This window comes from Telopea speciosissima, chromosome 7, assembly GCF_018873765.1.
Source record: "Telopea speciosissima isolate NSW1024214 ecotype Mountain lineage chromosome 7, Tspe_v1, whole genome shotgun sequence".
Classification (NCBI taxonomy): Eukaryota; Viridiplantae; Streptophyta; class Magnoliopsida; order Proteales; family Proteaceae; genus Telopea; species Telopea speciosissima.
Window position 1 is genome coordinate 22,905,199 of NC_057922.1, and position 144,179 is coordinate 23,049,377.

At 39.8% G+C, this 144,179-nt stretch overlaps 4 protein-coding genes and 1 pseudogene across 5 annotated transcripts in view; 3 read left to right on the forward strand and 2 right to left on the reverse strand.

The window, feature by feature from the left end:
- Positions 1-3,082: 3,082 nt before the first annotated feature.
- LOC122668079 lies at positions 3,083-30,421 on the forward strand (annotated as a pseudogene).
- On the forward strand, positions 12,561-21,466 carry LOC122668078 (9-cis-epoxycarotenoid dioxygenase NCED5, chloroplastic-like). Its single transcript, XM_043864631.1, has 2 exons — positions 12,561-14,121; positions 21,303-21,466. The coding sequence occupies exons 1-2, from the start codon at positions 12,561-12,563 to the stop codon at positions 21,323-21,325; spliced, it is 1,584 nt and encodes a 527-aa protein (XP_043720566.1). The 3' UTR covers positions 21,326-21,466.
- Positions 30,422-34,860: 4,439 nt separating the features above from the next.
- LOC122668077 lies at positions 34,861-70,268 on the reverse strand. Of its 2 annotated transcripts, XM_043864630.1 has the most exons (8): positions 66,572-70,268; positions 66,394-66,480; positions 37,117-37,269; positions 36,858-37,021; positions 36,625-36,772; positions 36,102-36,224; positions 35,916-36,003; positions 34,861-35,218 (listed from the first exon to the last, which is right to left on the reverse strand). In XM_043864630.1, exons 1-8 carry the CDS (start codon positions 69,632-69,634, stop codon positions 35,040-35,042), a joined length of 4,005 nt encoding a protein of 1,334 aa, XP_043720565.1. In that variant the 5' UTR covers positions 69,635-70,268; the 3' UTR covers positions 34,861-35,039. The 2 variants fall into 2 exon arrangements, 1 of the variants encoding a protein (XP_043720565.1); XR_006333900.1 differs by lacking the exons at positions 34,861-35,218; positions 35,916-36,003; positions 36,102-36,224 and having other exon boundaries at positions 36,632-36,772; positions 37,121-37,269.
- Positions 70,269-76,545: 6,277 nt separating this feature from the next.
- Positions 76,546-86,585, reverse strand: LOC122669457 (probable voltage-gated potassium channel subunit beta). The gene is made up of 4 exons (XM_043866225.1): positions 85,951-86,585; positions 81,734-81,877; positions 78,908-79,072; positions 76,546-76,891 (listed from the first exon to the last, which is right to left on the reverse strand). The coding sequence occupies exons 1-4, from the start codon at positions 86,512-86,514 to the stop codon at positions 76,778-76,780; spliced, it is 987 nt and encodes a 328-aa protein (XP_043722160.1). The 5' UTR covers positions 86,515-86,585; the 3' UTR covers positions 76,546-76,777.
- A 17,266-nt stretch (positions 86,586-103,851) lies between these two features.
- The window catches only part of LOC122667921 (sterol 3-beta-glucosyltransferase UGT80A2), a 64,071-nt gene continuing 23,743 nt past the window's right edge, over positions 103,852-144,179 (forward strand). The window contains exons 1-3 of the mRNA XM_043864403.1: positions 103,852-104,171; positions 127,064-127,272; positions 140,187-140,426. Of these exons, the coding sequence (XP_043720338.1) occupies positions 103,997-104,171; positions 127,064-127,272; positions 140,187-140,426 (624 nt within the window). The 5' untranslated portion in view covers positions 103,852-103,996. The remainder of the gene's footprint in view (positions 104,172-127,063; positions 127,273-140,186; positions 140,427-144,179) is intronic.

The following is a 144,179-nucleotide window of genomic DNA, read 5'->3' on the forward strand; positions in this document are numbered from 1 at the left end:
AGAACAAACTCATGTGGAAGTAAGTAATGTCTCTAATACCTCAACGCTTGTACTATCGCATGGAACTCTTTATCAACTCTTTATCATAGGTGGACTACCATTGCTTGGCACAACGGGAAGCTTACTCCATTGTGATCTTCGAGTCTAGAAACAGCCTCTCCGTGAAAGAGGGGGTAAGGCTACGTACATTATGACCCTTCCTAGACTCCGCAGTGGCGAGAGCCTCGTGCACTGGATACGCCTCTTTTTTAGTATCATTGCTTGGCCTCATTTAATTTTTCGCTAAAGAAAGCAACAAGATGTCCTTCCTGACTTAGGACACCAGCTATTCCTACTCCAAATGCATCACACACCACTTCAAAGAATTTAAGAAGTTTAGAAGGCATAACACAGACACTTCGATCATTTGCTTCTTGATTTTTTGAAATGCTTTGGCAGCAGCCGTTGTCCAACTGAAATCTCATATCTGCATGTAATCGGTGACTGGACCCATAATAGACCAAAAGCGTCGTATGAAACCTCTTATAAAGCATGGCTAAACTGTAAAGTTATGTAGTTTAGACCATTCAGAAATCGCTCTAACCTTCTTAGGATCAGTAACAACTCCCACAAAAGTCACAACAAACCCAAGGAAGGCCACTTGGGGACTCAGAAAGGTGCACTTTTTCAAATTCTCAATCAATTTCTCTTGTCTGAGAAGTGAGAACATTGAAAACCTGCCTCAGATGAGAGACATGATCATTCCTGGTTCGCTACTCTAAATGAGAAAGTCGTCAAAAAAGATGACTGAAAAATTTCTTATGAAAGGCCTTAGCACCTATTGGATGCATTTGTAAAGCCAAATGGCATGATTAACCACTCATATAAGTGTCCTTTGTTTTTAAGGCAGTTTTCCATTCATATCCAGGCCGGATGTGTATCTGGTGATTTTCACTTCTCAAATCTATTTTGGAAAATATCTTTGAACCAACCATCATGTCGAGCATATCGTCCAATCTGGGAATTAGGAAATGATACTTTATGGTAATCGTATTGATTGTTCGACTGCCTACACAGATGCACCAACTGTCATATTTCTTTGGAGTTAGTAACGTGCGCACTGTGCATGGGCTTAGAGTTTCGCTGATGAATCCTTTTCTCAAGAGTTCATTCGGTAATATAGAAAGATTGGGAAGAGATAATCCCGAAACAAGGTCATCGCGTGTTGAATTTTCCTCATGGGTAGAAGTTCATCTAGCAGCTTCTCAGGGATAATGTTACTAAACTCAGAGAGTATAGGAGCAACCTCTCGCGGGATCTCTAATGGAACATCTAGGGAACATGCTTTCACTTCTTTTGATAACTAGATATAAACTACTTCAAATGCTTTGCATTCTCTCTCAAACTTTTGTCTGTTAAGGAAGTGCAGTTGCTTTTATTGATTAATTTTAGGAGGATTCACTGTCTCGCCACTCACTTCCAACTCTTGAGGTTAGGGAGGACTGAGTTTGATTTTCTTCCCTTTGTAGACGAGTTTGATTTTCTTCCCTTTGTAGACAAACATATAAGTGTTTGACCTACCAAAATGTGTCACACCAAGGTCAAATAACCAAGGCCTTCCCAATAGGATGTGTCACATCCATGGGTAGTACGTTACACCAAACGATGTCCCTATACTCAGGAAATTGTAATGGAACTAAAAAACGCTGACTAACTACAATGGTAGTCTGATCTACCCATGCAACTTTGTATAGATGTGGATGAGGCTCCGGCTTAAGGCTCAATCATGAAATGGTGGCCTGAGAAACCACATTCATACAATTGCCGCTGTCTATAATGACCTTATCTTATCTCCACACTTAGCGTATGAAAGATATTGGTTGTTCGCCAGTCATCCTCTGACTTCTGTTTTGTGACCATACACTTCACAATATTCAGTTGGGATGTCACTTCTCTAGGTTTTTGGGCTTCTTCATCATTGGTCCCTTCTTCTGGCATGTGTACATACCCAACCTCAACATGTTCAGACTCTTCTGCACTTTCCTCGACTCTAGTATAAAGGTTACGGATTGGGCATTCATAAGCGTAATGCCCAGTGCCATTGCAGCGATAGCACATATCTTTGCTGCCCTTAGAACTTTCCGTAGAAGATCCTTTCCTTTTTGCATCTTTAGGTGTGAATTGGGAAGAACTGCTTCCTCTAAATGAAGCAGGGACAGATTTAGATGCCCGTTCACCATTAGAGAAATTTCTTGAGAATAATTCTACTGATTGGGACCCATATATCCTCGTGAATGGTTGCCTAACGTACTGTTCTAATTCCAATGCCAATTGGTAGGCCGTTTCAACTGAATCCACTGTTTGTGGAATCATTTCTTTTCTAATCTCAGGCTTAAGACCAGTTTGAAATTGAGAAAGAGTCACTTTGGAATCTTCATTCACATCACAATGGAGCATTATCATCAAACTTATTCATATAATCAGCAACAGACATGGTACCCTGCCGAGGAGTAATCATCTGGTCCAAAATCTGATCTCCTAAAGGATTTTAGACCAGATGATCAGGCATAAACCTATAAAATATTGGACCTATAGATAGGGGGCTTGGCTCCACACCAACTTGGATTCACTCCAAGGTTTGCAGGGAATCACTCATGCTGCAGAGAATGGGAGGAGATCACACAAGGGCCAACATATTTTCATTGTCTTCCATCCCAGAATACAGTCTTTTAAAAACCAAAATTAGAAAAGAGAAACAACTCCCTAATAACTACTTTTCTAGAAATTACTCCCTAATAACTACTTTACCAGTAATAACTTCCTAATTACTACCCCACTTAGCATTACAACATTAGTAGATAACAGTTTTGACAGCAAATAAAATAAAATACAACAAAATAAAATAAACTACACATAAATAAACAGAAATATGCATTCACACAAGTTAATAAGGGACATCTAGACACAATGAAGTGATGTGTGGCTGTGTACATCTGCATCTCCTTTGATATGTCCTAAATCCCTAAGTGATGTCCTCATCAGTTTCTGAATTTTTGTAGGGTCCTCGTGGAAGTGCTAGTGCAACAACACTGATTTTGTGTCCTCTTGTCCCGATGAAGTTTGTAAGTCTCTTCCACCCCCCCTCCTCTCTCTCTTCTCTATGAATGTGTGTTGACTTATTTCACCATTTACTTTTACTTAATCTTCTGCAGACATGTTTGAGCAAAGGGAAGGGCTTCCATTTTCCACCATGTCAGTTGATCAATATGTGTGGGTTTCAGATTTTAATTGATTGCCCAATTGACCTTTCAGCCTTGGGAATCTTTTCTCCTGTTCCCACTTATTCTTATCAACCCCCAAACATCCAGTTCCCAAATTCATCAATACAGAATTCAGTTTCTGATTCGAGAGATCAGAAAAAGCGTAGAGTCAATGAAGCCCTCGAAGCAGATGATCTGATTAAAGCAGTGCCTTGGTATAATACTGTTAATACAATGCACTTACTGGATATTTCATTCATTGATGTTATATTAATCTCCAGTCCAATGGGTATCTTTGGGCTGCCATTTCTTACGCGAAATAAGAATCTCTCAGCTAAGGTAAATGAAAGGTATAAAACCAAATTTGTTATTAACTTCTTGATTTAATGTGTATTAAATTTGTTGATTTTGGATGACTTGTCAGATTTATGCAACTGAGGCAGCTGTAAGGATTGGACAACTTATGATGGAAGATCTTGTTTCAATGCATATGGAATATAGACAATTTTATGGGCCTGAGGAGGATAGGTTCCCTCATTGGTTGAAATGGGAGGAGCTTGAAACGCTTCCATATGAATTGAGGGAGATTATTATGGGAGAAGATGGGGCAGATTTGGGTAGCTGGCAACCCTTATATAAGTAAATTCTCTATGCATGTAAATTCATGGAACAATTGAACTATTCTTAGAAATATTTGTTTCTTCAGTTTGATTATTTGTGCCTCATCCATGTTTCGGTTTGCTAAATCTAGTATCATGTAATGGTTCTACATTTTTTGTGCTTTGATGGACTAAAATGGTTACAATAAATTGAAAATGTTTGAAATTGCTAATGCTTCCTATCTTTGATATATTGAAGTATTTTGTGCCCTTAGGTAGTTGTAAATACAGTGGCATGAATCCTTCTGAATTTTGTGGCTTTGACTTGATTGCATTTTTCATTCTTCTTGATTGAGCCTCATGTATCAGTTGTTACCTCAATAAACTAATGATACTAGAGCACCAAGGTACAATTTTAGCAGATAAAAATGTTTCAAGTTGTAGTGGATTAGCATTGGATTGTGTTGTTGAACTTGGGTACATCCCCAAGGAGTAAAATATTGATACAAAATACCTCTTTTGTATTGTTTGCATACGAAATGGGTGTGAGATACCAACGTCTAGAATCTGTAGCTGGTGCGATCCGGAGTTCGAAAAACCCTGTTTTGGGTTGCTTGGGCCCCCCACCCAAGCTAGTGAAGGGATCAAAATGCAAAGGTAATGTCAAATATGTAATTTTCAAAGCAGGTAAGGCCCTTAAGGGTAAAGCAATTGAAAAAGGGGGACAAGTTGGGAATAAATTCCAAAGGTAGAGGGTACTTCTGAAACTAACAATATTAAAGATATTGAATGAATTAAATCAATGTATGAAGGGTAATATGGAAAGTACAAAAGAAAAAGAGTAAATAACTATAAGAACTCTCCTTCCTTCGTGAAATCAGAACCTGCGGAGGGTTTGCTTGTGTACGGGTGCTAGAACTCTCCCAATAGGAACCCAATCGTCTTGAAATTTTAAGAGAAGAATCCCAACTCCTAATCCTCTTGAATGTAACTAGCAATTGGGATTGATGCTCTGAAAATCAAATCAGGTTGGTGATACAGTTGCAAATCCCAACAGCAGGTTGGATCTTACTACACATGTGAGATGTGTGTGCCAAACTCTCCAGGTTAAGTCACCTTAGATAAGGATTACGCACATGAAATTTCAGGAAGGTTGAGGGTTGAGGGACTTCGAACCAATCTCTGTGAACTGCAATTCACACCCATGACAGGGGTCGCCTGAGAGTGTGGAAAAGAAACCAAGTAACTAGAGAAAGATGGAAGCTAAGAACAATCAGAAGAAGTAGGAATAGAAGAAGAAAGGAAGAAGGGAGAGGAGTGAGAGCCGCAGAAGAGGAGGAAGGCACACGGTCGCCAATTGCTTCACATTCGCAACTCGTGAGAATTCTCAAAGTCAATTTCATTCATTATCAAATATGTTCAATGCATTGGGTTACAAGCATATTTAAAGTAAATACATATTCTTAGAAATGTAAACTACTATAAAGCAAGGAAACTAATTCAACCAGGAAACTAAGCCACTAGGAAACGTGAAATAAGGAAACTACGTATTTCACCTTAACTAAAATGTTTATAAAAAAAGATAATTAAAAATTACAAAGAATTCTAAGAACAGAAATGTATAAAATCCTAAAATATTCTATTAGACTAAAGGCCCAAATTTGGAAGTGTTCTTGCATCAGTAGCATTCTATGCTTTTCATAGAAAATTTATGAGAAAACTTGTCTGTTAGAAACATAAATTTTTATTGTAGACATATTTTCTGTAATCTTTGCCCAACAGTTTTGTTTTTCAGTAATACCTATATTGGGATGTGTTTAATATTCTCTATTATTATGTGTGCCCTGCCCTTTTTCCATTATTTTTCGTATCAGTCCTATCACCCCTTAAATATCACCTTAGAAGCCTATTTTTCTTATGTAATATGATAGATCAGATACTAGAGAGAACTTGGTTAGAGCTTCCTGGCCTTTGATTCATTGGATTATCATATCAGATTTCTCCTTAATGAAAGGGTGTACCCAGTGCACAAGGCTCCTACCACTGCAGGGTATACACAGCCTTACGGCCCTTACCCTTGCTTTCGTAGAGAGGCTGTTTCCAGACTCGAACCCGTAACCACTTGGTCACAATGGAGCAACCTTACTGTATCAGATTTCTCCTTATTTCTCTTTAATGTTCCCTTGTTTCTGATTAACGATTTCCTCTATTTCTTATATCTGAATTTCTGATTTTTCGTACATTATGTTATTCCATTATTTTTTATGTTATTTTTGTTCAGTTTCATAACTATTTATTTTTCCACATGTCTGTTCTGTTCTCCTGGAATCCTACCAGCAGATTCTGTTATCCTAATCTCAAAATTAGGCTTGGGGTTATTGATCTGCATTACTTATGTAAATAGTTCACCATTTTTGTAGTCGTAATGGTCGTAAAAACGATCAGGGGGTTTCTCTTCTCATTATCAACATAATTAACCATTTCTTGTGGGGATGCATAAGAAGTGTTGTGCCTCTCTTTGTCAAGATTCAGGTGACAAGTTGCTGGTCCCATGTAAAGAATATTTGACTACATGATTATTAATTTGTGGTCTTGTTAGTTTCTTCGCTATTTCTGCATTTGTAATCAAAGATGGGGCTATATGATTTCTCTGAGTGGCTACTCGGCACCCCTAGCATTGTGATTCCCATTTCATCTCTGAACAATTGATATCCATTTATATATATATATATATATATATATATATATATATATATATCATGGTATCGGATATTTATTGGTTTCATGCAAGCCAACAATTGTAGATAAGTTGATGAATTCGGCTGTTTTAGGTGAAAACAAGAGTTTATTAAGAAAGGGGTTTGGGTTTTTTTTTTGGATGGGGGGTGGAAAAGAAGAGAGCAGAAGCAAAGCCGAGCGAAAAGAGTGCAACAAAAGATAAAAAAAGAGAAAAGAAACAAAAGGAGGCACTTGCTTCTCAAGCCCCTACCCTCTAGCAGATTACCTATCTCAAACATGGCCATCACCTAATCTACAATAGCAGCACCCTGTACCAACACCCACTCCCTAACAAGAATGAGCACACCCAAAGAGAACTGTCAAAGAAAAGAGAAGGAACAAAAATGAAATGGAAATGGAGAAAAACCAAAGTCAAGTGACAGGAAACTTTCACAACTGAAAAGCACTCTGTTGTTTGTTTCCCAGACTCGAAAATTGTAGTGGTGTAATAGTTGAGGTCCTAGAGGTGACAGTGCTTCCTCAATTTTCATCTTCATATGCTTCCAAATTCTAACCTTAATTTTCCTTGCCTAGCCCTTTATTTTTCATACCTTTCCTGCCATTGTAATGCTGCCCCTTTTACTTCTAAGTTTCTTGAACAGAACCTTTGTTCCACTATGTATTTCCACTCAAAATAGTTCTGAAAAGTAGTATCTCAATCTAGAAACTTCTCAGCATATCTATCCATGAAGATTAGTTACCCCAGTCCTGAGATCTTCAACATTCAATGAATTTCAGGTTGTTCATGGGTGGCGGGAGCCGCGGGACAATGTAATGGATTTTCTTCTTCGTTTTTGGATCCACCTTCTGGTAGATCTGAAGGTTATGGTCGTCTTCTGGTGCCTCCATCGACCACCTATGATTCTTGGCACTGCAGATTTTGGAATCGCAACCTAGTTGATCAAGGCATGATTGTAGCCCGGCAAATGGTCCTGTAACTAAGATTTCATACAGATCTACTTCATCTGTGATGCCATATTTGACACAGGAAGAAGCAAATTCCAAATGTATCATGATTTTGTTTGTGAGGAAATTACAAAAAAAGTGAGAAAAAATGGAGCTAGAGAATGATTAAATACTATTAGTTGCTCTTCTAGTTCAATGGTCCAGGTCTGAAGAGAATTATTTCTCTTGTTCAAGGGGAATATTTCAAAGTCTGTGTCTACATCCATAATAGCACTTCTATGCCTTAGGTGACTTGCTCAAGAGGCTAGAAGTAGCTTGATCATGAAATCAGTCTTTAGACTCACATGGCTGTTTAACAAAATAATAGGTCATAAATCAACTTTAAAAAAAAAGATAAAGAGTGATACCCATGATGACATCTCTACATTCGACTAGCTATTTCGTCTCACCATAAACCGTTTTCTATTTCTGCAATGGGTCAATTGGTTTCTAATAAGATTGAGTATACATGGTTTCTAGTTTAATGGTAAGGATGTCAATCCATAATTGCAAACTATAGTGTTTTCTGTTTATTTTGAATTTAGTTATGTTTATTAATGAATAATGTGTCAGTGTAACAGATGTGAAGGATTGTATGTAGAAAGTACAGTCTGTTAGATTTGTTGAAGAAGTCTTCTACAATGGAACATTGATTTTAAAAGCATTCAGTTCTGGCCTGGAAATAGGAACATGTAACTGGACAATACATGGTCCAAGAAGAAACATTACCTGTTTGTCAAGCTCCATCTTCGAATCTGCTCATGCAATGAGTTTTGACTACAGTTCTCTGCAAGGGAATGATCTGATCCTATTTTCTGATTTCTCATTGTTGCATGATGAAGTTGATGTTAGTAAGGATTCCTTTGCCCATATGAATAAGATAGAGTCTGAGGTCAACCAACCAACTGCCTGTAGTTTCTCAGCCCTAAGGTATATATCCCTATTTAATTTTAATGTAGTTTATAAATGGCTTCTCATTGTTTTGTTGGTTCCATATCATTTAATTCTTTTAGAACCAGATCATCTGTTAGCTTTAGCTTTTTTCCTTTTCCTGCCCCTTTTCAATAGCTACAGTTGGAGATTAAAATTTCAATGCTTGACATGTTGCAGGAATGATGATAATGATGGGAAGAATTTCATCCAATCACTCATTGGTACTGAAGAATATTCAGAGGAGATGGACAAGCTTGCTTTCATCTGCTCCTGCGCCATAGACTCTGTTACATAAGGAGGTTCTGTCCTTGTACCCATTGGTCGACTTGGAATTGTGCTGCAGCTTTTGGAGCAGATATCACAATCTCTTGAATCTGCAAACCTAAATGTAAAGTACTTATGCTCGGAGTCTGAACCAAATTGATGAATTATTACTTTATTGCTCGAGTTTAAGAAAAGATTTGTTTTTTTAATTTATGCGGTAGGCCCTTGCTAGCCTAGTCACGGGCTCTTTAGAGCCTTGTTTCCTATTCCATACTATTTATTTTGTAGCTTAGGTGATCAGTTTAGAAGTTATGTTTGAATTAGGAGTTGAGACTCATTGGGAAGTTGTGACGGCATTAAGATTGTCTAATCCCCATATAACTAGCATAAGAAGCCATATATCCTGCCCTAAGGAGGCCACGGATTTTTATTTATAAATCTTAGAAGTTCTTCTACATGGCTTCATGGATTTACTAATGTGGATCCCTTAGTTTTTTTGGGTGGATTTCTATTGATAAATTAACTAGTCAGTAGCCCTTTAAATTTGTGCCTGCAAGTTGGGCTTTGTTCTCTGCTGCTATTATTTAAATCTTAATATGAAACTAAAATTCTTCTCAGTTTGAATTGTTCCGTACTTTTTGGATTATGTAGCATTTTTCTATCAATTAACCTTCTTTCAAATTAAAGTTCCATTGTACAGTTTAATATTGTCTGCAAAACCTTGAAATTCAGACCAGTAACCAGATTAGGTTCGATCACACCCTTCCAGATCAGAGAGAAAATTTTCTAATTGAACTTCTCATTCAATTGGAAGGCGAAGACCACTATTAATATAGTAGACTTGTTAGCTAGGCTAGAGGTTGCATTCGGGGCACTCCCTTCCTTTGCTGTTTTAGTCTTATATTTATCTGTTCTTTTCTTTATGGTCATGTCTTGGAAGGTAGAGTAGGACCCCTAGACTATTGACCTAAACTTCAGAGCTATTGGTTTTTTAGGTTTTCAAGTTGTACTGCTACTCCTGAAGACCCTAATTTTTAATTCTCATAATTTTTGATATTTCATCTAAATTCTTATTCTGATTTGGATTTCTTAGTGAATGTATAGTCCAATTCAATATCTATCTCTCTTGTCAGTGTTCTTTAGTGGTCATAGCCTAAGCAGGAATCTACATTTCTAGTTCTATTAGGATTGGTAATTTTGGTTTCTATATAATCCATCAGTTTTTATTGATTTCTGTTAAGAAAATGCTCAAGTATATCAAAAGATTGGTTGCTGTGGCAGCACCTTTTTTGTTTTTACATTATAATTTATCTTTTCTCTTCTATTGATAAATTTTTTTTTTTTTGGTGAATAAGAAATTCATTACCAAAGAGGAAGAAAAATTACATGGCCCCAAAAGGGGAGCAACAAAACAAAAAACAGAGACCAGCCCTTAAAGAGTAGGGCCTGGATCGAACAGCGTTACAGAAGTGAGGCCCCAGGAATCAACTATGCACCTGTTCCTTGCGGAGTCAATACAAGAAGAAAGAGGAGCGAAGGCTAATTTGGCCTTAATTTCAAAGGAAATGGAATCCCAAATCTGTTGATATGAGTGGGAGTAGGAGGTCCATTTCCTGATATTACGTTCCATCCAGATACGATTAAGCGAAGCACAAAAAGCAAGCTTCCCGACAGTGTCGCAGGTAGAAGAGCCTGCAAAAGTCATATCAATCCATAGCCACTCGAGAGAGAAAGGCAAGATTCTGCACCGTGCAGGCCAGCATTTGATTAGGACTCTTTCCAAATTGCTTTGGCAGTTGGGCACTCGAAGAACAGATGGTCGATGTCTTCCACATTATTCCAACAAAGGCAACAGGAAGGGGGGACTTGGATGTGACGATGCCGAAGGAAGGCCTGGGTTGGAAGGCCTTTGGAGAAGATCCTCCAAGCAGTGAAGCAATGCCTAGGGATATGATGCTTGAACCAAACAAGCTTCCTCCAAGGAACAAGAGGACCCTTGAGGCGGATAGCATCCTAGGCTGAATTAGAGGAGAAGGAGCTGGAGTTGCTAGCTTTCCACAAAACACAGTCATCTCTGCTGGAGAGCCCCAAATGCTGGAGAGGATCCAGGTCCCTCTCTCTCTAAAAAAAAAAATCCTCTCCAGCATGCCATCCTGGCCTCCAGGGTGCATTTGACAGCTGTAGGCACTTGGGGTGCATGCCCAGATGCTGGAGAGGATCCTGGTCCCTCTCTCTCTCTCTCCTTCACATGAAAAAAGCATGTCTTCTAAGGAACCATTTCGTCCTTCACGTGAGAAAACCATGTCCATTTCGTTTACCAAAACAAAAAAGAAGCTGTTTCACTGCACTTCATTAAAAATAGAAATTGTTTTGTTCATCACATGAAATTACGAGCACGGATCCCATCCTTGTACAAGTACTGTCCAAGGCATGGTTTTAATGCACGACATTGAAACGAGTATTGGTAATACGCAAAACCGATACAATATCGATTGTATCGGACAGAATTATCCTTAAAATTTTTAAAAAATGAGTTTTCTAACTATTTTACCCCTTATCCGTATTATGCTATCGATACGATATTGATATAGTATTAATATCGATGACTAGCACAACCAATACGTATCGCAAACATGGTCTAAGACCCTCCAAAGCCACTAACATGAAATCGACTCAGATCCGATCTGTGAAATAACCAGTCCGTTTCGTTTACCAAAACAAAAAAGAAACCGTTTCACTTCACCTCATTGACGTGTGCTTCCATAGAAATAACGCCTTGCCCCTTCTTCCGCAGTTTCCAGAATCTAAGGAATTCAACATGTACGTTTGGCAATCTATACTCTAGCTTTCACCAAGAAACGCATAAAATAAAAAATTTTTTTGGGTAATAACTAATAACGTATTAAATAACTCACAATGCTGAAAAACGTGCCCTTGTGGGCGTCTGTGAGAGACTGAGAAAGAGAGTCAGAAAGAGAGGCGTTCGTACGTAAAAGGTGGAAATAAGAGAGAAAGGGATTGCCAGACTGGTGTTGGGGATTTGGCCGACGGCCCAACGTGTGAAACCAGAGAGAGGGACAGAAGCGACGATGAAGAGGAAAACCAGGGGCGATGTTGGAAGACAAAAACTATCTCATTAGTCATTACAGAACAGACTTTCCACCTGAGCGGCTGTGGAATGACCTATCACGTGGGATCTCCCTGTTCGTCAATCAGTCCTAGCGCCCGGTGAGTTTGACTGGGCTGGACTGGACGAGGTGGGCCTGCGTTTGGCGATTTATGTCTCCTCTGCATCACCCTCAATAGTATCGAATGACGGCATGAGGCCCACCCTATTATCCCCCACCCCTGCTTCCAATCGCTTTCACACGCGCCTCCTCTTCCTCCTTCCCTCATTTCCACCCCCTCCCCAAATTTTACTTTACTACTTACTTCTCAGCAGCACTTTTCAAATCTTGGTCTTACAAGTGTCAAACACTCTCCATTCCCATGCTGGAAAGCTGATACTCCCTTCCCCCCAATAAAGCGAAACTTAAAATATAAAAAAACCGCTTCAACTTTTAGGACAGGTGTCTCACTATTACCATACCACGTACGTTACAAAGGAGGATTCTAACTCTCAACTCCAAACACCCAAAATCACGTTTAATTTCCTTTCCTTTCTTTCACTCCCCTATAAAAAGCCCCATCCCTCACTTTCCAGTGAAGCAAGCAACCAAGGTTTCCCCACTCTCACTGTCGATCACTTCAGTCGGCAAACCTTCTCTCCTACTCAAAAACCAACTCACCAACACCTTCAGCCATGCATGCCTCTCTGAGCTTCTCTGCTAATCCCTTAGCCACCAACTGTGAATCTCAAACTAAACGAATTAGGGAATTCTCCGCTATTCTCGTTACCCCATCACCCAAGAAGACATCCTCTAGAGAAATCACGAGGCCGGTTATTTCAGTGCCGCTTCGTGAACCTAAACCCTCACTCACACCACCACCGCCGCCCACCCTAAACCCATTTCAGAAACTAGCGGCTTCCCTATTAGACATCGTGGAGACATCCCTCATCGCAGAATCCGAGAAGAAGAATCCTCTCCCTAAGACAGTCGACCCTGCAATCCAAATCTCTGGCAATTTCGCTCCTGTTCCAGAAACTCCGGTTCAGCACGATTTGCAGGTAACCGGTCGTATACCGGCCGAGCTTAATGGAGTATATCTCCGTAATGGAGCCAACCCCATGCTCGCACCATCCGGGGGCCACCACCTATTCGACGGCGACGGCATGATTCACGCTGTCTCCTTAAACAGTAACACCAATAGAGCTAGCTATAGCAGCCGCTTCACCCGAACGAGACGACTCATGCAGGAATCGGCATTTGGAAGGCAACTCTTTCCTAAGCCGATTGGAGAATTGCATGGCCACACAGGAATCGCAAGGCTTTTACTCTTTCAAGCACGTGCTATGGTGGGTCTCGTCAATGCCAGTCAAGGCATCGGTGTCGCTAATGCCGGTCTGGTTTACTTCAACGGTCACCTCCTCGCCATGTCGGAGGACGACCTCCCTTACCATGTCAGGATCACAGCCGATGGTGACCTCGAGACCGTTGGCCGGTTCGACTTTTCCGGTCAACTCGAGTCATCCATGATAGCTCACCCTAAGATGGACCCCTCAACGGGCGAGCTTTTCTCTTTAAGCTACGATGTCATGAAAAAGCCTTACCTCAAGTCCTTCAGATTTGACAAAAAGGGAAGGAAGTCACACGAAGTTGCAATCTCACTCGACCAACCCACAATGATCCACGACTTCGCCATCACAGAGAACTCCATAGTGATCCCTGATCATCAGGTGGTTTTTAAGGTCACTGAGATGATAAAGGGTGGATCCCCGGTTGTCTTCGACCAAACCAAGACCGCCCGGTTCGGGGTTCTACCCAAGAACGACACCGACGAGTCCAGAATCCGTTGGATCGACGTGCCCGATTGCTTCTGCTTCCATTTATGGAACGCCTGGGAGGAAACTTCAGCCAACGGTGACAATCTTGTCACCGTTATCGGATCATGTATGACTCCTGCTGATTCAATTTTCAACGAACACAACGAACGGCTACGTGCTGTTTTGTCAGAAATCCGGTTGAACCTAACGACGGGCGAGTCGAGCCGCCATGAAATTGTTTCCGGGTTGAACCTAGAGGTTGGCCAAGTCAACAAGAGATTTCTTGGGCGGAAGACGAGGTACGCTTACTTGGCCATTGCAGAGCCCTGGCCCAAGTGCTCAGGAATCGCGAAGGTGGACTTGGGCACTGGTGAGGTAACGAAATTTGAGTTCGGTGAGGGAAGGTTCGGGGGCGAGCCATGTTTCGTACCAGGACCGGGTCCGACCCGGTTGAGCTGCGGGAGTGAAGAAGATGAAGGTTACGTGATGAATTACGTTAGGGACGAGAAAAGGGAAAGGTCAGAGCTGGTGGTGGTCAATGCTTCAACCATGAAACAAGAGGCTTCAGTGAGATTACCTGCGAGGGTTCCGTACGGGTTCCATGGTACTTTTGTTAATTCGGAGGAACTGAAAGGGCAGGATCTTAGTTCTTAGACAACAAGATATATATATATATTTTATTTTTTATTTTTTTTTGAAAAATTTCTTATTTTGTTTTTTCTTCCTCCAATCCAAATTCCAAAGGATGTATATAGGACAGAGGAAGCTAAAATTAAGATTGTATATACAGTAGAGCAATAAAATATATAGTTTACATAATCATAGATTTGGTTGGGCCACAAGATGGTTTTTTTTTATTAACAGTTTTGGACCATTCAAAGGTATGCATAGCACACATAAGGCAAAGATAAATTTTAATCCTAAACATATGAGACAAGGTCAAGCAAAGGCTTTTTTCTGGTTTAAGTATTAAATTTGCAAGAGGAAATGTTTAATACAAGGTGGGCCATGCATGTAATTTAGATTTTAACAGTACAGAATTCATATTGGTCTAAATTTTAAAGGTCACCTAATGAGAAATCTATAGTTTTGTCCAGTTTCAACTTTCAAGTGGAATGAAGTTAATTTAGAGTCTTGGTTATTAGGAAGAGGAAAGCTAGCCCTGATATTTATTATGTGGGTTTTCAAAAATGTCTGAGAAATGAGAAGTAAAAAATTTACAACCCATGTGTGGACAAATGAACGAATTGCTAGAGTTCATGCTCTCATAGTGCTAGCATTACTTGTATGACAATTAAAAATATTATTTTTGGGTAGTTATCTATTCATAGAATAATGGAATGTAATATAGAATAATGGGATGTAATATTTTAAAAAATCAGAAGTTATATCTGAGTCATTCATTTTTTTTCAATCTAAATTGTTTATTCTCATTTAGAGTTTGGAGAGTGCATAGTCATGTCTAGAGTATTGGAACATATTTATGGACATACACGGGATGTAGGGATGTAAGTTTGGCCATGTAACCGAGCCCGACCTGAGTCCGGATAAAACCTGGGCTAGTGTAGACGTTGATTTTTGTCACCTCTTGGTAATGACGACAACAGGATGCAGACTGACCTTTGTATCTTTCTCAAGAGGGATTCACTCGTGCATAAAGACCATATCACCCTCACATCCATAATAATTATAACGATTAAAGTGCTGATTTTAACGTGAAAATCATACAAAGACCTTTTTACCAATGCTAAAGGAGATACTATTCACCTTCCCTGCCTAGGGGGTGTAACGGGTAGAGACCCTCGACTGAATTTTTTTTATGAAGTATAAAGGATAGGGCATTGGCCCATGAGAAGATGCCACATCACCCAAACCCGCAAAATTGAACCCTAGGGTTTTGCGGCTCTGCAGTTGTCTTCGTCGTGTCCTAGGGAGTGTCCCGCGGTCCAGGAAAGGACAACCCCAGAGCCATGGTATTCATAGACCGTACTAGGTGACTGCGGTAGCACGCGCAATGTTGTGGTCCAGTAAAGGACAACCGTGGAGCAGCAGAAAATACTCTGCAGTTGCACTAGTGGTGCTGCAGTCTTGAAAAAGACTTTCTGCGGAGCCTCAAAATTCCAGGGGTTCCCAATAAATAGAGAACCCCCAAACTTCCCAAAGGTATGTAAAATTTGCCTTGAGAAACATGCCCCAGAGTCCCCCCCCCCCCTATGGTGCTTTCTTAGTGTCCCTAAAGCCTCCCCCCTCTCCCGAATAGTTCCTCAATGTCTCAAACCCCTAGAGAAGAACTAGTGAGATGGCAAATTACCCCAAAGAGCGAAGTCCTTCAAGAGAGAGAAGCAGATAGTCACTCCTCCTGCTCTTGAACAGGGAGGCCACCAACGTTTGTCTTTGGAGCTAAGGGGCCCTCCTCTTTTGACCCTTTGGGGTCGACCTCAGGTATAACCACTATTCCTTTAGTTATTTTGGTACAATAGCATGGGGGTAGTATAGATTAGAACAATGTAGCCTATTAATGAGCATGCTTTGGAGGGTAATATATAATCTTTATAGATGTTTTACTGTACAATAGTCAATCAAATTTAGCCATAGGTTGGTATAGGACATATAACTGGGAGAGTGTTCAAACTTTGGCATCTAGTAGCGAGACCGGCCTCCGTCGGGCAGAGTGGATGCCTAATACCTTTCTACTTCCATAACCTAATCCTTAACCAAACCTCTGACCATACCATATGGAATCTAACATGGTTCTTCCCCTAACTAATGATTGAGCCTCGCCTAATGAGTCCTAGGTGGTGACTCCTCAGCATATATATCTCAATCCACTGTCGCCAGAGACCCAAATGAATTTTAGGTCGTGATACCTACGGTGGCGACTCCATTGGGGATCATTATGGTTAAGCTTTCAATACTAGATGCTCCCATTTAATGCAAAAATGTCATCCTTTGTATGATAACATGTTTGGCTAACCTATTGTTGTATTATGATTGTACCAACTGCATCATGCATCGTGTACGAAGTGAAATCATCAGACGAGGATGCTCCTTATTGTTCCTCTACCCCAGGGGGAGGTGAGACACATTGTACTAAGCATTCTAAGATCGGATGATAGCTCATTCCTACAGAAGAATGTTCGAAGTGAAATTAGGCAACAAAGATGCTCCTTGTGGGCATTTTGAGATTAATTGATGGCTGCTTTCTACACTGTACTTTTGCATACACTCGCAACATGGATTCACCCAAGTCTGCGGTTAGTCAGATCCCATGAGTAATCATGGGTAATTTGTAGCGAACCCACAACCCTTGATCTTGTACCATTCAGTATATAAAAAGAACCACATACCGCCGACTCACTTCGTATATACGAGTGATATATAGGTATATCGGTTCTATCAAGGGTGACCTTTTATATTTTACATCCTACCTATTGCATGCATCATATAAAGATTTAAGACCATATACGACTAGGGTACGCCACACTAATTCTGTAGATTGTTTAAGGCTTAAGTCAGAATTCTCGTTGGCATTCTGTATTATTTAGAATTTTATGCTAACAAAAGAGGAAACCCTATTCGTCCAAAGGTAGGTGGCACTTTGTATTGGCATAGAGCTAACTACTAGCTTTATTCTTTGCCTGAGCCTCCTTGTTTGTTTCTCATGTCATAGTACGCATTTAACCTAAGATTTGCTATACAACGAAGGATTTATGGCATGACTACAATAACCACCCTCTTTCTTGAAAACAATTGATAGTAAAGATATCGGCCTCCATGCCAAAGAAAATCCATCCAGGATGACATTGATTCTAATATTCCTCACCTACCATTGAAAGAAAGCATGAGACAATATTCTCATGCGATCAATAACCTAAGGTAAAATCATGATTAATAACGTGTTGTCGCGTGAACTAATTTTGTTTGTACATACTATTTGTTTGTGCGTAATCACCTCTCTCTTCCTCCCTTTCAACGGTAAGGGAGTCATTTCAAAGGGGAATGGGGTGGAGAAGAGAGAGATAGACCATAGTTCTAAGTATCGGTATCGTATAGCCCGTATCGGGTGATACATACCGGTTATGCTAGTCACCGATACCGATACCGATACCGTGCCGATATCGTATTGGTAGCATGGTACGAACAAGGGGTAAGATGGTCAGAAAACTCGTGTTTAAAGAAAATTCAGGGCTAATTTTGTCCGGTCCAGACCGATATCGTACCGGTATGGTATTGATTTTGCGTGTTGCCGATACCCATTCCAATAACGTGGACTAAAACCATGAGATGGACACATAGTAGGGGTGTCAATCGGTCGGTTTGGTCCGGGTTCGATCCGGTTTTTTCGATTTCGGTGTGGCTTTTAGGAAAATCGAAATCGAACCAATAAGGACTTTTCGGTTTCGGCTCAATTTGGGTTTCGGTGCGGCTTGGTTTCGTGTCGATTTCGGTTTATGATAACGGTTTGGATTCGGTTCGGTACCCATTTTTTTAAAACAAGTTGGGTTCGGTTTGTGCCTATTTTCTTCTCTTTCTCTTTTCAACTACATAAAATACTTCTTTAGCCCCACACTTAAAATGAGATCAATGAAACAAGCATTGTTACAAATCAATTTCCCTATTTTTATAAACTCATACTCATTGATTTGTAATAATTTCCCTTACAACCATAAATTTGCTCACTAATATTGAAATCAATTCAATTATTCATAACCTTATACTCATTAATTTTTTTATCGGTTTCATTCGATTCGATTTTCGATTTGTTATCGATCGATCCAATGTAGTTCGATTTTTAACCGGTCCCATCATACCCTAATCCAAAATCAATCCAATAAGGATTGATTCAATTCAATCTCGGGTTTTTTCTGATCAATTTCGATCGATCTTATCGGTTTGGATTAGGTTTTGCCACCCTTAATACATACGGTGCTAACATACCCATCCCTCTCCCAAAAAAAAAATTCTCTTAAAAAAACCCCTCTCTCATGAAATAACCGTATCCCCAATTTCCATATATAGGAAACCGTGTCCGTGTAACTCATTAATATCCTCCATCATGCCCTTGCTCGGAGAACCTCCTCCCTGGTAATATAAACCATACCATACCAGTGAACGTCACTCTCACCCCTTCTTCTGTAATTTCCAAAATACAACACGGACTGTTGGCAATTTAAACTTAAGCTCTCACCAAGAAACACATAAAATAACTCAAAATGCTGAAAAACATGCTACACAGAGAGAGAGAGAGAGAGAGAGAGAGACCGACCGACCATGTACGAGCGCGCAGGGCGATGCTGGAAGTAGTAGCACAACAGTAAGTAGTACGTACAGAACAGACTTACGATCTGCAAGACTGTTGAGGGACTTGGTGTTGCTGGTCACGTTGGATCCCCGTTTCATCGGTCCCAGCATGAAATGGACAGGAGTAGTTGTCTGGACTATCTGGACCAGGTGGGGGCTGCGGTTGCCGATTTATGTCTCCGCTGGGTCACCCCCTCCCCCCAATTGTATCCAATGAATGGCGGCATGAGGCCCCCCTCCCCCGTATACCGCCCCTCTCTTCCTCAATCGCTTTCACACCCCCCCCCCCCCATTTCATTCACTCACCCCAACACTTCTGAGCTACGAGTCTCCCATGAGTCATACATGGACTCCACTTTCAAATCTTTGTTTTACAAGTGTCAACCCCTCCACTACCCAAGCTGGAAAGCTCAAAAACCCGAACTCAACAAAAAAGTGCTTCAACTTTAACAGAAACTTCCTCCTCCTCCATAGTTACGTTACTATTATTAGCTTGGACAGCTGTCTGACTATCAGCATACCACGTACGTAGTAACGATCCTTACTCCCCCAAAAACATGTTTTCTTTTCTTTCACTCCCTATAAAGCTCCCCCCATCCCCCCACTTTCCAGTGAAGCAAGCAACCAAGCTTTCCACTCTCGGATCACAGTCACTCAGATAGCAAACCTTCTCTCCAACCCATAGACCAACTGACCAACACCAGCCGCCATGCATGCCTCACTGAGCTTCTCTGCTAACCCCCTTTCCCCCAACTGTGAAGCTCAAACTAAACGAATTAGGGATTTCTCCGCCATCCTCGTAACCCCACCACCTAGGAATAAGACACCCTCTATAGAAATCCCAAGGCCGAAGCGAGAACCAAAACCCTCACTCCCATCACCACCACCACCACCACTTTCCCTCCAAACCAAGCCCAACCACCCTCCCACCTTAAACCCATTTCAGACACTAGCGGCTTCCCTATTAGACATCGTGGAGACCTCCCTCATCGCAGAATCTGAGAAGAAGAACCCTCTCCCTAAGACAGTCGACCCTGCACTCCAAATCTCTGGCAATTTCGCTCCTGTCTCAGAAACTCCGGTTCAGCACGATTTGCAGGTAACCGGTCGTATCCCGGCCGGGCTTGATGGTGTATATCTCCGTAATGGAGCCAACCCCATGCTCGCACCATCCGGGGGCCACCACCTTTTCGACGGTGACGGCATGATTCACGCTGTTTCCTTAAACAGTAACGGCAATAGAGCCAGCTATAGCTGCCGTTTCACCCGGACGAGACGACTCATGCAGGAATCGGCATTTGGGAGACAACTCTTTCCTAAGCCGATTGGAGAGTTGCATGGCCACACTGGCATCGCAAGGCTCTTGCTTTTTCAGGCACGTGCTATGGTGGGTGTCGTCAATGCCAACGAAGGCATCGGTGTTGCTAATGCCGGTCTCGTTTACTTCAACGGTAACCTCCTCGCCATGTCGGAGGACGACCTACCCTACCATGTCAAGATCACAGCCGATGGTGACCTTGAGACCATTGGCCGGTTCGATTTCTCCGGTCAACTCGAGTCATCCATGATCGCTCACCCTAAGATGGACCCCACAACGGGCGAGCTTTTCTCTCTCAGCTACGACGTTGTCAAGAAACCTTACCTAAAGTCCTTCAGATTTGACAAAAAGGGAAAGAAGTCCCACGAAGTTGCAATCTCACTCGACCAACCCACAATGATCCACGACTTCGCCATCACAGAGAACTCCATAGTGATCCCTGATCATCAAGTGGTTTTCAAGCTCACTGAGATGATAAAGGGCGGATCCCCGGTTGTCTTCGATCAAACCAAAACCGCCCGGTTCGGGGTTTTACCCAAGAACGACACCGACGAGTCCAGAATCCGTTGGATCGACGTACCTGATTGCTTCTGCTTCCATCTATGGAACGCCTGGGAGGAAACTTCATCAAACGGTGACAAGATTGTCACCGTTATCGGATCATGCATGACTCCTCCAGACTCCATTTTCAATGAACACGACGAACGGCTACGCAGTGTTTTATCTGAAATCCGGTTGAACCTAACGACCGGCAAGTCGAGCCGCTGTGAGATTGTTTCCGGTTTGAACCTAGAAGCCGGTCAAGTAAACAAAAGACTTCTGGGGCGGAAGACGAGGTACGCTTACATGGCCATTGCAGAGCCCTGGCCTAAGTGCTCAGGAGTGGCGAAGGTGGACATGGCCACCGGAGAGGTAACGAAGTTTGAATTCGGTGAGGGAAGGTTCGGGGGAGAGCCATGTTTCGTTCCAGGACCGGGTCCGACCCGGTTGGGCCGCGGGAGTGAAGAAGATGAAGGGTACGTGATGAGTTACGTTAGGGACGAGAAAAGGGAAAGATCAGAGCTGGTGGTAGTGAATGCTTCGACCATGAAACAAGAGGCCTCCGTGAGATTACCTGCAAGGGTTCCGTATGGGTTCCATGGTACTTTTGTTGATTCGGAGGAACTAAAAGGGCAGGATCTTTCATAGACAAGATACCTTCTTCTTTTTTTTTTTTCATTTTTATTTTGTTTTTTCTTCCTCCAATCCAAATTCCAAAGGGTACAGGACAGAGGAAGCTAAAATTAAGATTGTATATAAATATATTGAGTAGAGAAATATTTCTTTAATATACATCTAGTTTACATTATCAGAGATTTGGTCGGCCCCACAAGATGGTTTTTTGTTAATAATTTTGGACCATTTAAAGGTATGCATGCAACCCATAAGGCAAGGATAAAGTTTAATCCTAAACATATATATGAGACATGGTCAAGCAAAGCCTTCTTCTTAATTAGTTCTACATTTGCAAGAGGAAATGTTTAATAAAAGGTGGGACATGCAATTTAGACTTTAACAGTATAAAATTCATAATGGTCTAAATTTTAAAGGTAACCTAATGAGAAATCTATGGTTTTGTCCTGTTTCATGTGGAATGAGGTGAAGTTAATTTATTGGTTGCTAGGAATTTAAGATAAAGAGGAATGATAGAGTTTGTTGCTCCCTTAGTGCTAGCACTCCTTGAAAGATAATTAAATAAATATATATTTCTTTTGTGTGTAGTTATTTATTCATATGATAATGGAAGTTCACAAGATAAATCTAAGTCGTTCATTTTTTTAATCAAAATTATTTGTTCCCACTCAGAGTTAGAAGAGTGCATGGTAATGTCTAGATTATTGAAACATATTCATGGATATACACGGGATGTAGGGGTGTAAGGTTGGCATTGTAAACCTGAGCCTGCCCTTAGCCCAATCAAGACCTGGGCTAGGCTTTTCAGCCCACAAGGTGGGATTGGATTGGTATTTTTGGCCTGAGGCTGAGCCAGGCTTGGGCTGAAGCCTCCGGTTAAGCCGACCTTGATTATATATAACCATATATTAATTGTTACATATTACGTCTAAAGCTTTAAGCCTTCAAAATTATTTTTAAGAATGATTGATATGTTGATTATGTCTCATTTTTTCAGAGCATATAAGGACACAGATGGATAAAAAAAGGGCTAGCCAAGGTCAATCAAGGCTAGTCAGACCTGGGCTGAGCTAGACAAGGTCGGGCTTGGGTTGGGCTTCGGCTGAACTAAGAGGACTCAAAGTTAGGTTGGGGTCTTAAAACATTCGGCCATGTTTGACCCTAATAGGACGTGTGTCAATACATAAGGGAGTATTTGATTGAATTAGACAATGAAATTTGAAATGTGGCTAATCAAGGCTAACCCAGTCTTGAAAAAAATCAGGTCAATCAAGGCCGAGCTGGGCTAAGCTCGACAAGGTTGAGCATGGGCTAAGATATCTCAGTCTGCTGACTTCAGGGCGAGGTTTGGGTTTGATTGAGCTAAGAGGACTCAGGGTTAGGCTTGGGGGCCTTAAAAAAACTTAGTCATGTTTCACCCCTATCAAGATGTGTGCCAATACAAAAAGAAGTATTTGATTTAAATTAGATAATGAAATTTAAAATGTAGCTAATCTAGGCCACACCCTCTCTATCCTACAGTCGGAATGGACATATCATCTGTTCACATGGCAGAATAAGTACTTTGTGACATTTGAAAAAATAACAGACCTTAATCAGAAAAATGATTCGCTATATTCAATTGATAAGGGAAACAATAATTACAATACATACAAGTGATTATTGATCATAACTATTGTGCAAGGACAAGAAATGGGAGGGGGGGAGAAAGGAATGACCAAACTTAACAAATTTTTGTTGACTAAAGTAAAAAAACAAAACCGATAACAGAGACATCATTGATCAAGCAAACAGGAAGTGGGACACTAACCTTTTGAATTTATTCTTCCATCCTGAAGATAAGGCAACCATACTCCAAATTCCCCTCGCTTTGTTTCTTTGAGAAGAGTCTCCAAGAATGGACAATTCATCATGAAGACAACATACCACTTCCTTTGTAATTTGGAAGATGATTCACAAGCTCAAAGGATAGATAGATCTAGAGTAACGCATCATACAGCCCCCCCCCCCCCCTCCAATCTATGGAAGAAAATTAATTTGGTCATGTCCTACCTTGCCATAAATTTGAAATCTCCTATGGAAGGCTTGTGCAGGAGGAATTGCCATAGGTTCAACCCCTTCTTAGAGACGCATACTTCTTGACCCTCAGTACTCTCGATGTGGTGCTCCATCAGAAATTATAGATATTATCAACTTGTTTTGTAGCTTTGCAAGAGCAGTCTAGTTTGGTATGCGGGATTGAATTCTCCGTTATATACGAATACATAAGGATCTTGTCAACAATGTTCTAGAATCATTTCTCAAACAGTAGATTCTTGGATGGAATACTCTACTGATTTATAGGAAGAGCAAGGCACAAGCACATGACCTTATTGATCGAGCTTCATTGCATGTAATATATATTTGAAGTGCTCGCAATGAATTTCTCTTCATTGGTACTTCTTGGTCACCCTCTGAGATCATTCATCATGCTCAACAATATCAAACCAAAGAAAATTGAAGGAAAACACAACTGAAAAGCCAGACTTCATCATTCGCGACTATTTGGATAAACAGAAAACTGCATCCTTAGAACCTCTCAACTTCTCTTCCACCTTAGTTGGAGAGAGGCTATAGCAATTCGCATCCTACAAGCTCAACAATTTGTCGTGTGAAATAGGTTAGCCTAAAACTGCCACGTTTATTGAATAGATTATTTATTGTTTATAAAAACAAAAAAATTTGAGTCATGAGCGAATATGGAAGAATTGAACCAAACTTTGTCACTTTTTGTAATTTGACTTTTTTAGTAGAAAATTATAATTTGGACTCGAATGATTTAAGTCCTTAACAACCATAAATAAACGGTCAAGATTAAAGCCTTCAAAGTAATAACACCACATGTGGCGACACAGATAGAAGAAGAAGAAGAAGGCACAAATCACAATGCTGGATAGCGTTCGCACCTGGGAATCTAGTCAGGAGGAGTACTAAGGACTCGTTTGGAGTCACATGACATTCCACTTTAAAAGGGGCAGAAAATATGCTACCAATAACATAGCACACGTGGGGCAAGACTAAGGAAGAGCTGGTCCAATCAATTTTGGCAAGGGCGTCTGCACTTTTTGGCTTTTGTAACTTTGGTGGGCCCAACTCCTGGGCCCCACACCTTCCCAAAGGTGCAAGCCACGTCTTATGTCATCGCAGCTTTGAAGGTGTTTCCTCATTGGGTATTGCTAATCCACGTCATCTTTTTTGGAAAATTTATGTGGGTCCCACCCACCTCTCTGAAAACCTCGTCGCACACCATGGGTTTTGTCACTAGTGGCATCAGATGACTTACGCTTGAGGCCTTGAGCTTGCCAAGTGGCATTACCTTTTTTCTGACTTTTGTCTTTTTATTTTTTATTTTTTATTTTTTATTAATATAAATTTAGAAGTTTCTCATCAGGAAAGAGTTTAGAGAGACAAGTGTCCCCATGGGCCCACTAGGTTTAAAATTTTAAATTTTTGATTGCAGAATGAGAGACAGGATTTTATCCAAAAAAAAAATGAGAGACAGGTGTCAGGTTTGGTCTGTATTACCAATGAAAGAGATTAGAGGGACAGGTGTCTTGAAATCCATATAGTTTTGTATATTAATGGATCCACTTAGAGAGAAGGAAGGAGTGGGTGGGGGGATTGTGACAGTTGTCAGTGTTTGAGCTTACTGTCACCCAAAATTAGAGCATGAATACTGCTATAGGCTGCAAAGAATTAACGCCAAATATATAGCACGTTATGGAGTATGAGTGTATGACCTTGACTTTTACGTTACAGACAAATGGTCAGGTGAATGAAGAGAAGAAATCCCTTGTTGATGAACGAGTTGAAGGTCTGGATCGGCCCGACTGTTTATTAAATGTGTCAGATTCAAGCATCAACTGATTTATAATTGGATAATTCCAGTGCAGGGTAGTGGTTCGACGATTGTCCGATTGGAATTAATAGATAATTGACATTTTATAGTTTGATTAGTCAATTTAAATCCGTTTAGCTCGAATACTGACCATTTAAGAATCGATTATAGTCTAATTAGTCAATTAACCCATTTGAACCGATTGAATAGATATTTGCTCATGTCATGGCCTAAAAGACCCAATTACCTAGCTAGATGGGCATAAACGATGCAAGACCTTAAATTGATGGGACCAATTAGTCTGACTAAAACCAATCGAACCCAATCGGTTGACACCCTTATTACGAACCCTAGCTTGCTTTTTACTGTACAACAAACCATGGTAATTAATCTAAGCTCAAAGCAACCCTTACTAAGGAAATAACTCCTCTCCAACATGCGAAGCTGTCCTGCGCGCATCCAATGGTTGGAGGAACTCGGGTGCATGCTTAAATGCTCCCAACTATTGGATGCTCATTGGAGGGGCTGGCGCGTTGGAGAGGATCCAGGTCCCCCTTACTAAAGGGTTTTGTAACAGTTTGCTTGCCACCTTGATTCTATATTATGGGGTGTTGTGAATAGACACTCTTAACCTTTAATCCTCAGGTTCTCCCTTGTATTCCTCTAATACGAGTATACGGTGCTTCTCTACTCTAGTAGTCTTGTAGTATTATATCACCTATCTAGTCTGTAATGTACTCCTATAGTATTGTATCACCTTTGTAGTTTGTACTTCCAATCTAATGATTCATAAAAAAAAAAAAAATCACTGGCCGCAGTAAGAGAACACTAAAATATTGTGCTAACAAATTATAAATTGTTTTTCTTTTAAATAAAAGTTATACCATATGATACAAACGTATGGAACTGTTGCGTCAAGAAATGGGGGGGGGGGGGAGCGTGCTGTTCCTGCAAAGAAGAAAACAGTAATAGGGGACCGGGCCGAGCCAGTTTGGTTGCTTCAATGCCTAAGTCAGAACTCTCTAGCAATAGATAATCTTAATTGAAATCAAATGATCATAGAAGAAGGTTACCCAGTTATTTACAGGTGATTGAGAGAGTCCTACAGGCAATGACGTGACTTGATAGGAAAGGGAACCCCCCCATCACGTCACGTCAGGCTAGATCATTGTGCTAATTTAGGGTCGTTAGCCATTCTGCATTATTTTGGGGCGTAATTCCACCGCTTTATCCAGATTGGGGGACGGGGTGTGGCCGGCCCCCTCTCAGGATCGGGTCGCTCACTTACTTTAGATCGGTTTTTCCTCGCCTCGTCCTCAATGGGACAACCTGATCGCGGGCACGTACCGTCCTCGCCCATATGGGACTACACATGTCAGAACCATATTGGGTGCCGATTTTATGATGTATCAGGAACATACACATCCAAACAACATGATCTGCTGAAATTTAAATTAATATCTTATATTTTAAATGTAGTTCAATAATTAAAATAACTTTTAAGAATAAGACAAATAGACAAAAAAAAAATGTAAGTTTACAATCTTGTTATAACCAAAACTTGATTAGAATAAGATTTTCCATAGATTAGAATCTTTTTCTCATTGGAAGGATTAAGCTAAAAAATCTATATTTTGTGGTGACGACAAGTATCTTTATATTGTGTAAGTGTAACAGGAAAAGAGGATGTTGCAATTTTAACTTTTGGATTTTTGAGAAAAATTAATAACCACGTGTCATGTTACAATTTTGACTTTTGGATTTTGAGAAAAATTTAAAACCACGTGTCATATTATAAAATCACATTCAATCATACACCTCTCCAAATATTGGCATGCACCCTCTGGTTAAGTCATGCAACTTCCCTATAACCTAGGAATTTCAATGCTTTGTTTGCCATTAAGCTCACTGTTTTGTTTTTTTTTTTTTTTTTTTTTGTTTAGGTTGAAATTTCAGCTGAACAACCACAGCTTCTGATTTGTCGGATTGCACAGCTAGACAAATATTCTAAAGATACCCTTTGTCAGCATCACTTATAAAAGTTTATATTAATTAATTATTTTCTTTGACACAAGGATGATTTCAATGACCATTTTGATTTGGCACGAAAATGACACTTTTGGTTGTTTTGAATGAAATATGTTGGTGAATTTTTTAAAATAAATAAGTATTGATTTAAGTTAAACAAATATTATAATTAGATATATAATATAAAATTTATATAAGATATGAATGTTCACATCCTAGGACCTTTTTTTTGAGTTGTTTTGTGTTCATGCTAAGACTTTTTTTTTCTTTTTTTTTTTTTTAAATTTTGTGATGGAAGTAAAGTTCATATATTTTATAGAGGATGCATTCTCTGTCCGGGAGCATGGCCCCTGCATCAACATGGGGTTTAATGATAGTGTGCACGTAAGCATCAATAAGGACGAGATTTTTATCTTTCTTAGGGGTGGAGTAGTCATTTTACCCCATGTTGTGTCTGAACGTAGGAACCATGTTTCAGAACAGAGTCCTTTTTTCCTATTTTATAAATTAAAAGTAGTCTAGGTTATTCTACTTACCAGTATCTTAGATTGTGTGCTTTAGTTGTGCAATAGGGAAATAATATTATGATTTTGACTTTTGGATATTTTGAAATAGTCTAAGACAACGTGTCAAATTTCAAATTAAATTGAATCATATAACTTTCCAAAATTAGCATGCACCCTCTTGATAATTCGTGCAACTTTTTTAATGGTTTTGAATTTTTCAATGCTTTATTTGCCATTAGGATGACTGTTTAGATTGAAACTTTATATGTGAATCATATATTGGTGCCTTTTGGGTCTAAATATGCATGAAATTTCAGCCCCTTTTGATTCGTCGGGTTGCACAGCTAGGCAAATAGTCTCCCTTCCACTTCTTTATTAATTCTTTTGACCCTTTTGGCTTGGCACGAAAATGACGCTTAGGTTGTTTCATGAAACATGTAGATGGATTTTAAAATAAAGTATTTCTTTTATTTAAGGAAAATCTTGTTGGCTTTGTTTGATTACAAAGGGAATTAAAGGGAAGGGAAGTGAAATTTTCATACTTAATCAAAGAAACTTTTGTAATCATATCCCATGTGACTATATCACTATCATTCCATATTTGGTTATTAAATTCCACTTTATTTTGCACCCAATTCCCTTTGGTTAAAAAAATAAAATAAAAATTACATGTAAATGTATCATTACGGTAAGAAATTTAAATAGTTTATACAATCACATGGGATAATGATTACAAAAATTTCTTTTACAAGTATGAAAATTTCACTTCTCTTCCCTTTAATTCTCTTGCAATCAAACATAGCCGTTGAAGCCCAGGTTGACAGAAAAAAAAAGCTTAAACTTACTTTTTTTTGGCCTTTTAGTATAACATGCCTTTTTTGTTTTAACGAGGGTATAAATCTTGTTAGTTACACATAAATATTGCTAAATAACTGTCAAAATTTTTTGAAAACCCTTTTTACCCTTACATTAAATACTGCATCAAACAACTTTTGATAGTAAAACAAGGTTCATTTAACAAAAAAAGGTTGCACTCCATAACCTAAATAAAATTTGAAGAAAAAAGTTTCTCGCAACATTAATGTACTATTGCCCTCTCATGGTTTTTTCTCTCTCCTACTTTGAACATGTGGGACCCATGTAGATTACACCATTCCTCGCACCGCTATTAGTATGATGTAGGAGATTCCTTCTTCATTGGCATCGTGAAAAACTCTCTTAATAACATAAATACACAAAGTAAATTTAAAAAAGATATGAGTGAAATACACAAAGTAAATTTATATAAGATACAATTAGAAAAACCCTTAATAACATAAGGAAAAAAGAACTTTGTCTGGGAGTGTGGCCTACGCCAATACTCCCATGAGTCTATCTCTCTCCTCTCCATATTAAAAGACACCTATGCCCATTTGTTTTGAGGAGAGAGATAGACACATGGGAGTGCTAGCGTAAGCCACCATGGTTCTTAGTATCGGTATTGTATCGCCCATATCAGGCAATACATACCGGTTTTGCTAGTCATCGATACCAATACCAAGCCGATACTGTATCGGTAGCATGGTACGAACAAGGGGTAAAATGGTCAGAAAATTCATTTTTTAAGAAAATTCAAGGGTAATTTTGTTCGATACAGTCGATCTAGGCCGATATCGTATCGATTTTGCGGGTTGCCGATACCTGTTCCGATACCATGTACTAAAACCATGTAGGCCACTCCCGGACAGAAAATTACTTCCCATAACATAAATACTATTCCTCACACCCCTATTTTAGTAGGAATGCTCCACAAGAGGAGCGGAGATGTTTATATACTCTATTGGGAGCATGGAACAAAAACTCGATCGAAACCTGTCGAAACCACCGAGTTAACTCGGTTTCCCAGGTTTCCGAGATGAGTTGAAGGGGGATTTTATAAAATTCCTAGATTCGACCGGGTTTCGATGGTTTCGACCAGTTTCGAGTGGTTTCGACCATATTTCGGTGGTTTCAACACATTTGTCCATTGAAACTGAGGGAAACTTGGCTCAAAACTAGGACATATAGATATTTATGCCAGAAATTGTCAGAAACCATCAGTTAAGTAAATGTTTTTGTATTTGTATTTCATTTACGTAAGATATTATTCATAAATAAGCAAATACCCCCTATTTGAATCCAATAAAAATAGTTAAAAAATTAAATTTCAAAAGCAAAAAAAAATCAACCCCTCAGTTCAAAAACAAAAACTGAATTTTCGACGATAGGTGTAATTTTTAACTTTCTAATGCTGGGGTTTTTCTCAAATTTAAAATTTTCATAAATCTTAATATGGTAAAACATTCACTAATCACCAAAAGTGCGATAAAATATTCATTTATTTTGATGTCCAAAAGAATATTTTCATTCAGAGCAATTTTGACGACATTCGTGCACACCAAATTAAGTTTGATCGGTACATAACTCTTTCAATATAAATCAGATTTAAGTAATCTTGGACTTATTGGAAAGCTATCAAAACAAAGCTTTCTAACAAATCCGGAGATTGCTTAAATCTCATTTATATTGAAGGAGTTATGTTCCGGTCAAACCTTATTTAATACCATGTCTAAGAACAATATCCAGTGTCAAACTTGGATCAAAACCACAAGTAATATTTTTAGTGTTCTCTATGTGAAATTAATGCATGGATTGAGTTTAAAGTGTCAAGAGTAGGTAGCATAACAAGAATCAGGAGCAAAAAATAACTTCTGGGCCTCGAAACCAAGGTTTGAGTTAGCCTGAAAAAAATCCCAAGTTTCGACCGAGATATGGTCGAAACCGAGACGAACTCATTTTTTGGCTGGTCGAAACCTAGTCGAAACTCGAGTTTTAGAATCTTGATTGGGAGTGCCTAGCGCAGTTGGTGAGCTATGGTGCACTTTATGCCCATGCTCACCAGGAGATCTCGAGTCAGAGTCTATTGGGTGTTACTTTACCCCCTCCCAGTCCGACAATCCCCCTTAATGAAATATATATAAAAGCTCTCAATTCCTCCCCCCACCCCACTCCAACAACAAAAAAAAGGAAAAAACTCTGTTGGGAGTAAAGCAAATGACGGATAAGGCTATTTACTCGGGTACGAGTGTCTTTCATCCTAGGTCTAAACTGCAAGGATTAAAATATGTGGTTAATAGGGTAGAGAAACGTTTATATATCATCTTAGAAAAAAAAAAGTATTGTCTACTAGTCCTACATATTGGGTGGCCTCTTTCTCTTTTCCCAATAAGATTTGTAGTAAACTGGATTCTATTAGTGCTCATTTTTTATTTTTTTTGGTGGAATAGTAATAAGGAGAAGAGAGGGGGTCCATCCTATTACGTGGTCAAGGGTTTCCTCTGCTAAGAATGCAAGCCCTTTTGGTTAAGCTTGCATGGAAGTTATTGAACGATAATAATTAAAGCCTCATATTTTAGTTTGGGCTTACATTATTTCAAACTTGTATGTTAATCCATCCTAAATTATCTAAACAACTTTTAATCATTTTGGAAACCCACGGACTTCTGTTTCTATATAATTGTTTGTCACAATATTGTTCAATTCTACCAAAATAAAGGAGTAACTCTTCAAGTTAATTTTGAAGGAGAGTGTGACGTATCCGTAGGAGTATTTTAAACTCTTTTTCTTTCTTTTTTTTTGGGTAGAAGAGTATTTTAAACTCTTGATGTTCATTTGGAGTGTATTAAACTTGAATGTTTTTAGTTAAGGTTCTTAATAGGTCTCTCATGGGGTTGATGGGGTTTATTGTTAAAGAGGTGAGGGACTAGGGATGGAAGTATAGTATAATGTGTGTTTGAATGTCTATGACTTTATCTGCCCTATTTTATCTTAGTTTTATTTTATTTTTTTTAATCAAAAATAAAAAATAAAAATAACCTCAAATCTTTCTCTCATTTTTTTTTATCAGAAGAAATTAAGTTTCTTCTTCCCCTCGAAAAAGGTTCACCCAAAATCCTAAGGTCATTATTATTACCCCTCCCTATTAGTTAAAGGTCTGAATCATATACCTCTTCTCTACTATGACATCCACCCAATCTCATTAATGTCCATGTGAAGGAATACCTCCTTCGCCGTTGAAGAAACAAAAAACCGCCATGATACTTATTTAGTGAAAATGAAGTGAAATGATTCATAGTCAATAAATCTTTTCATATACCAATTAAGCCATGAAAAGTCATCTCACCATACACTTGATTTTACCATTGGATTTGTTTTTATTTTAAGGAGAGGGTTTCCTAAAGTAAGAAAAAAAAAAATCTACACACCACAACCAATGAGAGATTAAAAAATAGTTTCACATCTATATGAGGTCTACATGGGACTCACATAGTCAGAACAGGAGAGAGAAATATTATTGTAAATCCCAATCACAAATACAATTTCAAGGATCAAAACTCAAGTATGAATAGGAGAATAGCAAGAAGATTCTCCGACCAAGACAGAGAGATTAAAAAGCTTGTGAAGACAAAATATTCATGGCCCATTCAACAAAACTATACTATACATACTTATATGCCTACAAACCCCCACCCATTTGGCCATTTCATGTCGGAGAAACATCCACTACTACTTTTAACTTTCATAGACCGGCTGGTAGTACCACAAGGGCACAACCGTGTTACCATGGTGGGGATAATGTTTCCATAACCTCTTTTTTTTTTTTTTTTTTTGTTGGTAGGTGTGGGTTGATTGGTCAAACTTTTTAAGGGCATCTTTGTTTCGCTAACTCATGTGTGGGCTTTATCCAAAAATAAAAAACAAAAAACAAAAAACCCATTTGTGGGCCCATTGGTTGTTTATTGTCCAACAATCATAGACCCACATAATTAAGTAATCAAAACATTTAAACAATATAGTTGTAAATACCCAAAGAGAATTCCATACCATAAAAAAAACCCAAAAGAGAAGAAAAAAAAAAATTTATGTTAAATAACATTAGGGAAGGGTTTGATGTCCGATCACGTGGCCCCTGCATCAGTGTCGGGCAATGAAAGGGGGCACAAAGGCATCTAACAAGAGGGGTGTGGTGTGGTGGTCATTTCGCCTCCTTTTGTGTAGGTACAAGAAATGCTATTAGATAGCGTTATTTTCCTCTAAAAGTTATTATGGAAACAATAGAAATAATTATTTACGATTCTTGGAAGTATTATGTTCCTATTATGGTGAAACTTCTCGTCTGATATATGGAAAAACATGTTTAAACTACCCAGCTTGGATAAGTGTATAAAAGTGACCCATCTTCATTGTGTTACGTGGGAAGATGACATAATAATTTTATCGTTGAATAGATAGTGCATGTAATGAATTTGCCTCGTGTATCATCCCGTATATTGACATGAAAATCCATGAATGTTTACGGTACTCCTACCACTATTGTACACAGTCTCACAGTCGTGATTTTTCAAATCTCAAATTTGTCACTTGAGAATTCTATTTGGGCTGAAATTTTACAAGACTTTGGGGTCATGGTTTTAAAAAGCGGATCAAAATTGATGGGTTTGGTTGATTCGACTTGGAATTGATCGAAGCAAATCCTGATTAACCCTGATTCTTTGCTTACTGAGTTTGATCGATTCTCAACTAATTCTAGAACAATTTAAATCTGAATCAAATCCAAAACGATGGAGACCGATCATGTAGCTGATTTTGAGTTTTTAAACATTGTTTGAGGTTTACTTGTCCACAAAATTTTGACTCCATCAAATCTACCATGTGGCATATATTTAGGCTTCCTTAATGAGCTTGTAAAAGTGGGGGTTTTTTTTTTTTTTTTTTGTGAAACTGATTTTGTTTTCCTTTACGTTATCTTTACTTGCAACTAGACATAGCCCTTTGCCATAAACAATTTATAAAATAGTTTAAATACTCTTCAAGACAAATCACACAATAAACAACTCATGAATCAATTTCCAACACCACTCTCTCATGATGGGTTTAAATGATAAGACAGTTCTTCCCAGAGAAAAGGCTGCAATCTCTTGCCCTTTTTGATGAATTAAAGTGTTCTAAGAAAGAGCCATTCTGGTTTCCTGGATAGGAGTCACTGGACAAAACATTGAACACAATTGCATTCCTAACTTCCATCTTATGTCGCATGGATTTAATGCCCATTCTCACTGGGCTAGCAAGCAAAACACCATGGCACGTGAAGCTGTTGGGGTGGTACAATGGTAGTAGATTCAATGAAACCAAACATGAAACACAGAAGATAAACAAGAAGGCGTGATCACTGGGAGAGTTGTCTCATTCAAAGCCAAGAAAAGGGTCAACAGAGCACGAGTCACTCAAAGTAGACATGTCCAGCGGATCTTCTGGGTACTATTGTAAGCTGGACAAGCTAGATTTCGGTTTCGAGCCTGGTTTCGATTAGGTTCAAAATCAAAATATTTCAACCGAAGCCAAAATTTCGGTAGAAATCTTTACAATTTTGGTTGCAAGTTTTGGTGAAGAGTCTCGGAGCCCAAGTGGCCAAATTAGGTCCCAAAACTTCTAGGTAATCCTATTTTAGGTCTTCTGATCTTCTCTCTATCTCTCTTCGCCTCCCCATTAAATGACCTCCTGCCCTATTGATTGAACTGATAAGGGGGTGCTCATTGGCTCTTGCCTACCCGCTTAGCCTCTGCTAACAGGCCAGAAACACCCTCCTTATCTATAATTCTTTTGTCCTATCAACACCCTCCTTATCTATAATTCTTTTGTCCTATCCAGTATCAGATAATTTCACATTCATCTAGAAGGATATCTTCTAATCTGTTACAAATAAAGTAGAATCTATGTTCCCTTTCTCTTCCTCTCAGGTTTTTCTTTGTTCTTTTTTTTTGGAAGGGGGGGGGGGGGGGGCACTGGGGGGGAAGCAGAGGAGGGAGTGGGAGAATGTAAGAGGAATGAGAAGGATAACAAGGAAACTTGCAAATATGCTTCTTTTATAACACATAATTTGATCTGAAGTGTTTCCTATGAGAAAATAACAAATTGATTTATTATCAAAAGTGAAAGAATATTACAAATATTATTGATGCTCTCTATCTCCAAAAATCAGATCTTCTACAGCAGGGGTTGTATTGAGGCTATCTTGGCCATACAAGAGTGAATCAGTCAACTTATATTTTTTCTTACTTACAAGGAAAAGTTTGGGTTCATCTCTGTGCAGGCTTCGTTTGAAGTGCCATCGACATGTGACGCAGCCTGTCTGTTATCTCTGTGAATGATGGCCTTTCTGCTGGCTCAGGGGACCAGCACTCTTGCATTAGTTTTCTCCACTCAGGATCACAACGTTCTGGAATTGGTGGCCGTAGAGTGTTGTTGACAATTCCTCCTTCATGCATAGTTTCCAAGAAGATACATTGTGGTTAAGGATTTCAGATTTTCAGCAGTGTTAAACTTGCAGGATACATATAATGGGTAACGAACATAACTATAACAGAATAATAAGTTTGCGCTATTACACTGAACAATGAGTAAAGGAAACCTCAAAGCTGTCATCCCCAATGACATCAGGGTAAAGATGAGACCTCCTCCGCGAATCAATTAGACATATATAATCACATTACGGGTAGGGGCAAGGTTCTTCACCATAATACCTGGGACGTACGAAACTTTCCCAGACGTGATATAATTATTGTTAATGATCCAGGGGGGAGGGAGAGGGAAAAAAACATGACATATGTCATTCGTGTACAGCTTCAAAAAGAAATTTTACCCAGGCAGTTGCACCTAGCACCAATTCACCTGTTTTTTTAGGCTCTCTGTAAGTGCAAAGGTGTCTTACTTTGCCTCGCACCTGATCATGCTTGAGGTGCAATTTAACAACACAGAGGCAGTCATGTGTATCACAGATTAACTTGCAGTGCAGTGATTTTTTTGAGCAATGGAGTATTATCTGTCTAACAAACCTTTTGCTACAGACATGTAACCCAGTATTGCCATGATATATGACACCATTGAATCAGAGGTAAGCTCGAAATTCCCAATTCACAATCAGTAACATCAATCATTAGATAAAGAAAACTCACCTATTATTGCCCCACAATGCATATTGGCATATGGCTCCTCCCCAGTCAGGATTTCCCACATTGCAATGCCAAATGAGAAAACATCAACCTGTCAAAGCTAAATTGCATTGTTAATTTCTATGCAGCAGTGCACTTGACTCTCCACCTATTGCAAACTTTTAAAGTAATTGTGAGTTTCCCACAAACCTTCTCAGAAACTCGACTGCTGCTACCATTCAATAGTTCAGGCGCCATCCACGGAAGGGTTCCTCTAACACCACCTGATACCAGAGTATTACGTTTAATTCTTGACAATCCAAAGTCTCCAACCTGGAAAGGCCATTTCCACATAACCATGAAAAAAATGAGGGGATCAGCAGTAAATACTCAATTATGTATTCTTAGCCTATAAATCCAAGGATTCTAGCAATTAGGTTCCACCAAAATATGTAGTTGGGTAGTTAAGTTTTACAATATATCCATATAATTATCCACCCAAGTTTATTGAACAAAACATTCTGCTCTCTGTAGAATTTAAACTGTGACTTAGAAGCGCAAAGTTCCATAAATTTACTGAGAGAAAAAGTATAATAAACACAATAGCATGTCAAGAAAGACTGCCAACTTCATGTGAAAGTTTAAGATCTCATCAGTAAGCATGTCTACCTCTATGACAACAAAGACCAATCAGAGTTCTTTTTATAAAAGCTAATATCTATCACTATTTTACCTTGCATATGGGTCGCTGAGAATCTCTCATATTGACCAGCAAATTGTCGCATTTTAGATCAAAGTGAACAATATTCTTTGAATGCAAGTATTCCATGCCGAAAGCTGCATCCATTGCAATTATAAGTCTCTTACGCCGATCAAGTGCCCTACATAACACATTTAAGACCCCATAAATTTGCAGGGAATTAGAGGGGAGAAAATATAGAAGTAAAGAAATTAACATCGACACACCTATCCTTCCGAAGTAGGACATGCCTAAGTGATCCGTTCACCATGAATTCAGTTACAGTTGCCAATGTTCCCCCAGCCCCGTCTGGGACCACCCCATAAAATGCTACAACATTTGGATGGTGAAGATTTGATAGGATCTGTGCTTCTCTCCAAAAGTCTTTAGTCTGTAGTGATAAGAAAGTAACATAATAACTAACACAAAAAAAAATACCATGCTGAGATAGGAAACTCAGTAACAGAACTCATGATGGAGACACACCAACCGCTCTTGCTCAGATGATCTCCCTGCAAAACAGCTTTTCTTGATCCTCTTAATAGCAACGTCTGTTCCCCGCCACTTCCCATGATAAACTGTTCCAAATGTACCGGAGCCTAACTCACGTAATTCTTCAAGATCAGCATTTCTTATGATCTGTCCATAATACGAAACATTTAGCTGCACTGAAGGATTCGGGCATTTTACCAACAAAGTTGACCAGAAAAAAAGAAAAAAGAAAAAGATAAGATAGATTATCTCTCATAAATCATCAATAAAATAAGAGGTTGTATAATAAAAATTATCGTTGGAATCATTACAAACACCAACTCTCTTATTCAACGAAAGAACTACAGGAACAACTGGAAGAACTATTGTTTGCTGATAGAGCACTCCAGTATGTGAAATAGTAATGCCTTTTTAATATATATTTTTTTTTAAATTACAAATTTGCAATTATTTCAAGTACAAAATGACTACAAGAAAAAGGCTCAACATTAAGGCCTGGATAAAGGAGCAAGCAATGGACTGGAACTAGAGCTGGTTAGTATAAAGTGGTGGTAAATTTTGATTTAAAAAATAGATATTTTCTATTTCAAAAATCATCAAAAAATCAAACAAATTATATTAAAAAAGAAGAAAGAATGGATGAGAATGTAGGAAGAAAGACTAAATTGTCCCATATCAAATTTTGAATGTTGGTTATTGGTGGAAATATCTGTGCTGGCACTCAAACGTATTAAATATTTCTCTTATACATTCATTTATTTCTATAGGGGCCATTTCTTAGAGCAATGGTAAAAGTTTTGGGCTGCCAGGGCAAATGTCTGGGTTCGAGTCTTGAGGGGGGCTACTTTGTGGAGAAATGCCAAATGCCAAAGGTTAGGACCGACTCCAAACTCACCCCTCCCAAGACCCCGGCATAGCTTCACTGTTTGGCGCATCTTCACCAACTGCCTCCCAACGCAGTCCTTCCTTCGCCACCGTCAAATCCAATTTTCCCTTCTTGTAGTCTTTGCTGGAATGCAACGGAAGATGCAACCCACCTCTTTTTTGATTGCCCACTTTCCTCGGCTATTTGGAAGGGAATCCTAGGCAAATGCTGGCCTCGTAGTCGAAGAATCCTTCCCTTCTCTAGGGAATGGTTATGGATTGATATGACTGTTTCGGGCTCTTCGTTATGCAACATAGTTGGTAAACTTGCTTTTGTGCTACCATCAACCACATTTGGATGAAGCGCGACATTAGGAAATGGACTTCCAACTCCAGGACTGTTGGCCAGACTTGGGACTCCATCTCCTTTGACATCAAAGGAAAGCTCTCAAATGTAACTTCCCTTTGTATTGATTCCCCAAGGAACAGGCATATTGTTGTCTCCTAGGATCTGCCCCTATCATCCCTCTAGCCGACCTACTCCTCTGTTTGAGGATGTGTTAGCTTGTCTTTTGTTTCTCTCCCCCCCCCCCTTTTTGGGGCCCCTGTTGTTTCTTTCTCTTTGGTAATATAATTCTTTATTCACCCAAAAAAAAAAAAAAAAGACCCCGCATAATCAGGACCAGCACTGGGTAATGGCCCTTTTTATTCATTATTTATATGAATAGTTGGTTACTAGTCTACAACGGGTCAGAGGCATGAAAGACTTTTTAGAAATGCCTTTCTATTAAAACCATATAGATTTCATTATCTACTGATGACATCGTGCTTTGGTTCTCCCAGTACTTCTTGTTGAAGGATTTGGAATTGACCCGGTTTGGTCCTAGAGATAAGAGACATAGAGCTGAAGAGAGAGCCAAAAAAGGATCTTTCGTGTATAATCTTGCATAATCTCGAATGTTATCAGTTCCGGTACGTAGACCAAATGATACAATGCAAGCAAAAGTTCTTAGATCCGAGTTGTTGGAATTGGAATAAGTTCAGCAGCGGATCACGAATCTTGGCGCTATCTAATGAATGGAAGTCCGCTTTGAAATCAGATAAAAAAGGGTATCCTGAGCAATTGCAATAATTGGGTTCATTGATATTCCTGATATAGTAGATGCTATCACACATACACTAGAGTGTAATGTAACAAGGTACACTAGAGTGTCTAGATTCGTTATGCACATGTTGCACATGTTAATTGTGCTGAGTAAATCTTCCATATGATAAATAAAGTGGTGGCCTCTGTCATCTTGACAAGCCAAAATCTCTCTCTCTCTCTCTCTCTCTGGTATCAAAGCGCAATCCCCTTGGAGATATTTTTTAGAGCCCCCGCCGCCGCCGCTACCACTGTTGAGGCTTCGGCCTCTTGGTTCAGCATGGTTGACTGAACATGTGTTAATGCATGTCGCACCATGCTAACCATTGTTGACCACCACCATGCTACCTACCGTGTACCGTCACCGCCACCCCCGTGGCCCATTTTGCCCTCCTTTAGGGCATCTTTTTTGTGCCAATCATGTCGGCCTCCCACTGCCGCTGCCTGCCGGCCCTCCTCAAGCCACTTCCAGTGGCCCTACCTGCTTGCACCAGGCCTTCCAGCCTCTGCCAATGCCTCCCTGGTCCCTGCCTGCTTCTTCCGGCTCTATGTTTGGCTCTCCAGCTGTTGTGGCTTCTCTTTGATGCTTCTTTGAGTTGGTTCTGCCCTCTATATGATTCTTTAGCTCTCTCAATCATGTGAGTAGCAACTTCTTTCCAAAAATTTTAAATTTTCTCATCTGTGTTGGGGAATTGCCCAATCATTCCTAAGTTGTTTACAACCAAGTTTTAACGATAACAAACACTTGAATATATTAACAAGTATGTGAAGATTTTGTAGTCATTCATATCACATATTGAGAGTAACAAGGCTTGAAGAATAACCAAGACTGTAAAGACAACACAAGTCAAGTCAAGCCTCTCAAGACAAGACAAAGACAAGCTTCTCAAGTCAAGACAAAGTGATTCAAGCCAAGGCAAAGTCCCAAGATGAGATGCAAGATTGAAGACATAAACAAGTATAACAAGACAAGACAAGACAAGTCAAGAATACAAGGCATGCTCAAAGATTGAAGACAAAGCAGCAAGACATGCTCGTGTGCATCAAGATCATCTTAAAACACTTGCATTGCATACTTGCATACTCGCATGAGCATTGACCTAGATAAGCCCTAGGTGATGACCAAGGACCATTGAAAATATCAAAAACAGGAAAGACCATTGTGCAAAAGCCCCAAAAGACCCAAGCCAAAATTGGCAAAACAGGGCCAGAAAAGTACCAACCGATCTGCCCAGTTAGTGGTAGAATACTTTGCTTTCTACTGGGCTGACAGAGGTAGGGAACCGGTATGACCGGTTGCCCTAACCACCTGGAGAATGTCCAGCCGGTATCAAACCGGTTTGTCCAGCCGGATCCCCAACAGCTAGTTCAACCAGTCTAATCGGTTCATGAATAGGTCGATCGGTATACCTAAAATATGACCATTGGAGACTCAAATTCCTCACCACTTTTGGCTATAAATAGGCCACTAAAAACCAAGCTCCACACATCTTTTGAGGTATTGAATTCCACTCCATAGAGAGCTATTAAAATTGCTTTTTGGTCACTATTCTATTCATTTAGAGTTGAGATCTTCATTATACTACTTTGATTTCCAAGTCAACTCAATCCAATGAAGGCTTACATTGAAGAGATTCATTCAACACATTGAAGAAGCATTGTGAAAATCCTTGTCATGCGCATACATACTTCTTCACATCATTTCATTTCGCACAATGAAGCCTCACCGGATTAGGTAGTATCCTTCTTTATTCATTTGTTTGCATTTGAATCTTAGTGTTGATCTAAGAGTTGGATGAACTCTTGATCAACCTAAGTGTGCATCATCCTAGACTGTACTTAGGTGGCTGCACAGGATCCTCTTAACCTTCAAAGATTGGTTTTGTGAAGGATTCTCTTGTCCTGTAACAAGATTATCGTAAAAGTAGTTGTTTCCCACTTACGTATTGAAAGGAAACATCTAGTGGAATTCTCTCAAGTGTTGAGAGGAATGGACGTATACTCTTGGAGTCGAACCATTATAAATCGCTTGTGTCTTGTGATTGATTTATTGCTTTAATTTTTTATTGTGAGATTTATTTATAAAAAGGACACATTCCACTAGATACAACCTATTTAAACCCCCTCCTCCTAGGTTGTTAACAATATAGATGTAAAGTTAGCCTTCTTTATGGTGTATAAGTTGAAGATAGCTCTATATGGGCTGAAGCAAGCACCGAGAGCCTGGTATGCAAGACTTGATACCCATCTTTATCAAATATCAGCTGGTATTCAAGAAAAGTATGGTGGACAGCAAACTCTACATCAAATCTGAAGACTACTGTGACAATATCAGGGAAATAAAACCAATAACAAAGAACAAAGAAGAAGAAGAAGACGAAGAAGAGAATGGAGAGAAAGAGAGAAAGGCACTGCCCACGGTTGTGAAAAGAGCAGAATACCACAACCGTGAGCTGTTAGCATCTATTTATAGTTAACTATAAACCAAAGTACAAACCACTAAATACACAAAACACCCCTCACTAAAGTCAATGAAATGAATGAATAACAAAACCCTACAACACTAAAATAACCCACAATACCCAGAGATCGAGACAATCTTAACACTCCCCCTTAAGCTGGAGCACAGACATCACCCATGCCCAGCTTGGAACAACCATAAAGAAAAACTTCCTGAAATAAAACTTTGGTAAACAAATCCCCAAGCTGATTGTGGGAATTAACAAACGGAGTGGAGACCAATTTCTCCATTACAACAGCTCGAACAAAGTGACAGTCAACTTCGATGTGCTTCTTCCACTCATGAAACACAGGATTATTTGCAATGTAAATAGCCATCTAGTTGTCACAAAACATCTCCATTGGCTGGTTGAAGCGAAATCAAGTTCTTGAACGAAGGACCGAAGCCACATCCACTCTGCAGTAGTGTGAGCCATGGCTCTATACTCTGCTTCTGCACTAGAACGAGCAACAATAGTCTGTTTCTTGTTGCGTCACGTAACAAGATTCCTACCAAAGAAAGTACAATATCTCATAGTTGACCGTTGATCACCATCAGCACCAGCCCAGTCAACATCAAAATAACCAATAATACTAGTGTGACCATGATGACGATAAATAAGTCCCTTTCCGGGAGCACCTTTGAGGTACCACAATATTCGATAGGTTGCATTCCAATAAACTTGTTTAGGCGTCTGGATAAACTAACTAATCACACCAATAACATATGAGATATTAGGATGAGTCACAATGAGATATATGAGCTTGCCATCTTTTATACTGATGCAAATCTATAAAATCATTGTCATCTGATGCACCAAGCTTGACATGAGGATCCATAGGAGTGTCCACAGGCTTACAACCTAATATCCCTGTCTCACTAAGAAAATCAAGAACATATTTTCATTGAGACAAACTAAGGCCTTTGCTGCTACGAATGACCTCAATACCAAGAACATAATGAAGTGCACTCAAATCTTTCATCTGAAAATGTTGTTGTAAATAATTCTTAATCTGTGTGATCCCATCCATGTCATTACCAGAAATAATTATATCATCAACATAGACAACCAAAATAATAACTGTAGAATCTTGTCGATGAATAAAAACAAAAGGATCAGAATAACACTGAGAAAACCCACAGGTAGCAACAACTTTGCTAAACTTATTAAAACATGCACGTGGGGACTGTTTAAGTCCATAGATGGCTTTATACAGCCTACAAACTTTCTGATTGTCCTCCCCCTGAGCAACATAACCAGGAGATTGCTCCATATAAACTTCTTTCTTCAAATCACCATATAAGAACGCACTCTTGATGTCTAACTAGTAAAGAGGCCAATTAAGATTAACGATCAAAGAAATCAGCACCCATACAGAATTTAAACGAGCAAGTTGAGCAACAGGCGAAAAAGTCTCAAAATAGTCAACCCATAGATCTGAGTGTACCCCTTAGCAACAAGTCGAGCTTTCAACCGCTCTACAAAACCATCAAGGTTATACTTAATGGTATACATCAACCGACACTTAACAAGGTATTTACTAGGAGGTAGGTCAACCATAGACCAAGTCTTACGAGAAAGCAAGGCATCCATTTCCACATCCATTGTGCTTTTCTAACCAGGGTGAGACAAAGCAGTCTTATAATGAGGAATAGAATGAAATGTAATAGTGTTAGAAGCCCTGTAGAACTGAATGCTTGAGTGATCAATATGGATCACCAAGCCCCTTTATTTATATTCAAAGAGTTACAATAATCCTACTTGGAATAGGAAAGCTTTCCTAATCCTACTAGGAATAGGAAAACTACCCTTGCCAATTCAGACTAGGAATACCTAAATAAGAATCAGCTAAGGGAGAATAAACATAAACATAAAAAAGGACAAGTATACCCCTATCGGGTAGAACTAATTATTCTAACACTCCCCCTCAAGTTGGAGAATAAATATCAAACATGCCCAACTTGACAAGAATAGGATGAAAAACTTTTCCAGTTAATCCTTTAGTGAACACATTAGCTAGTTGGTCAACAGACTGCACAAAAGGAACACAGATCAACCCTTCTTCCAACTTCTCTTTGATAAAGTGCCTATCAACCTCCACATGCTTTGTACGATCATGCTGAACAGGATTGTAAGCAATACTAATGGCAGCCTTGTTGTCACAATACAACATTATGGAAAGACGGACAAGAACACCAAGATCTTGGAATAAACCTTTGAGCCATAGCAATTCACAAATACCCTGTGCCATAGCGCAAAATTCTGCCTCGGCACTAGACCTTGCCACTACGTTTTACTTTTTACTACGCCATGTAACAAGGTTTCCACCAACAAACGAGCAATAGCCAGAGATGGACTTCCTATCAGAGGATCCAGCCCAATCAGCATCAGTATATGCTTCGATATGAAGATGGCCATTCGGAGACAGAAGAATTCCTTTTCCCGGGGCTGACTTCAAGTAACGGAGAATTCAAAGAATAGCATCCATGTGAGAAATTTGAGGATCATGCATGAACTAACTTACCATACTCACAGCGACGGCTATATCTGGTCATATATGAGATAGATAAATAAGCTTGCCGACCAATCTCTGATAAGGACCTTTGTCAACAGGTTCACCCTCCTTTTCTTTAAGCCGTGTAGTAGCTTCCATAGGTATATCAGAAGGATTACACCCTAGCATTCCAGTTTCGGTCAACAAATCTAGGATGTACTTCCTTTAAGAAAGAACGATTCCCTTAGAAGATCGAGCAACTTCTATCCCTAGAAAGTACTTAAGGTTTCCCAAATCTTTTATTTCAAATTCTTGGCCAAGGAAAGTCTTCAATTTACTGATCTCATTATTATCATTCCCAGTGACCACAATGTCATCCACATAGACTATGAGAATGGTTATTTTTTCACCATTCCTTTTTATAAATAGGGTATGATCAGCATTACTCTGCTTATAACCCACAGAAACCATAGCCTTGTGAAACCGTCCAAACCATGCACGAGGTGACTGCTTCAGCCCGTATAAAGCACGCTTCAATTTACACACTTTGCCGCTAGTTTTATCACATGAGAAACCCGGTGGAATATCCATATACACTTCCTCCTTAAGCTATCCATGGAGGAAGACATTCTTCTCATCTAACTGCTGCAATTCCCATCCCAGATTTACTACACAAGATAATAGTACTCTGACAGTGTTCAGCTTTGCAACTGGTGCAAAGGTCTCCTAATAGTTGATCCCATAAGTCTGAGTAAATCCCTTTGCCACCAATCGTGCTTTATATCGATCCACAATGCCATCTACCTTCTGTTTCACCACACACACCTACTTACATCCAACTGGTTTTTTTCCTAGAGGAAGAACCACAAGCTCCCGTGTATCATTTTTTATAAGGCTTTCATTTCTTCCATCATTGCTGCCTTCCACTTTCCATCTGTAAAACCTTCCTGCCAATTTTGGGGAATACGAACAGAAGAAAGATAAGAGACAAACGTACAGAAGGACGGAGAAAGGGAATCATAAGAGACTACATGAGAAATAGGATGCCGAGTACAAGTCTGAATACCTTTACGATGAGCAATAGGTAAGTCAGGAAAAGAAGGAGAAGAGATGTTACCTGGAGAACGATCTGGTTCCAGGGCCGGCAACTAGATTGGTACAGGTGTTGCAATGGATGGTAACTGCGTGTTTTTGGAATGTCTCCTGTGGTAGATTTTGAGATTAGAATCATTAATTTTCTTCTGAAATTCCCTAATGGTTTGTTGGACTGGAGTCAACTCCCCCTGAAGGGGATTTTCAGCAATAGGATTTTCAGCATCATCTAAGTTCTCCCCCTGAGGAAAACCCTCTCTGTCTTCAGTAAGAGGGAGGGGAGGAGCAGAAGGCTCAAGAGGGGTGGGGTCAATATTCGGTTGGTTCTGTACAGGAAGCTCAACCAACACATCTTCCCTGAAAGTCTCCCCTTGAAGAGGTGTAGATGGATAATAGGAGAGAGCTTCATGAACGATAACATCCATACTGGCCAAGGTACGGCGGGTGGGGGGTGGTAACATTTATAACCCTTTTGGGATGGAGAATATCCCAAGAAAATACAACGAACGCCACGGGGTTCAAGTTTACCTGGGGATCTAGTATTCCTAGTATAACAGACACAACCAAAAACCTTAGGTGCAACGACAAAGGAGGAATATCCCTGTAATAAAGTAGCAGGGGTTTGTGAGTCAAGGACTTGGGTAGGCAGCCTATTAATGAGATAGGCTGCAGTAAGGACAGCATCTCCCCAATATTGGGAAGGAACAGAATGGGCAAACATAATAGCCCGAGACACCTCAAGGAGGTGGCGGTTTTTCCTTTCAGCCACACCATATTGGGCTAGGGTATCGACACAACTGGTCTGATGGAGGATTCCATGGGCAGCAAGATAGTGTTGGAACCGACCATCCATTTATTCTTTTCCATTGTCACTCCGAAATATCTTGAGAGTGGCATTGTATTGGGTCTGAACCATCTTATGAAAATTTTGAAAACAGGAGAAGACATCACTTTTGTTATGCATTAAATAAACCCATGTACTCCTAAAATAACAATCAATAAAAGAAACAAGCCAATGATGGCCTTTGAGGGAAGGTTTTTGGCTAGGTCCCCAAACATCAGAATGAACAAGATTAAAAGGAGAAGAATTTCTTTTATTAGAAATAGAAAAAGTGGAACGATGTTGTTTCGCCAAAACACATGCCTCAAAAAAAAATTTGTCCTTATTACACTCTTTAACTAAAGCTGGAAATAAAAAAGACAATGTGCCTAAAAGGGGATGACTTAGTCTTTTATGCCATTGTTGAAGTTCAGAAGAGACTAATGAGCTTTGATGAAGAGGAGAAGGAAGTTGTGATAGTGAAGTAGGACTCCCATTATCAAGCAGGTACAATCCACCATGCATCTTACCACATCCAATCGTCGCCCCCGTTGTTAAATCCTGAAAAACACAATGTGAAGGGAAAAAAGTTACTTTGCAATTTAAGTCATAGGTAAGACTACTGATGGAAAGAAGATTAGTGGTAAATTTAGGGATATGTAAAACAGATGATAAATTTAGAGAAGGAGAGCAACTGATAGATCCTTTCCCAGAGACAGAAGAGAGAGAACCATCAGCCACTCGGACTTTATCTTTACCAGAAGTAGGAGAATAACGATGAAATAGGCTGGAGGATCCAGTCATATGATCAGTGGCACCGGAGTCTATGATCCAAGGAGAAGAGACTACCGATGCACAATGACCAACAAAAGAAATACTTGAGTGGGCTAAATTTGAACCTGGAGGGTTGGAAGAACTGGCAGGAGTCGATTTAGCAGAAGTAGCGGAAGCCTGTAACATACGACGGAAAGCCTGAAGTTCATCCTTGGATAGTCTAGTGTCTGTAGGAGGAGTAGTAGTGACAGCCTCAGTATGATTAGCTTTATTTTTCGATTTCTGGGCAGCACGCTTAGCTTCAAAGTCAGCTGCTTTACATGTATCTTCCAACATGTGGCCTTAGTGTGCCACAACTTACCGTAATGATCACATTTGACTACTGCCTTTTCAAACTTAGAATTTCCAGCAATGGTGGGCTGATAATCAGAGTAATGATCAAGTTCTTGCCAGCACTTGCGAAGTTCAGCATAGTATTGAGAGATAGTCAACTCATTTTGTTTAGTGTCATGAATTTTTTTTTTTAACTCATATACCTGAGCATCATTCCCAACCTCGGAATAGGTATCCTTTGCGGCCTTCCATATCTAGGCAGTAGTGTCAAGGAGAAGATAACCGGGTGCAATAGAAGAATGCATAGAATGTATAAGATAGGACATTACCATAGAGTCATTAGATAACCACCGAGTCAGGGCAGGTCCTTCTTCAACAGGTTTGGGAAGGCTGCCTGTACGGTGTCCTGTATAGCCACGGCCAGCAATAGTAAGGTAGGTAGACCTTGACCACATCAAATAATTAGTCCCATTTAGTTTAGTGGGAGAAGCAAAAGGAAGGTACTCTGGACGAGCAGATCCATCCGAGTCAGCTGAAGTAAGATCAGACATGATGTCGAAAGTGTAAAAGACACGGGTTTTGAAATTCCCACAAATTGAACCGTCAGAATAGGCTCAAACTTGGATCGAATTCTCTATAGGTAGTATGGAATAAGTCCTCAAAAAATCAGCAACTTCTGATGAGTAAATAAAAAACCCTAGCAGGGCAGTTGTCAGAATCAAGCAAAGAACTGGGTTTTGAATTTCCAGAAATTCCAGCTGTCAAACTAGGCTGAAACTGAGGTCGAGGTTCCCTCTTGTAGAGAACAAGTCCTCAAAATATGAGCTGATTCTGATGAGCCAATAAGAAACCCTAATTTCAGCAAATTGGGCCAAGAAATTGTTTGGAGAGAAATCGCAGAGCTGAATCTGTCTTTTACTTGATCCAATGTTGCAGTCTTCAAACAAGAAGGGGTGTGTACCAGGAATAGCAGGAACCAATCTCCAGGAAAAAACAGAAATCGATCTTCAGCTTTTGGGGGAAGAACACGATCTCCAATGATGGAGGGACTCTGCCGGCAGTAGGTCACACCTGTAATCTTCAGTCTTCAATGAGGTGAAGTTGAAGGCAGCATCTAAATCACCATTAGATCACCTCATAGGTGCTGCCCTGAGTGAAAGAGAGGAGCCGAGAGTGGTGGAGAAGGGAGAAACCAGAAACCGTGGGAGGGAGGAAGAAGAAAAAAAGAAAAAAAAAACTTTGAGAACTCCTTCCTAGATCAGATTTTGCTCTGATACCGTGTTAGAAGCCCTGTAGAACTGAATGCTTGAGTGATCAATATGGATTACCAAGCCCCTTTATTTATATTCAAAGAGTTACAATAATCCTACTAGGAATAGGAAAGCCTACTAGGAATAGGAAAGCTTTCCTAATCCTACTAGGAATAGGAAAACCACCCTTGCCAATTCAGACTAGGAATACCTAAATAAGAATCAGCTAAGGGAGAATAAACATAAACATAAAAAAGGACAAGTATACCCCTATTGGGTAGAACTAATTATTCTAACAAATAGAAAGGGCAAAATAAAGAAGAGGAACAGGAAGATGAGAAACAGAAACAATGAGCAATTGGATAGGTAACCGACGAGGGTTGAGTACATGAACGAGTACCTTTCCAAATAGCAATGGGGAGTCAACGACAGAAGAAGGATCGCCAGGCAAAGATTCCGAAGATGGAATGGTCGAAGTAGATGGAGGTTGCTTCGGGCGGCTCATGTAGACCTGCAAAGGCACCCTTTTGGCTGAGGTAGAGGAGCCTGGGTGGAAACAGTATCCTCAAGAGGAATAAGCTGAGGAAGAGGAGGTGGAACAGGTAAAGAAGAACCCAAATCAGAAATAGAACTACCAAAAAAAAAAAAAGGTAACATCGGCACTAACAAAGTACTGACGTGATGCAGCTCCAAGAAGGAAGAAGAAGAAGAAGAAACCCTGAACTTAGGGTTTAAATAGGGAGCCGTAGGCTAGGATTTCTATTTTTCCATACTTAGTTATTTTTCTGTTTTTTAGATTGAACCGGCTTAAATTGGTTGCATCCAATTGGTTCAATTGGTCTAATTTAAGTGAAATGTTCCTATTGGCTAATAGGTTCTTATGTCCTATTGGCTAGTATGGAATCTTCACTTAAGTTAATTGTTCTAAGTTAGATTCTTTTATTTTTAAGTTAGTAGGGGTAGTTCAGTCATTACACTGTTTTAAGTAATTAATTAGACTTAAACCTCTCCCTTCCACGTTTTTGTGAAGGAGAGGTATTTAATTTGTAGTAGGAATTGGCCTATGGCCTTATTATAAATATAAGAGATCGTGGGAGGCTCCCCCACAATTGAAATTTGAAAAAAAACCCTATTTTCTGCTACTGGCCGACTGCTGCTGCTGCTCCTTGCTCTTCAAGAGTGTTTGCATCCTTGTGGGTACATCAAGGTGGAAGGGTGGGTGGAATCTTGCGACTCCTTACGCCGTGACGGCTGGGAGGATCTCTCATTCGAAGGTGGCTTCATCCTTCTTCAATCAAGCTGCTGCCAGTGGAATCTAGTAGTAAGTTTGCTCTTTAATTTCTGTTTTTCCATTCATTCTCCCTCCCTATCGATTTCCCTTAAACCCTAGATCATCTAGGTTATTTTTAATACTCATCACCCATCTGAATTCAATCAAATTCAGACCATAGCTCCATCACATCCCTGCCTATACTCGATCTCAGTTGCTGCCCCTTTCCATCACTCTAAACCCAAATTCCCATCCTAAACCCTAATTTTGCCCTAAAACAGCCCCTAATCAGCCCTAAACAGCAGGCTTACCCTAAGCTTAGTTCTACTTGGTTCCTAGTGGGATTAATTCCTATTTTAGAACTACATTATTTTGGTATCAGAGCCATGGATGAACATGGCAACCCGGTGCTGCCACAACCACCCGACCCCATGGCATCCATGCTAGAGATGTTCAGGAAATTTACTGCAGACCAGAAGACCTTGTTTGAAGACCTTAGGGTTGAACAGAGAGCTATGGCTGAAAGGCTGCGAGTAATTGAACATAGGCAGCTTACAGCTAATGGGGACAGCAATGTACCCATAGAAGAGGACAGGTATCAACCCCATTCAGTGGTACAGAGACTGCCTAACAGAGATGGGAGCCCTAGAGATGACTACAGGGGTTATAGAGATGGACATATAGGTCACAGGGACAGATTCAGGACTAATCGAGATGACAGAGATGATAGAGACTACTATAGAGATCGTCGGGACAGACCTAGATATGCCCGTGAGCCTTCTCGGGAACATAGAGATCACCACCGAGGCTACAAAGACAGAGATAGAGAAGACCGGGACAAAGACAGAGGTCGGCAGCCCACTTTTGAAAAGTATATGAGGTCCTACTTCACTGGAGACCAAGGTACTAATCGACGACATACAGGTAACCAGAAGGTGAAGCTTGAGCTGAAAGAATTCAATGGTAATTCTGACCCTCAAGTGTTTTATGATTGGCTTGCTCCAATAGAAGACTATTTCGATTGGTATGATCTATCTGAAGAAGGGAAAATGAAGTTAATCCGTGCTAAGCATGTCGGAGCTGCACGTGAGTGGTGGAGAACTGCTGAAAGAGAGATGGACTTCAATGGTACTGCACCCCGCACTTGGGAAGACATGAAATATGACCTGAGCAAGCAATACTTACCAAGGCACTTCAGGTCTCAGATGCAGGATAAATTCAACTCCCTCCGCCAAGGAACCATGACTATAACTGAGTACATGAGGCAATTGAATGCTCTTTCTTCTCGCACTGGCATTAGGGAGGAGGGCATCCAAATGCTTTCCAGGTTCAGATTGGGTCTATTAAGTGAGATCAACAGGACAATTGGAGTGGTTGATGTTGTAGATGTTCGAGATTGTTTTGAGAAGGCCTTGAAAGCAGAGGAGCTATTAACTTCATGTAAACAGCCGGGTTCTACTTCCAAGCCTGCCTACATCAACACTAACACCTCAAAACAAGGTTCCTCTATGGGCAACACTTCTCGTCCTGCTGTTCCCCCGCGTGTGGATGACAAGGGCAAGACTCCTATGGGCCGAAATGACCCCTTTACTTGCTATTATTGTCAAGACAAGGGACATATCACTAGGGACTGCCCACATAAGAAGAAGCCTCTCAACGTGGCTGAAAAAGAAGAAGTTCAAGGTGAAGATGAAGACCAAGGCGGCATTCACATTCATGCACTTCCCCTTGACGATGAAGAACATTATTTTGATGATGAAGATTTATAAGGTGTTCATGTAATTCGTCAAGAGGCTGCTGTCCAGCCAGATTTGCAATCTTCTTCATCCTCCAAAGAGCTGCTGTCCGCATACAAAATTGCACCATTCGCTGAAGATGAACTCAAGCAACTCGACCCTGATTTGGAAGACCATTCTGTGATCTCCAGCCATTCATCGGGGATGAATGTTTTCAAGACGGGGAGAGTTGATGCAGCTCCAAGAAGGAAGAAGAAGAAGAAGAAACCCTGAACTTAGGGTTTAAATAGGGAGCCGTAGGCTAGGATTTCTATTTTTCCATACTTAGTTATTTTTCTGTTTTTTAGATTGAACCGGCTTAAATTGGTCGCATCCAATTGGTTCAATTGGTCTAATTTAAGTGAAATGTTCCTATTGGCTAATAGGTTCTTATATCCTATTGGCTAGTATGGAATCTTCACTTAAGTTAATTGTTCTAAGTTAGATTCTTTTATTTTTAAGTTAGTAGGGGTAGTTAAGTCATTACACTATTTTAAGTAATTAATTGGACTTAAACCTCTCCCTTCCACGTTTTTGTGAAGGAGAGGTATTTAATTTGTAGTAGGAATAGGCCTATGGCCTTATTATAAATATAAGAGATCGTGGGAGGCTCCCCCACAATTGAAATTTGAAAAAAAACCTTGTTTTCTGCTGGTGGCCGACTGCTGCTGCTGCTCGTTGCTCTTCAAGAGTGTTTACATCCTTGTGGGTACATCAAGGTGGAAGGGTGGGTGGAATCCTACGACTCCTTACGCCGTGACGGCTGGGAGGGTCTCTCATTTGAAGGTGGCTTCATCCTTCTTCAATCAAGCTGCTGCCAGTGGAATCTAGTAGTAAGTTTGCTCTTTAATTTCTATTTTTCTATTCATTCTCCCTCCCTATCGATTTCCCTTAAACCCTAGATCATCTAGGTTATTTTTAATACTCATCACCCATCTGAATTCAATCAGATTCAGACCATAGCTCCATCACACCCCTGCCTATACTCGATCTCAGTTGCTGCCCCTTTCCATCACTCTAAACCCAAATTCCCATCCTAAACCCTAATTTTGCCCTAAAACAGCCCCTAATCAGCCCTAAACAGCAGGCTTACCCTAAGCTTGGTTTGACTTGGTTCCTAGTGGGATTAATTCCTATTCTAGGACTACATTATGACGAGTGACGAGTAATAGGGTCAAAACATCGATAACCTTTCTGAATGGAAGAGTACCCCAAAAAATACTTTGGTGGCTCTAAGAGATAGTTTATCAAGGCCAAGACGGAGAATATGGACAAAACAGTGAAAACACTGACAACCAAAAATGCAAGGAGGTAAACTAAACAAAGAACGGTTGGGAAAAACGATGGAGAAGGGAATTTGGTTACGAAGGATAGAGGATGGCATCCGGTTAATCAAGAAACAAGTAGTCAACACAACATCACCCCAATAAATTTTAGGAACATGCATATAGAACATTAAGAAGCAGGCAACGTCTAATAAGTGGCAATTTTTACGTTCGACCACCACATTTTGTTGAGGGGAATACGAATAACTGGTTTGATGAATAATGCCATTATCTAAACAAAAGGAAGAACTTGCATTTTTGGGTAATTTCAAGAGCATTGTTAGTACGCAAAACTTTCAAACAAACATCAAATTGAACTTTTATTTAAGTATAAAACCGTTTGAAGACAGTTACAAACTCAAAACAATCTTTCAAGAGGTACAGCCATGTCATACGCGGATGATCGTCAATAAAGGACACACAATAATAAAAACCTAATCGACTCTTGACCCGACATGGGCCCCAAATATCAAAATGAAATAAATCAAACAAGGACTGACTTATAGACTCACTACAATATGGAAAAACAGTACGGTGGTGCTTGCCAAGCTCATAAGCTTCACACTCAAGACAAGAGATAGATCTGCAACTAGGGACCATATGTTGAAGCTTGGATAAAGAAAGTGTTAAGAATAGGAGTTTCAGGGGTATTCTTGTACATAACCCCATGTATTTTATGTTTCTTCTGTTATTTGCATAAGGCCAGGGGCCTCTGTGTAATTTCTAATTCTTTTCAATATAAGCAAGTTTGTCTCTAGTTTGAGACATAACAGATTAAGCACCAAACCGTGTTTGCTCCTCTCTTCTTCTCTCCTCTTCTCCTTCTTCTTCCTTTCTAAAACTGAACATGGTATCAGAGAATCTTGCTCCTGGAGTTTGAAAGTGATAGAACACTGCTTGGAAGGTGAAAAGCAAATCCTTTTCCTCATTTCTTGTTGGTCTTTGAAGGAAAACCTAGAATACCTTCTCAGATTTGTTTCTCTCTTGTTTGCAATCCAAATGGAGAGCAACCAAGTGCTCTAGTTTCGTTTGGAAGACCTCTTCCTTCCCCTTGTATCCCCTCAAGCCTCTTGGAAGTTGCTGAAGGTCACAACTGCATTTCGGCCAGGCCATTTCTGCTGTTTTTTCCGCCAGCCAGAGTTGTTGATTCAACAGAGCACTTCAATAGAGCTGGGATTGGGAGTTTTTTTTGGGCTATCTACTATCGTTTTTTGGTAAGGAAGGTTATTCATTTTTACTCCGCTGTTGTTTGATGATTGTGTGAAGTTCTACAAGCTATTTCAAGATTTTTGGTCTAGTTTGTCTTTGTTTTTTGCCGCTATTTCTTGGGAACCAACTGTTTTTGCTTGTGGTGCTGTTGTTTGCTCCTCCCAAGTGTTTGTTTTGAAGTCACAATGGGTGAAAAAACTGTTGAGACATCTGAAATCCCAACTGTTGCAGCAGCCTTGCCTTTAACCCCCTCATATGAGAATCCAAATGCTCAGCTCCCCATTTTCAAGCAAGGTTCGAGAACTCGCGAGATCTCGGCGAGATCGAGATCTCGCCGAGTTTCTCGGTTTTTCAAAATATCGAGTCGAGATCACATACGCATTCTAAAAGTGCATTTTCTCGGCGAGATCTCGGCGAGATATCGAGATCTCCGAGTTTCTCGGTTTGACATAGGAAAATGCCCATCTAGGTCCTTTACATGAGTGCCAGATCTCGAGATCTTGCTGGAAATTCTTAGTATACAGACACCTATCTATGCCAGGAACCAAGACAGACACTTATTTATGCCTAATATCATTTAAGTAAATGCTCTTAAGATATTATTCATAAATAAGAAAATACCCCCCCCCATTTGAATCCAATAAAAATAGTTAAAAAATCAAATTCCAAAAGGAAAAAAAGTCAACCCCCCAGTTCAAGAACAAAAACTGGATTTTCGATGGTAGGTGCAATTTTCAACTTTCTAATGCTGGGGTTTTTCTCAAATCTAAAAATTCCATAAATCTTATTATGGTAAAACATTGCTAAAAAGCAAAAGTGCGGTAAAATATTCATTTGTTTTGATGTCCAAAAAATTATTTCCATTCAGAGCGATTTTGACAGCATTCGCGCACACTGAATTAAGTTTGACCGGTACATTGAAAGCTTTCCAACAAGTCCAAGATTGCTAAAATCTGATTTATATTGAAAGAGTTATGTACCGGTCAAACTTAATTCGGTGTGCACGAATGCTGTCAAAATCTAGTTGCGTTAGAAAGTTTGAAAATTGCACCTCTTGAAAATCCAGTTTTGTTCTTGAACTGGGGTTGACTTTTTTCTTTGGAATTTGATTTTTAACTATTTTTATTGGATTCAAATAGGGGGGTATTTGCTTATTTATGAATAATATCTTAAGTAAATGCAATATCATTTACTTAAATGATATTAGGCATAAATAAGTGTGTTTGTCCTGTGTCTGTCCTGGTTTCTAGCATAAGTAAGTGTCTGTCCTGCTTTCCTACTAACTGAAACTCCTATTTGGACTTAGTTTTTGCAAAATCTGATAGTACCATTGTGTTTAAATGGCCTAAAATAGGCTGAATACCAAGTTTCAGACCCAAACTAGGTCTAAAACCCACCGAGATGAGGCTTCGAGTCGAGAAAAAAAAAGTGCAACAACTCGGCGAGATCTCGCCGAGATCTCGACTCGACTCGGTTTTTCAAGGGTCCGAGTTGGCACCGAGACCCGAGTTTTCGAACCTTGTTGTCAAGCTTGACAATCATAATTACTTGGATTGGTCACGGTCTATAAAGCTCATTCTTCGGAGTAGGGGGAAGTTGGGATATATATCTGGGAGCTTTAAGGTCCCTTCCTCCAATGATCCAGGTTATTCCAAATGGGAAACCGAGAACTCCCTTGCGATGACTTGGCTTATTTTTTTGATGAAGCAAAGGATTGGAAGAAGGTTTATGAGCAAGGAGACTGCCAAAGACATTTGGGATAGTGTTGCTCGTATTTTCGATAGAGTGGGGGACTCTACAAAGGTTTATCAACTTCTCCAACAGATTGTTAGCCTGCGCCAGGGAGACAAAAGTATCTCTGAGTACGATAGTCTTGTTGTGGGACTTTGGCAGGAGTATGATCACTACAGAGACCTCCAGCTGTGTCCTGTTGATGAGCCTAAAGTGCATCAGTTGTTTGAGAAAGAGAGGGTCTTGTTCCTTCTTGGAGGTCTTAACCCTGAGTTTGAACCCTTAAGGGTGCAAATCCTTGGCCGACCAAGTCTTCCCTCCCTAGAGGAGGTGTGTGGTTATTTACAAAGTGAGGAGACCCGTAGGGGTGCTATGGAGACCACTCCCATTGTTGAGCGCTCTGCTCTAGTTTCATCCACTCCACAGGACCGTCCTCCCTTCACTAAGGGGGCTGGTAAAGGTTGTTTCTCCTGTGACTATTGTGGCAAGTCTAGGCATAAGAAGGAGTTTTGCTGGGATCTTCCTGGGAAACCATCCTCTACTGCATCTGGAGGCCAGAGAGGACAGAAGAAGAATGGGCCCAAGGCCCATGTTGGGGTTCATGAGTTTGATCCATCCTCCCTCTCCAAGGAAGACATAGCTGCTTTTCGTTGGATTGTAGCTCACTTGGATGGTTCCTCCTCTACTGCTACCACTACTTTCACTGCTCTACAGGTCTCTACCTCTTCTGGTACCACTCCATGGGTCATTGACTCAAGGGCCACCTAGTGGATAATGCCATGGTCAGAAAAAAAGGACTAAACCACCATACATATACTCTCCACCTTTATCAGAACGGACAATCTGAATACGAGTTTGAAACTGGGTATACACTAACTCATAAAAATTTTTAAACGCAGCATAGACATCACTCTTTTGTTTCAAGAGATAAACCCAAGTAACCCGAGAGAAGTCATCAATAAAGGAGACAAAGTAACGAAAGCCACGTAAAGAAGTTACAGGGGAAGGACCCCCAAACATCAGTGTGAACAATGTGAAAAGGTGAAATAGATCTATTACTAGAAGATGGATAAACTGTCTTACAACTTTTTGCAAACAGACAAGGTTCACAATGAAAAACATAATTGACAGGAAAAGAGGTAAATAAATGTGACAACAGTTTCCTCATAACAAAAAAAGAAGGGTGTCCCAAACGCTGATGCCAAAGCAAAATATCCTCCTGTGTACGTCCGCCATGTTGCCCACACACATAACATTGAGCGCCACAGGTCCCTGCAAAGAAAATGGGGTTGCTGAAAGAAAAAACCGCCACCTGCTGGAAGTAGCCTGGTCCCTTTGGTTTACAATGCATGTTTCAAAAACCTTTTGGTCCGATGCCTTACCCACTGCTGTTGTTCTTATCAATCATATGCCCTCCAGTGTCTTGAACTTCAGAGTCCCTCTTGAGGTATTACCCTCGCTTTCTTCTTCTTTCTCCCTTCCCCCAAGGGTCTTTGGTTGCATCTGCTATGTCCATATTAGCAAATCTGCCCGCACTAAATTGGATCCTAAGTCCCTGAAGTGCCTCTTTCTTGGGTATTCCTCTACCTCCAAAGGATACTCATGTTATCACCCTCCTACCCGTCGGTGGCTTATCTCCAAAGATGTCCATTTCTTTGAAATCATCCCATATTTTCAGTCACCTCTTCAGGGGGAGTGTTCATCTCTTGGTGGTGAGGTGGAAGAGGTTCCTAAGTTTGTTTCCTTTCCTTCCTCCTCTCTTGTTCCTATTTCCCCATTTCAGATTGACAAGGGAAAGAAAAGTTCTGAGGATACTGTTGTTGAGGGGGAGTCTCCGAGTGCACAGGTGAACAGAGAACAGGGGGAGCTACTGGTGTATACAAAGGCCAAGAGAAACCCTTCTTCATGGCTTCCTATAAAGAAGACCTGCCAAAATCCTTCTTCGTCTCCTCATCCGGAGCCTCCATCCATTGAGACAGGTATACCTTCCTCTACTCCTACATCCTCAGACTTAGATCTTCCTATTGTTCACCGCAAGGGAACATCCTCAGACTTAGATCTTCCTATTGTTCACCGCAAGGGAACTCGGGCTTGTACTAATCCCATTGCCAAGTTTGTTTCCTATGATTCTATCTCCTCTACAGGTGTTGCCTTCACTGTGGCTATCTCCTCCATCTCTATTCCTAAGAATGTAGCAGAGGCTATGGCTGATCCAAAATGGAGAGAAACAATTAATACGGAGATGGTGGCCCTTGAGAAGAATCACACTTGGGATCTTGTTGAACTCCCAAAGGGGAGAGTTCCTGTTAGATGCAGATGGGTATTCACAGTCAAGTTCAAGTCTGATGGTACTGTAGAAAGATATAAGGCAAGACTGGTTGCCAAGGGCTATACCCAGGTGTATGGCATTGATTATCAGGAAACCTTTGCTCCAGTGGCCAAGCATAACTCCATTCGGGTACTCCTCTCAATGGCTGCAAATCTTGATTGGCCATTGTACCAGCTTGATGTAAAGAATGCATTCTTACATGGTGACTTAGAAGAAAAGGTCTGCATGCACTCTCCTCCTGGGTTCAAGCATCCTAGTGGCAATGGAAAAGTGTGTCGTCTTAGGAAGGCCCTTTATGGCCTTAAACAATCTCCTAAGGCTTGGTTTGAGAGGTTTAGACAAGCTATCCTACAGAATGGATATACCCAAAGTCAAGCCGATCACACTTTGTTTATACAAAGGAAGGGCAACACTATTACAGCTCTTATTGTATATGTTGATGACATTATGGTCATAGGAAACAGCGAGGCTGAAATCTCAAAGCTTAAACTTTACTTGGCTCGGCAGTTTGAGATCAAAGATCTTGGTCCATTGAAGTATTTTCTGGGGATTGAAGTTTCAAGATCCAAGCAAGGGATCAATGTTTGTCAGAGGAAGTTTATCCTTGATCTACTTACAGAGACAGGGTACTTAGGATGTAAACCAGTCTCCTCCCATATTGATCAAAACCACAAACTAGGGGAAGATTGTGGTGAACCTCTTGTGGATGCTGAAAAATATCAGAGATTAGTAGGCAAGCTAATCTATCTTTCCCTTACCCGACCTGACATAGCCTATGCTGTTGGAGTGGTAAGTCAGTTTATGCATGCACCCAAAAGGGGACATCTTGATGCAGTTTATAGGATCCTCAGATATTTGAAGTCATGTCCTGGAAAAGGTCTTCTCTTCTCTAGAAATGGTCACTTGAGGATTGAAGCATACACTGATGCTGACTAGGCTGGATCTATTTCTGATCAAAGATCCACTTCAGGATATTGTACTTTTGTTGGTGGAAATTTGGTTACTTGGAGAAGTAAGAAATCTTGTGGCTGAAGAGACTTGTTCAAGAATTGGGATTTGAGACTGTTAAACCTATGAGTTTATATTGTGACAACAAGGCAGCCATAAGTATTGCCCACAACCCAGTGCAGCATGACAAGACAAAGCATGTTGAGGTTGATAGACATTTTATCAAGGAAAAGATTGAGTCAAAGATCATCTGCACTCCTTTTGTGAAGACAAATGAACAAGTGGCCGACATCTTCACCAAAGGACTTAGCACTCATCACTTTGACTGGTTGTTGAACAAGCTGGGCATGTATGACATATACCACCCAGCTTGAGGGGGAGTGTTAAGAATAGGAATTTCAGGGTATTCTTGTACATAACCCCATGTATTTTATGTTTCTTCTGTTATTTGTATAAGGCCAGGGGCCTCTGTGTAATTTCTAATTCTTTTCAATATAAGCAAGTTTGTCTCTAGTTTGAGACATAACAGATTAAGCACCAAACCATGTTTGCTCCTCTCTTCTTCTCTCTTCTTCTCTCTTCTTCTCTCTTCTTCTCCTTCTTCTTCCTTTCTAAAACTGAATAGAAAGATGTCTAGCCGGTAATGCCATTGTAAAGGGGAAACACGGAGGTAGTAGACGCCATTGTAGATGAAGAAGCAACGTCAAAGTAGTAGAGACCGTCCCGCTTATGTCCTCCACCAATCGTCATCTTTGTCTTGAGATCCCGAAAGACAATGAGAAGGGTAAAATGCAATTGAGCAATTAAGTTGCTTCGTCAACTAACTAACAGACAAGATTAAGTGGCATTTTTTGAACATGAAGAACACTAGATAATGAAATCATAGAAGATATGGGAATAACACCATGACTAGTAACAACGGGAAGAGATCCATCAGCAAGGATAATGTGTGATGGGGAATTGGATTGTTGAAATGAAGTAAAAAAAGGATACTTACCAGTCATGTGTGAGGAAGCACCAAACTCAATGACCCAAGGAGTAGATGATGAAGAGTTAAAATATGTAGGTATACCTGAATGGGCTAATGTAGCTATGGAGGTGGAAGAGGATGTCTTAAGTTGCTGAACTTGCTTGAGAAGTTGGTTGATCATATCAGTATGTGAGGAGGTACTACCACCAGATGAAGAACCAGAATTAGTGTCAGTAGGAGGTATCCCTTCAGTATTTCCATCAGGAACGGTAGTATTGGCAAACTGTTGTGCCCACTGAGGTTTGCCATGCTTCAGCCAACATTTATCAACAGTGTGATTGGGATGTCCATAATGAGTACACCAACGAACAATCTGATTACAGGGTGAATTATCACGACCACCCATGCCACATCCACAACCTCTACTAGAGAAACCATTAACATGACTACAGCCACCATTATTAGCAACAAAAATTGAATTGTCCTTGGAGGAGGAAGTGGAATCAAATTTGACCAATGAGGGAGATACAATCCGCTAAATTCTGTAATAGGCCTCATTCATAGAGGGAATCTTCTCACCAGCTAATATCTGACTCTTGATGGGCTGAAGCTAAAGAAGATGGCCTTGTAGATGCGGAAACAAAGCCTACTAAGAAGGCCCTTAATGGATGTAAGGACATCAGGCCATCAGGGATGCGCAAACAATCACCACCTAAAGGGAAGGTGGATGTGGCCCGGTCTTGCAAAGACAAGACCAAGAAGAAGAGAAAGAGAAGGGCTGGTAAAAGAAGGCGATCGACAAGCTTCAAAGGTGGGGACTTAGTGCTCAACAAGTCCCTAAAGGAGGTATCCAAGGAAAAGGCTCGCCGATACACTGACCCATACGAGGTCATAAAAAAGAGACATGGAAGACTCAAGTTGTGGCTCAATGAACGTTGCTACTTCGCACGAGAGGAGGCTATACAGGTGTTCATGCAGGCCATATACGAAAATTCTCCAAGAAGGTTGCGACGAGGGTGTCGCCAACTTAGGCAGAGGAGAGTGTCACAACCCGCCCAACAAAGGCCCACGGGCCTAACTTGCAAGCCCATGGACTTGGACATTGAGCTAAGACCAAGTCCATGACCTAGAACTCTCTACACTTGAAGGGAGTCTAGATATGTTCTAGAATCTCTAGAAGCAAGGATGGTTAAGGAATGTTCTAGAGAAGCCTTGAAAATAGATAAAGGAGGAGACTTCTAGAGATCTCTAAGTAACTAGAATTCTCCACAAAGGAGGTGGAAAGGTTTTAGTCTCTTAGGCTAGAAATTTCCTAGCCATTGGATAGATGACACATGTAAAGATCTTAGACATTCTTTGGGTTCTTGGTTGCCTATAAATAGAGGTGGCCTCATTTGGCCAAGGCACCATCCAACCAGCCACCCAACCAACCAACCAAGCAAGTGAGTTATCAAGCTTTATACTCAAGCTTTCTAAGTTCAATTCAAGTTCATTCATTCAAACTCTCTTGTGTTCTCTAAGTTCTCTTCCCAAGTCCCTTGCTAGAGTTGTGGAAAGGCTGACTTAGTGCTAGCGTGAGTGCTAAGTGCCGGCGCTGTTGCTTAGAGAGGTCTAAGTCCATGACATGAAGGTCAGAATCTAACCTAGATAGAAATTTGGCAACCACAAATTCTGCATGTTTAGACTTGAGAACATTGATGTCAGTGGAAAGTGGCTGATATACATTTAAGTTCCTCCCTTATACCTTTAAGTGTACTGTAGTAGTCACCAACACACTTCCCATTCTGCTTGAAAGAGAAGAATTTTTCATACAAGTCATAGACATTTGACATATTCTTCTCTTGACCAAAACTCTCTTTGAGTTCCTCCCAAACATCCTTTGTGGTTTTATGGAACATAAAATTGGCAGCAGTGGAGGGTTCCATACTGTTCCAAATCCAGCAGAGTAAAGTAGCATTCTCAGATTGCCAGTCCCTGTAATTATCAGCAGTAGGATCAGCAGGAAGCATAGTCAGATAATCCATCTTATGTTTGGCTGTAATATAAACCTCCACAGCCTGTGCCCAAAGAAGATAGTTGGAAGCACCATTTAATTTGATAGTAGTATTTGGACATTGACATTGTTCACTGGGTATATTACTTGAAGAGTTGAAGTAGAGAATCATATACATAAAGCAGCACCAGCCAAGAGAGGAAAAACAGAGTACCGCAGGTAGTGGTGGAGAATTTTGATAGCAGCAAATCCAAGGCTGTGATCAGCCTATAATCCATATCGAAGGAGTAATGAGGAGGAATCTTCAATAGCCCCCCCAAAAAAAAGGCCAGAACAATTGGATAGATCTGAAGTTGTTTCAGATTTATGAAAACCCATAAAATTTCAGAAGATCGCAAGGCAGCAGCAGGAGATTTGTAATTACTACAAGTAGATAGCTTGGATCAGCACCATATTAGGATAGAAGGTCCTATTCAATGAGGAATTCAGTGCCCTAAAATCTAGAGAAGATCCAATTGAAGGGTCAAAGATAATTGCAGATTGGATATCTGGTCCACCAAAAACAGAGTGTCGCAATCTGCATTTATACCCTTAAAGTAATGTGATGAAGTCTTCAATGTAGCATGATGTCGGTGGAGTAGAACATCTTCACAAAATCAGGAAATCCTAGTTCTGTATTGTTTGATTAACTAGGGTTTCAAAACACAAGATGCAGCATGGGTTGCTGTGGACCACAAAGGAAAAACCTAATGTGATGAAGTCTTCAATGTAGCATGATGTTGGTGGAGTAGAACATCTTCACAAAATCAGGAAACCCTAGTTCTGTATTGTTTGATTAACTAGGGTTTCAAAACACAAGATGCAGCACGGGTTGCTGTGGACCACAAAGGAAAAACCTAAGAGGACTCTCAACATGGAATGATTGGAGCAACTGGATCTTATTGCTCTGATACCATGTGACCATATCAGAGCAATAAAACCAGCAACAAAGAACAAAAAATAAAAAATAAAAAGAGAAGAAGAGATAAGAGAATGCTGAGAAATCGAGAAAGAGAGAAAGGCACTGCCCATGGTTGTGAAGAGAGCAGAATACCACAACCGTGGGCTGTTAGCATCTATTTATAGTTAACTATAAACCAAAGTACAAACTACTAAATACCCAAAACACCCCTCACTAAAATTAATGGATAAAAAAACCCTAAAACACTAAAATAACCCACAATACCCAGAGATCGAGACAATCTTAACTACAATCAGATCATTGTTGCGTACATTGATGACATCATTTTCGGGGGCCACAAAGATGCCTTGTGCAAAGATTTTTCAGTTAGGATGCAAAAGGCATAATTGTCAAGGCGTCGCCTAGGCTTAGGCGACCTTTGCTGTAAGGATGCCTTGGTTGCCTAGGCGCCTTGTTGGTGTTGCCTTGTCTTTTTCCCTTTTCCAATGCCTAGGGTCAACTAGACGCCATGATAAATATGGAAAAAGGAATTTGAAATGCCCATGATAGGTGACCTTTCTTATTTTCTTGGTTTGTAAGTGAATCAATTGAAAGAAGGAATTTTCATTTTGCAAATCAAGTATATGAAGGAAATATTGAAAAAGTTCACTATTGAAGATTGCAAGCTAGTTAGCACTCCCATGACGACAGGCTGCAACTTGAGAAAAGATGATGAATTCCCATCAGTTGATCAAACTATGTATAGGTCTATGATTGGGAGCTTATTGTACTTGACAACTACTAGGCTAGACATTTTGCAAGTAGTATGTATGGGGGCACGTTTTCAAGCAAAAGCACAAAAGAATCTCACATGATAGCAATCTTTCGGTATCTCAAGGGCACCATGGAATATGGTTTATGGTATCCAAAGGGAAAGGACTTCACACTTATTGCTTACTCAGATGCAGATTGGGCAGGTTGTGTTGATGACAGGAAGAGAACTAGTGGAGGCGCATTCTACGTGGGTAACAATCTTGTTGCTTGGCATAACAAGAAACAGGAATCAGTCTCCTTATCCATAGTTGAGGTAGAATACTGTTGTTCTCAAATTGTCACTGAGAAGGGAGGGGTGAATCAATGACCACCAAAAAGTCTTCTAAAATTCGACCCTTAAATCTGACTGGCTGTACTTGACGCAGAAATAATTAACAATGCAGACTGTCAAGCTATCAACCTAATTGGCCAACATGTGCAGTAATTACCAATGACATTGAATTCGTGTGCAACCTACCACACTACCACAAAGTGGCCAGGCCTGCCAGGGTATGCACACCCATCCTACAAGAATCACAAACTCCAGATATGCAAAAAAATACAATCACACAGGAGACAATTTACTTGGTTTGGCCAAGATGCCTACGTCCACGGAGCAATGCCTTGATCAGACTTTGTATATATCTCAATATTCTACAATGTTTCGATTACTACAACGATCCAGGAGCTTCTACAATGTTTCGATCACTACAACGATCCAGGAGCACCCACCCGTACTTTAACCCTTGCTACAACAAAGGCTAGGGCTACAACCCCGATACACTGTCAAGCACCCACTTGATAGGAAATACAAAAATGATTAAGATTACAAACCCAACCCTTAGTACATCAATAAACTAGGAATTTCAGCAATTAACTATCCTAGAGAGCAATGAAACTGGGTTTGTGAAATGTTGTGTTACCTTCCTTGGCGTAACCACAACCTCGAAGAACATGCAGATGAGTTCCTCTCAACAACGCACTTCTCAAATAAGGTGTAACAGAAACACCTAACACATTAGTGTTCTAAACAGTTCCACAAACTGATTTCAGCTCTTGAGCATTCAACAACAAAGCAATCTGAACCTTGCACAATGATGAAGTAATCCTGATATCAGATTTACTCCATCTTTTTTTTCTTCTTCAATCTACTGCAACTTTTTAAACAAAACTTCAGATTATGAATGCAGCAGTGGAAACAAGAGTCTTCTTTCTCCTTCAATTTTTTGCAGCTCCTTCACCGAGAACTCAGAAATATGAGCACAGCAGCAGACAACACACCTTCTCCTTCCTTCCAAGAATTATATCTCTCCTTTGCTTGCTAACATGTATATTTCTTTACTCCTCATTTTACTCCAAAAAAAATAGTCCCTCATATACTTTTGAGACTTTCCCTTTTTTTTTTTTAAATACAAGCACTTCAAACTTGGGCAACAAGTAGTCACAAATTGGAGGGAGGAATTTAATCTTAGCTCCACATTTTGGAGGCAACATCACAAGAGGACAAATTTCAGAGGAAAGATTATGAATCAGGCAATCAGCTACCCAGAAATTTCCACAAGGTATGACACTTGGAAGCTGAAATTTCCAACTCTTTGCCACATCACCCTGCTGCCTGAAACTTCAACTTGGTCCATTTGTAAGACTTCAAAACTTCCACCATCTTTCCAACTCATCAAGGCTGAAAAAACTCCATCTGATTCTTCATTTCGTAGCTTTTAAGTGTGGGTCCCTCTGTAGGTCCACATATGGCCAATGGCTCCCCGAATTTTTCTTTTTAAAGCACTTTGTGTCATATAAAGGAGTGTGGAGTGTCTTAAAGAGAAGCTTGAGAAGTATTGAAGCTCAAGAATCTCTAGAGCTAAAAGAAAAGAAGAGGAAGAGGAGATAGTTGAGAGGATAGAAGAGGAGTGAGCTGCGTCCAAAGAAGAGAGGGTTGTGCAAAGAATAAAAGGGCCGAGAAAAGAAGTGCGGAAGTTGAGAAAGAGAAGAGGAGATAATCAAACAAAGTGGTAAAGTGGACATAGGTGTCAAGCTCCTCTGAAATCTGATTTGTGAAGGTAAAGTGCTCAACAAAGCTCCTCAGTTGATTCAAGTGGTTGTAGGTTACTTGTTAGATAAAGTAAACCAGCGGCCCAGACAATGTTCTGTTATTAAAGACATTTGTATGTTATTTTATTCTCAATCTTGTAAACTTCAAGTGAGTGCTAGAAGAGGGCTTGGTGCTCCTTTCTGTTGGTGCAGATAAATCTGTGGTTGGTGCTCCTTGTAGTAGGTGCTGCTAGATTAGGGGTTGGTGCTTCTTGTAGTGGGTGCCACTAAACATGTATGTGAAATAAATTTCTGACTGGCTTTGGATCGTAGCCCAAGCAGTCCTTTGCATCATGGATGTAGCCGAAAGGTGAAACACGTTATATGCTGTGTTGTGGTTTGTTTGTGTGTGTGTTTCCTTTATGATTGACTCAACTCATTTGATTTTTTTTTTCCAAAAGAAAAAAGGTTTTAAAAAACATTGATTCACCCCTCTCTGTGTCACGGTGAGTTCAACATAACATATGCTTAAAGCCACAAAAAGATAGATGGGTCAAGTCAGTTAAGATTAAAGTCAAAATCATAAATCACTGGGTTGTCAACCATATTGAAAGTGAGAGAAACTATGGAAATCTGGTAGCAATCACATAAGATATGTATCAAACCTGCAGACCATAGATGCCAGCTTCTATTTCAGCTATTGTAGCATCACTGATTGATCCATCCATATCTCTGTCATCAGTTTTAGTATCCTGGATCATGAAAGGACAAAACTCAACTCTAGCGGCAGAGACATAATTTATCGAAGTAAACACTCTAAATCAAATAGCCAAAGAAGCATACCTCATTTTCTGGACTTATGCTTTCAGCTTCAGTTATCCTAGGTGATGAGATATCCTCGTTAGTATCCAGTACATGAGGGATGACTTCCGAGATCTCAAGGTCAGGAGGCATACTATCAGTCACATCTTCAACAACAACTGATTCCAGCGGAATTTTCTGATCATCAGGGGGCATAATATCAGTCACATCTTCAACATCAACAACAGATTCCTGCTGAATTTGCTGATCAAGATTACTTGAGCATTCTGAGTGGACAAAGATAGAATCTTCAGTTCTTGATGGTCCATATAAGTTTACCCCATGGTCTACCCTTTCAACCTTCTCATCAAGAAAATTCAAAGGTTCCTCATCAAGGAGAGTAACTTCTCTCTTCAAAGCAGCATCTGTAGCAGCAGTCTGATATGAAGACCAAGTGAGACTGGGATCATCTGTCTGCAAGTTTATGCTCGAACCAGCACATTTTCCAATAGAAAATGGAGCTAAATTTACAGAGGTTGTCACTGTACATTCTTGGTCACCCATTTTCCTTTGAGAATCAAATTGTAGTAGGGACGAATCACAAAGTAGATCAGTTAAAGAATTCTCATTAGACTGTTGTTTTGTAGTTTTATGGCGAACATTTTCTAAGCCTTCAACTTTAATATTCCCGGACCATGCAACAGAAGATGGTGGTAAGACATTCACCTCATTTCCAGGTTCACCATTTATTGGCACACTAGGGGTACACAGCTGATCCTTGGGAATCCTTGGGCTCTTCACGAGAAGCTTAGGTGCATTTTTTTCCAATTGGTAGCCTTGGGGTAGGTCTACCATAATATCCATTGAAGGTTCCCAAGCAATACCAGATGATGCAACCATGTTGCTTCCAGGGACTTGTAACTCTTGTGGGGAACCATGAACACCAAACACAGAACTTGGATGGTGTTCAGCAATGGTCTTTTTTCTTCTGTTGTCCTCAGCAGTAAAATGTGGTCTATTGCTGGTGTTGCTTTGGTTGTGGTTCCAATGATGCAGACAAGCGTCTTTCTCATTTATCAAGTTCAATGTATCATCACTCAATCCAGGATTTTCCTCGTCACCTTCCTGTGACATGAAATTGGGGGCATTCATATCTTCTGCAGCCTTTTGGTATTTGTCATGAGTAAGATGGACACCCCAGTAAGGTCTTTGACTCCTGTCAGAGAATTCTGGACAATGAGAAGAACTTGGAGAATCCACTCTCCTTTGGGAGCCAATAGAGTCTGTAACCTGTACCATCGTTTGAAACTCAGGATTTGTAAATTCACACTTCTCTTGGATGGCAGTCGACTTCAACCGTGAAGGAGATTGCGTGGTTTCAAAGTCAAGTGGGGGTGATGGAGTTATTCCTTCCTGCAAACAGTAAATAGACCTCCCTCCATTCTCCTGCAGTTGTGAATCAGATCGAGCATGTGGCATCCCATGATGAGAACCAACCAAATCATTAGATCCTGAAACCATTCCCATTGGATCTTCTGGATGTGAGAAATTTTTTTCAGAGTGGAATGCCCTTTCCTTGAGCATGGGCCTCTCACAGTAGTACTCATCCAAGTCACTGGCATTTCGAACAAATACTGGCCGAGCGAAATCTCTGCTGGGTCTGCGGTTGTGGAAATGCACTCCACAGGGTCTGCTTGTTTGCTCTGTGTCCACCATGCAATTGTTAGGATGATGGTAATTCATTAATGGTCCAGGTCCAGTGGGTAGAAGAAAGTAGCCAGTGGCATCAATGCAGTAATTATCAGGCAGTTGGTCTGTGACAAAGGGACTGTTGCTTTCATTACTACTATGACCCAGCTGATCATCATGCAATTGCATCTGAACACCCTTAGAGTCTCTTTGCTGAACTGGCAATGGTGACAAAGGAGGCGACTGATTGGGGGACTTTGTTGGGTTCTGGGGGACAACAAAAAACTGAGCAGCAGGATGTGAAAACATCCCCACCATATTTGGGGAACCAATTCCATCCTTGATCTCCAAAGGATGCAGCGAAGTAGGAGAATCTCTGAGAAAGCTTGTGGCACCATCCAAATTATGTCCCAATTGGCCTACTAAGCTCTGGCCACTAGACATTTTTCGGGGACTGGGGTCCAATATGCCATTCACAGCAACAACATACTGGTACTCGGAATTGCTGTGCTGCGAGGCCCTTGCTTCAAAAGAACATGGGCTATCAGATTCACTTGAAGAGATAAGAAATATGCGCAGCCGTTGAGAACCCTCAACTCTTTCAAGCCCATTGTATTCCTCTATCATATTCAGAAGATCCTCATCCGACAACACAGATATAAGGGCATCAAGGTCCTCACCTGGGAGCTGGTACTTGATTGTATGAGGTTGGTTGCATATTGCTGACGTCTTCTTCACAAGCTCCTCCCAAGAAAGATGCTTCCTGATGGTAATGATCCGAGTTTCTCCACCCACATATCGAAGCTTCCCATCACTTGGTCGAGGCAAGATCTTTCCACCAAAGCTACAGAGGAACTTCATCCTGCCCGATTGAAAACAACCCAAAGTCCCTGATGCATTAGGGAGATGAGCATGTGGAGACTCAGAAATGGGAAGTGGTGGAGCAATTGGCCCTTGAGAAACTTGACCAAAATCCATTTCATCATTATACTTTCCTGATCTTTGCCCACTCGCACTGGCTTCCTTGTGGTATCTACTTAGTTTATCAAAATAGACATTGTTTTCAACCCCTGCAATACACCCTTTTCCCGAACCGTAATCTGAGGCATCAGATTCACATCCTGAATCAATTCTTCTTAGCCCAAGAATTCCAGTTAGATCTTCATACCTCAGCTGATAATTCTGATTAAAGTTAAACCCCACTCTTTCCTTATTGCTTTGATCCATATTATGCATGATAGGTGGTACTCTTCTCGGAGCAACAAGATCTTGAAAAAATTCCAAAGAAAATTCTTCACCCGTCTGTACAGAGATATTATGAGCACGTTTTCCTGTAGGGAATTCGTCGCCCGTAACAACAGAAAATGATTCTTGCTGGATCCTACTGCCTGAAGGGACAGGTACCTCACTAGTCATAGTTTTAATTAATCCAGGATTTTCTCAGCAATGTATGAACATTCTAGGGCTTCTTGAGCCTTACTTATTCTCTGGCCCTTGATTTCTCAAGAAAATGTGCTGATGCTGCCCCGATGACAACAGTGCTCTCATAGTTTCCTCCTCCTCTTTGTGTAGATTCAAAATCAATTCATTTCAGTTTAGTTGCCCATAGTTTAGAATTCATATCCCCATTTGCAGGCCAACCAAATGACATCTCAAATTGCAAAAAAGGGCAAAATTTTCTTGAGTCAAGGTTAATGCAATGGATCAAGTACACCATACTCTTATCAGCAGAGTCATAAGCAATGCTGGCAAAGCACTTTTCTCTGCCTGAAAGAACTGAAGAACAATGGATCCCCAATAATTAATATTCTATCATGTATGCGTACAAAATCTAGGGTAATTATACAGAAAAGGAAAAAATCTTATTCTCCAGATAATTACACCAATTGAAAATGCCAGGACTACCCACAGAAGACTGTAGCTCTGAAGGCCCAGGTAGATGAAAAAATGAAACAATGAGGGTCAATCCATCACTCATCCTTGGCTCATTCACCTATCAGGAGAAATACGTCCCGGGTAACTTGGAAAAAAATACAAGCTCAATACAGAATAGCTGCACAGAATCAATGAATCAATTAAAGTGCAGTAAAAAAAATATCCAACATTGCTTAACAACAAATCAGCATTTTACAAAAAAAAGTTGAAAAGAGAACAAGATATTACAAAGGAATTGAGGGATTATGGAGAAAATTGGAAGGGATCGATCTATCAGACAAATAAAAATCAAGACAATTTCGATCCAAATTAAAAGATATCCAGCAGAAATAAAATGGGTCGAATTGCATTTGAAGCAAAAGCAGAGGAGCAGAATTGGATATGCAAAACAACAGAAGAATCGTTCAAAAGGACCTGTCTGTTAAACCACTCTGTGTAACTCTTTGTTTGTTGAGGTTCTTTAGCTCTCCCCCTCTTTTCCTTCTCTTACCTCTCCGTCTTGCTATGTCTCTCTCTGCCCTCCCAAAATTCGATTTTGGTAGATCGAATCAGAGGGACCCAAAACCAAAAGGGTAAATGGATAATGGTTCTGGGTTTTGTTGGAAATGTTTGTAAGGTGTGGGGGATGATTGAATTGGATTGGATTGGATGGGAGAGAGAGAGTGGAAAAAAGAAGAAGAGCCCGTTGCCTACGCCTCGAATTTCAATCTCAGGCGTCGGAGAGCGACATCACTGAGCATATGGCGGCATCAAGACAGGAGGGGCCTAACCGAAAACAAATTTATGAAATCTCTCTCTCTCTCTCTCTTTTTCCAGTCTGCCTTCTCTACGTGGAGAGTGGGCAAGTTTGAAAACTCATAAAGATTTTAATTAAATTAGTTGAAGTGGGAAAGGAACATTGAAGGCCTGTGACTGTGAGAGAGATGAACTAGATGTCAAGTGTTCTTTCCCTTTATTTATTACCAAAAAAGATTTAAAAAAACAGTTCTTTCCCTTTATTTAAGGATCAATCACAGGAGAGGCCATGAGAGGGACCCCACTCATCTAAATCATCAAAATCCTTGACAAGGTTGTTGGGAGTCATGGTCCTTATCAACTCAATGGGTGCTTTGTTACATTGAATGTTCTGAAATGATGAGTAATGAGTTGGATCTACCTGTGAATGTGTATATTTAATATTCATGGGTAGGGCCATTCAGGTACTCAAGCCCATCATAACCCCTACTAAGTCCAATGCCAATATATGAAGTGATGGAATGATTTCATTAATAGGTTATGGTTAATGTCAATATATGAATGATGGAACGATTTCATAAATAGGTTTTTACCTACTCTCAAACTCGAAATCTCTTGAGGGCAAGCCTCAAGGCTCAAGCCAACTGAGCTAGCAGTTGTCCTCTTTATTGTCATAATTTTATAAAATCGTGATGGTAAAGAGGAGCCTAGAACCTAAGAGGAGATTTCGAGTTTTAGATTTGTTCTTCATCTAGTCTAGGATCCTCCTACCACTCACGAAAAAAAAAAAATATGGGTGATAAAGTGATCATTTCATGATAGAAGGTGATAGAAGGCATAAAGAGAAAGAGGGTGCTAGTGTACCCTCAAGTTTAGAGAAACTTTTTTCTACTAAAATAAAGATAAAATAATAGTATATTATTACAAGTATCAGGCACCCAACTCTCACACTCTCTCTCCTTCCTAACATGTGGGCCCTCTTATGCGAGCATTGCAACGTCCCCTCCCATACTCCTTTAACCTGACATGATTTTGTCACACAAGTGTTGTGTGTCTAATCCTCTGCCCAATTAAATCACAAACATATACATTATACACATGGAAGCACTAATATTTATTCATCAGGGGGACCGTTCTCTATGGGGGAGCGTGGACTCTATACACACATGAGAGTCAATGAGAGCGCAAGCAGAAGCATCTTGGCGGGTGAGATTTTTGCCTTTCGTAGGGGTGGGACGATCATTTTGCCCCATGTATAGGCATGGGTAGTACACTCCTCCACAGAGAACTTTTCTCCTTACTCAGTGTAGAGTATCCAACAAGTGAGATACATATTTGATGTATATCTTGGTCGGGCAATTTGCCATGTCTTGTCAAACCATTCTTGGAGGCTTTTGTCACTTGATTGAGTCCCCCCCATCCGTATTTGGTGGTTGACATGCAACCCTCCCCCCAAAGAGACCCCCTGGTCACCCACCTAGTGGCCTAGGAGCCTTCGATAGGTTGAGCCTAAGAAAAAAAAAGCCATCAAGATAACTACAATGGTTAGTTCTAGCCTCTTGGTATTCTTACCCGACCCAAGATCCGGCTCCTCTACAACACAAGGGTGTGTTGAAAGATGTCTGGCACACCCCCACATCTCAACACGTGGTCGAGGTGCTGTTCGAAGGGTGAGGATGGATGCACACCACCGAGTTGGATGCACATGCAATGGAGAGAAGGATATCTAGTGCAGTGGTGCGCATCCATCCTCATCCTCCAAACAACATCTCAACCACGTGCCGAGCTGTGGAGGTGCGCCAGACATCTTCCAATGCACCCCCATGTTGCAGAGGGGCTCAACCCCCAATCCAACCCTTGTTTTATTTCCAAGTTTTATCAGAAAAATCTTGCACAAATAGCAATAATTATTGGAGATGAGTTAGTGGATCAACGTAGCCCATATGCCATACATATTTCTACCAGGACAAACGTAGCAACATTTACTGTGGACTGGCCAAGTTTTGTGAGAGTGTTTTGGGCCAGCCCTGGCCCATCTGCATTTATGACCTTGTTGACCATTAGTTTGGGTTTGACTTGTTTTGAATAAATGAATGCGGCAGTTCGAGATTGGCTCCCTCCAATTCATAGGTTAGTAAATGATATTATAACCTGGTAGATTTAATAATATAATATTTGTAAATGATTAACGATTTATTTACTACAAAAAACTAAGATGCTTCTTCTTGCTTTGCCATTGGTCCCGGTAGGATTATTCTTAGGTTATGGCCGATTTTTATGTGTGCAAAAGTACAAAACAGCATTTCTATAAATGCTAAGTATGCTTAAATTAATTAATAAATAAATAAACAAAGAAATTTTGATACGGGACCAGTGTATAGAAAGTCTCCCATAGGCTCTGACCGATTTGATACCGGGACCAGTGCTTCTCATTCTTTTCCTATATTATTATAATTTCTCTTTTCTCCAAAAAACAAATATGCTTATGTTAATAAATAAATAAATGAATGATAAAGTATAAACAAAGAATAAATCAGAATTTCGATGGTTCACCCGGTAATAGGTGAGGGAATAATTATCACCTCTAATTCGTTGCCCACTCCATTTTCCTACAATTTCTCACATAAGAGCGGAAATGACCACCCTACCCTATTTATGTTCAGGCAGGGGGTAGGGTGGTCATTTCTACTCCTATGTGAAGAATTGGAGGAATCGGAGTGGGCAGCCAATTGGAGGGGATAATGATTCATAGGTGAGGTGGGCATTCTTCACTAATCTCTAAAAATTGGGACTACAAAACAAACGTGAACTCTGTATTCTATACCTCGATCACTATCGTTACAAAACGAAATGGAACTAATAATAGGGTGAGAGAACGCTAATCAGTCACATGCCTAGTGTGGCTCCCAAGCTTAGATACAAAAACCGTCTTATCGACTAGAAATGACTGCCTTACCCTCCATGAAAATATGGAAATCCCATGGGGGCAAGTCGGTCATTTTTAGATGGGAAAAAAATTGCACGAAATTCCCTATGTCAGCACTTTCTTATCTCTTCATGACATAAGCCCCCAAATAACATATACTGAAGAAACAAAAGCAGAAGACTGCAACATCCAACTTGATGCCTGTGTGCTGCTTCTTTTTCATATATATATTTTTTAATTTCTACTAAGTCATAAATTTTAAAGTCCAATGCCCACTTATTCATTTGTTTTTTAGGTAAGAGATCGTTGTCTCAATGTGTGGCGCATGTACCAACGTGGGAGCCAATAAGAGCGCGTGCAAGAGCATTTGACTAAATGAGATTTTTTAGTTCATTGAGGGTTGAGCAATAATTTCATGTGGTTAGAGTTCTTTTTCCCTTATTTTATATAAATTAATCTAATATATTAGTTATTGGATAACTATATTTATTAAAATATGACTTTAACTTTGCTTTTTAAAAAAGAGCATTCCAGTGCACGAGGCTCCTACTACTACAAGGTCTAGGAGAGGCAAATGCACGCAGCCGTACCCTCTACTTCACAGTAATGATTGTTTCCAAGTTTTGAACCCGCAACCAATAGGTTTCAATAGATCAAATTTGACTTTACTTTTTACAAGAGTAAAAATGATAACATACATTCTACCGGAAAAAAAATGATAACATACATATTCTTTTTTACTATGTTATTAATAATATTATCATAAAATTTTTTATTATGAATATTATTTTATAATTTTTGGCTCTCCCATCCTTATCTCTTTAACTAAAGTCAGTCAAAGTTGATCGAATTTTAATGAATCACAAAAGGGATATATTAAAATAAAATAGGCGTCATCTCAATAGTAAGGAAGAAAGTGAACAACTATCCACCTTATCTTTGTTTATGTAAACATGATTTTCTAAAGTTTATAATGAACGAAAGAAAAATCAAACTAAAGCATGCTAACTTTATCCCTTTTTTTATTTTATTTTTTTTTGTGAATAAATTAACAGAAACGGCAGAGTACAAAACAAAGCCCCATATGCATCACAAAAGTAGGACCCTAAGAGAACTACAAACAATTAATATGATGATACATAAAAAATTAGAGGTAGGGAAAAACAATGCATGAAAGGATGATACATAAAAAATCGAAGTAAGGGCAAACATCAATAAAAGATGGTACATCAAAAAATCAGGGTTGGGGAAGAAATAAGAAGGAAGTCTTAGACGCATATTTCTCATTGTGTCTATGCACGTGAAACGAATAGGAAGAATCATATTTCTAATTTCAAAAGAAATAGCATCCCCAATCTATTCTATAGTACGTGACATAGAGGTCCATCTTCTCTTATTCTTTTCCCACCAAATATGGTGAATCGTAGCGTAAAAGGCAAGCTTACTAATAATATCTGAGATTGACTTGCCACTGAATTTTTTAAAAATCTACCTCCATTCTCTCTGAAAGGGAAAGATAGTTTTTTTATGAGACCAACACTTGCTAATGATCCTTTTCTAGACAGATCTAGAAAAAAGATAGAAAAAGAATAGATGTTTGACATTCTCTTCAGAATTTCAACTAAGACAACAATTAGGTATTGAAAGATTTCTTTTGAGAAGAAACTCCTGGGTAGGAAAAAAATTGATCAAAATAGGGATGTCAACTAGTCGGTTGCGATCGATGTTAATCGGGCTTAATCAGGCACCCCCAATTTTAACACTTGCACTGTTCCCGACCGATTATTCAAACAGGCCTTCCTAAGCAGGGTATGGACCATTATCCTATCCAATGGTATTTCGATGAGACCATTATCCTATCCAACGGTTCATGCATGACCATGCCATGTACGAAACCTTTTGCCAAGTAAAAATAAAGGAAACCCACCTTGATCGACATTTTTTTATCCTTCATCAAAAGTGATGACCTCACTATAAAGACTGTTCATTGTCGTCCGATCAAAGCTTTAGAAGAGATCGAAAAATTCCAGTGTCAATCTTCCCAACTTTCTTAGGAAGAAATTTTGGAAATTTACGACACACCCAAAATTGTTTTGGAGTTTGGAGTGCCATACAACATGCTTCGTGTGGCCCCGGCAAGCTGCCTTGAGCCTTCCACACTTTTCTGGAAACGTAGAATAATGGAAGCAATCATACCCATAAAAAGGACTAATGGAAGCAACCAACCAAATAGGATCTAGGCAAGGAAGGACTCTTAAGCATTTTCTCAGTAAACCATTGGGACAGCTCACACCGACCAACTGCCAACTCTAAAAAATAAAGCAAGTGAAATGCATAGTTTGACTGTTCCATTTGGTTGCCCTCTCTCTCCAATTCCAACCCTAGCTAAGATAGGTTGAAATCCCGTATGATTATGTTGTGTCTAATAGGGCTCAATCTAGTGTATAGACGTTAGATTGAGTCATCCTAGTATGGAATAAGCTAAAAGGTTTGATTTAACGAGTTCCATCAACTCTAAAATTTTTGACGTATCGATCAAGTACCTAACATTTGGTTTCGAGTCAGACACCAAGTCGTCAAGAAATGACTACCTAATGTCCAGCTGAAACCTGGGATAGAGTGAAAGCATGTCGGTGTGGTGGTCTATTATATGCCAAATGGGCCTCAATCTAGTATACAAACGCTAGAGTGGATCAGCCTATATGGGATAGGTTAAAAGGCAAACACACAGTTCAATTAGTATTAGATAATCTGACCTTCCCATCTCTTGCACATGGTCTGAACAGATCGCAATGTTTCTCAACTTACATTTTAAAAAAAATTTTAAGTGGAGAATCAATTATTGAAAGCGGGAAAATAAGGTCCACCAGACATAACACAATCAGAACCACAATTTCATAGACTGGCCAATGCATGCCCGAATTTTAAAAACAATACTACAGTGCTGCTGTCTTCTCCTGCCTTCACCTGTATGAGTCCTGGCGCTTTGGCTTGCTTTGGACAACCGCCTCAATCTTCTCCATCACTTCTGGAGTCAGCTTTGGAATGACATCAATGGCTTTCATGTTCTCTTTAATCTGCATTTAGAGGAGGCGTTAACATATCTCTCAGCAGAACTAACACCAAAAAAGCAGAAGAGAGTCCACCATATCAACTCTACAATTCAGTAGCATTAACGCTGATAAAGAAGCAGAATTCAGGAACTTATGCCAGTTACCCATAGCATCAGATATATGAACCCTGTCCCCTTTCCTCTCTCACTGAGGAATTTCAGAAATGTTTAGCTAATCATCTATTTTGAAGGTCTTACTGTTGCCATCATGTAATAAATTCATAAAAGCAAGCATATTGGTATCTCCATTTTAAGCAATTTGTTAATCCTTGGCAGATCATATCTTTCGTTTTTATTTCTATTGTTATCAACAAAGGAAAGGTCCATTTCAAATATGATTCAAAGTATATACAATTGCAATTCACAAGCATGACCACAACTTATTACAACAAAAGGACAAGAGTAGAACACACACACAGAATTCATGCATGCAACTATTGATTACCAAACTCAGGTCCCTCCATTTCTTATAGTCATTTCGAGTTGAATGCATACACTACCAAGAGACCCAACATGGGCACTAACCTAGCAACATTTCTTGCTTTATCATCAAATATCCTTCTCTGTCTCTTCATATTCTCCAACAGCTATAACAGATGCCGTAAGAAATTACGATCCCACCCAATAGTAATTAGTAACCCAAGAAGTAAAGATCATCTTCAATGTCAATGGTGACTCCCCCTCCATCCAAATAACCACAAAGAATTGGCATATCAATCTAACCATGTTCTAGTATAACACTCCCCTCCCCCCCCCCCCCCCCACCCCCAAAAAAAATGTGAACATGTTGAATCAAGAGATAACCTTGAGGAATTAGAAAATTAATCACCTAATTTGACTCCTCTTTTTCAGTAGTTTAATGGTCAGAAAGGAATAAAAGGATTTACCAAAACCAAAAACCTGATATTGGAAGGGCCCCTATTCCCAAGATTCCTAACTCAAGGATAATAGGATTTGAAAAAAACCTTAACAAGACTCCCATAAAATCCGCATACTAGTACTCATGTTTTTTGTTTTATTTTAAGGTGAAGGGGAGACCATGTTGTCAGAGCTGGAAGCATCGTGACATCTGATGGAAAACTTGGTCAGGGCCTTTCTGTCTAAACTAGTACCATGACCCATTTTGTATTGCACTTTGCCCTACCAATGATAGCCCTTGTCCCTTGAATGATCCTGAAATTTCTTAAACCAACAAGACATAGAGAGGGCTCTTTCTGCCATGTGACAGACAGTTATTGGCCTGAAACTTTTCATTTGTAAAGTAGATGACTTGAGGGACATGTGGGCCTTTTTTCCTGCTCAACTCAGCTGAGACAGGTTTCCATTCCGAAGAGGCATCCTTTCCTGTTTTGTCATTAGAGCAAAACAATAACCCCTAGAAAAGTAGGAACCAAAAGCTTCACTTACAAAATAGACTAGATGATGTGATAAAAGCAACAATGACAAATAGGAAAGAAGCAAAGCCCATATGGGTACTGTCATACGCATAGGCAACTACAAGCCCTTAGGTCCCATCCACGGCTCTTCAAGTGGCTTCCTACATGTTAACTTCATAAAACATGGAAATCACTTCTTCCATTAATTAAAAGCACAGCACAATGTAGGGATTTTTATTTATTTTTTGTTAATGACATCTTAGAAATTATAATGACTCACTACTTAGCCATGACGAACATCTAACTTCAGCTTCTTGGCCATGATAAGCACCAAACTTCAACCAACTTAACTTTTTCGATGATAAAGCCACATACACTTCCACACTATTTACTCCAGAAAAAGAAAAATCCACACCATTACTTTCTTAAAATACTGAACACAATACCAATCATAACATAAACACAAGATGCAAATGCATCAAACTCCAGAGTCAAAAATTTTCATTTCCATGTAGAAGCCAAAGGAAAGGTGAAGAACAAACCAATGCATACATATCACTAGATCACAGTAAGACTAAGAAACTAATACAATAGATAAAACTTACTTGAGCCTCCTTTGTAGCACCAGTAATAACAGTCGTGACATTGGGATTTGCTGCACACCAAGCAATTGCAAGTTGAGATAAAGATACACCCAGCTCATCCGCAATGGGATTCAATCCATTAACCTTTTTCAGCACATCGTCAACCAGTGACCTGCTGGCAAGATTCTACAAAGAAAACAATTTCAGTTTACTAGTTGAAAGACTTTGTTGACAACAGAAACTTAAAATATCACATTGTACTTTTCTAGGCCACAAATAGCAGCCTCTAATAAACAAAAAGTGGCGCTTTATGCAAAATTGTCAAAAAGAGATATTATTAAAACCAAGCAGTTTGATTGAACTGGTTAACTAGCACAACATGATTAGTTGATATCCATTCTCAACAAGGCAATTGACCAGGGTTAAAACTATGGTATATAGGGAATTGCTGTTATCCAAATGAAACTCATCTTTGAAAACTACTTAAGTATTAATCAGTGCCACACATTTCGTGATGAGAACCAGCCAAATACTACTATGATTAAATGCTTGGAATGGTGATGCAGATTCCAAGTTTACCCATTAAGTATATTCGCAGGAGAAAGAGTCACACCCGAAGTTCCATGGAGCTCAACTTTGGTCCAAGTTTTGGACCAGTTTTGGGTTCTAGATGAACCCAGTCCTTTAGTTCTATCGTGGGGTCTACTTTTTAAGTTGCATTTCTTCTATTTTATTGTTTCTAGATGGCTGGAATACTTGCTATAAATTCCAGATCTGTAGTAGTTTCTATTTTCTTAGTTTCTAGAGAGTTTCTATTTTGAAAGACTCCAGTTCTAAGGGACTCCTTAGCCCACGCATGGGAGGTTCCCTATTATGTTTGTTTTTTCAATGTTATAAATAATGGAGCAAGGGCCTAGACCCCCACGATTTTGACATTACTTCATCCATATGCTTCTGTGAGATGCAAATGGCTCTGTGAGATGCAGTTGCAGCCATGGTGGGATGCCAAGTTGGACTGGTGAGATGCTAGTCAAGTTCTTGGTGAGAAGCCTAGTTCATATCCTTCCCTTCCTATCTTCTTCTCCTCCAATCAATCAAGATCAGATCTCTGGTGTCACTCCTTTTCTGCGCATATCAGTTCTCAGTTTCTGTTTTGTTTTTCTAACTTGCCGATCTGTTAACTATTATTTCACTTTCTTCTCAGTTTCATATGTTGTTTAAGTTCTGTTACAGTGTTCAGCTTCTACCCATTGATATCTAGTTCTGCCAACAGTTCTCTGCCAATCATTGAGACCTATTTTGGCACCAAGATCTCCATCCTATGGCTATTTCAGCAAGTTTTTAATCTTGAACTAACATGTTATGTTTGGTCACTGTAGTTTCTAATTCTAATCTTTGTTTCTGTTTTGAGTTTACATGCTCTTTCGGTTCTTAGTTGCTATTTTCTGTTGGTGACTAAATCTGGTTACTATTTGATGACTTGCTAATTTTTCAACTCCTTGATATTTCAATATCTGACCCTTGGGTTTGAATCAAATTTTGCCAAGTTGTTATCCATCCATAATAGACCATTCTAATCAGGAAATGGACCAAATCTGATCACATTTGGACTTGGCTATTGATTTTCTCCTGTTCTGCAGTTGAAGTATCTGTCAGTATCAACAACTCAGGCTCTGGGGAGTGAGAAGAAACAGCAGAATCAAGAAGAACAAGGGTGGTCGTAGATCAGCTCAACCACTGGGAGAGAGTGGTCTACGAGCAGCTATCGAACAACTCTCATGAATATTATACCTCTGGCTATTCAAAACATTTTCTATTTCTGAATCCCATTTCCAGGCGTAATTCATATTCCGTCCCACGAAGAAGTCATGAGACATCTGCAAGAAGAAGGGCAGCCTGAAATCCACTACCAAGAGCTTCCTCAAGTTTAGACTGCTCATTGATTACTCTCTTAACTTGAAGTCTTCTGCAACTTTAAGATCACTCCCCAATCAAGTGTCCTTCATTTGCTCAAAACTCTTTGCAGCAGTGGCTTTTCTTCTGGGGGCTTCTTTAGCCAATCTCTCAGATTTTCTTTGTGGTACGGTTGCCTTTTCTGCTTTTGAAGCATCTGCTGCTGCTCTTTCCGCCATGGAAGTGGCATCTCACTGGACAAAATTTTCCGAGAATGAGGTGATGGGGTATAAATATATATATATATATCCTCCATATTTTCCTCTTCTCTTCCTTCTTTCTTTTCATTCTTTTGGTCCTAATTACTGTTGAATATTATTCTGATCTAGTAACACTTTCAACTGGTTTCATTCATGTTATATATGTATAATTTTGCCTATAAAACCTCAATTGAATCTCTTCCAGTACTATACTTCTATTGTTTCAGTTAATCCAGGTACAAGCATATAAATTTTCAGGATTCATGTTTAAAAGGATTTCGTTAAAGGCCAATGCTGGCTGCCAACCTGATGTAACTGTCATCACTGTTATAGGTTTTGGACAGCAGTCAAATAACACAACAAAGCAAAGCTAGAAATTATAAGTAAATTTTATTATGGATTAAAAAAATAAATAGGAAGATAATGAACCACTGAAACACAATGGAGAAGCATTGAAACTATCAGCCATTGAGATTGTTGTTATTTTGCAATACATGGAATTAACTGCACGGACACGTTGAGATCAATGTTTATGGTCCTTCATAAGTCATGATTTTCTGACTAAAAAATAAACACATTTATGCCTAATGGCATTGAAATAAATAGTAACTAGTAGAGGATTTATAATCAAAACACGGCTGATTTTAGTAGCATGGCAAAAATTTGCACCAAAATCCAAGTGAAATGCAAATACCTTGTAATTTTCTAATGCAAACCGACTATCAGGCGGTATTACTCCTGTGTTATATTTTCCAGTGAGCACTCCTGATGCTAGTGGACTCCAAGTGGTGAGACCCAGACCATAGCTGCTGTACAGAGGGAGGTACTCAGATTCAACCTGCATCAATTAAAAAAAAAACTAAAAATCTTGAGGTTACATCTAATGTAAATAAGTTTATCAAATAAAACTTAATCTGATGTGAATTACGGTAAACAATATTAGTGTGAAGTAGGGAAAAACCTCACTCAGAATTAGATCAACATGTGCTGTGTTTTATGTCATGTGGAAAGATGATCTTGAAATTTTAATTGTTAGAAATGTCAAATTTCAGACCGAGTTCAATTTATCCTCCTCCCATATAGGCATACTCTCCTATATAGGCAGACTGATGCAGTTCAAGGAAGAACACTGTTCACATGCTATTGTTCATGTGGACTTGGTGTGGGCCCCATGAAGCCAGCTTGTGTGGGAGAGATTTGAAGCAGCAAAGATCTTTTAATAGTTACTATTTTGTTTTAGTTTTCATTCTTGTAATAGGCTCTTAGTCATTAACAGTAGTAGCAACTAAGAGTCTCTTTTTATTTTAGTAAGTTTCTAATTTTTGTAATAGCAAGGGATCTTCTTTCTAGAAGTTCCTAAATATCTTGGCAGCAAAGTAATTACTAATTTTGTATTGAGGCCATTGGTTATTATAAATAAAGAGGGGCAGCTAGCCCACAGATTTGATGTTTGAGAAAATTATGCTCTATGTGAGTGTGTGCACTGTGGTGAATCAATCACAGCCCTTGTGGTGAAGCAAGTGACAAGAGGCCTTGGAGGGAGGGTGGTGTGCCCAACCGCAGGCCATAGGTGGTGATACCTATTGGTCATATCCTTTTCTTCTTTCCTTCCTTCTATTTTGTGTTTTCTTTACTTTGTTCTTATTTTATTTCCTAACACTGTTATGAGTTCCTTCATATTCTTGCAGTTTTTTTCCAGCATATCCTGTTGGACAGCAACCTAGTTTAACTTCAGCAATTGGATTCTAAGAATGTCCATCAGTTAGGGTTGATATTAAACTATGTTACTCTCGTCCATGCTCCATCCCTACTCCATTCGACATAAATATTGTGTTCATCGGATGGCAGGTTAGTGAGTTATATCAGTTTTCTCTACTTACTATTTTGCTGTTTTTGTGACTTACTAATTCCTGTCCATGTCAGTTTCTCATCTTCCAACCTTTAACTTCCTTTGATATTTTTACCACTTAAGCACCTCCATAGGTTCTCTAGGATATCTTATTTTCACCTTCATTAGCTTCATCATTTTGGAGTTCTTTTTAATCGAAGTTTCTGCTGTGTTTTGGATTACTGTGATTCTGTTTTCTGTAGGTTTTTTAGTGTTGATTAATTAAGCCTACCATACCTCATCACAAACGCTTCCATATATGTCCACACATCTCACTCTAGTCCCTTGGTAATCCCTGATTTTTTAAAACTTTTGTTTTGCCACCTGGTAACCTCAGATTGGGCGAAAACTTGACATGTGAGAAAAGGACCTGGGGGTCCCCCTATACACAAAGTTTCAGCCCCACCTGAACTGCCACGTGACAGCTATTAGAGGGAGTTATGTCCTGCTTCCAGGTGAGGGCATGCCGAGCCCCAGCTCACAAAATAGTATGTATTGGGATAATCATACTTGAGAGTACCAATGGAAATGAAAGCACTTCCAAAGCTAAAGTCTTCAAAAGAGGACACGATTGGCCTAAAATTGACTGGCAGAAACATAAAATATTTAACAATAATAAGAACTCTTTGATAGGTAAGTTAGGGGGCCAGGGGGAGGAACACGGGAGTCGATCATAGTTGCCAAGGTATAACAACCAGCAGATTTTACTAGTGATCCACAGTTATAAGACTTAAGGAAGAAAATATATAAACATTACAACGAAACAATGATAATGCAAGTGTAAGCCACAGATGGAAGGTTTTACATATTATAGAAGGATAGAGGCAACACAACATTTGGTTGTAAAAAAAAATCTACAGTCAATGAGTAACGACTCTGCCTTCATTTACATACTTTTCCAATTTCTTCTGCTTTCACTTTATGGATTTGGGTGGCTGAGGACTGGTATGGTTGAGGATTGTAATAAATTTTGATCTCTCAATAAAATTTCTGTTTTTTTAATCACGCAAGAGAAAAAAGACAAAATACAAGCCACTGATGCTTGGAGAAACCAAATACCATAGCCAGAACTCATAAATACAATACAACCTGAAACATTCAGAATTCATCTCTCTCTCTCTCTCTTGTTATTTTTATTTTTTTTTGGGTGGTGGGAAGGGGGGAGGGGGAGGACTATTCTTCATGTCGCGTGTATAGTCAACATAGATGTAGTTATTCTCTCTCCAAAAGTCAGGCCTTGAGAAAAAGATTACCACTACAATTTGAGTGTACACTTACTCTATAAAGGGCAACAATCTAGAAGCAAACAGAATAGCCATAGCTAGTCTTACCTTTTGCAGATCTCACATAAAGTATGTGTGTCTCATGCAAAATCGTATTCAAAACATCAGATAAGCAACTCTAGCAGTATCTAAGAACAGATCCTTGGAGGAACATAGGTTAGATGAAAAGGATAATCACTGCCAAAATGCTATCACAGTGAAGAACTAGTAGGCCTTACCACCAACAAGACAACAAATTACTAAACTAAAAGCAAGGTCAAAGTATATTAAAAATGGAAAGCTTGGCAGGGTATCGGATCGGCCGTGACTGATACCAATATGATACCGATACGTAATTGGTGGTATCGGTAAAAAAGTGATGTTTTTGCATTTTTGGCCTATTGGGACCATTACAGTTCGATACGTATCAGTATCAATGGTGCCAATACTGTGAACAAAAATCCTGCTTCCAGCAGACAACCTAATCTTGCCTATATAAATCCCAACCCTAGAGCAAACAACTTTCACCAAGAACAGATGCACATGAATAAGGACCAAATAAGAAGAAACAACAACTACAGTAACTATTGGCAGAATGATAAATCAGAGAGAGTGAGAGAGCATACAGATTTGAAAGAACAATCAAAATGTGACTGTAACATCGAACAGAAGGAAAGACCTGAGACATTGGGCGTGCCTTAGCAACTTTAGTCGCGCGATGACAGTAAAGGAGGTGATCAATATTGAAGAGAGGGAGATTCTTCAAAGTGACTATTTTAGATATATGGGCTCTATCGTGAATAAAGAAGGAGATATAGAAGATGATGTTCCTCAAAGAATTAGAATAGGATGGTTGAAGTGGAGAGGTGCGACCGGAGTGCTATGTGATTGGCGTATTCCTTTAAAGCTTAAAGGAAAATCCTATAGGACGGGCATTCGGCCAGCTATGATGTATGGAGTGGAATGTTGGGCAGTTAAGAAGCGTCACATAGATAAACTACGTGTCGCAGAGATGAGGATGTTGAGATGGATGTGCGGGAAAAATAGGAAGGATAAAGTAAGGAATGGACCAAATTAGAGCTAACTTGGGAGTTGCCCCGATTCAGGATAAGCTCCATGCAAGTTGTTTGAGGTGGAACGGATGCCTTGGGATGCACTAGGACGGAAGTGTGATTTGGTTCTGATAGAAGGAGTTAAAAGAGCTAGGCGCAGGCCTAAAATGACCCTGGGAGAAATAGTTAAGAAAGATATGTATAGTTTAGGCCTTGTCCCTAGTATGACTTTGAATAGAGCTGATTGGAGGGCTAAGATCCATGTAGCCGACCCCATTTAGGTGGGTTTGTTTTGTTGTTGATGCTGGTGTGCTCTTTTCTTTTTCCTTTTTATGTTATTCTTATTATCTTGTCTTTGCAAGGATCCATGTACAAAAACTCAGCCTTATCCCAACTAAATGGGGTTGGCCGACCCCATTTAGTTGGGATAAGGCTCGGTAGTTGTTGTTGGTGTTGATAACCCTTGCCAACTTAGGCCGCATGAGGAGAAGACAAACCTCCCCAATTAGAAGCTCTACTAGTTCGACCAGATTCCATTAAAATAACTAAGACAAATAATCACAAAAATCAAAAAAGAATTTGAAATTGTAGGAATGCATTTGGTTCGATAAGTGGCTCATAAAATCATTGGACAAAAAAAGTTATAAGATATGCAGATTTTGCAACTGTAAACAATAAAAGGGGCCGTTTTCCGAGTGGAATCACTTACCTTGTGACGAGACAGGAGATTATACTCCGGTTGCTCGACAACAGGGCCGACAAGATCCAACCTTTCAGCAACCGACCAGGCCTCAGTGATCTGCTGAGCCGACCACTCACTAGTTCCCCAGTAGAAAGCCCATCCATTATCGATAACATAATTCATGGCCCTCACCGTCTCTTCAATCGGCGTCATAGTATCAGGCCGGTGACAGTAAATGAGATCAACATAGTCCATATCAAGCCGCTTCAACGAAGCTTTTGTGCCCTCAATGATGTGCTTCCGAGACAAACCCTTGTCATTAGGGCCCGAACCTCCCCAGAAGATCTTGGTAGACACAACAACATCAGATCTCTTCCATCCAAGCTCTCGCATGGCCTGTCCCATGATCTCCTCAGCACGGCCGTTTGCGTAAACTTCGGCGTTGTCGTAGAAATTGACACCACAGTCACGGCAGCACTGGAGAAGGGACTTCACATCCTTCACATCAAGTTGGTTCCCGAAGCTCACCCATGCTCCGTAAGAGAGCTGGCTCACCCTCAAACCAGATCGGCCAAGATTGTTGTACTGCATCTTCGTCTCTTTGCAGTCCTGAGTTCAGTTGCAGAGAGTGATAGAGAGACAGAGAGAGAGAGAGAGAGAGACTACAATTAATATACACACAATGGCCTAATATATAGAGTCGTGTATGCCAGTAAGAGACAGTGTTTGACTCATGATTCATTCGGCACTGCAATGTATGATGTAAGAAGTACTAAAAAACGGATGTCTGCAAAGTGAAACACGCCAACATCTGCAAATCCAGAAGAAAAAGGGTATCAGGCGTCTATAGCCTATAGGCCATGGTTTGTAATGTCGGATTGGATCGGTATCGGTTGAGGCCGATCCCGAGATTAGACCGATCCAACAAGGTTTAACTGACACATTTTCTGGATCGTCCAACTCGGTTGGATCGGCCGATACGATCCGATACATGCCAGTTTTTTGGATTTTAAAATTCATATTTATTCTTGATCCCAAGTCTTTTAAGGTCTGATTCATAGATTTAGGATTTCAAATCCATGAAAAAAATGGGAATCTTAAAAATTGATTATGGAAATATTTTATTTCATTTAAACATTCATTTACTTAAGGTGTTTAAGGATTTAGCCTCAAATCTAGGAGTGAAAAGGGGGAGTCTTACCGTTTTGGACTAGAAATCTATTATGGCAAGATTTCATTCCCTAAAATGACGTGTAAATTTACTTAAGATTGTTAAGGATATAGCCTCAAATTCTCTAACATTGGTTCCATCCCACAAAACCTGAAGTTTTTTAGATAATGGCGTAGTGGGCGAGATTGAGAAGGGGGAAAAGGTAAGTTCAACCTAAATATAGGATTAGAGAAGTGATTACCGTTTTTTGCGCCTTCTTTTATTAATTTTTCAATTTTTTTAAATTTTTAATATTTGTTTTACCAATACAGTAACCGATCCCATAAAACCTTCATTTTGGTCATTTTTTATCGACTCAGAACGATTATGACCGATACGTATTGGTAACGGATCAGTATCGGCCTTGACCGATCCCGAATCCTATTCCTGGATTACGAACCTTGCATCAAAGTATCAAACTGTGGAAAAATTCCTAGAAAAAAAAATGTCAAGGAACCTCTCTCTCTTGGACTTGATAAGGGTTCACTATTCTAATTTAAGGGTTGTGATTGATTAACAAATTTGATTATTATTTTTTTTTTATCGAATGATAACCATTTTATCTTATTATTGCAATATAATTGCTTCTAATTTTAAGTTTTAATATATAATTTATTATTAAAAAAGAGGCAGTTTCGCTTCACCTGTGGTGTAGGAGGAATTCTTTCACCGATGGGTATTAGTGTCTTGGGATGGACTTAGATGGGTATACTTCTCTTCCACATACGGTGAAGAAAAACTTTCTCCTACTAAAAAAGTTGGAAATATTCTTTTCCACGTTGATTCACCCACATAATTTAGGTGGATGGTAACCTAGTTGTGTAGTGGTATTTTAACCTGACCACAACCATTTGATGTTTAGGAAGCAATCTAGATTGATCATCGATTGTTAAATATCAAACTCAAGTTCAACCATATAACGAGCGTTGTATTAACATTTATAATCCAATGTTAATTTCCAAAATGTCTAAAAATCCCATCTAACGATCATTACTAACTGCAGACCTAAGAACATCTTCTCCTAGAATATAATATATTAAAAAAAAAAAACTAGAAATATGGATAAAGGAAAAGCAAACTAATTTTAGATTGTTCCATACACCTTATGTTACGTGGATTCAGACCTAGTTGCAAAGTGGTATTTTGATGTGACAATTCCAACCATTCGGTATTTAGGATGCTATTTAGATTGGCTAGTTGTCAAATTTCACACTCAAATATAAGCATATTACTTCCCTTGTATTAACATACTCTCATGTTAGTCCATGAATAATTTTTGTAATAAATTTTTTTAATTTATTTTTATTTTACAATTTTAATTTGCAAACTTTTTATAATTGGACCTAAATGTGTGCAGGGGACTCTACTCAATCTATCCACCAAATCTGATTTCCATCTGACATACCACGTGTCACAAACTAACATTACATAGTTGGCCTAACCAAAGGACTTGTTCCAAGAAAAGGAAACCCTCTTTGATATGTAAAAAGATTGGCATGAGTAATGCATAAATTGACATTAATGTTTCATGCCACTAGTCACTTCTATTTCGCCCTCGTCCTATGCTGGTTAAACTCTTAAAAACGAAAGACAAAAAGTGGCATGGAATTCACGATTAGTTTGTTTAGTAAAAAAATTTAAGGAAAGAATATTTGAAGATTTGATCTCACACGACTCTCTCAAATATTCTAATAATATTCAAATATTTGAATATTTAGGAATGTCTAATGACACCTATATGTCTTTTTTTTGTTTTGTTTTTTATAAAAAGTTGTTTAAGATAAGAGTATTAAGTATAAAAGAGTTTTCAAAAATAATTTGAAAGTATTGACACGTTATGATATGTTATTTTCAAATTATTTTTGAAAATCATTTTATACCTTTATCTTAAATAATTTTTGAAAAAAAAACAAAGGGCAATTAAAATAAGGTGTTCAATTCTAAATACACCAAGGTGTCATTCAATCAGGGAGTATCTAAATGACACTTTTATAGGTGTACTTATCTAGAATTGGATACAGGAGGGTAAGGGGGATCATTTCCAAAAGGGGGGAGAGAGAGAAAGACACATGTTTTTTTTTTTTGGGTGCAATTAATTCAAGGGCCGATTGGCCATCAAGGCCCCACAAGGAGGTAAGGAGGAGAAGACCCACAAGAGATCAAATATGATACCCATAGGGCTCCACTTATTGAAAAGCAAGTAAATGTGGACTAGGTGCCACTAAGGAGACTTGAACCACCGATCAAACTCCTAACACAGTTCTCCCAAGGATCGACAGAAAGACACATGTTGAGCACCTTAGGAGCGTGCCCAACCTTTTCCCTATACTATTATATTACATTATACAATTATGTAAAAGTACGATCTCTGTTTTGGTATATTTTTTCATTGGACACTAAGAGCACTTACAACATAATATAATTACTATTATAGCTCTCATTCTATCCCCTCAAGCATCACTCCCTTCCCTTCTCTCCTCTTTCAAATGGCACCCTCTTCCCATTCCTTCTCATACGCATCCCTCACTGAAAAGTTACATCGGTTCCCCTCCCATTCCTTCCTCCTCTCTCTCTCTCTCTCTCTCTTGTGGCTACGAAGAGATGCATGCAATACTTACAAGGCCTTGACACCCACAACAAGTGCCATCCACATTAATCTTATTGAAGTTAATCAGTACAGGTGACCCGACCACATGGATGGTTTGAGAAACATGTGAACGAGAAGGGGGCTTGCAAAACTCCAAAGTAAATCTGCGATTGTGATACACTAAACATATCAGGGAAGCAGTAAACAAAATGGAAGGAGAGATCACCAAATAGGCCAACCATTGGTGCCAAATGACATGTTAAGGAAATCGAATAAGGATCGTCCTACCAGTAGGGTTGGCCATTTAAAACTTGAATCAACAAAAAGTGGAAGGCAAGGTTATTTTTAGGTTCACAAATGCAAACCCTCCATGGGAACTTGTCCCTTCCTCGAATCGTTCTTCCCACGACAACAGCTTTATGCTCCTATCAATGTTGGTCCCCACCACTAACACCTCAGCTTTAGGTATTTTCTCAAAAACATAAAATGTTTCTCACATACAAGACAAAGAGAATCCATGGGTATTCTCTAAGGAGAGAGAAAGAGACATGAAGGGAGTTAAAATTGATTTTCTTGCTCTTTTAATTAATCCCATAAAACATCCTTTTACGAGGTAATGATGATATGACTTTCCATATTGGTTTAAGGGTCTCGCCCTTCTTAGCCTTCTTCTTCTTGCCTTTCGGCATAGAAAAAGAGCACAGTCCTTCAACAACAAGGTGTATCATAATATTATAATTCCAGACAATATAATTAAATCCAATGAGTTTATGATCATTAATGAGAGTGGCCAAGGTAGTATTGGTAGAGACCAACATAATGAAATATCTACAAACAAGTATAAGTATAAATTATGATGCATGAATTAAAACCATCAAATACAAGTGGGTGAAACTAAATCATGGTTGTTCACATTACACACTTCTTTTCGTATACAACTTACCATATCGGGAACGCACATTGATTGAATGGACTAAACTATCCACCTTTAAGGCTTCCAATATTTTCAACTACCTGAGTACCATGTTCGGTTCCTATTAGTTGACACATACTCAAGTCAAGTATATATCTATTATTTTGGAGTGAATCACAACGTACAAGAAATGCCCACTAACACAGTGCTCTCCCAATCAATGTGTGTCTATTACCTATCTCATTAGAAATAGACGTAGACTATGTTGATGAACAACCCAAGCATTATCCTATCGACATCTGCATGAGTTGTTGGTCTACAAACTTCTATGCCCACCGATAATAAGAGGCCATAAGATTTCTACTATTTAAGAATCTCCATATCACACTTGATTTGTTACTAAGGGAATATTTCAGTGAATTTAAATATATCTCATGCAATACATCACATGATAAATATCTAATGCAATGCATCTCATGATGAACAAATATAACATACATCATATAATGAAATAAATATAGTGGTTATGGGATGGCAGATTCTATGATGCATGAGAGTAATGTATCCTCAAAATATTATTCTCACTCAAAAAAAGTTAATTTATAAATTTACTATGATGTGATAACTATGCATCTCATCCAACAAGTGATGCAATTGTATCCATGTCGATGTCCATCTATATCTCTAAGGGGATCTCTATCTTTTTCATGAACACCATCTTTAAGGCGATCTTTGTCTCTATTTTCGTATCATAATAAAATACAATCCTAAATTTATTTGACAGTCCAATTAAAAAAAAAAAAACATTCGAGAAACTAACCTACCAATTGGGTTATCCAAGGGAGTACGTAGATTTATAAAATGGAATGAGAGAGAGATACACCATCACATTCCATACATCACAGCACATTTAATTTAATACATCATCCACATAAATGAGACTAAATTTAGAGTCCCATAACCATCAGGTATGCAATAAAATGGTCTTTCAAAATTCACAATAACGAAAAACAACAATTTATAAACTATATACAAATTAACTAACTCTTTGTTAATATACAAACGGGAAGCAGTTTTCTGTACGGGAGTGTGGCCTACACCATCACTCCCACGTGTCTATCTCTCTCCTCCTTAAAATAAGGGGGCAGCGGTGTCTTTTCATATGAGGAGGAGAGAGATAGACTCATGGGAGTGCTGGCGTAGACTGCACTCCCGGACAGAGATCTTTTTCCCTATAAAAACTAGGGTTTCTGTTTTATATTTCACAAGTAACCGTTATTAGTCATATATTTGCCCAAAGTAACATCACATATATCAATATATACAAGTCCAACTTGCAAGCCCATTAATACGCCCTAAAACATATTTCACATAATATAATATTATGTGGATCCCACCTAATCAAAACTAAGGTTTAAATAATAAATGTCTGAAAATTAATATTTTCCATACTTTTTTTTTTTTTGGTAAGCAATATTTTCCATACTCGCACTGCACATACTAGACTGTCCAATGGGTCCACCAATTTGTACACATGAATGTGTCTTAAATTAATGATTTCATAAATTATTTAATATAATTATTACAGGTTTAGGCCTAGTGTAAAAGACTAATTATTGATGTCTCTGACTCAACAATTGAGTTATGTCTGATTTGGTATACTAGACCCATATGGGCTTAATCAAACAGATTTAAAATTAAGCGCAGACACTGGTTTTAATAGATCTGGGCTGGCCAAGGAGCATCCCACATGGGCTTTAAATTAAAAAATTTTAATTAATCCACTAAAACATTCAAAACAATTTCAAATATTAAGTTTTAAAGTGGGCTTATAAATTGTTTCTAAGTTCAGTGGTTTCTCACTAATAAAGCACATCTTTTAAGTACTAATATTTTTTTACAACATTTGGATTTGCCTTTTTAATTGAACATAGATTTTTACTACTAAAATTGTGTGAAGTTGTCAATGCAACAAATTTATAATGATAATATGCATCTGGTTTGGAAGATATCTTGTAATTTCTTTAAAAGAATTATGGTTGCATGACCTTTAGGACTAGGATGGAAATTCTTCCAAACATCCCAATCTTTGTGATTTATGTGATACATTTATATTGGACCTTAGCCAATCCAAATCAGATAAGATGTGTATCATATATGTGTTTGCTATTTCCTTCTATTTCATCTGGATATGTTGGAATAATGTTGTCTTAAGGAAGCAAAAAAACCTAACCCATCTCTCTTACTTCAAACTCTTTCCAAATGGGTTTATGATTTGTGAATATACTCTTCTACGACTACTGATTAGTCTCTTTCAGGTTCTTAGATTGATAATGGCCGGTTGGGACAAAGATGCTTACCATAGGCTATCAGATGGGTTCCATTTCTTATTATTTGTCATGGTAGTTATGGGGGATCTAATGGAGATGTAGGATGGTCTACTATATGTTTATCTCATTCAGTCGATCCCTTGACCTCTTGGGGACATGCACTCAACTTGTCGTGTCTCCAACCAACCGAGCTAGCGATTGTTTGCTTATGAAATATTTTGAATATGTAAGTATTTTTAAGAAAACTAGGAATAATATTTCGATTGCTCATAAGTGGGCATATGAGGCGAGAACTGTTCTCATTCTCTTTAAATACAGATATAGTTTTTTTTTTTTTAAATCTTCTTAAGTATGTACCTTATTTCCCATAAAGAAAAATGAGAAATCATGCTGAGCTACACAATTGACATGCAACTCATATAAGGACTATCTATCCCTTGGTCCAATAGCCACATGGCTTGAATCAAGGGTTCATATGGCAAACCCAAGCTACTTTAGCCATGTGGAATAAATTTTCTTGGTCCAACATATATAACAATGTTGGGGCGTTATTCTCTGTGCCGCAGTGCAGGCTATGCCTAGGTACATGGGGGTGGGTGCAATGACCACCCTACCCCTCTGCACAGGCTGCCCATGTGCCTAGGAGTAGCCTGCACTACGGCACAGAGAACATTCTCCCTTATTAGGATAAAGTTTTCCTCCATCCATAGACGATGGTTCACCCACCATCCTAGGGTTTACAAACCCCTCCTAAGATTTTTGTATATTCCAAAATACCCTTCTGACACCCATATATTCCTGCCCTCTCCTGCTCCTCAGTGAATGGGATCCCATTAACCATGGGTGGAGAGATACTCGGTCCTTTTTATCATACCATGGCAAAGCTTTTCCATCTAAAATCTAGAATAAATAATCCAAGACCCATAGCTTCCCCACCTCATTCCTTTGGCCACCTAAATCATGGGTAAGTGACATACTAATAGAGTGGAGTAGGTTTTTAATTGATTGTCTTTCCCTATTGAAGGAAGTAGTTGGGTTGATGTCGATCAGACATTCAGACGTCTGTGTTGTTAGGTATTTCAAAAGATATTGATTATTCAACCATTTCCCAAACTGCTTATAAACAAACAAACAAACAAACAAGGAGACCCAAATGTTTAAAAATAAATAAAAGATAAGAAAATGAGAACAAAAGTCCTGAAAATCTGAAGTCAGAGCATTTTTTGTCCGAGAATATGTTGGCATCCTTTTTGTTCAGAACTTCAATTGAACCTTACCCCAGAGACCGCTTGAACGATCGTAGACATGACTGTTTCTTGGATAAGTCTAGACTGGGAAAAAATCCTCAGCAGTGCGGGCTTGAGAGCTCGGCACGTGGATCGATGTGACATCTAAGGGTGTTGAGTTTGAGAAGAAAGAAAAATTGGATCAATGGATCTCACACCGGTGGATGAAGCATCATCCATGTGTCGAGCTCACAAGCCCACAGTGCAACAACGCACCACCAGATCGATGCACTGCAGAGAATTTTAATCCATCCAGACTCAAATATGACTAATCATCTAAATGAGAGTATTATTCTTATCACAGGACACAAGTGGAGCTCATAGTGGTTTTCCATCCGGGTTTTGGCCTACATTGACATTCTCTTATGTCTATCCATCTCCTCAAAACAAAGGGACAAATATGTCTTTTCATATGGGAGGAGAGAGATAGATGGGATCATAGGAGTGGCACCACCACTCTAGGACAAAGTTTTTCCTCTTTTTTTTTAATATATTTTTCTAGGTTTTTTGAGCAATCAATATATATATTCCACACTCTCTCACATTCTTTTTTTTAATCATTATTTTTTCTCATCTTAATAAAATCAATATAATAATACATGTGAGAAAGTGTAGTATAGGCGTTAGGCCTAAACCTATTTTTTTATTATCACCCATATGAATGATATCTTTTCAAGATACTTATTAGTGTGATATGCAGATTCTTTCTCACACTAACAACATAAAAAACCCCAGGCTTCATAGCAAGAAATTCTATAAGGAATCCTCTACGTTGAGTGCTTTTAATCGCTGGTTTTTGTGGATTGGATATAACAAAATGTTTTTCACTTGTCGCCAATGGTCTCCTATAATAGTAATCGAAGCGGTTCAGAAGGCATGGAAAGAGTTTCTCAACACCCAACTCTCTCTTGCCTGACTTCAAATGTTTCCCAAAGACTGTCTATAAATACTTCATGGCAATTACCTCCACGCTTTCTGTATAAATTAAACTGTGATGCATCTGTTCTCACAGAGAAAAATTGTGGCAGGTTGGAATTTCTCATTAGAGATTATATTGGGGTGATGTTTTGCAATTGTATCTGAACCTTGTCATCATGGTAATGTTCTTTTGGGTGAGGCACTGGCGGTAAGACAAGGTTTATTGGAAGCAGTCTCTGAAGGTGTTGATAATCTGATCGTGGAAAGTGATAACAAAGAACTAATTCCAGTGCTTCAATCCAAGAATATCAACTCTCCTTTAAGGATTCGAGCTATTGTGGAAGACATTCGACATCTTCAAGTGTGCTTTGAGTCTTGTATTTTTCAGTTTATTCCAAGAGCAACTAATGCAATAGTGATGCTCTTGCTATGAAGGTTTTGTCCATTGTGAGTAGGACATTTTGGCCTTTGTCCAATCCCTGTTTATCTGAACAACATGTTGCAATGTACAAGAATGTAACTCAGTACTCTTCTGAATAAATTTTCTTTTAACCAACCCCCCAAAATAAAAAAAAAATAAAAAAACAACATAAAAAACCCATTGCCATGACATAGGTAGACAAAGGAATCACTAACCTACATTATGCAACTAAAAAGGAAACTCAGTCCCTTTTTTTTTTAATTATTTTATTGATAATTTTTTTGGGGAAAAAGAACCCTACCCAGTCTGGCTAGGCATGCCGCTCCTACGCCCTAATACAGTGGCATGCAAAACGATCACCACACCCTTGTCGAACCCTTGAAAATGAGAGGGGGCATAGAAGCATCTTGGGGGTAAAAATTCTACCTTCAAAGAGGACAGGGCGGTCATTTTGCCCCCACTATGTTTGGATGTGGGCGAGCCCAATACACTTCCCCACAAAGAACTTTCTCTTTTAATTTCATATTTTTTAGGTAGAGAATGGAGCCTCTTTCCAATCTAAAGTTTAAAAATATAAATCATTTATGGGGAAGGATTCATGCGACCACACATGAATCCCATTGACGACCCGCACAAACACACAATACGGGGTTGTTAAGTCATTTCGACAGGGGCTTTGATTCCATATAAGGTTCTTTGCTCGATTGTGCACCACGCATGATCATGCACTGAAATCTTTTGCAATTGATTTTGTTTGATGCTTAGTTTTCAGATGTGGCAAGTCTTTGATTTTAGTTTGACTTCTCATGAAATTTTTTTTTTTGGTTGAAACTTCTCATGAAATTTACTACTTGGTTTTTTTGTATTGTAAGCGGGGGGAAAATGATATTACATAGTGTTGCTGCCGGAATTTGACCAAGTGACGTGGAACCTTATAAGAGACGAAGAACAATGAAGAGATCTAGAACGGACTTCGAAGTTCGAAGGGGATTTTCCGATGCTAAAGGCAGTCCATCAGAACAGTAAATAAAAAGAAGGGAAAGAAAGAGTCAGAGCTCGAGTGTCAAAGTGAATACCTCTTGTGACCGTTACAGAGACGTTGGCTCTCAAGCATCCAGCCACGTGTCTGAGTGAGAGGAGAGAGTGTGTGTCGTGTTCCTTCGATTTGACGTGCGTTTCTTGCGAAGCCATAGGTTGATTGTTGGAGTTTGTTTAGATAGGGGAGTGGAGCCGTTTGAAGTCTTGGGGCTTAAGAACCTCCGCCACATGTCTTTTGCCCATTGGGGGAAGCGTTATTTGGTACAACACATACTCTAACTAAAGGGAAGGCATTCTGTGTCTGAGCGTGACATTGCATACTTATAATTAAAGGGAAGGCATTCTGTGTCTGAGGGTGTGACCTCGCTCAGGCTAACGAGAATGCACGTGGATGCATCGTCGCAGGAATCAATATTTCACCTTTCATGGTGGGCAAGGTGATCATTTTAACCCTGCAGTCTTGACGGAGGATGTCCAATTCGGGATAGAGTTCTTTTTTGAGTAAATTACTCCCCCCTCCCCTCGATTATGGTCTAATGACAAACCCCTCCCCTGGGTTTTGAGAAATGACTCTCCCCTCCCCTGCATTCCCAAGATTCTATCAACCGTACCCTTGCCGTTAAAAATGGCTGTTAAGTGATGACATCACCCTAATTATATTCGTTTAAACCCCAAACTGCCCTTATATTTATAATATTCCAATAATACCCCCTCCTAATAACAAGAGAAAACAAATAGAGAAAAGAGAGAGAAAACGTATCTCTTCTTCTTTTTGTTCGAACACATCCGTTATCTTCTTTTCCGCATGAAGCAGAGAACATCATCGTACAAGTTAGCGGTTAGCTCGGCCATATTCTTTTTAAATGCTATCCGGCTAAACTAAACGTAAGCCCAATCGATAAACCCTAATTTTTATCTCTAATCCCATCGATAAACAAATTGACAAACCCTAATATTTGGGGACAACCCATTTTGCGTAAATTCGGAAGGGGTGGTGCTACATCAAATGTGATAAAAGCTCATTCAAAAGATTGATCCTACACACGGTTAGGTAAGATTTGCACCTATAGTAGTGCAATTGATCTCTGTCTCAATAGACTCTTTCGAGCTTGTATCTCCATTTCACCTCATCCACGGGTAGATTCTTTTGAGTAAGGCTTTGGCTTCATCTTCCCTTCCTCGTATAACATTATAAATACACAAGAAGCAAAAATTGGTTTTCTTAATCATCTGCAGATAATTGGAGCTCAAGTTTCAACTTATCTAGATATATAACAAGATAAAAATTGTTTGAAAAGTTCTCATTTGAAGAACTCGAAAATAACGGGAATAAAAATAAGTGTGAACCTTTCTATAAAGCGCCGTGGTGACTCGGAAGAAACCACATTAGTGCAAATTGAAACATAGTGGTAACCCCGCAACTCCAAGCATCCACCTCCATGTCCCAGGAGCCTCGAAACATCAAATCGATGGGTTAATTAAAGTTGTCTTGTCTATTAACACTAAACCAAAAGAAACAAGACCAGATCATTACTACTACTTTACAAGATTATGGCTTAATTACCTTGGTGAATGCTAAGTTGATCGGTAAGACAGAACGGCCTCCTGTTATAAGGAAACCATTGGTACTAACCAAGGCACCTCGGACTTTAGCAGGAGAAGCTTCGAGATGTATAATGGAGATGTCATCGATGCCATACCAACACCGAGACCCACAAAAATACGACCAACGATGTTAAATCCGTGCCCAAAACCCGGTTTAAAACTCCGGTCGACCACCACCGTCCTGGTTTGAACCTTTATGTAGAACCGGAGCGGAGTACGCCGTGAACTCGTGGACCATGATACTCAAGCCATCCCACAAGATTGTTGACCGTGACTCTAAAGAAGTCGTCGAGGATAGGTACATCGACCATAGAGGTGTGGTTTGTGGGTTGTTAAATAACATTGATTAAAGCCCCTTTCAAAACCCCAATACCCAAACCCATGAGTTTTCTTTCCATATGTATTTTAATGGAGAAAAACCTAATCGATCATGGGGTTTACAAACCCATGTTGGGTGTGTGCTATGGCACCTTGGTTGGAGTTGTTCTCATGGCCAAAGAGACCCCTAAAAACCCCTAAGAATACCCCATTTTAGCCCAAGACTTTGGGGCGCAAAACCATTCTCGAATGGCATGAACAAGAAGATCGCACGTGGACAGCACATGCAAGTGCGCCCCGAGAAACTAGATCCGGTGGGAAGTCCGAGAGGGACAGCACATGGACAGCACATGCAAGTGCACCCCGAGAAAGATCTCGCGGTGGGAGGTCCGAGAGGGACAGCACATGGACAGGCACATGCAAGTGCGTCCCCGAGAAAGATCACGGTGGGAGGTCCGAGAGGGACAGCACATGGACAGCACATGCAAGTGCCTCCCGAGAAAGATCCGGTGGGAGGTCCGAGAGGGACAGGCACATGGACAGTACATGCAAGTGCCCCCGAGAACCTAGATCTCACGGTGGGAAAGTCCGAGAGGGACAGCACATAGACAGCACATGATATAGCCTTGCTGTATGTGCGGTCCCCTATTTTAGCCTTGTTTGATAATTTATGGGGCCCAACTCTTCTAGCCCTAAGGCACTAATCTCTCCCCACGTTGTACACTCTCTTTAGGTTGGATCGACCCGCGAGGGCGTATTAGTACATGGGACAAGTGTACTTGGCATCGAACGCCGATTTGAAGAACTCCGTCGACGATTGACCGAGAATCGGTGAGTGAGTTAAGCAAACGTCTTAATTTATGGAATAGCTCCTTTGAAGAAGAGAGAGTCCGCAACCAGGATTGAGATCCTGCGGCCATATCGATCGTTCATCCATCCACCAATTGCAGCACCAATTATCGCACCAAGAATCGCCATATCGACAATGCTTTCCTATAGAAATGTATATAATATCACCATGCATGGTCAATAGATGTCTAGCTAGGAATACTTGTGGTCTATAGATGTAGCAATTGCAAGGAGGTAGGCCACAACTCAAGGAAATGCGAAAGAGCTCCAATTAAAGGGAAGGAAGTAAAGGTATAATCATAAGATTGTATCCTAAGTACTCATACTTATTTTATGTTATCGTGATGATTACAAGGATTCTAATATTGAATTCATGCTTGTATAGGGAAAGAAGGGAAGTGGGAGCAAATGTGATGTCAATACCTCTCAAAGATTGACCAGATCTCAAGCTTCTTCTACCATCACTTATGACAATATGCGGGCCAAGATTGAAGCACAAAGGAAAGCCAAGGAAGATAAAAGGAAAGCAAGAGAAATGAAGAAGAAATAAGTTCAAAGAGGGGAGGAGAGGCAAGAAGAAATTAGAATCATAGGTGTAATTTGATGATTTTTATGTTTATTTGGATATGATATTAAGTTGGATGTGGATGATTGTAAACTTTTTTTTTTTTTTGGATATGTTGGATTTTGTGGTAGACTTTTATTTTGGACATGATGTTAAATTGGATGTGGATGATCCAAACAAATTTTTTTAGATATGTTGGATGTTGAAGTATGGTAGACAAATACTTTTGGAAGCATAGACTTTTTTTTGGATAATTTAGGAATGTTGTGCAAATTTCCAGGTTTAAGATAGCCTATTTAAAGGGGAAATGCTGTCCAAATTTTCAGATTTTTAAAAGCCTATTTACAAGAGAATTGCTGTCCAAATATCCAGATGTTGTGGTACAAGTAGACTAATACAAGGGAATGCTGTCCAAAGCTTGCATAAATGGTTTTGTAAGGGGCGGTGAGGTGGTGGAGTTGAGTTGTGAATACACCGTGTGATGGTTTCAACAATTCATCTAAAATTGTATGTGATAGTGGTTCTCCGCTTGGCTCTGTTTAATGATGAGAAAGAAGTTCAATATAAAGTCCTATAATGATCACTTGAGGAAAAAGCCAATTAGAAGATCTTGTTGATTAAATATGATTGTAGAATCATTTGCTAATGATGTTGTACAATTTTTCATTACTAATCTTGGGATTTAAGTACATCAGTTTCACTTTCATCAAAAAAAAAAAAAAGTACATCAGTTTCACATTTATTTGCCAATCATAATCGATACAATTACACCAACAAAGAAAACTAGAACAAAATAAACTCCAAGCTTCATTGATGCAACAAACTTCTCCGTTTCATCCATTCTAATTGTTCCACTTCGCACCGCCCGTTGTAACCCCGTAACACCTCTCGCAAAACCCGTATCTCCTCTCCTAGCACCCGCACCTCCTCCCGCAACTCTTGTAAATCGAGGGTGGGATTCGGCCAAGCTCGGTTGTTGGTGCAACAATGGGATCACACCAAACAAAAAAATTACAACCATTAATCAGGCAATCGTAAAAAGCCTATTTGGATTATTATCAGCTCTCGATATTCTAATCACACTTTCCGATTACATTTGCACCTCAAGGATTTGTACTTGAGTGTATTAGGATTGCTGCAATTAACACTTGAGCTAGACATTTGATACATTTACCCGTAAAAGATGCACAACAAAAACAACAAAAAAACAAATCAATGTTGTAGAGTGATCTAAAGAATACAAAACCGTAACCTATATAATAGAAATCGGAGAGATATGGGAGTGAGAAAATAACTCCAATCTAAACAATAAAAATTAGAGAGAGATGGGAGTTGGTTGCCGATCCAAGCCGTGAGATGGGAGTTGGTTGCCTATTTTCTCTAGTTTAATCACATAGGTATTGAATATAGGTTATATACACTCCCATAATGAAACGGAATAGCATATAATCATCTAATCAAGCCAAAAGAAACGTTTTTATAATACAACAAGAGAATTGGGGAAAAAGAAAAAAAAAGAACCACAGAAATCAATTGCACTACTATAGGTGCAAATCTTACCTAACCGTGTGTAGGATCAATCTTTTGAATGAACTTTTATCACATTTGATGTTGCACCACCCTTCGAATTTCGCAAAATGGGTTGTCCCCAAATATTAGGGTTTATCAATTTGTTTATCGATGGGATTAGAGATAAAAATTAGGGTTTATCGATTGGGCTTACCTTGTTTAGCCGGATAGCATTTAAAAAGAATATGACCGCAGCTAACCGCTAACTTGTATGATGATGTTCTCTCGATTTTCACGGAGAAAGAAGATAACAGATGTGTTCGAACAAGAAGAAGAAGAGATACATTTTCTCTTTCTCTTTCTCTCTATTTGTTTTCTCTTCTTATTAGGCGGGGTATTATTGGAATATTACAAATATAAGGGCAGTTTGGGGTTTAAACGAATATAATTAGGGTGATGTCATCACTTAATGCCCTTTTTAACGCAAGAAGGGTACGGTTGATAGAATCTTGGGAATGCAGGGGAGGGGAGAGTCATTTCTCAAAACCCAGGGGAGGGGTTTGTCATTAGACCATAATCGAGGGGAGGGGGGAGTAATTTACTCTTCTTTTTTCCATAGCTAAATTTTAGAATCATATATACATAATTATTTTTTGTTGGAAATTTTACACATACCACCCCTGAGGTTTGACGAAAGGATATTCTTACCCCCCAGTTTTGGAAAATTCTGCATACCCTCCTGAGGTTTGCAAACGGTAACAAATAAGCTCATTCCATCAGTTCATGACTAACACTGTTAAAAAGTAGACTTGAACTGACGAAATTGCCCTTCTAAAAAGAACCCCAAAAAAAAAAAAAAAAAAAACAAAACAAAAAACAAAATCTGCAACTCATCTTTCCCAAAGATGGATTCAACATGGTTGATTTTTCGAGGTTTCTTCCCCAGAGCACTTGTAGAACTTTGATGGCCACTTCCTCTATCTCCTTGGAGAGGGTTTCCATTTTCTGGCTGAGACCTGTTTTGTTTTTAATAGAAATTAATACAAGGAAAAATGATAATCCTAAAGAAGATATAATGAAGTCGAGTTCATGTTTATTATTACGTAACTTGAAATTATTAATTCTTTGGGAGTGTGATTTTACCTGAAATTTGAATATCCATTCGGCCATGTTCCCTCCATTACCGACGTCAAACCATCGTCTTTGCACCAAACGAATTCTTCATTGGCATCTCCATCATCAGATATCTCTTCATCGCCTGAGAATTCCTCGAATCCGTATAATTTTCCATACGATCTCGAAGCAAACGCTTTGTTCTCCGATGATAGTCAGAATATTTCAGTGGCGGCAACCAAAATCGATCGAAATGAATCTCGGGAGATTCCATGGTTAACGATCTGAAAACAGCCGATCGCTGCAGCAAATTCTTGAAAGTTTAGGATATCGATGGAGTTATCTTTGTCCATGGACATCAATGATCGGAAGTTGATTTGAGGCATGCTTTGGATCGAGATGTGTAGAGGGAAGAGGAGATCGGGGAAGACGAGAGTAGGAACTCGAGTCGATTGCTCCAAGAATTCGGTGAGCTCGATCGTCGTCGTTTATCACACCAGATCGATGACTACTTGTGTTGGCGACGGGAGAAGGTGGTGGAGCTCGGAAGTCCGGCGGCCTTCCTAATAGAGCTTCTGGCGATCTTGCTTTGGGGAAGATGAGTTGCATATTTTTATTTTTTTGGTTTTTCTTAGAAAGGCAATTCCGTCGAGTTCAAGTCTAATTTTTAACAGTGTTAGTCATGAACTGACAGAAGCTTTATTTGTTACCGTTTGCAAACTTCAAGGGACGCAGAATTTTGCAAAACTAGGGGTGAAAATATCATTTCGTCAAACCTCAGGGGTGGTATGTGTAAATTTCCCTTCGTGGCATGGGTCCCACATTATTCCAACAAATGGAAGGTCCTCTTGAAGGATCTCACAGCCAACCGCCGGTAGTCGCGGAATCAACTCTGCAGTGACCTGCACTCACACGATACATTTATAATGGGAAGAGTCTGGCTGTCGCTTGGGCGAACGAGTAACGACGTTCCACCCCACCTCCCTCATTTCCTGTAATAACCATTAAATTGGAACCGAAATTTTCTAATTTCAGTGGTGGATGCAGATGCGGTTGCAGTTACAGAGTCACCTACTGCTTTGTCTTCAATCTTTCGATCATCGAATAACAAAGAAAAACAAACAAAACGAGTTATCTTTCTTTTGAATTCTCCGGCACAGCTCGATTTGTCTTTCCATCAAGTCTTTCCATAGTTGGTCACGTGAGAGGATATGCCAAACGCAAACCATATACTTCTTTTCCTTTTGGCGAAAGTGTTTCTCGCCTCTAGGGTTTGGAATTCCTTAATCAAGACGAAACGCATCTGTTGTTTTTTCTCAGTATAGAAGGTTCTGGAGATCTGGATCAGAGGCTGTAATAGAAGTGGAGGAGGGGAAGTTTAAGGCTGCACTCTAGGGTGGTGGCAGTGACGATGGCTGATTTTCGGGAGAATGGTCGAAGCTCTTCAGATAGTGACGACGAGGTGTCTGTTTCATTGGGTGGCGAGGAGGTTGTTGTTGTTGTTGATGGAGGTCGTAGTGATAGTGAATTTGGAAGCAGGGAGGCCGCGGGGAGTTCCAGTACTAACAGAGTTGATGACTCTTCAGGTGGGCATAATTTGATTCTCTAAACTGAAACTAATGGAATGACAAGACTATTCATATATGTTTGAACTATCTGGTACTGGATTGATGTCCCTTATTTATTCAAACAGAGTAAATGTGGACAATTATGAGACTTAATTTGAGATTTGGACTCGATGGTTTGATGCTGTCGTTTATTCTTTCTGTGCCATTACATCTCCCAAACGAAGGTTTCTTTGATTAAAGAAGGTTGTGATTGCCTAGTCATAGTTGGTTCTCTCTGCTGAATCCTTCTACTGAGATAGGGACGAGGAACTTATAGTCCACAGACTCTCTTCCAACTCAGTAGAGTCGGCTAATCTGGCGAAATGCATTGACATGGAAAATCATGTTCAGTTATTAGCAATCCGTTAGAAGGCACCAAATATTATTATCTGTTCTGCTTGGACACTATCTATTATTCACTTTGCCTTTGATGGTTGTTCCAAGAAGGGAATACTATATGCAGCACATCCCTATTACTTTTTATGGGATTCCATGTTTTCCCTGTTGGATTGGGAAGACTATGATCCTCTTTACCAGATTTTGCATTGGACCCCTCCTTCTAGGGCATATCTAAGAGGGAAGTTCCAAAATTGCAATGGGCTGAAATTGACCTTTGAGTAGTTATATTATAGGTTGGACCTTTTATTTTTCTGGGTTTCATTGTAATGAGCCTAATTTAGAAGTCCATAAAGTGGGGATAAAGTTTGTAGACTAGGTTAGTAGAGATTAGAATATTTAATAGGTAGATAGAGTTTTGTTTGAATTTATTTGCGTTATTGAGTGTATTAGAGTGATTAGGAATTATTTGAGTAAAATTAGGAATTTTAAAAGGTCATTATATATGTAATACACCCCCATCCATTAGAGATTGTTTGAGTAAAAAATATGAGTTTTTTTTAAGAGTTCTGGTGCTATTGAGCAGTGCATACGGGATTAGTATCCCAAACATGTTTCTTCTTCTTTTTTTTTTCTTTCTCTCTTCTCCTCTCTTCTTCCTCCCTAGAAGATCGATCACATCTCTTTTCATGCCCCTTCCATCGATCTGATTAATTCCCTTAACAAAGCAGTTGCTTCCTTTATTCCAATTCCGATTACAGATATGATCATTGACTTGTTTGCATTTGATATCCTTGGTCTGGGTTTTCAGATTGCATTATTTGGTCTCAGAGCCGAACTTGGGCATTAATACTTATGTTTTCAAGACCAGAGTTCGTTTGCCCAACAAAAAAAACTGCTATTTTACTTATAGATTACGAGCATAATGACAATTTCATCTGACGGTTTGTGGTGGAGATGTTGTCAAAGACCAATGAAATCATCATTGAATCTGAAGATGATGTTTTTGTCGAATTCTCAATTTCTCAATATTTTAATGGTGTTTATTGTGAAGTGTTTGATTCTTCTGAGCACATGATCAAAATGGATCAAGAGTGGTTGGAAAAATGAAGCAGCGTCATTGATCGCAACAAAAATTTGTGTACCCTAAAGCCTTCTCATTTACAATAGATGTTTGTTCTTCAAGGACTGGATGATGAAGTATGCTCGGAACCAAAGGAGGTGACACCAGTAGTGCAGGCACAGGAAGAGCCAAAATGGTCAACACAAAAGGAAGACCGTTCTGATCAGGGACAGCATTGAACAGCAAAGGGAGACGAGATGATTATTATGGGTGAAGTAACAACAGACTCCACTGCAACGAAGGATGTTCAACATATTGAACATGTTATTCTCAACATATTTCAAGACACAAATGCAACATTGAAGCTTTTATATGTTGGATTTTGTTTAAGTTGCAGACAGGGAGCAGAAAACCCCCATTAGACTGTTTTTATTTCTTCCTCTCTACAAAACTCAAGGGCGAGTTTTCTCAACACTGGGGGAATTGGTGTAGTTGCATTAGACAATAATTTTGTATGGAGGCCTATATCCAAGCTTGGGAGACTCATACAGTGTTGGTGGCATTCCAATGGGCTGAAATTGACAATTGAGTAGTTATATTATAGGTTGGGTAATATAGACCAGTCACAAGTGATAACCAGTCCACAAGAGGATCACAATCTACAGGTCCAGCAACAGTAAATACTTCAATTGGTTCTTAGCTTTGCATGAAATTTCAGACCAATAAAAAAAAAAAAAAATGAAATCGAAGAAGGGAAGAAGAAGATAGGGTAGTGATGCAGATTCATCACCGAAATGGGCTTATTTCTTTAGAAATAAGTCTAGGGTTGGGTTATATGTATGTTGGGCCTTTGATCCCATGAGTTTTCTATGTAATGGACCACTTTAATGAGCCTAAACTAGGGGTATATAGGTTGCATACGAGATTAGCCCAATACTTAGTTATTTTTATGTTTTTAGATTGAACCGGTTTAGAATTGGTTGCATCCAATTGGTTCAATTGGTCTAATTTAAGTGAAGTGTTCCTATTGGTTAATAGGTCCTTATATCCTATTGGCTAATATGGAATCTTCTTTTAAATTAGTTATTTTAAGTTAGATATCTTTTAACTTAAGTTAGTAGGGTTAAATAGGTCTTTTATTGTTTTAAATAAGTTAAATTAGATTAAATCTCTTCCTTCCACGATTTTTGAAGGAAAAGACTTTAGTTTGTACTAGGATTTGGCCATTGGCCCTTTATTATAAAAGTATAAATCGTGGGAGGCTCCCCCACATTGAAATTTGAAAAAAAAGACTGTTTTCTACTGTTGGCCGACTGCTGCTGTTGTTCTGCTCCTTTGAGTGTGCATCCTTGTGGATTTCAAGGTGGAAAGGGTGGGTGGATTCCTGCGACTCCTTACGCCGTGATGGCTGAGAGGATCTCTCTCTCTGAAGGTGGTTTCATCCTTCATCATTGAAGCTGCTGCAGGTGGATTCCAGTGGTGAGTTTGAGTTTAATTTCTTTTCTTTTTCATTCCTTCTCCTTCCCCATTCGATCCCTTTATTTTCTGTTTAATTTCATAAACCCTAGTATTCTAAATTCAGTCCCAACCCTTAGATCCCACTCAAAACCCTAGTTTTGGTAATTTTTCTTAATTTCTAAAACCCGAAACTCTAACCCTAATTTTGCAGGAATTTTAAACTGATCCAAACCCCAATATTTTTATATCAAAATAACCCCCTAGACCTGCTGATCATTACCATATATTATTTTCATCCATAACCCTAGCCTAAACCCTAGATTTGCCCTAAACAGCCCCAAACTGCCTAGCCTAACCAACAGATGTATTTAGGTCCTGTTGCTTGGCCTCTAATAGGATCCTTATCCTATTGTGAGCTACATTAGGTAATCTCTCTCAGACTCGGGTCTCTCACCAATGGCCTCTCACTGTATTTTGGTCTTTCACCAATGGCATCTCACTATACTTTGTCACAGGGCAAAACACAAAGCTATGTTTTTTTTTCTTCTCAATCTCATTAATAAAATTTTTGTACAAGGATGTAGCTCCTTTGATGTAGTTAGATCACCTATATAAGGCTTATTTTAATGGAAATAAGCCTTGTGTTGGAGCTTTAGTCCAATAGGTTTTCAATGTAATAGGCCACTTTAATGGGCCTAAATTATGGGTATTAAGCAGGGTTTTAAAACACGGAATCAGGGCCGGAATCGGACTTTGGCGATTTTGATCCGGATTGGAATTGGACCAAATCGGTGCTCAAGAACCCTAGAATAGGTCCTCAGATCCAAAACAAGGAATTTCTAGGATTTTTGGTTTGAATCGGTGGAAACATGGAAACAAATATCGGTTTCGCAATTGACCGAGACGAAACCTTAGGGGAGTTTAAAAAATACCAAGTTATGACTGTTTCGACAATGTTTTGGAAATTTCGATAGTTTCTACCAGTTTCGACCAATTTTAACTAACCCAGTTTCGGTAGTTTCGACTAGTTTCGATCAATTTTGACCAGCTCATCACATGTCAAGTTTTACCCAAAAAATACCAAGTTTCGACCAGTTTCAGTTTCTGGCTGGTCGAAACTAGGTCGGTACCCAATTCTTTATCCTTGGGTGGAAATTTGGATTGGTCACGGCCGAATCCGATCCGAATCGGCCGATTCACCAATCTGATTCCTGATTCTTAAAACCCTGGTATTCAGGCTGCATACGGGATTGCTTTGTTAGGGCTTAGTTTACTTTTAAGTTGTTTTGGGTTAATTCAATTGAACTGGTTTTATGTGGTTCAATTTAAGTTACAAGTAATTGTTTTTTTTATCTGGGTGAATAATATATTCATTACCAAAAGGAAAGGAAAAAACAGGGAAGCCCCCAAAGGGGCAGAGGGGAAAAAACAATGCTACATACAAGGAGGATAGACCTCAACCAAGGGGGGGAGAGGGGAGAGGGGAGAGGAGAGAGGAGATTAGAGGGAAGGCCCTAGGATACAACAATATGCCTATTCCTTGGGGATGTAATACAATAAGAGGGGGGACCTAGGAATTTTGCTTATGACATAAAAAAGGATGGAATCCCAAATCTGACAGAGAGATCTCGAGTTGGAGGTCCATCTTCTAAGATTGCATTCCATCCAAATAGAAGAGATGGTCACACCAAAAGCCAGCTTCCCAATCATATCACAAATAGAACTTCTAGAGAATGTCATGTCCACCCAAATCCACTCTTTGCTGAATGGGTGGATTCTTCGTCTTCTAGGCCAACAACGCTCCAAAACTCCTGCTCAAATTGATAAGGCGACGGGGCAATAAAAAAACAGATGGTCAACATCTTCCGAGGCAGAAATTGGGGGAAACATGGATATGCCGATGATGAAGGAACGATTGTGTAGGGAGACAGTTGGAGAGAGCTCTCTATACACAGAAGCTGTGTTGGGGAATGTAACCTTTGAACCAAACAATCTTTCTCCAAGGAGAAATTGGACCCCTTGATCTGATAAGGTCCCAAGCTGATTTAGAGCTGAACATGCCTGGAGACATAGGAGACCAGCAAATTATGTCTCCAGAACCAAAAGGCCTTCTAGGGATGGAGGAGAGGCCAAACCATATTGCTGTTAAGGCGGGGAGGGGGGGAGGGAAGGGAAGGGGATCCAATCGTCTTGACAAATGATATCTGCAACAAGGGAGTGTCTGTGGAGGCCCAATCTGTGGATTTCTCTGGAGCTGACAAAGGGAAGCAAGACGCCGAATGTGTGCCAGTGATTTAACCAAAGCTTAGTAGAATCACCATCATCAATCTTCAACAAGAGAGTGTCTGTGGAGGCCCAATCTGTGGATTTCTCTGGAGCTGACAAAGGGAAGCAAGACTCCCAATGGGTGCCAATAATCTAACCAAAGCTTAGTAGAGTCACCATCATCAATCTTGCAAATAACAACCTCAGGGCTAAAAGCTTGTGTTTGAGGATTTTTCTCTGCACCCAGGAAGCATCTGAGCATGGGACGGCCATCCAAATGGAGTCATTCTTGAGCTGACCTGAATCAATCCAATTAACCCAAATATTATCCTTCTTGTCTACAGTCTTCCAAATCAATTTTAAAATGCCTACTGAATTGACCTCTTTAATTCTATGCAATGCAAGACCTCCCTCTGATTTAGGAAGGCAAACTGATGCCTAGCTGATTGGATGGAGGAATCGAGAGGTTTCTTTGCCTTTTCAAAGGAAGGAGCACATAAGAGCTTCAATATCTTTAATAATGCCATGAGGCAGCCCAAAGATACCAAACCAATATATATATATATATATATCATAGTTGTCAAGGCGCTAGGCGATCCAAGGCGTTTGAGGTCCTCCCTAAGCGTTTAGATGCGACGCCTAAGCGGCCTAAATCACGTTCCAATTTTTTGTTTTTTAAATATATCAGTTATATGTGTGAAACAATCAAAACACACATTTGGTTTATATGTTCTTGAAATTGGTCATTTTCAAGTATACCTAGTCTCACATTTGGTCTATATAGTTCTTAGAAAATATGATGTTATCAATGAGTATTTAACATGCTCTCGATTTAGAGAAATGTTCTTGTTCTCTAAAAAATTTGATTGATCAAATTTTGTATTAGGTAGAGCACAAAATCAGCTTTCCAACAAATCCAAGATTTGCTTAAATCTGATTTGTATTGAAGGAGTTGTGTTCTGGTCAAACCTTATTTGGTGTGCGCAAATGTGATCAAAATCGCTCTAAATGAAAATATTTTTTTAGATATCAGAACAAATGAATATTTTACTGCACTCTTAGCTTTTAGCAATGTTTTACGATATTAAGATTTATGGAATCTTTAGATTTGTGACAAACCCCAGCATTAAAAAGTTGAAAATTTCACCTATCGCCGAAAATCCAGTTTTTGTGCTTGAACTGGGGGGTTGACTTTTTATTTTTTTGGAATTTGATTTTTTAACTGTTTTTATTGGATTCAAATAGGGGGTATTTGCTTATTTATGAATAATATCTTCAGTAAATGTTTTTACCTTAAATGATATTTGGCATAAATAAGTGCCAAAAACTGGTTCGATACCAATTAAACCAATCCAAGGCACCCTACAATAAGGCGGCAGCCGCCTAGCCACCTAGAAATCCACCTGGACGCCTAAGCGGCGCCTTGGTGACGCCTTGACAACTATGATATATATATACATGGATTAAAGTATCGGTCCGTATCATATCGTATCGGCCGATACGTATCGGTATCGATACATATCTATACACATGCCTTTTTTCACATTTTACACCAAACATGAACCAGAACCCCCAAAATTTTTCTCGGGGGCTACGCCCCCAAACCCCCAAAGGGATTTGTTCGCTTGCTATGAGTTGGGCCCACCCTCTGTGTCACGAACTAGATCTCAACTTTTTCTCCCTTTGGGTCGCGCCAAAAAAATCTATCGGGTTGGATGCACATCACACTCGAATCCTTAGAATACAAAACATACTCAACACTTGAAGGGAAAGGTAGGTTTTTTTTTCAAAAAACTTGATCTTTTGCTTCAAATCTTGCATTTTAGTTCTTTTTTTTTTGGTTTTGGACTATGATTCAAGGAGAATAGGTTCAACTAACTATTAGATGCATGCTTTGTATACATTTGCAAAGATTTGAACTCAAATCCACCATTTTTCACCCAAAACCGAAAATGGCTTCCTTAAGGGTCAGTATTGTGTTTATGTTTGGTCAATACACAACATCATCCTAGTTGCTCTTATTCTTCAAGACCCTTACAGGCATGAGTTTGATCCACCCCAACATTCTTCATGGCAATAGAGTGACTCTGCATGTAAGAAATCCCATCTTTTATAACAATTTCAAAGTTCCGCACTTGTCTAGTTATACATTATTAACAATTCTTAATGTATATGCATGATACATGACATATATTGCTTGTTTATATTGTTTTTTGTGTCCAAAAGTGTATTTCCACGTGTATTTTGCTCATTTTCATGCATTTCTGCACCGATCTATATATATCTCTGATACGATATGATACATCTCTTAAAATCGCCCTACCGATACGATACGGGATACCGATACTTTAAACCTTGTATATATATATATATATATATATATATATATATATATATATATATTTATACGAGGATTGAAGGACCGATCTGATAAGCTCCAGTCGGCCAACATATGAGAGAAGCTTACCTTTCTATAATTGAAGTCTCTTACACATGAGGTCAAGAATTGGAGTGCAATGATGAGCTGTCAGCCTAGCTGGAATAAGGGGCAGCCCAAGGTATTTGACTAGACGATGACCTAGCTGGAAAGAAGTCTTTGCTTGAAGGAGCCTTTCTTCTGTATCTGAGAGACCCGCCAAAAGAAGTTGGGATTTTTGGGATTAATTTTAAGGCCAAAATATTCCTCAAACTTATTCAAGCAAGTTATAATAGTCTCTACTGATACAATATTGGCTTTGAAGAAGATCATGAGGTCATCTGCAAAGCTAAATGAGTGATCTTGAGCTTCTTGCATTTGGGCATAGGAGTAATGAGATGAAGATCGGTCTTGCTTTGAATCTCTCTAGATAGAACTTCCAAGCCACGAGAAAGTATAAGAGGGGAAAGGGGGCAGCCTTGCCTGATTACCACTAAAGAGGAGAAGAAGCCCGCAGGTCTGCCGTTAACAAGCACTGAAAGGTGAGGAGTGGAGATGCAATGGTTGATCCAATTAACAAACAGCAGGGGGAATCCCATTTTGTTCAAAACATTGACAATGTATTCCAATCTCAAAGAATCAAAATGCTTTGTGGATGTCTATCTTCATGAGGGCAGCAGGGGAACATAGTTGTCACGGTGTCTTGGCGACCCAAGGCGTTAAAGAGGCTCCCAATTAAGGCGGCACCAATTAGGCTACCAAGGCGTCCAAGTCGGCTAGGGCGCCTGTACGCCTAGGTGACGGCTTGACAACTATCCAGGGGAATGACTTTTTCTTTCAAAACCACGGACTAAATCATTGCATATCAGGATGTTATCTGATATGTTTCGGCCTCAATAAATGCTGATTGGTTGGAGCTGACAAGGGAATCCACAACCAGCTTTAACCTGTTGGCAAGAACTTTGACAATACACTTGTACAAGGAGTTGCAGAGAGAAATAAGTCTGAAGTCTGACATCCAGGAGGCACCATCTTTCTTGGGAATAAGACAAAGAAAAGTCCGATTTATACCTCTAATTTGGCCGGGATTAGAGAAGAAGCTTTGAATTGGCTTGATAAGATCAATTTTGACAATGTCCCGACAGGAGGAGAAGAAACCTATACTGAACCCATCAGGACCAGGAGCTCTGTTTGCTTTGAGGGAACAGCCTTGAGAATCTCATCTTCATTTGGGATCTCTTGCAGGGGCTGGTAGAGAAGGTTGGGAATGACCTTGTTGATAAGCCCATCAGGGATGGGAGTTGAGGAGGCAGGGGAGCTGGGATAGAACAGATCCCTGAAGTACCGGACTGCTTCCCTTCTAATACCTTCAACCGAGGAAAGAAGAGATCCATCTAGAGCAAGTAGTAATGGGATGGAGTTGTGTTTGGTTCTAGCTTTCATTGTCCTACGAAAGTATATTGAGTTGGTACCACCAATTTCAAGACGTTTGACCCTAGCTTTTTTGCCTTAAAAAGCTCTCTTCTTAAGCCACCAAGGATGAGGGATCAAAGGCCACTTTCTTCTCATCTTTGGCCAGTTGAGAATTGAAAGTGTCCACTTGAAGCCTTGTCTGAATATCAGTTAGCTTGGATCTACAATCAGCGAGGGAAGTGGAAATGTTACCAAAGGAATTAACATTGCAAGCTTTGAGAGCAATCTTGACATTGCGGAGCTTTCTAGCAAAGGCAATGAGAGGTGTAGAGAAAGCATGAACAAGTTTATTCCAAGCAACTTGAATAGTTGGAAGGAAATCCGGATGAAAGGAACAGGTTTATTCCTTTCAACTTGAACAGTTGAAAGGAAATCCGGATAAGTGTTTTAGTTGGGCTGGATTAGGATTCTATAAGTCCAGTCCTGTTTTGAGTCTGTTTCCTTTATTATTTCACTTTCCTAGTCAAGTTAGGTTACCTTTTTAGTTAAGGATTGGGTTAGGCCTTTCTTTTTCAGTGTAGGAGTCAAAATATTTTTGAGTTTTCTATATAAGTTTGTAAGGGAGGTCAGCATTCACTCGGATTTGATTAAATAAAATTGCAGTTTTGTTTGCTTTTCTCCATTGAAGATCCTTTGTGTTTGATCAAGGAACCCCTTGTGTGCGATCAAGGTAGGTTGGGTGTTTTGTCTTGTAGAATAACCCTCACCTATAGGGCCTATGTACATACTTATTACTGGCTGTGCCTCATCTCCAATCACACCTCCACTACCCAAGGAACATCCATCAAAACTTAACTATACATATCCCAGCAGAGGAGGCTGCCACACATTCAAAACTCTTTCAACAACCTATCTTCATGTGATAATCTAAGATCAATCTTGAAATAAATAACAGAAGGGAATGTCTTTGAAAAGGGACCAGCCACTGCCCAATGAGCCACTACAATTAATGTAGACTAGTCACAAGTGATAACCAATCCACAAGAGGATTGCAAACTTCAGGTCCAGCAATAGTAAATACTTCGATCGGTTCTCAGCTTTGTAGGAAATTTCAGATCAATAAAATAAAAAAGGAAATCGAAGAAGGGAAGAAGAAGATAGGGTAGTCTCTCTGACTTGGGCCTCTCACCCACAGCCTCACCGACTTTTGGTCTCTCACCAATGGCGTCTCACCATACTCTCTCAAAGAACATAGCACAACACTATGTTTTTTTTTTCTCGATCTCGTAAATCAAATTCGTGTACAAGGTTAGTAGCCCCTTACAAACTTATCTAGAGGACTCAAAAACAGACTCAAACACTAAAAGGGAAATGCCTAACCCAATCCTTAAGTAATAAGGTAATAAAAATTGACTAGGAAACTAAGATAATGAAAGAAACTGACTTAAAACATGACTCTAACTAAACTAATGAAGTAAATCCCATTTCCTACTTTCTACCCATTTTTAGGCCCATTAAAGTGGCCTATTACAAAGAAAACCCATGGGATCAAAGGCCCAGCACCTACATAACCCAACCCAAGGCTTATTTGCAATAAAATAAGCTCTTTAGGTAACTTATCTGCCTCATTGGGCCTTTTTGTAATGTGCATAATTTATAAGCCTGCAAAGTGGGGATAAAGTTTGTACTTTGTAGGTGGGATTAATAGTTAAATGTTTGAGTTAGATTAGAATACTCAATAGCTGGAAACTGTTTGAGTTTATTTACTTTATTGAGTGTATTAGAGTGATTAAGAGTTCTTTTATGACAAAGAAGTAAAGATTGAGATTGAGAGTGTAAGTAGAAGAAGAAGAAGAAGAAGTTAAAGAAGAAGAAGAAGAAGAGGAGAAGAACAAGGAGGAGAAAGAGTCTCGGTTGTAAGTTGTGTATTTTGGGATTTCTCCCTCCACACCTATATTACTCAAATATGATGTCTTGACATATTACATCCAACCTCCCTAGGGAGGTAAAGGGTAAAAAGAAAGAAAAAGAAGAAATTACATAATAAGGAAACTAGTTAATATCTAGTTCCAGAAATACCCCTAGGACATGAGAACTAATAACTCTAACACTCCCCCTTAAGATGGAGAATAAATATCATGCACTCACAGCTTGCGTAGAAGAGAGCCAAACTGAGGAGAGGCAAGGGCCTTCGGTGAAGATGTCAGCTAGTTGATCACCAGTCTTAACAAAAGGAGTGCAAATACAGCCAGAGTCAATCTTCTCCTTGATGAAGTGTTGATCCACTTCAATGTGCTTGGTTCTGTCATGTTGTACAGGATTGTGGGCAATACTGATGGCAGCCTTGTTATTATAGTAAAGCCTCATAGGACCTACAGTGCCAAAACCCAATTCCTGAACAAGTCTTTTCAACCATTTAAGTTCACACACTCCATGAGCCATAGCTCTAAATTCTGCTTCGGCACTGGATTTAGCTACAACCGACTGTTTTTTGCTTCTCCATGTAACCAAGTTACCTCCCACAAAGGTACAGTAGCCGGAGGTAGACCTCCTGTCTGTGATAGAGCCAGCCCAATCAGCATCAGTAAAACCTTCCACTTTCAGGTGGTTGTGCCTGGCATACAACAAACCTTTCCTTGGGCATGATTTCAAATATCTCAGAATACGATACACAACATCTAAGTGACCACTCTTGGGGGCATGCATAAATTGGCTCACTACTCCCACTGCATAGGAGATATCTGGGCTTGTCATAGAAGGGTAAATAAGCTTCCCAACTAGCCTCTGGTACTTTCCTGCATCAACAAGAGGAGAACCACAATCTTTTCCTAGTTTGTGATTCTGCTCAATAGGAGAACTTGCTGGTTTACATCCTAACATCCCTGTCTCTGTCAACAAATCAAGCACAAACTTTCGTTGACATATGTTGATTCCTTTCTTGTTCCTTGATACTTCAATGTCTAAGAAATACTTCAAGGGGCCCAGATCTTTGATTTCAAACTGTTTAGCCAAGTAGCTTTTCAGTTTATCTATCTCAGCAATATCATCTCCAGTGACTACAATATCATCAACATAAACAATGAGAGTTGTGATGGTACCATTGCCCCGCTTGGTAAAGAGAGTGTGATCTGCTTGACTCTGGGAATATCCATTCTGAAGAATAGTTTGTCGAAAGCGTTCAAACCATGCCTTTGGAGATTGTTTGAGCCCATATAGTGCCTTCTTGAGGAGGCACACCTTCCCTTCAGCTTAGGGTACTTTAAAGCCCGGTGGGGGTTGCATGTACGCTTCCTCTTCCAAGTCACCATGAAGAAAGGCATTCTTCACATCTAATTGATATAGAGGCCAATCTTTATTGGCAGCCAGAGATAAAAGAACTCTTATGGAGTTGTGCTTAGCTACTGGAGCAAATGTCTCCTGATAATCAATCCCATAGACCTGACTGTACCCTTTGGCTACTAACCTTGCTTTGTATCTTTCAACAGTACCATCGGATTTATACTTGATTGTATAGACCCATCTGCATCCAACAGGGATACATCCCTTGGGAGGATCTACCAACTGCCAAGTGCCATTCTTCTCAAGAGCCATCATCTCCTCAAACATAGCTTGTCTCCTCTTTGGGTCAGACATAGCATCAGTAACATTCTTGGGAATAGAATCTGTAGAGAGAGCAGTAATAAAGGCAATACTTGTAGAAGAGAGAGCGTTATAGGAGACAAACTGGGCTATAGGATTAGTACAAGCTCTTTTCCCTTTTCTAACAGCAATAGGAAGCTCTAAATCAGATGGAGGAGAATGAGTGTCACCTGATTGAGGAGGATGCGGATCTGGATCCAAAGAGGACTCTTGGTAGATCTGCTTTTCTCTGTTATGCAAGCCTTCACCCTTTTTGTAGGTAATGTGGTAATCCTTCTCCTTACCAGAATCATTCTCAACCACCAATTCTGTATTCATACCTAATTGTGATTGATCACCCATAGTACCCACATCCACAGTCTCCACAGTCTTGTGTGTTCCAATATCAAACATAAAAGGGGAGATAGGGAGAGGAGAGTGAAGATAATCAGTAGCCTGTTCACTTCCACAATGCTCCCCCTGAAGAGGATGTTGAGAAGGAGCAAAGAAAGGAATAGATTCAAGGAATGTGACATCCGTGGAGATAATGCACCGACGGGAAGAAGGGTGATAGCACTTGTAACCCTTAGTAGTAGAAGAATACCCAAGGAATAGGCACTTGAGGGCTTTAGAGTCAAGTTTAGTGCGAGCAAATTTGTTAACATGCACATAACAGACACAACCAAAGACTTTAGGAGGAAGAGAGAAAGCAGAAACCTTGGGAGATAAAATGTCCAAGGGAGATTTGAAATCAAGACGCTTGGTTGGCATGCGGTTGATGAGAAAAGAAGCTGTGAGAAGGGCAGCAGACCAGAAGGTCTTGGGGACATTCATGCCAAACAAGAGACTGCGGGTGACCTCCAATAAATGGCGATTTTTCCTCTCAGCAACCCCATTTTGTTGGGGTGTGTCAACACACGCTAGCTGATGGATAATGCCATTATTAGAAAAGAAGGTTTGGAGGCCACCAAGCATGTATTCACCCCCTTTATCAGACCGAGCAATTTTGAGCCGAGTGTCAAACTGAGTAAGAATCATCTGATAAAAGGTTTTAAATGCATCACAAACATCACTCTTATGCTTCATGAGAACAGTCCAAGTAGCACGAGAAAAATCATCAATAAATGACACAAAGTAATGATAGCCAAATAAGGAAGTAGTAGGAGAAGGTCCCCAAACATCCGTATGCACAATATGAAAGGGAACAACAGTTCTATTACCATGATATGGATAAGAGGAACAACAATGTTTGGCAAACATACATGGTTCACATTGAAAAATAAGAGAAGAAGCAACAGAAGAAAATAAGTGAGGCAATTGTTTCCTCGTTACAACAAAAGATGGATGGCTAAGACGGCGGTGCCATAACATAACAGACTCCACAGAACTACTATCATCACGTCCACATACATAGGACTGAGCTGTGGGCAAAAAAGGGTAAAAAAGATACAGGCCTTGTTCCTCACGTTCACTACCAATAATCCTCTTCGTCACCAAATCCTGAAAAAGACAATGAGAAGGATAAAAGGTGACACAACAATTCAGAGATTTAGTCAAGTGACTCACAGATAAAAGATTAAGAGTAAGGTTAGGGACATGAAGGACAGAAGTAAGAGAATAGACGGTGTAACAGGGATACTGCCCTTACCAGAGATGGAGGAAAGGGAACCATCAGCTACCCTAACCTTGTCCTTACCAGAACAAATGGTATAGGAATCATAGTAATGGGACGTACCCGTCATGTAGTCAGTGGCACCAGAATCAATGACCCAAGACTGGGCTGCAGTAGAAGCTGAGGTGGAGACCTGTAATGCTGAGGATGAGGAAGAACTGGCCACTGTGGATGCAGGAGATGTGCTCAGCTGTGACATAACCCTGCGAAACACCGCATCTACCAAAGTGGAGTCATCTTGTGGAGCATCTGTCTCAGTCACCACAGAATGTGCTCTAGCTCCCCCTCTACAGCCACCACGACCACGAGTGCCAGGAGGGCGACCATGAAGAGACCAACACCTATCCTTGGTGTGTCCTGTCCTCCCACAATGATCACATTTAAACCTGTCGCGACCAACTCCACTAGCACCAATTGGCCCCACTACTCTTTCTTCAGTACGGTTAGGCCCTTGGCCTCTACCACCTCCACTGGTGTCTCGGAAGGAACTCATACTGAGGGCTGACCACTCAAGAGATGGAACAGATGTTGGTGCCATAGTAGTACGTCGAGTTTCCTCACTCTGTAAGTAACTACAGACCTCACTAAGAGATGGAAAGGGAAACCTCCTAAGATCTGAAGCCTAATTGGCTTATAGTAAAGATTCAAACCACCAAGTAAGGAGAAGACACGCTCCTTTTCAGGGGTCCGGTGTACTTTGGCTTCATCCTCTGGCTTAGTCAACTGGAGGTCCCCGTAGTGGTCATACTCCTCCAAAAGACCAAGAAAAGCACTGTAGTACTCAGAAATGGTCTTGTCACCTTGTTTCATTGAGTTAATTCTCTGGTGGAGCTGATAAACCTTGGCAGAGTCATCCACTCTGTCAAAGGTCAGGGTGACACTGTCCCATATTGCCTTGGCAGTTTCTTTTCTTATAAATCTTCTCCTAATCTCGGGTTTCATGAAGAAGATTAACCAGGTCATCACTGTAGAGTTTTCTGTCTCCCATGTTCCATAGGTAGGTGAATTGGGCTCTGGGGCTTTAATGGCACCTGTAATATACCCAAGCTTCCCTTTGCTTCGAAGAGAAAGCTTCACAGAGTGTGACCAGTCCAAGTAATTAGTGCCATCAAGCTGCACAAAGGAGATCTGTAGATGGGTGTTCTCATAAAACAACCGAGGAGCTGTTGGAGTGGGCTGTGAATCAGCCGAACCAAGACCAGATGTTGATGAATCAACCATAGTTTAAGGAAAGGAACACTTGACCATACACAAGGGTCCCAACAAGAAGTGGGGAGTACACACTCAACCCAAGAAATGATTCCAACAACAGAAAAAAAGAAATTCCAGCGGGAAGAAAAATAGCATAAGCTGGAACAGCCTTTACCCACACACTTTCCAAGCAACAAAAACACTTAATACTGTTGCAAGACTTGAGACAAGATGTCCATAATTATTTCTCAACTAAGAGAAGAGCCTCTGTACTCCAAGTACAAGAAAAAGAACCAAATATCAGTCTCAGCTTTACCTGGGCAGAAACAGAGGTCACACGAGAATGAGTTATGCTCCAAATAGCTTCATATCCATCAAGTGCAAGCATAAGGGGAATAAATAGGAATCAGAAACGATCTTAAAGAGCTACTCCATGATCCAAACACAGCCCGAGAGAAGGAGATACAAGACCTGCAACAGGAACCTGGCGGAAAACCTAGAAAAAGCTGGGTGAGCTCCAAAACTTCATCAGGGCTTCAAAGTAGCTCAAGAGGCAGCATCACTAACTTGAATAGGTTGAAAATAACCTATTTCAGACTCCTTCAACAAGCAGTTTACATAAGAGCCTCTTCCTTGGAATCCCTTATGTTCTTGGATTCCAAAGAGAGGAAAAAATAGGGAGAGGGAGATTGGATACGACTCTCAAAACCTGCGCTCTGATACCAAGTTAAGATTGAGATTGAGAGTGTAAGTAGAAGAAGAAGAAGAAGTTGAAGGTGGAAGAAGAAGAAGAAGAAGAAGAATAGGAGAAGAACAAGGAGGAGAAAGAGTCTCGGTTGTAAGTTGTGTATTTTGGGATTTCTCCCTCCACACCTATATTACTCAAATATGATGTCTTGACCTATTACATCCAACCTCCCTAGGGAGGTAAAGGGTAAAAAGAAAGAAAAAGTAGAAATTACATAATAAGGAAACTAGTTAATATCTAGTTCCAGAAATACCCCTAGGACATGAGAACTAATAACTCTAACAAAAGAGACCCTTCGGAGGTCTGACTGGCTTCTCCATTGGAACCCTCCCTATCAAATACCTCGGCCTTCCTCTTATCCCTGCTAGGCTTTCTATTCATCACTGCATTCCCATGCTCGATAACATCCGTAAGTGTCTCCAGCTCTGGAAAGGCAAACTTCTATCCTATACGGGTAGACTTGAGTGTATTGGATCCACTCCTATCTTCTCAAAAAGGACTCCTTCTGGATTGTCCCCATCCCCTCTGACTTGTCTTGGATCTGGCGCAAGATTCTCCTCCTTCGACCCCTCGCCCTTTGAGCCATCTCCACCTCCATTGTCAATGGATCCTCCACCTCCCTTTGGCTTGATCCTTGGCATCCTATCGGAGTCCTTTTCAACGTCTTTGGGCCGAGGTCGATCTACTCCTCTGGCATTCCTAAATCTGCCCCTCTTTCTGTCATTATTACTCATGGCTCTTGGTCCCCTCCCTCCCCTCTCCTCAACGTCCTTTCTCAGATCTGGCCGTCCCTCCCCCCTCCCCCCTTCCTCCCCCCATGCGGGTAAGGTTATTTGGCTTCCCTCCTCCAACGGCCTCTTTAGCTTCGGTTCAGCTTGGAACTTCTTTAGGAACCCTGGCACCCCTGTCCCTTGGCACAAGCTAGTTTGGTTCAAAGGCCATATACCTCGCCATAGCTTCACTGTTTGGAGATCCCATAGCCTTTGCCTTCCTACCCAAGCATTCCTCCTCCACCGTCACATCCCTGTCGCCCCCTCTTGCATCTTTTGTTGGAATGGCTCCGAGGACTTAGCCCATCTCTTCTTTGCTTGCCCATTTACCGCTACCATCTGGAAAAAAGCCCTTACCTCCATTTGGCCGTGTAGTAGGAGACCCCTCGCCTTTGATAGGGAATGGCTCTGGTTGGATATGACCTTTACTGGAGACACAATATGCGACACTGTCAGAAAGCTTGTTTTTGGCTCTGCTATCTACCACATTTGGATGGAAAAGAATCTTAGGAGATGGACTTCCAACTCTAGATCTTTTGATATGATTTGGAAAGCCATCTCTTTCGATGTCTCATCCAAGCTCAGTTTTATCCCTCATAGATCCATTATTGTTACCCCAAGGAACAGGAATATTGTTGTATCCTGGGGTCTTGATCTTTCTATTTTGCAGGCCCCCACCTCTGCATAGGTTGGCTCTCGGCTTCCCCCCTCCCTCTCTCTCCCCCTTTCCTCTTTGTATATCCCCTTCCCCCCTGCCCCTTCCTGGGGTTCGGTAATATATTATATTCACAAAAAAAAAAGAATTCTTTTATGAGTCAAATTAGGAGTTTTAAAAGGTCTATATATATGTAATATGTAATACACCCCCGTCAATTAGAGATTGTTTGAGTAAAGAATGTGAGTTTTTTTTTTTTTAATAATTTAAGAGTTTTGGTGCTGTTGAGCAGTGCATGCAAGATTGGTATACCCAGTGTTTAAAGTATCGGTCCGTATCGTATCGAATCGGTCGGTATCGATACGTCCTTTTTTTTTTTTTTTTTAAATATTTTAAATTGTATCGGCCAATATGGATCGATATGATATGTACACTCGATACGATCGAAACAACGCATTAAATGGACATTAATACGTATCAAGATGTATTGGACGATACAGCTCGATACAAAGTAGTTAAACCCTTTGTTTTCTCATAAAGTCGACACAACAAGCCTAGAGGCGGAAAAAACACCCTAAACCCTCTGTTTAGTCATCTGTTTAGTCATAAAGTCGACACAGCAAGCCCAGAGGTGGGCAAAACACCCTAAACCTAGTTGGAAAACCTTGAAATCTTGCTTCTAAACTCGAATTTTCACACTTACCTACTTGGGGCTTCCATGCAACACTTGAAAACGAATCAAGGAGTGGAAAAACATCATCCTTTGCATCATCTAAGAAGCTGAAATCAAAGATTGAAGGGGGTTTCATAGGAAAAGGTGCTTTTTGAAATAACTTGATGTTTTTACTCAAATCATGCTTTTTAGTTTTGTTTTTTGCTATAAATCCATGCATTTAGGTTAAACTAAGCTATTAGACGCATCAAAATTGAACATTGGCAAGGATTTGAACTCAAATATATGATTTTCAGCCATTTTATTGTTTATGTAGAGTAACTCTATTGCTTGTTTATATTGTTTTTTTGTTCCAAAAGCTTATTTCCATGTGTATCTTGACCATTTCCATGCGTTTTTGCACTGTTCGATATGTATCTCCGATACGATACGTCTCTTAAAATCACCCGACCGATACTTTAAACCTTGGGTATACCAAACATATTTTCTTCTCTTCTTCCTCCCGAGATGATAAATCTCCTCTCCTTTCCTTCCCCTTCCATAAATCTGATTTATTTCCTTAACAATGCAGTTGCTTTCTTTATCTCAATTATGATCACAGATTTGATCATTGGGTCTTCTTGCATCTGACATGCATAATCTGGGTTTTCAGATTGCATTAGGCAGAAAAGAGTAGCTGATCTGGTTAACTGTACTCACAATTGCTCATTTATGTTATATTACTATTGAAGGCACTTAGGTAGAGACGCCATGCAAAATGGAGCAAAATATTGGGCAATCAAGGGACAACATTCTTTGTAGAATGAATGGGATTGAGTTGAGGATGTTGATATGGACAGGTAGCGACAGACTAGGAAGGAAAAATTATAAATTAATTCATCCAAAAGAAATTGAAATGGGACCTCGTGGGTGAAAATACAATGGAAGGTCGATTGAATTGTTTTGGCTATTTTGCAAAATCAGTGGTGTTACCAGCCTGTTGGAGCCATTGGGTGAAAGTTGAAATCTTTGAAAGGAATTAGTGGAATTTTACTCTATCTCAATGGCATTGGTGGGATGGTGTAGAGTCTTGTTTGGGAATGTGCTAGTAGATTGGGGTGCTGCGGGATTACTATGTTTCATCTACTTCCATCTTCCTCCTCAATTCCATTATGGAATGATTGGAAGATTGATAGGTTTGTTGGAAGAGATGGTGTTTATCACTTAATGGAGTATAATGGTAATACAACATGGATCGGGAAGCTTACCATTTTACTTCCATGTCAATACTGTTGTTTGCATCAAAGAAAATGGAGAAATTACGAATGTTGTGGATTGGTACACTTAAGAAGAAGAGATTTCACCAATCCAAATAGAAATAGGTGTATAGAAAGGGAAATTAAACCGGTGGCTCTTTGCAGGGTGTTGATTGGTTATAAATAAGTATAGAGTACAGAATGTTAGTGTTTTCAAGAGTATTGGTTACTCAGAGACTGGAATCCGCTCCTTTTCATTAGGGACAGGAAATTGATAAGGTATCAGGCTGGCAGCCCCCTCCCGAAGGTGTGGCTAAGCTCAACATGGATGTTCCCTCCCTTGGCAACTATGAGTTCTCGGGTATTGGGGAAGTGATCGGGTGGGATGGAAGTGAGGGTAGATTTTTTTTGGGGCCTATTGGTGAAGGAGACTCTACTAGTGAAGAATTGTTAGCTCTAACAACAGGAATTGTTTTCTTGTTGAGCAAGGGGTGAATTCATGCAATAGTGGAAGGGAATCCAGCCAACGTGATTGGATGGAAGATGGATTCAAGGGAGACTCCTTGATGATATTAACCTAATAAAGTCTATTGGGCAGATTGTATCCCAAGCTGATATTTAGTTCCGTTGGCAACCAAGAAGTGCAAATGGGCTTGTATTGGGTGGGGGAGAGGGAGTTGTTGATGTAGCACCAAGTGTCCAAACCCGAAGGAGGAAGAAGAAGAAGAAGAAGAAGAAGAAGAAGAAGAAGAAGAAGCAACCCCGAAATTAGGGCTTAATTTAGGAGTCGTAGCTTAGGTTTGCATTTTAGTGTTTTCCATACTTGGTATTTATTTCAGCTTATTTGTAAACTTAAATTGAACCGGTTCAAACCATGGTTCAATTTAAGTGATTTTTATTAAGTCTTTTATTTTAAGTTCTTAGGGACAATTAGGTCTTTTTATTTTAAGTTTTAAAGTTGTTTTATTAGGTCCCCACCCCTCCACGATTTAAGTGAGGGAAGTAATTTGATTGTATTAGGATTTGGCCTATGGCCATGTTATAAATAAAAGAAAATCATGGGAGGCTCCCACACAGTTGATGAATTTAAAAAAAAGACAGAATTGTGCTGCCGCCATTGTTGCTGCTGCTGCTCCTTGAGAGCTTTCATCCTTGTGGTTATATAAGATGGAAAGGGTAGGTGGATCTCCTACGACTCCTTGCATCGAGACGATTGGGAGGATCTCCATTGAAGGTGGTTCTATCCTTCTCCATTGTTCAAGCTTGCTGCCAGTGGAATCTGCTGTTAAGATTGAGCTTCAAATTTTGTTCCTAACCCTCCAATCCCTCCCCCAATTGATCCCCTTTTATTTATTTGAATGCCCTCAAAACCCTAGATCTTCTTAACTCCAGCCAGCCTTCATCCTTAAGCAGATTCAACCCAAATTCAGACTACAGCTCCCTTTCCACACCCCTTACACTCGACCTTAAGCTCTGCCCCATTCCCCCACTCAAATCCTAATCCACATTGTCTCTGTAAAACCCTGAAAGCCCTAGAATTCTGTCTAGACCTAACCAGGCATCAGAATTACACCATATTACAGCCGAACCCTCCTTCCCATTGCCCCTAGCACTCGGCCAGAAGCCCTGGTCCAGATTCCCATCTTTAACCCTAGTTTTAGCTACTTTTCCTGTTTCCCAAAACCCGAAACCCTAACCCTAATTTTCTGGAATTTAGAAACTCATTCAAACCTAACTTAACCTATACCATTAGCTACCCCTAGACCTGTCTATCATTACTAAATAAGATCCAATCTCAATACCCTACACATAACGCTAGTTTTGACCTAAAACTACAATTCTGCTATGTTGCAATTGCAGAACCAGCAGCCCCTTGGTTCCTTTATCATTAGGTCCTGGATATTTGGCCTCTAGTAGGTCCTTTGCCTATCTAGAGCTACATTAGTTGGTCCTTTTGAGGAGGACTGCCTGTGTTGTAGTATTTCTATGTATTCTGTATCCTTTTTACCACTTTGTACTTTCTCTTTTCATCGATAAAATTTGTTATTTATCACTCCCCAAAACAGTAAGTATAATTTGTATAAAATCGTATCTTTCCTCGTGTATTTTTTTTTTCCTCTTGTTTGTTAGTAGCAGGTTTCCTGGAATTGCAGCCAAGGAACCCAAGGAACAGATTCCTGTGCTTTTGCTTAGGCCTACCATTTGGCAGCTCGCTTGGCACTCAAACTTTGTGGACATTTTGTCCACATCGACCTATGTTTTTTTTTTTTTGGATGAATAAAAAATTCATTACCAAAGGGAAAAAGGCAGGGGGTGGGGGAGGGAACATACAAGCACGAGCCAATTACATAGCCCTGCCATAAAAGGCAAGGACTAGCAAAAAGGAAGGCAAGAGCCCCAACAGAAACATCGCGCTAAAGACGGGAAATGCTTGGTTTTCAAAAGACACCCAATGCCAGCCCCAACGAAATAACTCTATCCCGGATCCATAGTCTCACGATAGAAGGCATGGCCTTTGATAAACAAGCTCAGAGGCAAAAGCTTCTCTGGGCAGGGCAGGGAGTAGGCAATTTAGGGACGATTCTTAGGGAGAGGAGGGGAGCTGGGGTTACGACGGTGAAAAACTCGGAGGGACGGGGGGCATTAGACTGGGGCACAGAGGGGGTTGACCCAATGTTTGAGTTTAGGCCCAAACGAGTGTGGGCTAGGAATGAAGGTTTAGAACAATGGCTCAAATGGCAAGAAGTAACTGTCCCATTAAGCCCAACGGGATCAGCCAAAGAGGATGGGGTGGTGGGCTGGGGGCACAGAGGGAATAGGCAAAGGAGTAAGGACCGCAGGGGACCCCACCATAAGGATTGCAATAGGGGAAGGTGAGATTGGGGGGAGAGAGGATCAAGGGGCCAAAAAAGACTTGGCTTGCCCTTTGAGAAGGTCACATTGCACATTGACCTATGTTATTTGGTCAGCTCATTGTGCTTGCCATAACTGAAAGAAAAGTCAAATTGCTGTTGTTCCTTGATGATGATAATATTTACGTCTCTGTTGATTTGCTTGTCTGCTTATGATTTGTTCTTATCAGAAGAGTTCACTTATTTTATGGTGTACATTACGTTTCCCTTGTGTCATGTTTTGAAGTTTGCTCATTCCCTTTTTAATTCTCAAAACCAGTGTTCCCAGTATATTTTTCTGCATATTTTTTCAATGCATGAAATGGAAGTTTGTTTTTTGCAAGTGGATTTTATTGGTCGTTTTTGGATGAATACAATTAAGATGCTTTATGGACATGGTTTGATAGTTTAACATTCAGATAACTCACTATTTGTAATCAATGCTGTTTCTGATCTGTATTTCCCAGGGACTGTTGACAGGTGCTTCGCTAGAGCGAATACGTTGCCTGTGGGAATGTTGTATGCTGACAACATAGAAACAACTTTTGACAAATTAGAGACGTCTCCAAGTCATCTTAAATTGGAACGATCAAAAACTGAGATGCGTAAAAAACCTAATATCCTTGGTGAAGAGGCGAAAAAAATATTTGATGACAAAATATCATCCCAGAAGAAGGTATGTTCTATCCTGAATGTTTTCAATGTTACTTCGGATGGATTTTTCCTATACAATAAATGACACAAATTATCGTTTATTGTTAGTTTATGATTGCCAAGTGAGGAGTTGAGATCTTATTTAGCTGAAACTTTAGGCTTTTAACAGAAGGTATGGCCTTAAGAGGCATAGATAGAGCACAATTTTGGAAGCGTACTTGTGTAGCCAAATGCAGATGGTTTAGATAAGGATTTTCTAATTAATTGATCGAGTTATGGCTTCTTAATTGTCGCAACCATAAGCATTTTATGGTTGTAGACCTATTAAGAGCACTGGGATTTTTTCCTGTAATTTTAGTCTATGGTGTAATATAAAGCAAAATTTATTGTAAAGGGTGGTGTAGCTAAGGGGTTATTAAAGGAAGGGTTTTATGTGATGCAGTGCTAGCTCCAAACCAGTGAGATGCAGTAGGAGACCAGCTTGCAACGGGATCACAGGGAAAAAAATAAGAAGCAGATTAGGAGAAAGTTGAATAACTCAACCAGAACAATTTTGATGCGCATAAAATTCTGGTTGAATGCTCTTATCAGTCATTATAATGGGTGTAGAAAAATGATCTAAATCTGATGGAAAAATTTAAAGATATGGAGATTTCCTGATTAAAGGATGAAAATGAAATATCAGGGGAAACTGTCATACTAATAACAAGAAATTTCAGAATTCCTACAACAGTCTATAATTGATCTGATTTAATGAATTAAGAACAGATCGAAGTCTTAACTATAACGATGACAATATAGCCTTATCCCAACTAATTGGGGTTGTCTACATGGATCATTGCTCTCCAATCAGCTCTATTCAAAGCCATGCATGGTACAAGGTCTATGCTATGCATGTCTTTCCTTACGACCTCTTCTTGGGTTATTTTAGGCCTGCCCCTGGCTCTTTTAGATCTTTCAATCTGAATCAAATCACTCGTCCGAACTGGAGCATCCCAAGGCCTCTGTTGAACATGGCTATGCCACCTCAAATGAATTTCTTGTAGCTTATCATGAATCAAATCACTCGCCTCTAATGTAGTCGTTCCTTACTTTGTTCTTCCTTGTTTTGCCACACATCCATCTCACATCCTCATCTCCTCTACACTTAGTTTATCTATATGTTGCTTCTTAACTGCCCAACATTTCGCACCATACATCATAGCCGGTCGTATGACAATCCTATAAAATTTTCCTTTAAGCTTTAAAGGAATTCGCCGATCACACAACACTTTGGACGCACCTTTCCACTTCATCCAACCTATTTTAATTCTTTGAGCAATATCATCCTCTATGTCACCTTCTTTACTTATGATTGAGCCTAGATACCTAAAATAATCACTTTGTGGAATCTCCTTCTCATCAATATTGACCACCTCATTAACCGTCCTAGTGCAACTAAAGTTACACACTGTATATTCCATCTTTGTTCTACTTAGAAAACAGGGATTTTAAGCAACCGACTTGACGTAGGATTGTTCAACTTGATGGCTGAAACTGAGAATCTGAACCAACTTAACAAAGATTGTTCAGCAATGGAAATTAGAATGGTATTCTGATAACAGATTTGAAAAGTCAGATCTGAATACTGAGTTTTGAAGGAAACATACTTGTACTAGGATTCTAGAATTTGAATAAAACAGTGTGCAAATCAGAATTCTGAATCTTGCAAGCAGTAAAAAATTCTGTTCAGGGGTAGTTTAGGTATTTTCAGTTTTCTTATTTCCTATTGTGTCTCTTAAGTCATTATATATAGTGAATGTGGAGCTTACACATTATGTGAGAAACTCCAAAGCTACCCGATTCTCATTCTTCTTCTCCTCTTCTCTTCTTCTTTCTTTCCTTTTTTGTTGTTTACACTTGCATGGTATCAGAGCAAGATCTCTAGGGACTGCTACAACCTTCCTAGCTTCTTGTCTCTTCCCTTTCTAGGTTTCAATTGTCATTGATTGATTCATCTCAGTTCAAAGTCTTCAGAGGCTCTTCGGTTTTCATGTGAAAGGGGTGCAACACTGTATGCTGTATTTTTGAATTGTTTAAAGACTAGTTCCTCACTGGAGATTGAGAACTAGGTCTTCTTTGTTGGTGGAGATCGATCTATGGAGTGAAGAATACATTCAAGACCATGGAAATCAAGTTTTGTTGAAGTTTTTGTATCAATTTTTGGGGCAGAACTGAAAGTTGAGTTCCTGTCTGGGTTTTTGAGATCAAGTTCTGCAGAAAGGCATTGAAATCTAGTTTTGGTTGCATGTTTGTGACTGGTTTCTTCACCACAGTGACTGGAGATTAATTCTTATGGTATTTGAAGTTGGAAATCAACCTCACTTTGAGGGTTTTGGAAGCTGAGATCGATTTCCTCAAGTTTCTTCTTCTGCCTTTGCATCCTTTGTGTTTGTTGAAATGTCAAGCTGAGATCGACATTCAGGGTGTTGGGAGCTGAGATCGATTTTCTCAAGTTTCTTCTTCTAATTTTGCATCCTTTGTGTTTGCTGAAATGTCTAACCGTATTACTGAGAAGAAGTTAGAGGGAATCAACTACTTCCAACAATGGAAGAAGATTGTTAGATTGGTGTTGATTGGTAGGGATCAGCAAGATCATTTGACCAAGACCAAACCAGCAACTCAGCAAGTGATACCGCAAGGGATACAGTTGATGCACGCATTTTGGGACAGCTTCTGAACTCTATAGATAACTAGATTGTTGATCTAGTAACTCATATTGATACAGTCAAGGAACTCTGTTTGTTCCCAGATACTTGGTGGTGATAAGGTAGCCACCCTTTCTGATACTTTTTCACAAGTTCTACGAGTATCTCGTGAGACTTCTCATGATTCTACTACTGTGGATAGTTCAGCCTTGGCTTCCTTCACACCTAGCCGTGGTCCTAGTAGTGGGACAGGGGCTGGTGGTGGCCGTGGTCGTGGGGGTGGTTCTAACAAAGCCTCTATATCTGGGAAAGCACCTACTTCTGGTTCAGATCTTTTAGGCATAGTGAAGACTTGTCACCATTGTGGATTTGTGGTTGCACTGGACATATCCAACGCTTTTGCTGGAAACGTCATGGCAAACCATCACAACAACAATTTGCTAATTCTGCGACCACTACTAAGTCTACTATTCCCTCATCTTCTCATTCTGAGGGTAAGACTGTGATGATGTCTTATGAGGATTATGCTCGCTTTACCCAGTTCCAAATTTCTCAGTCTTCCCAGTCTTCTACTGCTACTTTTGGTCAGACATGTAATGCCACTGCATGTCTTTTGACTGCTTCCCACCCCTGGATCATTGATTCAGGAGCATTGGACCACATGAGTGGGGTCTCAGGTATATTTTTTTCCTTTTGTGCATCATCCTCTAGTGTTACCTTAGTTGATGGTTCTTTAGCTAAAGTGACTGGTACAGGCACTGTTTAAGCCACTCCTCTATCCTTATCCTTTGTTGTTTGCTTACCTGAGTTTCCCTTTAACCTCCTGTTTGTTTCTAAGTTTACTAAAACCTATAACTGTTTTGTAACTTTTCTTTCTGATTCATGTGTCTTTCAAGACCTTACGATGAAGAAGACAATTGGCAGAGGTCGTGAGTTGGGGGGGGGTTGTATCTTCTTGAAGACACTTTGTCTGTGGCATGTTCGAGTTTGGCATCTCCTCACCAAGTACATTGTCATTTAGGTCATCCATTCTTGCAGAGTTTATGGATTTTAGATTCTCGTTTTCAGTCTCTTTCTAGTCTAAATTGTGAATCTTGTAAGTATGGGAAGCTTCACTGTGTAAGCAATCCTCCCAGAGTCAATTAAAGGTCTAATCAACCTTTTGCTTTAGTTCATTCCGATGTATAGGGCCCTTGTCCGGTTGTCTCTAAATTGGGATTTCGTTATTTTATTACTTTTGTTGATGACTATTTAAGAGTTAATTGGCTTTATTTAATGAAGAATCTTTCTGAGTTGTTCTCTATTTTTTGTGCTTTTGTGAATGAAGTTAAGACTCAATTTAGTACTCCTTTGTGCATTCTTCGTAGTGATAATGCTTAGGAATATTTTTCGGCTCCTTTCACTGATTTTATGATTCATCTTGGCATTATACATCAATCTTCTTGTGCTGACAACCCACAACAAAATGGTGTGGCAGAAAGAAAGAATAGACATTTGATGGAGGTCACACGGTCTCTTTTATTTGAGATGAAGGTGGCCAAACCTTTTTGGGCTGATGCTGTTTTGACAGCATGTTATCTAATCAACTGCATGCCTTCCTCTGTCTTACGTGGTGGGATACCTCATTCTCTCTTGTTTCCTTCCCTTATTTACCTTACCACCTCGTGTTTTTGGTTGTGTTTGTTTTATGGGAAATTATCAGCGCCACCCCCTGCTTTACCAAACTAATTCCACACAGACCCCCAATCATTAGTTAAGAGCTGTTAAGTGGTGATGTCAGCAGCTTAATATTTTTTAAAAGACAATTCTGCCCTTATTAGTGGGCAAAGTACCTAATCTACCCTTTCAATTCGAACACCCACAAACCCTTCTTCTTCCTCACACTCAGCTGACAACCTTGGAGAATAGCCACTGCAACCTACCATCTTCTGAAAAGAGACCTACTTCGGCGACCAAATCTGCCCTTCTTTGCTTATTGCTTGTTTCACCACTGAAATGGGTTTTCTTTTTCTCTTTTCCAACGATGTTTTGTGTTTCAGGTTAGTAAAGGACCTGAAACCCTTCTATTTCTTCTTCTTTCTGCAACACCATCCGCCTCTTCTTCCTCCTCCTCTTGCAATAACAGAGGTGATAGATAGGTCGTACGTCAACCATGATCATCGTCTCATTCCTATTTCCTCCAGTTAATGATGAGACGGGAGAAAAATGAAATTTCCCCCACCACCCAAAAGTCAAGTTTAAAATTATTCATATTCACTGCAATTATTCATTAAATTAAGAGAAAGTAGTGGTTGAAAGTTGAAGTCTCAAACTACTAAAATCTAAGAATCGATCAAGAATTTCAGATATACTATCTATTCTACTAGCAGAGATACTTTCCCTTTTGTTCTTTCACAGGTTCCGAAGTCTTCGATGGGCCATGGCGGCATTGGCTACGGTAGGTGATTTGGGATTGAGCACGCCAGCAGCGTTGATGAGGTATGGGGTTTGGTGTGGAAGGTCTGCTCTGCGTGGTCGAAGAGAATCTCCCCAGGTTCCATAGCCCATCTCAGCAATCACCTATTGCACCCCTTCCCAAACCCGGATTTTTTCCTTCTCTTTTTCTAATTTTTCGATATCGATCTTAAACAAACCCTTCTGTTTTCCTTGTGAGAAATGGTTTGATGAGCTCTGCTGCAGTGTTTGTGTTTATGGTGATGTTCGCTAACATGCGCCCTGGGTAACTTGTGGATCTTTCATGTTGCATTTTTTTAATTAATTTTAATTTAAAAATTTGGAGAATTTTGGTCATTGGATCAATCTGATTGGGTAATATCTCTCTTGCTCTCGGTCATTGGATCAATCTAGGTCTTTTATGTTTTAGTGTAAAGGGTATTTTGGTGAAAGAAATTTCAGAGGGTAACACCGTTCAAAAATGGGTAATAGTTGATATTAAGGTTGTTAGTGGGTGTGCTTTAAAATATAGGCAAACATTAGGGGGTGGTGCTGATAATATCCCTTGATTTTTGCCCCTCTAAAACGCCATGGTCGCCTTCCCGCCTTGATAACTATGGGATAGAATGTCATTGACCTAGACCTACATTATTTGGTATCAGAGCCATGGCTGAGGGGAGTTCCAACACCCCAAACCAGGCTTTGGAAATTGATCTTCCTCTTGTTGAGATGATATAACAGTTGCCTGAAAGAGTGTCCGATATGGAGCAACATTGCAAAACTAATTCAGTTGTTGCAGCCATTGAATCCAACCCTGAAAAGCAAGTCTGTGAACCCCAAGTAGATGATGACTGGGCTATTAATGCAACCCTTGATGGTGAGGAATACAACACTACTCTAGATGATGACAGTAATGAAGATATCTATGAAGTTAATGTCGTGAACCGAATTCTGGTCGCTGAAGCAAAGAGTGAAGATTGGCAATTTCAATGCATATTCTATACTCTGATGACTAGTGGGCTGGTGACATCTCAGGTTACAGTGGACAGTGGGAACTATGTAAACATTGTCTCACAAGCTTTTGTCATGGAGGGAAAACTGAAAACGGAGGCACATCCACATTTAAGAATTTCATTTCTCAACAATAACATATTGGAAGTCAATCAACAGTGTTTGGTTGAAACCTCCAGATACCTCCACCCCATCAATTGGGCTTCTGTGTGTCTCCTTAAGGAAGAGGGGGGGGGGTTAGGTGTTTGCCGGATCAAGATATGAACTCGGCAGGCATCATCAAGTTGATTTGGAAGATCGCTTCTAAAGAAAACAACATTTGGGTTGATTGGATATACTCTGGCTTTCTTCAATCTGACTCTATTTGGTCTTTCGCTTCTACTTTGGATGCTTCTTGGGTCTAACGTAAGATTCTTTCTCTTAGAAAGATGGCTATTAAGCTATTCACTCCAAGATTGGGGATGGATCCTCTACTGCTCTTTGGTTGGATCACTGGCATCCAAAGGGTATTCTCATTCACTCGGTCAGCTCTAGAGCTATCTACAATTGTGGTTTAAACAGGAACTCAGAGGTAGCTGATATTATCTCTAACGCAGACTGTGACCCGCCCCCCTCTCTCCACCCGGGCCTCAATGAAATCTGGGATGCTCTGCCCTCTATCGCTAGAAGACCCTCCGGGAGTTGTGATTGTGTCACTTGGATCCCTTCTACTTCTGGTTTGTTCAGATCCAAGGATGCTTGGAAGTTGGAATATTGTTCGTCTTAGAAGTGATCCGGTTCCTTGGAGAAAACTCGTCTGGTTCAAAGGCCACATTCCCCGGCACAACTTCACTGTGTGGCGCATCTTCACAAACTGCCTCCCAACGCAGTCCTTCCTCTGTCTTTCGCAGATGCCAGTCTCCCCTTATTGCTGTCTTTGTTGGAATGCTGTTGAAGATATAGATCATCTATGTTTTGATTGTCCGCTTTCCTCGGCCATCTGGAAGGGAATGCTACTCAAATGCTGGCCTCGTAGGCGGAGAGTACTCAACTTCTCTAGGGAATGGTTATGGATAGACATGACCTTTGCTGGCTCTTCGATTTGTGATATAGTTGGTAAACTGGCTTTTTGTGCTTCCATCAACCAGATTTGGATGGAGCGTAACATTAGGAAATGGACTTTCAACTCCAGGCCTCTTAGCCAGATTTGGGACTCCATCTCTTTGACATTAAAGCAAAGCTCTTTGCTGTAACTTCTCCTAGTGTTGATTCCCCAAGGAACAGGCATATTGTTGTTTCCTGGGATCTCCCCCCCTCCTCTATCCAGCCGACCTCCTCCCTTGTTTGAGGATGTGTTAGCTTGTATTTTTGTGTTTCTTCTCCCCCCCACCTTTTTTGGGGTCTCTGTTCTTCTTCTTCCTTGGTAATGAATTTTTTTATTCACCCAAAAAAAAAAACTGTGTTTGGTACCACTGAAGTTGGGTGAGGAGGATGTATGGTGTGACGTCATACCCTTGGAGTTGACAGATGTTTTGCTTGGATGGCCATGTATGTACGACAACAATGTGTTGGTGGGAGGCACCGAGTTAAGGGCAAGCCTTTAGTGCTTAATCCCCTCAACATACCGGTGATGAAGACAAACCCTAGAGCTGCCCAAACCAAGTGGCAACAGATTTTAAAATCTATAGCTAAGAAACACCCGGCAATATAAGGTCCTATCGAAGAGGTCTAGGTCGAAGACATCAAAGTACACACAACTGAAGTGGTGATAGATGATGTAGCGGTTGATAACAGTCCACAAGAAATCATCAACAAGCGTGATGCTGCCCTTGAAGAAATGGAGTATGTATCTCAAGTCTTTGAAGAGCAAGTTCCCAAAGTTGGGGATTCTGTGGATAAGACATTCAAAGTTAATATTGATCAGAGGTTGAGCACATAGAGTTCATCATCCCACCTAAGTTCTTCGAAGAGAAAGCACCCTGCCTCAAAGACTACATTCCAAAAATCCATGAGCTACCAGAATATTCTTTCGATGTGAAACTGGATATGCACCATGCCAAGAGTGTCCTTAAACTATACAAAACTCAAGTTACAGTTTTTTTAAAGACGAGGCGAGTTGATGTAGATCGAAGCATGAAGAAGAAAAGAACCAAAACGTTGTTTACGTGGTAACTGTTCACATGAACAGCGGTATTGTTCATGTGGTACTGTTCACGTGAACAGGGGTGTGGGTCCGTATGAAGGAGATTTGATGGGGATCTTAGTTGTTATTTATTTAGTATAAGTTTTTAATTTTATAGTTTCTATTTCCGTGTAATCCTTAGTTAATTGCTTGGATTTATTTGTCTTTACTACCTTCTATTTTGGTTAATAGCTAAGATCTAATTTAGTTTTTTGTACAAGTCTTAAATATTGCTTTGTAAGAGACTTTCTATTTTTTTTTTTATTTCCTTTCTTGTAAATTTTAGTAGAAACTATGACTATATTTGTAATGGACCATTGAGAGTCCTCACGATTTTAATGAAGTTGAATTCTGGTTTTTACCAGTGACTGTGTGAAGCAGTGTAGGTGAGAGTCCTATGTAAGGTGAGTGACCTTGAGGTGAGAGGCCTAGGTGCGAGTGAGAGACTCAATCCATCTATCACCTTCTTCCCTGCTTCAATTCCTTGTTCTGCAATTTTTTAACCATCTGAGAAGCATCCAAAACTTTAATCATACTGCTGGAATTGCTGTGGAACACTGAAGGAGACTGATCTGTTGCTGATACACCAAGCCATGGTTTGAAAAATTCAAGAACAAGTCCTGCGGCTCCACTGGTGAATGTGTTAGAGTTTATGTAATAGGGGTGCTTTAGTCACTGGTTTATTATACGTCATATGGAGTTGTAGTTTTATCTCGTGTTACTTTTTACCTTTTACCTCCCTAGGGAGGCATATGTAATTCCAAGAATATGTTTAATGAACAACATTGGTGAGAGGAGTCGATTCTCCTTCACCATGGTTTTCTCTCATCCTTTCTTCTTCCTTCTTCTCTTCTTAGTTGTTACTCATTGTTTCTTGCTAGAACCGATCCATACCTAGTTTCTAACTGAATGTCCTATGGCAGCAGTCTTCAACCCCTTGGATGTCCATATCTGTATCATATCCTGATCACGTTTTGTCACTGTGATACTCTCACATATCCCTTCAATGGTAATTGCAGTTTAATCTGATGGGTGAATAAGCTTGTTTTGTGAAGGTACTAATTCTGAGTTTAGTTTCTAATTTTGGAGACCCTTTGATATTTGATGACCCAGCCTTCGGTTTTGGCTGAAATTTTTACGAGTTAATCCCATCAATAGGGATGAAATGGAGAGTTGCGATCGGAGTTCTGTGTGACCGACACATTCCTTTAAAGCTCAAAGGAAAGTTCTACAGGACTGTTGTCCGATCTGCTATAATGTATGGGGCTGAATGTTTGGGCAGTTTAAGAAGTGCCATGTAGCGAAGTTATGTGTTGTAGAGATGAGGATGTTAAGATGGATGTGCGACAAAACTAGGAAGGATAAAGTAAGGAATGAACGTATTAGAGCTGATGTGGGAGTTGCCCCGATAAGTGACAAGCTCCGAAAATGTCGTCTAAGGTGGTTTGGCCATGTACAACAAAGGCCTGGGGATGCCCCAGTAAGGAGAAGTGATCTGATGCAGATTGAAGGGGCTAAAAGAGCTAGGGGCAGGCCTAAAATGACTATAGGTGAGGTTGTGAAGAATGACTTGCATAGTCTGGGTCTTGTGCCAAGTACGACCTCACATAGGTCCTTTTGGAGGGCAAGGATCCACGTTGTCGACCCCATGTAGCTAAGGTTTTCCTGATTTTCTGAGCTATCCTCATTCCTCTTACTTTCATTTTTCATTTTCCATTACTCACTTTTCTTATCCAATTTCTTCATTTTTATTCTTCATTCCTCTTACTTTTCTTTCCCTTTGTGAGGACCTCAGTTCTCTCTACTTTATTTTGAATGGATCCATGTAGCCGACCCCATTTAGTTGGGATAAGTCATAAGGCTAAGTTGTTGTTGTTGTAATCCCATCAGTAGGGACTATCTTTGACTGAAAAATCTGGTCCATCAGAGTTGTTAGTTGCTAAATCTGGAAATGTTACTAATGTGTGATTCAACCTCCTCTGTGTTCTGCCGATATTACAGGCTGTGTCCTGTCCAATTTTCTGTAGTTGATTATTACCTGATATTAAGTTTCAGAACCTAGTGTGGTTGATGTGTTAAAGCTTATGTCAGTGGCTTCGTAATTGGGTGTTTTTCCCTGTTAAAGTGTTGCTGGAACCACTGGTTTAACCTACTGTTAGATGGTACTTTTATCCTTACTGTAGGATAGGATGTCATTGACCTAGTCCTACATTATCTTTGGTTTTCTTTATGTCATCTATTTAAGTATCTTTTTCGTGAGAATCCTTAGGCCTGTAAATTTGTAATAGGCACCACAGAAGAGGTAAGCTATAGCTGCTGCCTCTTGTAAAATGACCTCTATTTGACTTTGACCTAACCCCTTGCTAATTAGAAACCTGTGAACAAGACCAAAGATGTGGCTTGAAATGTCATGGTCTTGCCTTAATCTTTATCTAAATCCTCCTGGTTGGTTGGGATACTTCCACCCCCCAAACTGGTGGGATTATTCCCAAATTTTTCTTCCATTCTTCTGTCCGTCTTTTTTGTTCTTTCTGTAGTCACAGTTTGGCAAACGACATCACAGTCACTAGCTTATACATCAAAATATCTCCTCTTATGACTAAAACCATCTTATTTTTTTTGATAAAAAACCATGAGTTTTATTGAAGAGAAAAAATTTAATTATTTTAATTATATTTCGTCTCTCCTGTCATATTCGTCGAAACTTACCTGATGTAAATTGGCTGTCTAAAAACAGCCCAACAGCATGAGTAGCCATCGGGTGGGTGTAGGGGAATCCCTACACCAGCACTTAAAATCGTGGGCTTTTAATTTGTTATTTTTATTTTTTATTTGTTATCTTATTTTCTCAGTCTTTATTTGAATTGTAATTCTAATTGGGATTTCTAAGGCAAGTTTGAATCCTAGTTAGAAGTCCTAGTTAGTATTCCTAGTTCTGGTGTTAGTCCTAGCTAAGTTTTGAGTCATAGTTAGAGTTTGAATTCTGTCCAGCCATAAGGCTATATATATGTAAGAGCTCTTGAGAGCCTCCCACGATTTAATGAATGAAATTTGCAATAAACACTGTCCTGAGATAGGCTATGAGGGTGGGATGCCCAGGCTGAGATAGCCTTCACTGCCTCTCTCTCTCTCCATCGTATTGCATTCAAGCTTCAAGTAATCTAAGTTCAGCCTGATTGATATTTGAAGACTCAATTCATTGCTGGGATATCTGCTTTTGGATTCAAGCTCACTAAAATCAGCAAGTAAATACAACATCCCAACCCCAGATCCTTCTTCTTCTAATCCTCTAAACCTAACCCTAACATTCCCCCCATATCCGAACTCCATTCCCATACCCTAAAACCTGTCCAGCCCAATTCCTTCATCAAAATCCAGCCTTTCCAGATTCGATCATTCCCCCACACCATAAAGGAGACTCGATTCTGGTTCCAATCCTAGGTGATCACTATAAACCCTAGATTCTCCTACATCCCAATTTCCCAAAACCTAGATACCCAAATCCTAATCTAATAATCACTTTTGTTTACATACCCAACTTCCATAAAACATCTCAGGACTTTTGCTGGAAAATTTCCCTTTACCAACCTAACCTAGCACTACCTTTAAACCCTAGATCCCATCTAACCCTAACCCTAATTTTAGAATTCCACTTATTTTTAACCTATCCGATCCCCCCAAGCCTTAGCAGATCCTGGTTATTGGTTCTAGTTGGTATTCCAGCCATCTAGAATTACATTATTACCATTTTGAAATTATAGGTTAATTTCTAAATAGAAAACAAACCTTTGGATATTAATATTATAGACTTCACCACACAGAACATAATCCAATAATAAATGATAAAAAGTTTGAATAGAACATGATTTCATACATCATACCCTTCACAAATGCTTTTGAAAATGCTATTATTTTTCGTTACATACATACACTGGTGCACACGTCTGGTGCTTTTAAAGTTAGGTTCCAATGCTCTTGACTTGCTTCATGTTTAGATGCTTAGGTTTTGTACGCATTTTAGCCAATTTTCTTCTGTTAGTTCTTTTTCTCTATTTAGTTACCTCGAAAAAAAACCTTGTGTCTTTTTTTCCCCTTCTCCCTATTCAATCATGTGGTTCTGGGTTCGTTATTTTCTATGAATTCTTCTACCCTGCCTCTTGATAGTCTTACTTCAGCATAGTTGTAAAGGTGTCCGGGTGCCTTGGTCGCTTAGGCAGGTCCGTTGATAGCCTTGGTCACCTTGTTGGTGTTGCCTTGCGTCCAAGCCCCCTCCAACCCCTTGGGTCGCCTAGACGCTGTTACAACTATGTACTTAAGTGGGTTGCTGGGTGGCGGATAACAGATTTTGGTGTGGTGTAAGTGTAACTGTAACCCATTTAAGTAAATTATCATTAGCCTGTTCTCCATCTAGTGTTTGACTATTTAATTTTGTTGTTATAACAGTATTTTCTGTTTGAGGTCGGAATTGCTCTTGATGCTCCATATCTCTATTAACAGTATTTTCTTTTTAGCCTGTTCCCCATTTGCACTTCTGTTCAAAATTTTCCTTCTCGTTATCTAGATACCTGATTTATTTTTAACAGTAAAAACTAATCTTGTGATTCCCATTTAACTGGGCTTCTTACAAGCCTTTAAAATTTGCAGCTCAAGTTGTTGAACCAAATAGCTGTGAATGATGATGGAACTGTAGAATTTGAAGTTCCTGTGGATGTAAAAACCTCAAATGCTGATGTTGCAGCTGAAGTTTTTCATCATGAAACTGTTGACGAAGAACCTCTGGAGCCAACAGAACTTCAGTATATCCCTCCACTTCAAATAGTAATGCTCATTGTTGGTACGCGGGGTGACGTGCAGCCATTTGTTGCTATTGGTAAACGCTTGCAGGTTGTGGACCTATTCTCATTTTATGAGCTTATGCTTAAGTTTGTTTTGTTCCTTCTTTTGGAAGGTATGTTTCATGAAATTGGTTAAGCTTTATCATACAAGAAAAGGGTGAAGCATGTTAAATAATTGGTCTCTTTAACTCTCTCAATGTGTTGTATGATTGTCTATGATTTAAATATCCAGTCTTCTGTGTTGTAGTTTCTTAAAGAGCACAAGTATTATATAATAAAGGTTTAACCTATTAAAAAAAAAGGGGGGGGGTTTAGGTTGTGCTGTGGTGTGCCACAATTTGTCGAGGCTGTACTGTCATATCAATTCCCATTGCACTCTGGTTATAATATGTTAGTTGGAGGAACATGCTGTGGACAAATTTCTCGTCTAAGGTTAACCTAGTACTATATTATGCTGTGGGTGTAATAAGAATTGTTACTTGGACGGTGGTAGTTTGGTGCCTTGTACAGCCTGTGGGTTGTCATACTGCAGCCTGATGTATTCTTTTGCTTGTCAAGGCACCAAGCATTCCGTCATACTGTGGTATATTCTCATACTTGTATTTAATGAAAGTATCTTTTGTTGCCAACAATTGTTCTGCACTTTGCCTTAGGTAACTGTAGGTGCCTTTTTCTGGTCTGCCCCTCTTTTGGGCATGCATTGTGGCTAACTTTTGCGTGTTATGTGAGATTGCCTTCTCAGGAATGGTTTCATCGATATTGGTGAGAGAGAAAGCATAGATCTAGCTTTTGTCTTCTCCCCTGTTTCTAATAATTTTTCCTTGCAACCTGTCCCAAGAAAAAAGGTTGGGGGTGGGGGGAGGAAATGAATCTAGTGAACGATATATAGTCAGCCTGAGTTTATCATTTGGTTCTGTAAAATTCTTCCTTCACACAAGTTTATGAAAGTGATAAGGTTGCCAATCCTGCGCTGGTGAGAGAGATTCATGTTCTTCAGTTCTTGGGTCCATAGCTTATGTGGTGCTTGATATACTCCATAGCTTATGTGGTGCTTGATATACTGATTTATTTGTCTTTTTTCTTGAGATGTATGAGCTCAACAAAGAGACCAAGGTAATGATGTCTACCACATAGATCATGGATAATGCCTAGGTATGATGGCATACTCAATAGCTGTTGCATGATATCGATATGTGTTGGAGACTTGGAGTACCAATGTACCATGGTAAACTGGCAAGGTGCCTGAATATGTGAGCAAAAATTTTCAGCATTTATTTTGGACATTTTGGATGTGGCTTGCGAGTAAATTTACTTTATTTATTGAAAGGCATCGAATCTGTTTTCTGAGAGGACTTCTACTCCTCTAGATGGATGATTCCATGGAAAATTTAGCTGAGAAGAAAGGCACATCCAACAAGCTGAATGAAGGTTTACTGCTGAGCTTAACAGGTAAAAAATTGAAAAAGCAAACTTGTGGAGCATCATGAAGAAGCTCAAAGGCTATTCAACATTCTTTGGCCTCAGTAGGAAATTGTCTAAGCAGGCCTTGAATGTTGAACAATCAGTCAAAATTTGAATTGCAAAGGGGAAAGCAGATAGTGAGAAGACCCTGAAGATATAATGTGAAGCCCTTCAGGAATGCTTGATGGTGGAGCTATGCATACCTTTTTGTTGAGATCAATAATGTAGCACTTTGTCTTGAAGGTATGACTGAAGCAGAATTGTTGATGCAGATAAGTCACCTAAAGGGTGTATTTTATTGGAATTAAGCCTTGGGTTTGGTTATGTAGGTGTTGGACCTTTGATCCCATGAGTTTTCTTTGTAATGGGCCACTTTAATGGGCCTAAAATATGGGTAAAAAGTAAGCAAACGAGATTTACTTTATTAGTCTAGTTAGAGTCATGTTTTGAGTCAGTTTCTTTCATTATTTTAGTTTCCTAGTCAATTTATGTTACCTTATTACTTAAGGATTGGGTTAGGCCTTTCGTTTTTAGTGTTTGAGTCTTCTATATAAGTTTGTAAGGGGCTACAGCCTTGTACACAAATTTGAATTAATGAGATTGAGAGAAAAAAAAAAAAACATAGCTCTGTGCTTTGCTCTGTGAGAAGAGTATGGTGAGATGCCATTGGTGAGAGAACAAAATACAGTGAGAGGCCGTGGGTGAGAGTGTTAAGAATAGTAGTTTAAGGGGTATATTTGTATATGACCACATCTTTTATATGTTCTCTCTGTTATTTGTATAAGGCCAGGGGCCTCTGAGTAAGTACCTATTCTTTTCAATATAAACTAGTTTGAGACAACTTAACAATCCCAAAATCGTGTTTGCTCTCTTGGAGCTTTTCTCTCTTCTTCTTCTACTCTAAAACATAACAGAGAGAACCAAGTCTGAGAGAGACTACCCTATCTTCTTCTTATCTTCTTCAATTTCTTATTTTTTCTTTTATTGTTCTGAACTGATCGAAGTATTTACTGTTGCTGGACCTGAAATTTGCGACCCTCTTGTGGACTGGTTATTACTTGTGAGTTGTGACTGCTCTACATTATTTGTGGTAGCTCATTGGGCTGTGGCTGGTCCTCTTCAAAGACATTCTAATGTAGTCCTAGATAGACAAAGGATCTACTAGGAGCCAAGTAATCAGGACCTTTCAAACTGCTGTTTGATTGGGGCAGGTTTGAGGTTTTTAGGTTAAAATTAGGGTTAGGTTTAAGGTAATGGGGTTGGATTTTATTTGGTAAAGCTAGGCAGGTTTTTAGAAGTCTAATGAACTAGGTTTAGTGAAGTTTGAGTGCAAATTTAAAAACCAGAAAATTAGGGTTTCGGGTTTTGGGGAAGATGAGGGTGATGAATTTTAGGATTTAGGTAAGGAATTTTGGGCTGAGCTTTAGGTCAAGTGCTAGAGGCAGTGAGGGGGTGGTTCGAATGTAATATGGAAGGGTTTTGAAGGTTGGATTGGTCTAGACAGGTTTTTAGGGTTTGGGGGTTTTATGGAGATAAGGGGGATTAGGGTTTCAATGATGGGATGGGACTTTAAGTTAGGTTGAGTGTAGGGGGTGGTGAGAGGGGACTGTGATCCAATTTTGGTTGGATTCTGACGAGGGAATAAGGCTGGGCAGGAAGTTTAGGGTTGAATGGATCTAGGGTTTAATGAGGATCGATGGATTTTAATGGAGGTATGATATTGGGGATCGATTGGCTTAGGATAGAGGATTAGAAGAAGAATGTTGAATGCTGAAACAATAAACTACTTATTTGTAATTGAATTTCTTAATGGCAGCAACTTTGAAGATGGAAGATAGCTTCTCCTTAATGCAGTCCTAGATAGGATAGGATCCTACTAGGAGCCAGGTGAACAGAAGTTCTGAAACTGCTAGCCGATTGGGGCAGATTGAGGTATTTTAGGTCAAATCTAGGGTTAGGTTTATGAATTTGGAGATGGGTCTTATATGGTATTAATAGGCAGGTTTAGGGGAAGCTAAATATGTAGGTTTGAATGATGTTTAACTAAAAATTTAAAATTCAGAAAACTAGGGTTAGGGTTTCGGGTTTTGGAAAATAGGAAAACAACCAAAACTAGGGTTTAAGATGGGATTTTGGGGCAGGGCTTTGGATCAAGTGTTCCAGGGGTTAAGGAGAAGATTTGGCCAAGGTTGGGTGGGGTTTTGGGGTTTATTAAAGATAAGGGGGATTTAGGGTTTATGTGTGATATTGGGTCTGCAACTAGGGTAAATTTGGTTGAGGCTGGATGGAGGAATAAGACTGGACAGAATAATGGAAGTTAGGGTTTATGGAAAATCGATGG

Coding starts and splice junctions, on each gene's coding strand:
- LOC122668078 (XM_043864631.1), top strand. CDS start 12,561: ATGCATGCCTCTCTGAGCTTCTCTGCTAATCCCTTAGCCACCAACTGT. Junction 14,122..21,302: donor ATGTTTCGTACCAGGACCGG/GTCCGACCCGGT, acceptor GGGCCGCGGGAG/TGAAGAAGATGAAGGGTACG.
- LOC122668077 (XM_043864630.1), bottom strand. CDS start 69,634: ATGACTAGTGAGGTACCTGTCCCTTCAGGCAGTAGGATCCAGCAAGAA. Junction 66,481..66,571: donor GCATAAGTCCAGAAAATGAG/GTATGCTTCTTT, acceptor TTCATGATCCAG/GATACTAAAACTGATGACAG. Junction 36,225..36,624: donor CTCAGCGACCCATATGCAAG/GTAAAATAGTGA, acceptor TGGCCTTTCCAG/GTTGGAGACTTTGGATTGTC.
- LOC122669457 (XM_043866225.1), bottom strand. CDS start 86,514: ATGCAGTACAACAATCTTGGCCGATCTGGTTTGAGGGTGAGCCAGCTC. Junction 79,073..81,733: donor TTGCATTAGAAAATTACAAG/GTATTTGCATTT, acceptor TTTTCTTTGTAG/AATCTTGCCAGCAGGTCACT. Junction 76,892..78,907: donor GTGCTACAAAGGAGGCTCAA/GTAAGTTTTATC, acceptor CTCTAAATGCAG/ATTAAAGAGAACATGAAAGC.